Below are 121,555 nucleotides of genomic sequence, written 5' to 3' on the forward strand. Positions count from 1 at the left end.
ATATTGTTATGTTTCATGTTGTCCCACAGCTCCCTTAAACTGTCCTTCTGGTTTTTAATTGTTTTCTTTTTGGTTTTCTGATTGTGTTATTTTATCTACCCGGTCTACTAATTCCCTGATCCGATCCTCAGCTTCCCCTAATCCTGTTAATTCCTTCCAATGTTGTTTTGTGTTTTGTTTTGTTTTCTACTTTGTCATTCTTAATTTCCTTCATAGTTTCCATTTCTTTTCTCATGCTGTTGAGCATCCTTATGATCAGTATTCTGAGCTCTATATCTGATAGATGGCTTATCTCCATTTCATTTAGCTCTTCTGGAGAATTCTTTTTTTTTTTTTTTTTTTACAGAGGCAAGGGAGACTTTATTCAAGACTATGGAAGTAGTAGGGAGAGAGACTGAACTCAATTGTACTGAAGCAAAAAGTGGAGAGGTCTTTAAGAGCTGGGATGAGCTAATGGAAAAATACTGAACTACCAGGCGTAAGGGTGGTCAATGGGATATGTGGAGAACATTGAGTAACTCCTGAGTTTGCAAATAATTTTCTCTGTGATTAGGCCATCTGGGTTTGCTGTTGGCACACATCTAAGTTAGGCTTGGAGAATTCTTTTGTTCTTTCATTTGGGGCTTGTTTTTTTGGCTCCCCATTTTGGCTGCCTGTTTGGCTTTGTTTCTATGTATTAGGTAAATCTGCTAGGACTCCTAGTGTTTTGGATGGTCTCTGGTGCAGGCCATCTGGATGCTGTTTGTGACTGGCCTTGAGTACCCTTTTTGAAGTTTTCTGCACCCCACAGTTTGTGATTCCCTCTGCTGGGGCTGGGTGTGTTTGGACAGGACCAAGATGCCCACCAAGGTCTGCTTTTCCAAGCCCTGGGTCCAGAAGCTGATCAGGCAAAGTCTCAAAGCACCCGGAGGCTGATTGTTATCAGTCTCTTAATGAGCCTCAGGCTATCGAAACTCCACAGGATGGGATGAGAGGTTTTCTAGCAGGGTGGAGCAATTGCTCCCCTCCCCCAGGCAAAAGCTGCTTCGGAGGTAAATGTCCGCTTCAGAAAGATGTCCTCTGCTGTAAGGTGGAATGATTCAGCACAGGAATCCAGATAGCTGCCCTCTTATCTCTTTTATTCAGCCAGCACCCCTGGATTCTCTTCACACAGCTCTAGTCCACTCTGCTCTCTCTCCAGCCAGACCCCAAGGTGAATGGGTACACACGAAACTTTGTGCATTGACCCTTTAAGAGTGTGCCCGCATTTCCAGCCATCTCTCCCTGGCAGACAGAAAAAACACTGCTTTTCACAACCACATGTTATGTGGACACCTTCCTCAGTTCTGGTACTCTGGGCTAGGGAGCCCAGCTTGGGGTTTAGGCCCCAGAGTTCTCAGTGGAAACCCCCCACAGCTGAAATATCCCTCTAGGCCTTCAGCTGCTGTCTGTGGGAGCCCAGCCAGTCCTCTTGCACCTCCGCATTTCCTACCAGTCTCTATGTGGTCTCCACTTTTGTACTTGGTTATGAGGGTGCTCTCCAGCTAGTCTTCATTTATGGCTGATTATTCAGGATGGTTTTTCTATATTTTAGTTGTAATTCTAGTTTGGTCCTGAGACAGTGTCAGTGTAACTTCCACTCATTCCTCCACCACCTTGGAATCCCTCTAAAAATGTCTTTTTAAAGCTTTATTCTTGATGCTTATTTTAGCTAAGCAGAGAATTGTAGCTTGACAGTTATTTTCTTTCAGCATTTCAGAGATACTTCCATTGCCTCTGGCTTCCATTATTTCTCTTGGGAAGTCTCATGTTTGCTCTTCAGAGGTAAATAGCCCTTTTCTCTAGTGCTTTTAAGAGTACCTCTTTGTCTTTGGTTTCCAGTAATATAACTAAAATTTTCTCCTTGTACTTTTTCTTTGTACTTATCCTACTTGAGTTTCTTTAGTACTTCTTGAATCTGTGGTTTGATGTTTCATCAATTTTGTTAAATTCTCAGCCATTATACTTTAAAATGTTTGTTGTGTCCTATTCTCTTTCTCCTTTCCTTTTTGGGTCTCCAATTACACACATATATACATATATATACACACATATATATATATATATATACACACACACACACATATATATATATGCACATATTTATATATTACCATGCACATGTCTCTTGCACTATTTTCTGCATTTTTCATCTTTGTTTTCTCATTCTGAGATTCAATCTGGATAGTTTTTCCAGACCTATATTCCATTTTAATAATTTTCTCGTCAGCTCCATATAATCTACTGTTAAATGTATCTATTGATATTTTATTTTTTGCTGTTGAACCTTTTAGTTTTAGAATTTCTTTTAGTCTTTTATAGTTCTCTGTTCTCTGTTGAAATTCTCTCCATCTTGTCATTTGATTTATCTAACAAACTAATCACAGTTTAAAATACATATCATGTCTTATAACTCCAACATTTGGATCTCTTGAGAGCCTGCATCTATTGTCTGGTTTTTCACTTGATTTCTTAATAATTCTTGTTGGAATATTTTGTATGCCTGGTTGTTTTTGTTACTGAATGCCGGACACTGTGAGTGTAAATTTTAGGGAACATTTGAAATTCTGGATGATGTTACCTTCCTCCTTAAAGGAACTGTTTTCACCCTGAAAGGCAGTTACAGTGGGAACAAATCAGTTCATCAGTGGTTCAGAAAATCAGATTTTGACAAAGTTGGTTTCCTTGCAGTCAGTGCTTAACTACAGGGAAGCCCTTCAGTGGTTTGACTGAAAGCCTGTACAGTTTCCCAGAGACTCTCCTTCTTGGTGGGCCCCATTTTTTACCCCCATGGCCTTATGAAACATCCTGAGGCCCCATATGTAGGACTAATCTCTCTGGATTTCCTTTCTGTCCAGAATTTTTTCCCCAAGTCCTCAATTAAGTTCTTTATTCTTCCAAATAGCTGTGTTCTATATTTTTCTGGCTTTTCTAGTTGTAATTCATCAGAAAATTGGTCTGAAATAAGCTACTCTGCCATTGTCAAAGGTAGAAAAAGGTCTTGTAAGTGTATACACTTTTGTAAACTGCCTTTTTCCCTTTTGGGATGAGTGGGCAATTTTTTAGTTAATTTATTTTAAAAGTTATCTCACAAACGCTAACTTTCAATTATTGTTCTTAGTGCCACAAAGGCATTTGCTAAGGAATATACTAAGATAGGTATAATAGGAAGAAAGAGAAAATATATAACCAATTGGCAGAAGTGTCAAGTGCCACAAGAAAGGAAACCTATATGGCTCAAAATAGAAATAAATTGCTTCTGCATGGCAGGATCAGGGAAACTTATAGAAAAGGTTGTATTTAAACAGGAATGAGGATGAGTAAAATCTTGTTGAGTGGAGACGGTGAGATGATAGTTTTTAAATGATGCTTTTAATATAGATCTGTGGTTAATTCCATAGTCATCCCTGCCAGTCCAATAGTTCAGACTTTTGTTCAAAGTATTATTTAGCAACAGAACACTTTTTCAAAAGAGTTCTCATTTAAGGAATTAATGTAAAACATGTGAAATCAAAGTGGTTCAGATTGAACCGAGGGTGAGGTCCCATAACTGCTCCCACTTAGTCACTTCTACACCCAGGAAGTCCCCAAGAGACCTCTGTGGCATCACAGAGCTCCACAAAACCAAGTTTGAAGCCCAGTGCTCTAGACAACAAGGAGACATGGAAGACTCTTAGATCATGGTTGTGCCTAGGGTCTTGGCAGGGAGCTGGTGCAGATGATCCAAAGAACATTCTCAAATTCAAAACATTAGAGAAGGCGTGACCATCTTGAACCTGACTGGTGGGAGAATATTCTCTGTCACTTTAGTATTGAATAACTCCCTCCTTCTGTACAGTGGAAATAATTATCTCTCTTATTAATGTCCCTGAATTCTTTTGCGGAAGGACTATGACCATATTGGCAAAAAAAATGATGTCAACTTTCAATCAATTGATTCAACTAATTCCACTCATCACAATGCACTGAGTATGAGTGGTTGCCTGCAGCAAACTGACAAGGGCTAAACTTCACATGAGTGTATTTATTTTCCATGAATAGACACAATGCCATCATGGGCTAAAAGGCCAGAATTGCAGTGGGTCCTAGTCCATATGAGGTCCCAATTGCACCACTCTCCCAGCTCCCTCTCTCAGAAGAACATTTACCTGGACTAATTTGTCTCCCAAATAAAACTTGAACTTTCCCACCCACTACTGAGGATCCCTGTTCTCCCAGCTCTTCCCCTCCAGTACAGTTCATCCTTCAAGCTTCTGGAGAGATCTCAGACTCTGCAGAACTCTCTCCTCTTGTCCCCTGGAGACAGAGGCCTGTGCCCATCCTCCATGACTGACCCTACATGGCTTTCTGTTATCGTGAACAGGAACCACACCTTCCACAAGGCTTCAGCTTTTTCCCTGACATCAGTAGTTCAGGCTACACCTTAAAACACTCAAGAGACTTTTTATTTTTTTAAAAAATATATCTTTATTGATTTCAGAGAGAGGAAAGGAGAGGGAGAGAGAGAGATAGAAACATCAATGATGAGAGAGTCATTGATAGAGCCCGCAGCCCAGGCATGTGCCCTGACCGGGAATCAAACCCCGGCCACCTGGATCCCAGGTCGACACTCAACCGCTGAGCCATGCCCCGCTGGGCTCAAGGGACTTTTTAAATGGTAGATGCCCTGCCTCACCCCAACGATTTTTACTTGATTGGTCTAAAGGGGATCTGGACATCAATGTTTTTTAAAAGCTTCCCAGATGAATCTCATATAAAGACCACTGATTTAGAAGATCTTATTCAATCCCCACAAAGACCTTGAGGCCAGTGCTTTGGTAAAGTTAGTGTCTATATCACAAACTCCCTGTGGACAGGGATGGAGAGTTGACTTCTGTCTCCGGCTCACTGTCAGGGGCCTGTGACAGATGACAGGACCTATCTGTGCCCAGGTGCCTCCCACTGCACGTGTCGGGGCCTGAACAGGGTCTTCCAGAAGTCGGATGGGTCCTGCATCTGCCAGGCAGGACACAAGTCCTACAACAAGAGGGGCCTGGAGAGTGAAGAGAGCAACAGCAACGAGGACTGTCAGCCCCAGGTACCCACCACCCTGCACCTGTGGGAAGAAGGACCTGAGGGGAGTGAGAACAGGTAGCACGTGTGGAGTCCTCTGTGTGCCAGGCACTTTTCATGGGCTGTTTGATTAATGTTCAATCCTTTGTGCTGAGAGGTCATGTCCTGACAAGATACACGCCCTTCCTTATAGAGCTAGAGTCTCAGTATTGTGCAGAATGGTGTAGTGATTAGGTCATTTCCTACTCCTTGCTGTGTGCAATTCTCTTGTTTGATTCAAGGAGCATTTTGTGGAAGCTTACAGCAGTCAGGGTGATTCTAGGGGCCACAAGGTGAGCATTGATGGGCAGATGGTGTCCCTGGAGCATTATAAAACAGGAGCTAGAGCACAGCATCTCTCCCCAGGCACACAGCCCTGGTGGCAGCAAGATTCAAGCTCCCCTCTCACGGTCAGCTCTGCAGGCTCTGCATCTGATTTCTTTTTAAAATGTAGCAATGTCTTTAGAGGGAGCTACCTCATCCAGGTAGCTATGTGGTACAGAAAGCCCTGATACAATCTGGTCTTTCTGACCTCTGCAGTGTCCTGCCCTTACAATCTTACTTCAAAACCAGTATCACCATCACCTTCTACAGGAAGCCTTCCCTTACTAGCCCCCACCTTCACTCCAACTGATCCTTCCTCACTTCCTAGGAAGTGACCTTAGCTGTTGTGTGTGGACCTGGGTCCAGTCCCCACAGAGCTGGACCTCCCATTTATCTCCCCAAGGCAGCAGACTTGTCCTCTATTACTTTTTTGTGTCCCCTCTATCCTCGAGCCTAACCCTAGTCTTAGGACATTGACTAGATGGCCTCTCAGAGGAGCCTGGTTCCCCAGAGTCCCTGTCATTGTCTCTGGAATGTTCTCTGATGCTGAGCCAGCCCCAACACTGGACTCTCCTCTGGCACCTTTCAAAGGTTGCTGAGCGCTGCTCACCTGGAGATGTTCGCCTGGCTGCGACCGGCAAGTGTGTGTCCCCCCAGCAGCATGACTGCTCCTCCTTCTGTCACCTGGTGGGCGGAGAGCTCAGTGCTGAAATGGGCATGTGAGTGACAAAAAGCCGCTGAGAAGAAAATGAAGTCACCATCTCCAGACAGGCCCTGACCATCCCCAGAGGCCCATCCAGAGGGTGCTGGTAGGACCACACCCTGGTGGGAACCCAAGCTGAGTGCAAGCTCCTTCCAGAAGCTGCCCATGGCAGCATCCCCAAGAGGGGAGGCAGGCCACACCAGCTGGGGGCCAGTAGCTGGGGCTGAGGAGGTACTGCATGAAGGGACAGTGAGGTCCACACTTAGGGTCCGGAGCCAGCTTCCAGAAAAAGTCCCTGACTAGATGCCAAGCCCAGGGGACCCTGTTTTGTCCTGAGTTCTTGTGTTCCAGCTGACCTGTGGCCTGGATGGAGTAGCCCAAGCAAGCAGAGGAGGGGGACTGCTGTGCCAGGAAGTCTGCTGAATAAACAGGACTGTTCCAGGCTGAACAGCTCTCTGTCCTCACTCTTGCCTCGGCAGGATGTCCAGAGCAAAAATGTTGGGCCTCTCAACCAGGGCCAGGCTCTCTGCCTCAGGCATGGCTCCTGTTCTGGGAAATGCCTGCTGGCACAGAAGCAGGGAAAAGAAAGTGCATGGTAACGAATCATTCATGGTCCTCCATTACACATGCAGACACTACTTAGGAATATTTGACAGCTCAGTCCTTAGGGTAGGGGGGCATGCATCTAGGCTGGCTGAGGGGCATCAGGGAGAAGGCAGCTCTCCCATCTCTCTTTTCCCACAGCTGCCAGTGCCGGGAGTATGTCTCAGCAGAAGAGCTCTGTGACGCCCAATGTCTGGCCAGGGCCCCCCAGCTCTCCCTGGTCTTGGGCCCCCACAGAGAGCTGATCCTCAGCATGAAGGACGAGGCTGGGGACAGCACCCAGAGGGTGAGGCCAGTTCCAAGAAGTAGTAGCTGGGAGGGCAGCCTCTGTTTGCTGGGGATGGGGAGATAGAGCCAGGTATCGGAAGGGAAGCCCGTGTGATAACTGGTTTTCCCTGCCTAGTGTGCTGTTATCAGTGTGGATCTCCATTCTATGGGCTGGAGGAAGGACAGGAAGGAAGATGGAAGTGGCATTTATGTCAACATTAACCATCCAGTTTGATGCCAGAAGGGACCTTAGAAAGCATCAACCCAGGGGTATGAAACCACTCACCACAGCCACAGAAATGGTGAGCCTCTAGTGCTAGGCCAGACCTCCAGCCAAAGGCCAGGGCCATCTCTTGACCATCTCAGTGTTGAGTGTGGCTGTCTTCAGGGCCTTGAAGTTTTGTCAAGGTGGGAGGGGCAGAGGACTAGGGCCTGTTTGTTGGCTCACCTTATATACCTGCCTGTCAGTAGGTTCTGCTTGCTACTAAAAGGGTGGGGACTGGACAACAGATTTGGGGTGATAAAGGAATGCTTCTAAGTTCTGTTAAGTAGGACATTTGCAAGTAGAGAGAAAAGAGGGGCAAACGATGAACCAATGCAGGGTCCTGAGCTGAATCAGGGATGTTTTCTGAAGATGAAGAAGGGCCCAGGGTGCAGGAGGCCACCTGGGCAGGTTTCAGTGAAGAAGGAAATATGCCCAGAGGGAGGCTGACCAGGGCTATGCTGAGAGATCAGTCTGGGTTTCTGTCCATCCATCTCTGAAGCCTCACTGCCCCTCCTCCCCTTCCTGGGCACATAAAGCTGTGCTGTGTGTTCTCAGGAAGTAGTGAGCACTCTGGGCCCAGACCAGTTCTTCCACGGGAGTGCCCGAGTCCATCTGGTCCAGTGTGGTCCCCATGGCATCTTCGGCTTTGTCATCTCCAGAGAGGACATGCTTGGCTCCTTCCTCAGTAAGGGGAGATCCTGACGTTCAGATAGCATGCCCAGAGAGGGTGGGATGGGTGAGGGGCATGGCTGTACTCTTTCAGGAAAGGCTTGGGATAGGGAGCTTTGAGGGAAACCTCTAGCTCTGCCTTAGGAAATGAGCATCTGGCAGGGGTCATAGAAGGGCCATGTGGGAAGGTAGACCTTGAGAGGCAAGGGCCAAGGAAGGGCTGGCACTGCTTCTAAAAAGGAAGGAAGACAGGATAGGGTCAATACGTGGGTGTGGTGCCCCCCAGATAGTCTCAGGTCCTCCAGATTTCCTTCCTCAAACTCTCCAGGATCACCTGTGTCCAGCCCCCAGCTGCAAAGGCATCACCTGGCTGCAGGCCCAGAGCCCCCTATCTCCCAGGAGCCCAGCATCCACCTCCAGATTCCAAACCCCGTGATCTGCCTGGTAGAAGGAGACATGATTCTTTTCCAGCTTCTTATTCTTCCCCACAGTGAGTTCTGCACCTCACGGCCTACTTCCCACCTGGGCTTTCGTCCCTCCCTTGCCTGGCTATCCAGTGAGGTTGCATACGGATCATGCCTTCCAAGTAGCCAGTGCCAGGCCTGTGCTGTCCCCTTTGTCTCCAGCTGATGGGTCATTTCACCATGGGCCTCAGTTTCACATCTTGGTGTAGCTCCAACATTCCATGACCCCTCCCTGCAGCCTACCTCTGGTGGGGGAGGAGAGAGGAAGGAACTCACTGAGGTGACCCCTGACCTGGGCCCCAGTTCCCCTGTAGGTCTGCTCTGTGCCAGGCAGATGTCCTGAAGCCCTCACAAGGCCAGACCCCTCAGCCTCCCAGCAGGCCCCTCCCTCCGGGACACCTTGAATTATATGGACAGCCCCCCTCCCTATGACTCCCACAGGATAAGCCTGAATCCTCTCCACAAGATGGCCTTCACTGACAGCAGAGGGCCTCACCCCTGACATGCTCAGGTCCATCTTAACCCTAACCCTAACCCTAACCCCCCTTCTCCACACAGTGGGGAAGGTGAGACTCAAGTCCCTTTTGGGGGGAGGGAGCATGGCACAGGGGTGACCTAGGACAAGGAGCTTACACCTGTGCATAGGAAAGGCCTCCTTGTACACAGAGAATGGCCAAGCCACAACTGCCTGTGTCTCTACTAGCAGCCCTGTCCTCCCCCTTAGCTGTTCACTCTCTCAGCATGTATTGAGTGCCTGTTTATGCCTGCACTGTGCCACCTGCCAGGGGTACAGAGTTGAATAGGTCCCACCTCTGAAGGTGCCAGGGCATCTTTCTGTGTTTACCCACAAGGGGCATCAGGGCCTGGTGGCCCTGCTCAAAGCAAGCCATCAGGCACTACTGTGCTTCCCTTGCTCTGTAGGCTGAGGGAAGACAGATCTTGTCCTGGCACCAAGGTTTTCAGTGTCACATTACATACATGACAAAATGAAATGTCACTTAATTGGAAACATTTAATGGAAACTAAGGACATGACACTAAGCCCCTTGCATGTGGGCTGCCCAGAGCTGGGGCCTGGGGAGACTCTGGGACCCAGCCCAACTCCAGCTCATTCCCCAGATCGCTCAGCCAGTCACTACCCTGTGTACCAGAGGCAGCACCTGTTCAACAGCAACCCCCACTGGGACTCTGGGGCATTCAGGAGACTTGGCCACCTGGTTCGAGAGACTCACCTCAACTTCTCCAGGTAACTGCAAAGGGGCTGCCTGGGAGCTCCCAAGGGCTGGCTGAGTTCTTGAGTGTAGGTCACAGCCTCTTCCTCAAGGGGCAATAGGGGACATGGGAAGATGGGAATCTGTAGACTACAAGTGTGGCCTCCTGAGTGCACATGTGGGAGAGATGGGGGTTACAGGCAGTTTCCCAGGACCACATTACCCATGTACATGGAGAAGCCACCCAGACTCATCTTAGTGCCAGCAGGCACCTCTCCCCATATTCTGGCCTTCACCCCCAGGTTTGCCCACCAGTTCCTAGATCCAGGCACATATGTGTTTCAAGACAATGCATTGCCTGAGAGCATGGCTGTGGTACTGGTGAAGAAGAAGAGAGTGGCCTGTGGCCCAGGCCGAGCCCCGATACAGCCCTCCTCCCCATATGAGCTTGCCAGGCATGGCATCCACAGGCACAGACTGCCAAACCTGGGTCCCAACTGGACAGCAATCACAGGTATGGGCCTGTATCAGAGAAGCCAGGACCCAGAGGGATTCCAGGTGTGTGTCCAGTCTTATCTGTGACTTTGGCACTGTCCCAGAGACGACAGATGTGCACAAAGACAAGCTTGTCCTTCAACTGGGGCTTCATTGTCAGGCAAAGAAAATTGGACTTTCTTCCCAGGGGTTGTCTTCCTCAGCCTCCCTTCCCCTCAGTCCTGGGACCTGCCCTGATGAACAGAGTCCCTGACCCAGTGAATGGGATGCCTCCATGGTGAACAGGACCCCAGGTGGAATCACAGGGTTGCAGAGATGCTTTTCCTCACCTCTTTTGTGTGTTTCCCCATCTTCTTTCCTCCTCATCTTCAGTCTGAACTGAGCTCTCCAGGATGAGCCCCAGGTAGAGGGACGATCATGGCCCCTGCCCAGTGGGCCCCAGAGAAGGCAGCCCTATAGTGGCTGAGGCACAAAAGTACCTGGGCACAGGGGTGGCCAGCAAACCACATGGAGCAGGCCTGCTGCTGGGACATGCAGGGGAAAGGTTGAGCAGCAGTGTCCTAGAGGAGCCCTCACTTGAGGGGGCAGGGTGGAGCCAGACCCCCAGTTGGACCCCTGACATCGTAAAGCCCCAGGGCAGGAATGAGGGTGGTTTTACAAGGGGCTGTGAGGCAACAGAACACAGAGATCAGAGATACTGAGGCAAATGCAAAATGGGGCTCTCTAGGGCCCATCAACCTGGGGAGGTTCAGAGTGGACACCATGTGGCCCCCATCCCCTCCCCACATCTTGCAGGGGTGCTGCTGTCTGTTGGCTTGGCAACCACACTGCTAACGGGTCTGGGCCTGGTGCTGAGACCCTCACTGGCCCAGGCCTGCCCTGTGAGGTCTCGAAGGCCTCAATGGAGGGGCGTTGAGGATCCTCATGTGCCCATTGAGTATGCGCTGCTCAGGGACAGGTGAGTCCCCTTCTGCCCCTCACACCTCTCCCAGCCCTGCCCCAACCATGAGCCCGGTGTGGCCCTGTGAACACGGGAAGGGTGCCTTCCTGACCTACTCTGGGTTTGTCGCTGGCACTTGGGGCCATGAAAGCCTTGTGCTGCCCATGCGCTGAGGCTGGTGCTTCCTTCCAGCCCTCCATTCCAAGAAGGCCAGGGTCCTCGGGGCTCTGGAGAGGGAGCGGATTCCCGGGAGACAGCCGTTACCCAAGGCGCAGGTACCACACTGGGGTGCAGCACATCCCTTTTCTGTCCACTTGCCCCGCACCCCTCCTCACCCAGGTACATGCTCTAGGCAACATCTTGTGTTTCTACAGTACTGACAGTCTGTGGGACACTCATGCTGTCCATGTGGTCCTCACGACAGCACCTATAGGTGGGTGTTTCCAGGTGTGCACTGCCCCTATTTCATAGACAAAGAAACTGAGGCTCAGGGGATGTGAATGGCTTGCCCAGGGTCCCCACATAGTCGGGGCTGAAGAGAGGGTGCATAGTCAGGGCTGGGTTTGAAGCAAGAGTTCTCTGACCCTACTGTGCAGGTCAGGACTTCTTGGGGACCAAAGGGTTGTCAAGTCCTGGCTAGCCAACCCTTGCTTACCATGGGGCAGAAACAAGGACTGCCCATAGGGTCCCTTTATGGGATCACTCATCTGCCCTGTTAGTTCCTTTTCACACCTGGAGAACCAGGGACCCAAACCTCTCTGCCCCAACTAGCCCCCAGCACCCACTGTGAGCAGGCAGTGTGTGAGAAGAGGCCCCATGGTGAGGAGACCCTTCACTTGCTGGGGAGGAACAGTTGGGCTGCCTCACTTCAGGCAATGTCAGATAAAGGGACAGAGGAAGGACCCAGTAGTTCTCGCTGGCCTGGGGTCACACAGCTTAGCAGTGGCCTCCACTGGTTTTGTTAAAGAAGTAAAATTAATATTTATCAAGTTTCTGCTATGTGCCAAGTAAAGGTTCTTAGTTGCAAAGCTGTGGGGATCCCAAGAAGTGAACGGAATGGGCAGGGGCCTGGAGGAGACAGTGAAGGTGGTGGTCACAAGCATAGTCATGGGTTCAAACCAGCACTGGAGTATTACCAGCTGTTTGAACCAACACAGGCCTCCTCACACCACACACACACACACACACACACACTCCATCCAGGGTGGGCCTGGCTCTTTGCAGTCCCTGACTCTGCCTTGGCATGGGGCTTAGAGGCCAGTCATTGCTTTCCTGGTGAAGGCTCTAAACAAGGAAGACAGGGCCTTCTTGGGGGGCAGAGAAGACTGACTGAGTTCAGGATACTTCCACCATTCCCACCATGGGTCACCCTGGCAGGATAGACTGCTGAGCATGTGCAGTGCGGACACAGGGAGGGGCTACAGAGAATCAGGGATGGATGTCAGCACTTTAACCCCCAAATGCAGCCTCCTTTCAGGCCCAGGGCTTGGGGCTGGGGGCCCATTGCTGGGAGCTCCTGCAGGAGGAAGTGGGCCAGGCAGGCCCCTGGGATGGTAGGACAGGTTCTTTTGGTTAGAGGACTAGTCTTTTAGGGGAGGGTGAAGAGCCCCTTCACTGTGGGACATGGGATAGCACATTTGAGGAGACAATATTGATGGAGAGGGAGGTCTCAGTTCTGAAAAGCTGCCCTCCGACCCCCCCCCCACCTGACTGGCTGGGTGCTTAGGGGATGGACCCCCACCCTGGCCACAGGCATAGGACAGAAAGGCAAAGCAGACTCTGCACAGGCAGAGACCCTGGGTGTTGCTCAGAATGAGCCCCATCACTTTGCCAGTGCTAATGGGGCTCCCTTTCTCCCCACATGCACCCCCCTGGTGGCATGGGGGTTGCAGTGGACACCCACTCAGCCTCACATTCATGTTCCTTCAGGGGCTTCCCCACTGAGCATAGGCCAGTATGAGGCCTCACCCCCTTCCTTCCTTCTTCCTCGTGACCTAGCTCCCCAGAGGAAGGGCTTTCCTCCTTCTTGGTCCTTCTAGCAGAACATAGTTTAAGGGAGAAGAGGTCAAGGATATAAGACCTGATTCAAAGTTGCCGGCTCTCCTGGCGCCAGTCTGGACCACATTCCGGTCTGAAGGCTGAAGGAGGTAACTCAGCCAAACAAGCACCTAGTGAGCGCCTGCTGTCTATGAGCATAGTGGGGAGCACTGTGGGAAGCTCATGGCGGGGACAGGAATCCACAGAGCAGCAGGGACAGTCAGTCAAGAGCTGCCATGGAGAACACAGGACAGTTATGAGAACATGGGGACAGTGAGATGAATTCAGGCAGAAGGAAGGTGTAGGTCTGGAGGACCCAGCAAACAGCCTCCTCAGGTGGCTGACAGGCCATCAAGACAGAGAGACCCCCCTCAGCAAGGCAGAGTGATGCCAGGACCCAGGACAGGACAGTCAGAGGCTGCAGGGTCCCCCGTCATTCACACTCCCACAAAGGAGGCTCTCTCTGCAGCCACTGCTACATCCTCCATCGTGCGCACCAAGCCTGATCCCACCTTTCTTCAGTGCTACCCCTACCCCTAAGTGTCCTGAGTGTGCTTCCTCCTGCAGGCAGCACCCCCACCTGCAGAACTCAACCCCCCCCAAACCAGGGCCCTGCCCAGCCCACAGTCTCCTTTCAAGGCCTCTCCCACAGGGGGTTCAGTCCCTGCCAGGACCCTGGAAGACTTCAGCATCCAAACACTCTATGACAAGCTCGAAGACCAGAGTCTGCACATGGTGGCCCAGCTGAGCAAGCACAGGAGCGACATGCTGGCCTTCTATAGGGAAGCCAGCCAGCAGCTCTGGAGGCTCAAGGTAAGACAACCAAGCCACTGTCATCCCCGCCGCCCCAGGGAACAGCCACACCCTCTTCTGGAAATTGCCTGAGTCAAGAAGGACGCTTGTAACTAAGTGAGTGACACAACCCTGGCTCTTCCAGGACCTTCTGCAAGGCCTCAGCCTGACAGGAGCCAAAGCTGCCACCAGGGCAGATACCAGGCAGCATAAAGAATTGTGGGGCCACACCACAGCTTCTCCCAGGGAGTGCTGGCAACATCCTTTAGGTGAGAAGCAGGTGCAGGAGTGGGGCTGTGCAGGCAGGTTAGATGTCATTATATTAACTCTAACTTTGCGGAGCACCTAGCTGTGCATCTCAGGATGACCTTCTCACTTTGTGTTCAGCGCCCTGTGCTGTAACATCGACCCTGATCACAGATGGTCCTGGGCCCTGGCAGGGATACTGTTTGCCAGGAAGAGGAGAAGACTCAGGTAACATGGCAGAGCAAGGTCCCCCCTCAGCTCTTCTGCTGGCACATCCATCACCATTTTTTTAGGGCTGGTCATGTGTGGGATGTGAGAGTGACCAGGACCCTAAGGCTGTTAACAGCCTCCCTAGTTTGTACATTTAGTTTTGTTTTTCTAAAGGACTCCTCACAAAAGTTCTGTAGGTACAGAAGAGTCTATAAACAGAAAGCAGAAGTCCACACTGGAGTGACTGCCTAGAGGAAAGAGAGACATGAAAGTGGGTTCTGGGATAGGAGGCAAAGATATAATAAAGGGCAAGAGGCACACAGGCTTCAAAACTGGGGAACAGTGAATGGATATCAGGCTAGGCGTCTATGGTCAAATGACATGAATGTGTCTGAGGTTGTTCGGTGTTCTTCTCCCCAGGCTGCGCGCCCAGCGTCTCTCCCCTGAGCTTTCTGCTGGACCTTGACCGAGTGATTATGGCCCTGGCATCTGCACTTTCTCATGCATGCGAGCCACCAGCTGGGACCAACAGGAAGGTGAAAGGCCCCCAGGCAACAGAACCTATGTGTGGAGAGCAGCTCTGCCTGACCCATGGGGACTCATTAGGCACACACATGCATACACACACGCACATGTATACACATGCTCATGTGCATGTACACACAACCACACAAATGCACACACACTCACATGCATACACACACTACACACATGCAATATACTACACACATACATATACATACTCATATACACTTGTATGCACACACAAGCACTCAAACACAGGTACTCAACCATACCTGTGCACATTTACACTCACACACTGACACATGTACATACACATGTACATACATCACATAGCCACATATCACACTCACATACAACCAGGCCTCTGCAGGTGGCTCTGCACTCTTGAGACAAACCCAGGTGCATAGTCTATGCTCAAAGGTTAGCCCCCAGTTTTAGCTCTCACCTCCAAGAGCTTGTAGAGACAAACTCCCCAGTGTACCTGCAATCTGGACCCTTACATGGAGCTCAGGGCGACATTGGGATGGATCCTGCCCTAAAAGCAACATATCAAAAGGAAGGCAGACACAGAGGGCCTCCCACCTGACACACCCTTGGTGCAATAGGGTAGAATTCATGGCCATGGCACATGTCCCCTAGGTGCCTGAAGGCATTAAAAGGGAGGCCACAACCCACACCAGGTCTTAACTGCTACAGGGAAGATGCTTGGAGCCCCCAAGAAAACCAGGCAGTCAGGCTCCAGGCCACTCAAAGATGAGGACTCCCAACTCAGATCAGTGCACGTGCCCCGGTTGATTTAGCAACACTGCCCTTGTCCACCATGTCCTTTCCTGGGCCCCGAACTGAAGGAAAGTTACAAGAATATCTGTTCTTTCAAGGCCTCTGGTCAGGGTGGTGAACAGCCTCTCTCCACCTGTCAACAAGACCCTCAACTGGCAAATGATGTGCTCCTGAAGCCCCTGCCTCTGCCCTCAGATGAGGAACACCAAAGTGCAAGGTGGGGACGGACAGGCATCACACTGAAGTTTTCACACAACAGCTGTGCTCTTAGGGTGCAGCCCTTAGCTCCCTCACTCTGATAATCTCATTTCCCATAACCAGAACCTGATTTAAAGCCTTAACCCACTCAAATCCAGCTCAAGTTTCCAGTGCTCCCTGCCATGGCCACTCTGGTTTGCCAAGGAGTTCACTCATTTGAGTTGGTTATCAGAACTCATTTCATGTATTGGGGCTGTTCCCACCTGTTTGTTCTTCCCCCAAGTCAACCTGAGGCTGAGGTGGACTTGTCTGCTTATGTTGACTTGATTTCTGTCCATGTGTTGTGTGCTGGTCTCAGACCATTAATAACCGATGTTGTGTTTGGACCAGTCCTTTTGGTTCTTATTATAACTACAAGATGCCTTCAGCAATAACCATCAGGAAACTTTGAAAAGATACAGGACTTGCCTGGCCGGGCATGGCTCAGGGGTTGAGCGTCGACCTAGGATCCAGGCGATCGGGGTTCGATTCCCTGTCAGGGCACATGCCCAGGTTGTGGGCTTGATCAATGACTCTCTCATCATTGATGTTTTTCTCTCTCTCTCTCTCTCCCTCTCCTTTCCTCTCTGAAATCAATAAAGATATATTTAAAAGAAGGAAGGAAGGAAGGAAGGAAGGAAGGAAGGAAGGAAGGAAGGAAGGAAGGAAGGAAGGAAGGAAGGAAGGGAAAGAAAGAAAGAAAGAAAGAAAGAGAGAGAGAGAGAGAGAGAGAGAGAGAGAGAGAGAGAGAGAGAGAGAGAGAGAGAAAGAAAGAAAGAAAGAAAGAAAGAAAGAAAGAAAGAAAGAAAGAAAGAAAGAAAGAAAGAAAGAAAAAGAGAAAGAAAAGAAAGAAAAAGAACAGATACAGGACTTGAAAATTACAGAGCACACCTGGGACCACACAGTGAGATCATGGGCAGTCCTTCCTCTCAGAAACAGCTCTCCTATTGGTTTTCTTACTTAAGGTGACTAGAAGCATATCCAAATACAGTGGTACCTCGGTTTTCTAATGTAATCCATTCCGGAAGACAATTTGAGTTCTGAAACGTTCGAAAACTGAGGAATTGACAGCCGACAGCTAGGCCTCTGGATCTTGCCCTCAGGGGAGGCCATGTGGCGTGTTCCACTTCCGAGGAGTGTTCGAAAACCTAAGCATTTACTTCCAGGTTTATGGCGTTCGTAAACTGAAATGTTCGTCAACGGAGATGTTTGAAAACTGAGGTACCACTGTAATTCAAGTCTCCTGAAGGCAAAGGGAAGAGAATCTAGACTCTCCTGCTAAAGTCCCAGGCCTGGAGAATCAAGACTCCAAAAAGGATAACACAGAGAAAGGCTGGTTTGGACTCCAGAGATCTGGGTCTAGCCTGGACTCTGCCCTGCACCTTGTAAATCTTGAGTAAACACTTTCCGAAGCCAGTGGCTTGAGCTACAACCTGAGGATATTTATTGCTGCCTTTGATGCCAAGCTGAGGAGTCAGAATGCACAAATAATTCTGATAAAAGGCTCTAGAGGCTTAAATAAGACTGTGAGGATCAGGAAAGTTTTGGTGACGTGGTATCATTTGAGAAAGGCTTTACAATAAGGGTTGAGTGCTAACCAGCAGAGGCGTTGGGAAGGGCATTCAGTGTTGGAGGGGAATAGCATTGACGGAGACATGGAGATATGGCTCAGGAACTGATGCCAGTTTCAGAGGCCCCAGTGCTCCAAGAGACATCCAGCCCTCTCATTTCAAGGTTCAGAAATGAGATCCAGAATTGAGTTGCCCAGGGGGAAGGCTGGTTTGGAATCCAGAGATCTGGGTCTACTACAGCAATGTATTGTCCAGGGTGTCAGCAGGAAGTTAATGAGACATTCTAGATGGAAATTTGAGGAGGGTGTAATAAGAGACGATGTATAAAGGTGTGGCAGGTACATATAACCATACAGCTTAGTGCTGTTCCCTGGGCCACCATCTCTGCCCTCCTGGACCACAGAAGAAGCACCGTGCAGAGAGGGCCTGACGGTTGCAGCCTTCCATAGCAGGAGTGCTGGGCTTCCTGCTCTCATCCCTGCCTCTGGGGCACACAGTCAGCCAGATATAGGAAAGGAAATGTTCCTTTTCTCGACCCATCTGGGGCAGAGCCCTGTAATGAAATTGACAAAGACTGACCAATAAGAAAAAACAACAACAGAACCTGGAACCTCAGAGACGAAGTGCTCAGAGGGGCCTTTAGAATAGGGGTCATAGAGCACCTTCACAAAAGGACACTTTTTTAGTAACTAACAAGATGAAAGAAAAGGACTTTGAGTTTCTAGGGTGGCAAATTGTGAGAAGGTAAACATATAGGGAAACAATGGTGTATGAGGGCTAGTTTTAGCAAGATCTTTATGTAAATTTCCTGGTAGTATCTGGACTGATAAGGATCTAGGGTCGCCTCAGGTGATTAACTTCTGTCCTCTTTGGTAGAGGGGTGACACCTTGAAATGTATGACCTGCTTATAGGCAAATAGGGGGAGAGCAGAGAGCTATTCTTGTATCTGCTTCTTCTCATTGCCTTTAACTCAAAATAATCCATATGCCATATTTGGAGTGGTGGGGAGGTTCTGTGGGTGGTTAGTCCAGCTTCAGGGAATCTGAGGGTTTGTCAGTTTCCCCATCACATGAATATCTCATCCTTCTCCAATCTCAGGGGTCTCAGGGAGGAGTCAAAAGTCGCCAATGCCTTTTTTTAAAAAAAAGTTTTTATTGATTTTAGAGACGAAGAGAGAGAGAGAGAAACATCAATGTGAGAGAGAAACATCGATGTGCTGCCTCCTGCATGCCCCCTACTGGGGATGGAGCCCAGTGCCCTGACCAGGAATCAAACCAGCAACCAAACCAGCAACGTTTTGGTACATGGGATGACGCTCAGCCACCTGAGCCACACCAGCCAGGGCGCCAATGTCTTTCTTATTCTGGTTGTGGGGTTTGAGGATGTGCTAGTGGACAGCAGAGGCCTGAAAGGGTCATTCCTCTTGTTCCCAGCCTCCAGCAGGACCAGGGACCTGTACAGCCCCCCCAGGGTGACAGCAAAGGAGGAGCCATGAGCCCAGGCTCTGAACACGTGCATGTGGATGGAGGCTTTTCTGAGCTGCAGGTAGGAAGGAGCTGGCTCTGAGGCTAAAGCCCTCTTCATAGCAGGAATGCTGGGCCACCTGCTCTCATCCCTGCCTCTGAGGGTTCTGTGCAGTATTTAATGGGCAGGTCAGAGTCTGTGAAACTAAAAGAATCTCCAAAACAATGGGGGGGGGGGGGGGACGGAAAATGAAAGCACCAACAGATATGATTCCATAATAACACAAAACAGGATTTTCTAGGTCAGAAATGTACCCCTAACATATACTTTTGCTCTATTAGAACAATGTGTAAATGGCTCTAAAATAAAGGAAATATAAACCAGTAAAATTATATGAAAAATGTTCAAAGAAACAGAAATGTTAATCAAAACATTTAACTAAAGTCCTAAGTAATTTTTAGGATTAAAGAGATCCACACTCCCATATCAGCTTGTTGAAGGTAAAAAGTTAAAACCTTTCTGGAAAACCATCTGACAACTTCACATCAAAGCCTCTAAAATATTCATTCCATTTGCTTCAGTATCTCTAGCTCTGAGAATCTAAGGAAAATAATTTTTAAATATAGGCAAACATGAAGAAACATATTCCTTGCAATTTTTTTATGATATAAAATTAAGTGGGGGTAAAAAGTACATGGAGTTTACCTAAATTTCCAAGAATATAAGTGTTACCTGAATTACAGGAGAGCCCTACTATGAAATATTAATGCCTCTCCTAAAAGTGATGTAGACAATTTTTAATGTCATTAAAATAAAAGATGAGGATGGAGAATTGCACGTATGACAGGATTTTATCTGTGAGTACATGTAATTTCTCACAAAGGTAACAACAGAGATAGAGGGGGCCATAAAAGCAGGAGTGAGACCAGCTTGTGGAAGAGAGAGAGAAACTGAAATGATTACTGAGTGCATCAGTTAGCTTTGCTGCAGGACAAACAACAGACAACAATAAGCCTTTATTGCTCCTGTTCTGGGGGCACAGTTTATCTGGCCTGACTCTCTCCAGCAGTTCTGGTTGTCAAAGGTTCGCCTGTGCCCCAGCTCTGGTCTGGACTTGCCTGGGACGCTGTATCAGAGGCAACTGTGTCCTGAGTCCCTCCTCCTCCTCCCAGGACCAGTGGACTAGACTGGCCGTGTCCTTCCCACAGTGGCGGCAGTATCACAAAAGGCACCTTGAGACCCAGGCTAAGGACTAGCATAGGATAATGTCTGCCTGTCCTAATAGCCAAAGCAAGTCAGATGGTGGAGCCCAGTGTCAAGGGGTGAGAAAAAGTTCCCCACCGTAAGAGGGTCCTGCCTGCAAGAAAACAGCAAGGCATAAGCACAAAGGGGAGAATGGGGGCCAAGGGCATCTACCTCAGTGGTCATGACAATATTAACAATATTACCATTCTTACTCAAAAGCTGACATTCCAAGGCTAGTTAGAACAAGAACAGAATTGTTTCCTCATGCCTCAGCCACTTGATTTTAGTAAGTTAGCAGCTTGACTATCGTGAGTTCATCTTATTCCTCACTCTTCCTCAAGAGGCACGGATGAAGCAGAGGAAGGAGAGCTCTCCCTAAGCTCCCTGTTCCTTCCCACCAGTGTTTACAGGAGAGGGACTGAGTGAGGGAGCAGGGCATTCAAATGTTACAAACCCATTGCCCTACTCCAGGAACTGATGCCACTTCAGCAGGGTATCCCAGAGGCCAGTGGAATGGTAAAATGCACACCTAATACAGGACCTGTAGAAATGTGTATGCCAAAAACCACCATCTATTACTGGATACTGTCAGACAAGACTTAAAAGTTCTACATCTGTATTTCTTCACTTCTCCCTTACATTTGCCATCTGTTTGCCTTTCCAGGCTCCATCCCAGATAATCCCCTCACAAGTTCCTAGAAACTCACCACAGCTCAGTCCATTTGCAACCCATCAATCTCATCGCTTTTCTCTTTCTCGTTTCTAGATTTCTCTTTTTCTCCATAATGCTCTGGTCTTGCCTTATGAGTTCTAGTCCTTCTTTTGGCTTCTTCACACTTTAAACATGCTTTATGACAGTTGTGCTCAGATCTCACTGCACTCTCTAGACTCTTGGGTATATTTTTGTCATGTCTGTTGGCCCTCATGCTGTTGAGTTTCCCTCTGTTTTGTGTTTTTGTCTATGAGTTGTGTCTAGTGGAGTTGTCCCCTGCCTGAGTATGCTGCCCTGTGGGGCAATTGTGGTAGTATCTGCTCACACACAGTGAGGTACATTGGCTACCGTGTCTCTCATCTGGGTGGACAGTTTTGGCCTCCTGCAGTGGCTGCACAGCCTCGTGGTTCCAATTTCTACTTTCAATTCTGTTCCAACCTCAACCCTGAGCAAGATGCCTGCTCAGCTACAGAGCCATGTTCTGAAGCCAGATGATGGGTTTTTCATTCTAGTCAAAAGAAGGGACAGCCACTTCTTGGGTCCAGACTTGATTCAGGCAGTCCTGGGCCAGTTCCCCCACCATGGATTGCCTTGTGGCCTCATTGCCTGCCCCAGGTGGGAATTAAGGCCTCGGCCTCTAAGAAGGAATACCTGCATGCCACATCCCTTCAGCTCCCTCCTACCCCGACTCATCTCTTCATCTCTAGGCCTTGGACAGTCTCCATTCAAACGTGGCTCTGAATTTATATTTGTATTTTACATGGTGTTTCATGTATGGAGCAAGAGGTAGGCTTTCTGTGACAGCTTAGTTCACCATGCAGTCAGACAATGCATGAACTCATGGGGCCTAAATCAACATGTTCAAAAGCAAACCCATCAGCATCCACAATGTCCTACCAATTCCAGGATGCTTCTGTCCTTCTGCTTCACAACCCTTAACACACACTTTCATCTTCATGGTCACTTGTGGTCACAAGACGGCTGCTAGAAAGTGGGAAGGTAAAAAGCCACAGGCCAGCTAAGTCAGCTCTCTTTTCAAAGAAGTTTCCAGAATCTACTTCTTCAACAACTTTCTTTTATATCTCATTGGACAAAATTAGTCACATGATCATCACTATCTACAAAAGAATCTGAGAAGACAGTTTTTCAGTTGTGCACGCTAACACTCCCAACAAATTGAGTGTTCTCTTAATAACAAAGTCTCAACCATAATAGCCAAGACCAGTGCACAAGGCACTTCATGGCCTCCTATCCCCAGTTCCTACACCACCTCCATTTTTCCAGCAGCATCTCCTTCCATTTTCCTTAACAAATTATGTTATCACCAAGCTGGGCTTTGACTACTTCCCATAGCAACCTGACATTCCCCTCATGTAACATTTGCCACTCATACTTCCTTGTTCCATGTCTGCCATTCTTAATGGACTGAAAACTCCATGGTTTCCAGTCTGGGACGAATGAGTCCCAGAAATGACCAATGGCTTTACACATGCTGGGTGCTCAGTAAATCTTTACTTATGAGTGGATGGATGGATGGATGGATGGATGGATGGATGGATGGATGGATGGATGAATGGATGGATAAATGATGGGTAGATGGACTGCTAGCTGGACAAATGTTCCTAATGCTCTCTCATGTCTCTGTTTTTGCACATGTTGTTCCCTGTGCCTAGCATGCCTTTCTAACATTGTCCACCTAGCTAATTACTATTCATCTGTTAAGATTCAGCTTTGATGTCCCCTCGTCTAGTAAGTTCTCCCTAACCACACATGCTTGGGTTAGGTGTCCAGCCTGTTGCTCCTGCCATCTCCACAGTAGCCTTCACTGTGCAAGATTGTATGTCTGGTTGTCTTTAGGCTCTGAGCTCTTTGAGAGAAGACCTGACTTTAGCTCTTGTGCAGTGCTTATCCGACTTCCTATGGTGGAGCAGGAGCTCTGGATTTTTAAAGAAATTAGAATAAAACCGAAAATAATGAAGACCACATGTCCCTTGTTTCTAGAAAAAGATATGGCAGGTAGAAGACACTTTGGATGAGCTGAACAAGGAGTTCTTCCAGCTCACTGCTCATGCCCTAGAGCTCCAAAGAGAAGAGGACAAGCCAAGCCAACCATCCCCAAGCAAGGGCAGTACATTCGTGGTAAGCCCAACAGACCACCCTCTCAGCTCCTGAGTGATCCATAGTGTGGGACCCATGGGGTTACAGCCCCTTCCATAGAAAGGGTTGGGACCAAAACAACCAGTTCTGACCAGAAAGCCCACAAGCTAAAGTCCAGTTTTGCCTGTTTGGTTTGGCAAAGGAGTCTAGAGACAGGGAAGCACACTCAGTCAGCTTGGGCTTGCAGATATCTAAGCAAATTAATGGCCTGGAAAGATTGAGGAAGGGCATGAAAGGGGAGCAATAAAAACAGCTCTTCTAGATACAGCCTGACTAACAGTGCCTAGTTCTGGAACAAGGAGTTGTCCATGAGAAGCATCTCCCATCTGGATTGCTCCCCATCTTTACTCTGGTCTCTGGAAGTGTCAACATAAGGAAGGTTGGAGGGGACAAAGACAAGAGATAGAAGTAATCACTGTGTTGTGTCTTCGCTGAGCTCAATAAAACTTTATTTACCAAAACAGGCAGCTGGCTGATGGGCCTCAGTTTGCCAGTTTGATTTTTTAAAAATACTGCATTAAAGTACTATTTCTCTTGGCCTGAGGGTTTTTTTGGCCCCCTGACCTTTGAACTGGATCCCAGTGCCCCCTCATCTCACCCTTATTCCTACCATACTAAGGTGGGTGATACTCTGGGTGGTAGAGGGGTATGGGCAGGCACCACCTGTCACCAGGCTTCACAGAACAGGCATGTCCCAGGATGCCCCATGTCATCAAGGGGTCCCCTCTTCATGACCAGGGAGTCTGCCTACCGGAGTTACTCTGGGAATGGGGGCCCAGGCAAGACTGGCAGCAGGGAGAGCTGTGTTGCTCCCTAAATTCAGAGAGTTCCATAAGAACGTCATGTGTGCCTGGGTTTTTATGTGGAGGGGTCTGGAAATTTGGTTAGTCTTAATTAAACTGACCTCTCTCTCAAGACAAAAAGGACAAGAAAGTTACATGTGCTCACAAATAATGATGGGAAAATTTATTTTGTGTGCAAACAAAGCATGAAATACACAGATGCTCTTTCCAGCAGGGCTGCAGGAACTGTCTCCTGAGGCCCAAAGGGTCCCGGAACCCCTGAACCCCCAAGGCTGGTCCACCTTGTGAAATCCAAATGCAGGTGCCAGCCTCCCCTATGTTCTAGTCTCAACACATCCAGCATTCCTTCCCTGAGCTTTATGGCAGTTCTACTGTGGAAGGACCAGGTGCAGGAACCTATCATCAATTTATCAAGAGACTCAGATGACAGTGATTTGGTGACAATAAAGTAACAGGAAAACTTCATGCTGAAAGAGACATTATGTAAATATCCTTGCTATTAGGAAAGGAAAACACAGGATGAGCTGAGAGGCTATAAAATGTGGCAAGATTTAATTATTCAATAATTGCTCCAAATTATTAAACATGACAATTGAGCAATGATATAATTAGTTGTTATGCATTAATGTGGCAACATAAAATTAGGGAACACAATGAGTTTATTAGTGACTTGTGAAGTCAGTCCCTGGAGTAACTTGTTGGCATCTTCCCAAGTGTTCAGATGGGTATTGTTGCCTAGGGACTGTCAGAGTGACAACAGTCATGCCAGGATCACATGGTGGGTCCAGGGCAGAGTGAGCTCAGAACTCTCTGGGGCCACCTCTCCTCTTTCCATTTGTGTCCTTTTCAGGTGGTTCCCAGCATCTTCCCTTCTGTGTGGCAGGAAGACAGACCTAACTCAGTGGATGCAGGTGGCCCAGACAGGGGGCATCCAAGAACCTGGGTCCTGAAGAGCGACCAGGTCCTGATGCTGAAGGTGAGGAGGGCCCACCTGGCTCAGAGGATTGAAGACCTGGAGTGGGAACTGTCCCTGCTCCTCCAGGTGGCAGATGGCAGCACATGTGCATGGGGAGACATTGAATCATACAGGATGTTGTGGTGGCCATCTGCAGGAGTGCCTTCTTCACAGAGAACATGGCCGGGTGAATCTGCTTACTCCTGGTAGGAAGGAGTGGGTGTCTGAGGGGCTGCCTGGGCCAGAAGTATGTACCCAGGTTTCTGACACACTCAGACTTCTTTCAAAGCCTGAACCTTGGTTTGTGTTGATTTCTGTTTGTGGTCCTTTGAGGTGAAAATAAAATCACACAAGTTGAGAAAATCTACCTGTGTTCCCATCACTGAGTCTGTTCCTCAATCCCCTCTATAGGGTATTGGCCAGTGGGTGCTGTGGTCCAGGCCGTATGCCTCCAAAAACTTTACTTGGAGCATCTGGCTTCAGGAGTAAGAAGAGCTTGGTGTGGAGGCCTCTAGAACTGAGATGCAGGCAAGCGTGGAGCTTCCACACCTCACACTCCATCACTGTTGATCCTCATGGAGCGCCCAGGGGGGTCGTGTTCCTCTGGGGACCTCCTGGTGGACAGAGAGGCAGGCAGTGCTCTTGGGGCCACACTGAGGGTCTCCAACACTGGAGGAAACATTCTGTTTCCCCAGGACAGCCTATGCTTCCCCCCACTGTCACTCCAGTTAAAAATCTCTTTACCCTCCAAGAGCTACCTCCGAAGCCACTGGCTCCAGGAAGTTCTTCACAACCCCTTTCCCAATTTCTTCCTCTTTGAATCCTCAAGGTGTCTTGTCTCTCTACCACTTGCCCAATTCCTATGGTTAGTTGTTGTGCCATGTTTCATCATCCTTCTAGAATGTAAGTTCCTGAAAGGCAGAATGTGTCACACACACACACACACACACACACACACACACACACACACACAGCTCAGCACCTACAGGGTACCGGGTGACCCAGAAATGCTCCATGAATGTAACTGACAGTTCCGAGGTACAAACACTGACCCTGAGGTCACACAGTCACATTGGGGCCACCTCAGCACATGGGAAACTGCACAGAAAAAAACAGCACAGAACTGAGTGCTAGCCTGGTGGACAAAGTAGGATGGAGGAAAGCACTCAGAGACAAGGGAGATGGAGCTCCAGGCCTGGAGGCCTTGGGACAACTTCAAGGAGGGGCTAAAACCCAAGCCTTGGGGTGTGAAATGAGCATGGTTGGAAAGGGGCAAGGAGAAAGGAGAGCACCTGAGGTTAGTTAAGTGGGTGGAAAGAGGAAAGAACAGGCAAGGTATTGGCCAAAAAAAAATCAGGGCAGAGTCAATTTAGGAAGAGAAAACCACAGGAGGAAGTAGGGGTGGTGAGTGTCTTGAAGCCCCAGGGAAGCATGGCTCCAGGGCCTCCCCTCCTTTCCCCAGTTAGAGATCCTTGACCCATGGCCAGGCCACAGAATTGTGTTCACCTCTTCTGACAGCCAGTGCAGAGATGAGGCACCCAGCCCTCACAGCAGCCAGGCCAAGCCACGCCTGGACTCTGATTATCTTGTCAGCTTGGTCAAAGTGTACAGGCCCCTCTGTGGAGCTGTGCTCCAGGCAGCGGACCCAGGGGGTCTCAAGCAGATGTCTGCATAGGGCCTGGAGGAGTAAGCTTCTCATTGTGTCTCTTAGTGTGGCCACCCCGTCATGCTTCCCACACTTCAGGAGCTGCCACGGCAGTAGAAGGTATAAGTCTCCAAGGTCTCTTACACCCATGAGATGCTACAATCAGAGCTCCAGGCCACTGAGGAAGACAAGCTGCCACAGAGGCCTCACTAGGGCACAGAATGAGACAAGTTGGTCTGCTGATCGCCAGCTGGTGTTTGCTTTTCTGGCTGGTACAACCTTCTCTGAAATGTTCATCACTGTTCTGTACAGAGATGAGTGACCATTGTCCTTTTTAGTAGTAGCAAGTCCCTGTGCCAGGACAGGAGGAAGGCCACTCCCCACTCCAGGCAAAAAGAAGAAAAAAGAAGAAAAAAAAAGCACCAATGATGCTATCTCCCCTCCTGCCCAGCTCTCTGTGTATTCAAACTGCTTCCCAGTAGCCTCTAGGAGGTGTCCTGCCCATGGTCTGAAGGATCAGTCTGGAAAGAGCCAGCTGGAGTAGGAGGCCTGTCCACCCAGACCTGAGCCAATGGTCACTTCCTGAGGGTCCTAAATCAACCGTCAGAGTAGCAAAACATTTAACAAACTTGGAGCCCACCCTGCATTCAGAGGGAACCAAGGCGGGAGAGTGACTGGCCTCCAGTCTCACAGAGCAGGAAGTGGGCTCAGCACATAACAAACACCATGAGATTATAGAGGACCAGAGCATCTGCATTTATAACAAGCTCCAGGATGGATGCCAGGATGCTGGTCTGTGGCCCTCATAGGCCTGGTAAGGAAGATGGATATTATTTTAAGGTCGTTAACCAGGAGGATAATATCGTCTGGGGGTCATGAATTCCATTTATCTCTGAGTGTAAGACACTACTGGACACCCAAATCCAGAACAAGGTGTGTGTGTGGACCTGGCTACAGGAGAGCCCCTGACTTGACCCATCCTCCTTGACTCTATACAGTGCCCTGCAGTGCTCAGCCCATGGTACCACCCATGTAGTTATTACCACTCCACTTAGTAAGTGCTTTCTAAATGCCAGTGCCTGGGCTAGCAGCTTTAGATATGTGATCTTGTTTAATCTCTATAGGAATCTTACCATTTCTTTTGGAGGGTGGAGAAACGCTGCTAAGTGACAGAGTTCCTATTCAGACTCAGGATTCCTATTCTATCTGACAACAAAACCCTTGTTCTTAATCACTACAATGCAGTCATTCCTAGAGACAGGCTCACCTGGACCATGCTGAACTCTACACACGATTTGTAATGAGCGGCCTGGCAGGTGCCAGAGTTCTATAGGAAGTCACCTTTGACTTGCCTGACTTGCTTGGGCCAGTGGTTCCCATGCATGCTCCACAGAAACCGAGGGTCCATCCTGGGCTGCTGTCAGAGTGCTACAAGGATTTACCTTCACTTCCTAAGTATAATTTCTTTTCTTTTTTTTTTTAAGTTTACAGATGTCCCTTTTTCTCCCCAATGACCCGTTCCACCCCGTTCCTTCCCCCTCCCCAGTCCCTCTCCCCACAATTGTCCATGTCCTTGGGTTGTGTATATATGCACATAAATTCTTTGGTTACTCTCTCCCCCTCCACCCACCCGCCCTCCTCCATCCCTCTGACATTCATCAGTCTCATCTATGCTTCCATGTCATTGAATCTATTCTGTTCATCAGTTTATTAAGTTCTTTAGATTCCACGTATAAGCGAGATCATGTGATATTTGTCTTTCGCTGACTGGCTTATTTCACTTAGCATAATATTCTCCAGGTCCATCCATACTGTCCCAAAGGGTACAAGATCCTTCTTCTTTACAGCTGCGTAGTATTCCATGGTATAAATGTCCCACAGCTTTTTTATCCACTAATCTACTGATGGGCACTTGGGCTGTTTCCAGATCTTAGCTATTGTAAACTGTGCTGCTATGAACATCGGGGTACATATATCCTTTCTGATGAATGTTTCGGGATTCTTAGGCTACATTCCTAGGAGTGGAATCACTGGGTCGAACGGCAGCTCCATTTTTAATTTTTTGAGGAACCTTTCTTAACTATTTCTGAAACTGAAAATTAAGAAAATACAAAGATGTAACAGCCAATATACAAATCACTGGAAATCACCAAAGTTAGTATATTTGAATGTAGACTCTGAAATAAGTTTCCTGCCCACTCTAATTTTTAAATATCCTGAAATTGAAAAGTAAGACACTTTGGGAATGTATATTAGTTGATCCATACAAATATGGATTTTTCTAAATAATGTGCCACCGAAAACATAAATAAATGAGGTGCTAGTATGAATCTGTCAGTGAACGTCACCCATGCCTCCCATTTAAAATGTTTGTATCTAGCAGAAGAGCATCCTTTTTCTCATTGGCTGCTTTATAATAAGTAACTTTCATGAACCTGAACCCATAAAATAACTTATACTGCTAAATACTTCATATACTGCCTCCTACTAAGCTTTTGTTGGTAGTAAGACACCCTCAGTTAGAGAGAACCTCCAGGGTCCTGCCTGAGCCCCAGGAGTGGGGCTGGCTCTGCACTGACCCACCCTGCCCCTCAGGGTGAACTCCTGGGCCTCAGCCACTTTTGTAAAGAAGGCCTGTCATTTCCCCTGCGTGGGTAGCGTCTCTGGGGAAAACACTTCAGCATTTCCGTGTTTGGAAGCACTCCCAGCATGGGCCACCCTTACTACAGAGGAGGGACAGTCCCAAAACTCAGCAGGGTTGGGGTCATGGCCCTTCCCCATCCTGCTCTGCATTCCTTTCTCCCAGTGCTTTTGACAACATTAACTCTTAGCACTGATGTGCCAAGGACAGTCCTGCCTCCCAGCCTGCCCCGTAGTCACTGCTAGGGTATCAGGAAGGTAAGGGAACTGAAGCAGAGCCATCCTTGGGGTGGGCAACCCTGGCAGCCCCTGCATGTGGCTTTACAAAGGGAAAAGGCCTGCTACAGAAAGAGGCAAGAAGAGCCTGTGCTATGAAAGAGGCTTATGCTCCAACCTGGGCAATGGACATATTAACAAGGTGTTTGCATTTCATGCACAGGTGAGGCTGGGACAAATGGCAACTCACCACAGGGTCCCAGGACTATGGCTCCCTCTCCTACAGGGCAGAGCTGCAGTCTGAGTTAGACCCGGGCTCACAGCTGGCTGGTCACTTCCTGGGTGAGCAGCAAAGAGCAAGTGACTTAAGCTCTCTGCACCTCAGTTTCCCCATCAGTAAAACAATGGTGAACCCCAAGGCTCACGCTGCTCAGAATTAGAAATACTGTGTGTTGAGCTTTTCGTGTGCAGCTAGCATTCTATGAATGGCAAGCTGATTGGTTTACCATTTTCATTTTGAGGAGGTTCTGAAATTGTAGAAAGTGAGGGGTCCTACCCCTAATACAAAAGGCAGGCAGGGACCCTGATCTGACTTCAAGTGTCAGGATGAGCCCTCTCTTCCCTTTCTTTCACACCTGAGAGTTCAAAAGAACTTGGCCTCTATTTCCAGGCTCTTTCTGGGCTGAGGACATGGGGAGAGTGCCAGCCTTCCACAGAGCTGCTGCCCATCTCTGGCCAAAAGGAAGACTAGCAAAGTCAACTGCCAATTTTCCCTTAATTTAGCCTCATCCTGGAGCCAAGTCTTCTTTCTTAGGGGAGGAAATAAACATACCACTCTTAGGGCCCAGGGGCTTGTCCCCATCTTACAGGCAATGGGGAAAATGGTTCAACCCAGCTCTACCACTTACTAGCAGGGTGACCCTGGACAGGTTACTTAAACTTAAGTTTTGCTTTCTCACCTCTGAGAAATGGATAGTGACAAGACCTACCTCACAGGCTGGAGGTGAGGACTACATGAGATGTGCAAAGCTTTTACAACAGGACTTGGCACGCAGAAAGTGCCAACAAATGTTAACTCTTACTATTTTATTTGGTCCATAATAAGAATTCAATTACATAACCACTTTATTGAGAACATGCCATATACAATAAGATATTCTAGACTTTGCAGACCACAGGCTGACGTGAATGTAGTAACTACAACACTCAGTAAGTGGCAGTGACGTAATTTTTTTTTTAAGTGCATGAAATGTGGGGAGAAAGTGTCCAAGAGGGAATCAAGAAAAACTTTGTAGACAAATTGACACTGAAGCTGAAGCTGCAGTTGGAGATGGTAGAAGATGGAATTTTCCAGGCAAAGAGACAGCATGAACCAGGGCCTGGAGGCTGGCAAGGGAGCATGTTTGGGAACCATGGTTTGGTGCAGGATGGGATACGTGGAAGTGTGCTGAGCAGGGCAGGACCTGCACCAAGGAGCTTTTGAGCCTGGGTTTTGCTACGTACTGGAAGATCTTTTGTGAGTCACTTAATATCTGACCTTCTGACTCCACAGATGTAAAATGGGCAATATAACACACCCACCTCATGGGTTATTGCAAAGACTGAATGCTTAGCTGTGTCTAAGAAGCACTGTAAAAACTATAGAGCATTATGCAAATATAAGTAGTCCCTGTTGTGGGCCCTCCCAGGCAACGGAGGAGACAGGGCCACTTTCTGGGCTCCATTGCAACATGAGGAGAGGAGAGAAACTGGGCTAATGGGCTGGGAGCATTTCCTGCTGCTGCTGGGTGCTCCCATCCATTGCTGTCACCCTGAACTCTGGTGTCAAACTTTAGGTAGAGCTGTGACACTCTTAGTTTGCAATCTGAATTCCCAGGCTCCTTTAGAGTTCTCAGTATCAGTACATACTTGTCTAGAAGACAGCAACACCCTGAAAGACACTTAGGTCAAGTGCTTTGGAGACAGGTGGATTTCAAGTTTTGTTTCTCCTTTTCCTTGGAACATATTTCAAAAAAAAAGAAAAGAAAAAAGCTTCTAGCAAAAGAATACTCCAGAGGAGTAAAGCCTTTCTTTTCCATTCTCCTGCATATTTGATTTGATTTGCACAGTTTGGGGTTGGGACAGGGGAAGACTCCAGAAGGTTGGTAGCTTCAATGAAGTCAATTGCTGATTCTGAATTAAACCTGGGTCTGTCAAATAACTCTTTCCCAATCCCTTAGTCCCCACTTGCAAGGGTTCTAATATTGAAACATCAATGATTATTATTGTTTAATAACAGAAAAAAAGCATAGGATTTGAAGTCAGGAGACTTGACTTCAGAGGCCATTCTTCTACTCACTGGCCTGTAATTTTCACTTCCTCCTTGCTAGGAAGCCCCTGTTTTCCCTTTAGAAAAAACGGGGGTGACCATACCTGTAGCACTGAACTGTTGACAGTTCGAGATAATATATATGAATGCACAATAAATAAAAGCCTGGTCCATGGTGGATATTAAATTAAAGCATGGATACTAAATAACTTGGGTAGCAGCTTTTTAATTTTAGATAAATAACCAGTGAATGTGTATCAATTGCTAGGCGCTCTGAGGAAACAAAGGAGAAAGCTCTGGGGAAGCAAAGAGAAAGTTCAGTCAGTCCCCAGCTCTGGCTGAAATGGACTCCTAGCATTCCATCAGAAAAGACACTAACAAGGAAAAAAATTAATCCTCATGAGTGGATCCTGATTGATTGATCGGTCAGGAAATGTCTTCTCTAAGCCGACAGTGACTGCCTCCACCACCAGATGGCACTCACACATGAATAAGGACACTGCCTAGGTTTACACTCAGCTTTTCTGAAGCTGCAAAGTTGTAAAATCCAGGTAGAGGACAATAACAGAACACTGAGCATTGAGAAGCAGGAGATGTCCCTATCAGGCTTGTTCTTTCTGCTTAAGGAAAGTACAACCTAACAAAGAACAATGAAACAGGCATAAAAAATTAAGAGGGAAATGTATAAAAACTACAGGACTACCCATAGCCAAGTGGAAATTCCAATCAGGATGAGAGCTGTTGGGAGGCTTCATAGAATGTGGGACAGAAGAGGGGAGTCATGTTACAAGGGATCTAAAACAAAGGGCAAAGGAGTGTATCCTTGGTGCCACAGCAAGGTGTCCCCTCAAGTTCTAGACAAGGTAGTGACTGATGACAATTACATTGTGGGAAAATAGTGCTAGGTCTGAAGCAATAAGGGGGTGTGTGTGTGTGTGTGTGTGTGTGTGTGTGTGTGTGTGTATTGGAGGTAAGAAAGGATGGAGGGAATGGTGAGATGAGGGAAAGGTGCTGGAGGAGTGGTGAGGGGGTGCAGGGAGGAAGGGAAGTGACTATCCTCACCACCTGCACTGTCAGCTCTCTGGGAGCACGATGCCAAACACACAGTTCATATGCTCAGCTGGGAACTTCGTGTCCTAGTCCTCTTGCAGTAGCTGGATCCATGTGGGCGAGTCTGGGCTACCCAGAGTGAGCTGGCATAACTGCCTATGGCATCCTCCTAAGAGATCATCCCACTCTCTTCCTCCTTCCCCCAGCTGGGTGTTGTCACCCAGGGTGAAGCCGTGGCAGAACCTCCCTCAGCCTGGTTCTGGAAGGACTGTGAGGAAATCCCCTCAACTCCCACCAACCTCTTGTCCTCCCTCACTGGGTGTCACAGGAGAAATCAACTTCAGTTGTGCTAAGCCACAGAAACTTTGGGGTTTAACAGAGAGAATAGCAAGGTTTTGATAAATCTGTTGAATTGATGTGAATTTAACTGAATTCTAAGAGATATAGTTAGCAGGGGCTGAAGCTTCAGTCTTCCTGGGAGCTTCTCAGCCTATGTACTTCAATAAAATATGAAGTTGGAAGTCTCCAGAGTCCCAATCACAACCACAAGGCTTGCCTGGGGTGGGTATGTTTGGCCTCCTCAAATAATTTTTTATAATTTTCTTTTATGTTTAATCCTCACCTGAGGATATATTTATTGATTGAGAGAAACATTGATGTGAGAGGGAAACATCAACCAGTTCCTCCCGTACTCACCCGCAACCTTTTTTTTTTTGTATAGGGGACGACACTCCAACCAACTGAGCCACCCAGCCAGGGCTATAATTTTCTTAAAGGCTGGTCTCTAAGACTTTTTACAAGGTTCTTAATTGCCAATTGTACTTTGAAGCATCTACAGGCCAAGGGCAAAGTCTTCTGAGATACTTCTCCACCCAGAATTCTTTGATTCCTAGTCACCCATGAATTCTTACCCTGAATGAACAAGGATGACTGAGCAAGACACCACTCCCACATGGCAAAAAGATTCCTGGGAAGTTATAAAAATAAGCATAAAAATTCTTTTTACCCCTGTCCACAAAAGGAATCAAGGTTTCATGGCCCTGGAGGTCCCCCAAAAGGTCCAGATTAATGAGAAGTCAGAACATCATGTTCAGCCCTTTAGAGAAAAGTCATCCGTGCTCATTCTTGTTAAGTCAATCTTCCTTCTCTCTAGCTATTTACCCAAAATCAGCACAGTAGGACATTCCTATGGGGTGCTATCCAAAGTAAATGGTTCTTGCTCGAGTTCTCTGTCAGGGAGGGGACAGGAAGAAGGCATAGAGGAGCAGAAAGACAATAAATCACAGAAGTGAGGAAGAGTTATAAATACCAGAATCAATTTAAAGGAGATTAGTATCAGGCCTAATGAAAATCAGGAACTTTGGCTGATGGCACCTAGCACAATTCTGGTGCAAAGTCAGCTCTTTTTTTTTTTCCTTTTTTTTAATGACTCAAAGTTTATTATATCTCAAATCAAACATTGAAGTTTACCTTTTAAAATAAAACAACAAATTATTTACTTTTAGAATAAAATAACACACAGGGTAAGCATACACTTATAAAGCAGTCTGTGTCTATTCCACCTATGCAAGATGACTACAAAAAGAGTTAAAAACAATTAGCAAGGTTAATTGTCATTAATTAATCGAAGATCCTTAATTTCTGTAATTCACCTTGCTACTGAATTACTTACATTTTCCATTTTTTGCTCTGAGAGCCTGCAGATGTGCCAGGCATATATACACACTTTTTATGCATCAGCACTTCTATGTAAATTATCTCAAGATGACCCTGTGAAATGGGCATTATTAGTTTCAAGGTCATATAGGTAGTGAATGGCCAACTTGGGGAGGAACCCAGATCACTGGAGTGTATAAACAGTACATGTCCCAATATGGCATGATGCTGCACCAGAAATAAACAATTTTAAGTATCAAAATTATAATGAAATTTTTTTCATCTTTCAACATCTTCAAGCACTCTTGAGTTGAGAAAAGTTTCTACAAACAATGTCAAAAAGGAATACCATCTGTCAAAGAGGCCTGTCCAAAGACAAAATTCCAGGAGTCTCTTGGGTAAAGATCAATCATTGTTATCCCCACAGTAAAGCAGGCATCTTTAGGTTTTTTCTTTTTTAAGAACATCAGGGAGGTTCCCTATTCAAAAAGACATGTACTTGTGTGTTTTACATATGTGTGTGTATGTGTGTGTATCTCCACATCCTTTACTCAATTAAAATTATAAAATTATTTAATTCACCTGCATGTATTTGTAGGTTCTTTGTGTTATCATTGATTCTAAAGGAACACCTTGTCGAAGAGACAGGAACCGGTTCTAGGAGTTGTACTGTCAAGCCATAGAAAAATGCTTCACAGTAGCCCTTGAGCCATTTAACATATTCTTCACTGATAATTCTGGTGTTTTCTAGAGATCCTACAATATGGAAGAAGATTTAAAGACAGACGTTAGGATGATTAAAGTATTCAGACTTTACCTCAGTCTATAATTATAAATTTAGAATTAGAAACAAACCAACTCTAAATTTTCAAAACACCTTTATAATTCATTAATATGGATATGAATTAGAAAGAAACAAAAATGTCCCCTTTTAAGGCAGTTTGGCTAAAAACTTTCACCATTGGATGAGATTAACAGGCCAAACTATCCCTGGCAATTATACCAGTGCACAAGCAAATCAAATCCAGCACATTACAATATATACCAATGCACTGGATACAAATAATGTGTTTTTCTGGAGAGGGTGTCTTTCTAGAAGGAACATCGAAAAACTGTTCAAAGTCTTGGGGAGGCTCAGGATGGGAGATGGTCCAATCTGATTGAGAATGCAAGGTAATGAGTGCAAAGAGATCACTGGCTTCATTCATCAAACGCCATTCTGCAGTATCAAACTTCTCATACTGGGACACAAGCGCTGGGTTCTTTGAGATGAGAGCTGTTCTAAGTCTGTTCCGAGCGCTGTACTGTTTTCATATACCAAGAAGACACAGCTAGTCAAATATGAAATGTATATCCACACTGGAGACATTAATCTACCTATCCTCCACATACATCTCTGATTTCTCCTGAAATGGAATGTCTGACTATTTATGCCTTAGAGGGGCCACATAAAACTACAGTTTGCTTTCCCTATTTCCAGTCAATTTCTTGGGGAGGGTACAATGACAGGTCTCTTCCATTCACATCGTGTCTTTAGGTAGAGCTTTCATCCTTCCATCTGAATGGGTCAAACAGCTATTACACCACGAGGCTTTAGGAAGGAAGACTCTCATTAAAGTTTTTCCTTCACAAGGACAGACATATCTGGGCCTGGTCTGGAAGGTGTTGTGCCAGGCCCCTTCACCCCCGGTGGGCTGTGGGCTTACAGTCCTGTCAGGCCCAGCAGGTCCCTACTGGGGGTAGCATCTGGGATTTCCCCAGGGGCTCGTGCTCTGTCTTTTCACAGGCTGGGCCTTCCTTCCTGGAGATACCTCTGCCCCCGCTGTCAAAGTCAGTTCTTAATAAATACTAGTTCCTGCATTCTATCTTGAGACTTTCACATGAGGGTTTGTGAAGTGAAGAGATTCTGTGATGGTCTGGCAGAAATCTGTGTTCTCCTAAAACTTGGTCAGAAGAATCCTTGAAGCCCTAGAGGTTATCTAATTACACCTTTCATTTTATAGATGAAGAAGCCAAGCCCCAATGAAGGAAGGGACTTCCCTGGAGCTTACAGTTTGTGAGTGGGAGGAGAAGAGCCTGGAGCACTGATCTCCTGATTGGGCTTTCCCAGATGACGAGGAGCGGGACCCAGAGCAGGATGCTGGGGTGGGCACATGAGGTAATGGATGAAGCCAACTTTGGAGCCAGGTACATGTTGCTGTCTCCTCTTCAATCCCTTCATTTCTCTGACCCTCACTTCCCATCTGTAAAAGTGGGCATGTTAAAACAATAATGCAGAGAAGTTAGGTGGATGAATGGGAACACAAAGCACCTAGCACATTCTGGGGCACATTGGCAGTTATGAGGAAGAGGAGGAAACATGGAAAAGGTGATAGATGGACACAGACATTGCCCAGTTGGGGAATCTGAGTGATCACTTGATGTTGCAAATGATTTTTAGAGCTCCAAGTCAATGTCCAGGTGAGCTTGTCCTGATTTTATATGAACGTTCTGGTTCTGTCTACTGCTCACATGAAACTCTTGAGCCACTGGAGAAGGAAGATTTGTGTTATCCTTCAGAACTCTTCTATATTTCCCCCTCCCATGGACGTAGAAATGTCAAGTTCGAGATTGTTATGCAAAGTAGGGAGAGAATCCTGCCAGCCTTTCAATGGCCCCACACACTTTGGCAGCTCCTCTGGCAGAAACGGGCCTTATCCATAATCAGCCAAGAGTGATTCAGCTTCCCTATGGGCATCTCCACCCATGTGGGGTGGGCCTTGAGTCTGGGCTTCAGCATTACTGACTTGATGAAGTCCCTGGTGCAGCCGGTTCTGGGCTCTACGGAAAGATAAGAAAGGTGGAGACAATGTCCCTGTTTCAGATACACACACAGCAAAACTCCTACAGCTAAAACACGAGCTTGGGCTCTGACTTCCTATGGCCACACATGGAGCTGCTGTTTCCTGCCCTCCTCTATGGGTGTTGCATTTCTTCTTCCTGGTTTCATTCATTCCATTCAGCCCAGCATGCACAGAGTAGACAGTGCAGTGAGCAAGAGATACCTGAAGGAACAGACCGCATAGGCCTGGACTTGGAGGGAAGCTGAGGCCATCATGTGCCACTCTGGGCATTTTCACATTCATCCTGCACCATCACCCCCTAAATAAGGTGTTCATATCCCCATTTTACAGCAAAGGATATGAGTTTTAGAGAAGCTGTCACCTACCATGGCCAACAAGCAGAAGAATGGGATTTGGACCTAAGACCCTGGGACCTCCTGGTTCTCCCATACTCATCCACCCTGGATGATTCAGATGACATGAAAAAAGAGGAGCGTCACAAAGCTGGCTCAAAACAGAGGCGTCAGTGAGCTTGGAAATGGTTTGATGACTATTCTTAGGGGGCAATGACAAGAATACTTACTATTTATTGGTGATAGTTACCATGTTCCAAGCACTAGATTCTAAGCACTTTATGTGCAGAATCTCATTTAATCCTTATTGTACTCAGGTAAAGCAGTCGTTATTGTCCCTGTGTTATATATGGGAAGACTGAAGTTTAGAAGTCAACCAGCCCATGACCTCACTGCAAGATAGGTGACGGAGCTGGGACTGAAACCCAGGTGTGGAGAATGTGGAAGCTTGTGCTCTGAACTGTGGGTGTGGCAGCTCATCTCTGGATGAGCAAGTATAGCGTGGGCTGATACAGACGTGCTTGTTCACACCAGCAGCTCAACCTGGTCCAATCACCACTGATGAGCAGAAACAACCGTGCCTACTGACACTTAGCTGATTCTGTCAACGATTGTTTCTCTTTCTGGCAATAAGGCTGATTTAAATTGCCTAAAATCCTTAGGATTGCTAAAACCAACTTTTTTAACATAAGGCTAATCTTTAAACAGAAGGAGATGTGAGGCAAGGAGGGGAAGAATAATTGCCAAGAGCCATAAACTAGAGAGAACCTGAATGCTGGCACCGTGTTTGAGTGATGCCCTGGGACAAGGGTGGTCCCAATCCCCTTAATTGGGAGCTTGAACTGGAAACGAGACTTTGAATTCTCACGAGGAGTTTAATTGGAACAGAGAACAAGCCTAAATGCAATGCTTAATTCCAAAACCCCTCTGTACATAACCTGGTGGGTTAGGAAAAACTCACCCATTGAATACACAGGCTATTGAAAGGAGGTTGGTCTGCTTTAGGCAAGAGGGAAAGAATTCCCCCAAGAATTCAGAACTCTAGGCCTTCTCTTCGTAGAGGTGGAGCTTGAGTTTACATCACCTTCGCATCCCCCAGCCACAATATATTCATAAAATTGGCTGCCAAACGGGTGTGTAAGGACTTTCACAATGAAACCATGGGTGGTTCTCATGAATGAAGCAAGCCCTACTAAACACAGGCTTGTAATCAAACTGACAGGAGGAAACAGCTCACTGCTAGCAAAAGTCCAAAAACAGAATGCGAGTCAAAATTCAAGCTGTAAGTATTTGAGATGATAAAATGACCATATGAAAAGAATGGAAAAGAATGCTGAACCATGTAAAAATACAAAAGAATGAAGCAAATTTCTTAAAAAAAAAAGCAAGCTCCTATTTAAAAATAAAAGGGGGGGGGGGGTGCAAACTACCAAATAGAACTTTCAGAAACGAAAATTATATAGTACTTTAATTGGAAGTTCCATAAAAGGGTGAAATAACAGAATATATAACAGTGCAAGAGAGATCTGGTAGAACTGAAAGGTGTATCTGAGATAAAGAGATCAAATGTGTGCACGGAAACTCAGAGACATGGAAACCAGCAGAAAATACATCATGCTAATAGGTGAAAAGAAACAGATATGAGCAGATCATTATTTACATCTTCATATTCAAAAAGTTGAAATCCTGAAAGGTATAAATCAATAGAAATCCAAAGTTTTTAATCGACTAAAAAGTGAAGAAAAGAGGAAGCCCATTTTGAATTGCAATTGGCACGCTTTAAAATCGCCATAGACCATGTTATGGATCAGATGTGTCTCCTTGGTAATGCACTAAAGATAAATTTCCTTTCTGTCTTCCACAGGACATAGTTTGAAAGTAACAGAACTGGCAAGGAGTGGGAAATTTGAGTGGAGGGAAGCTTCCTGAAGGCAGACAGGATAGAAGAAGAGGGTAGAAAAGGAAGGTAAGAAGGTGTGGCCTGGTGGAGGGAAGATGTTAGAGGAAAGGGTCCGGCTTCTCTGAGTCCAGGGAGGGCCTTCTCTGAAGGATCTGCTGAGGCTGGTGTAAGGAAAGAATAATGCCATGTATCAGGCTGGGACACACTAGGGAAAAGGACCATGGTTTAATGAAAATTAAGAGTGAGTTTTCATTAGCATTTAACAAATCTTTATTACTGGGGAAGTGGCTTTCTTCTATGCCATACTCACCATGTTCCTATTTTGGTTAGTAATGGTCTTTATTCCTACCTTTCTGTAGGAAGAAGCTGAGTGATTGCCCCACCCTCATTTTGCATCCACGCTTCACATTGGACAAAGTGTAGCTGTTTTCACTCAAGCTTTTTTATCATTCCACCAGCATGATTTCCCACAGAAAGTACATGTGGGCACAGCTATTTGTCATCGTTATGTCATTTCTCCTGTTTGGATCATGAACACAGGGGCAATTTTTCATATTCAAATTTATCCACACATTACCAAAATTTTTTTCACCTTTTCCCCGCCAAAGTGTGCCAGTCTTAGACAACTATTTAGTCAAGAAGTGGTTTGCATTGAAAAGTAATAAAGATTCATATTTCTGGAATAAAGTATTAGAAAGTTATTCTTAAATTTGACCTAGTTATTATCTCAGAGGAATATAGACATACTTTAGAGCTGAAAAGGACCTTGAGCATGACTGTTACATAATCGCTTAAAGGGTGCAGGCTTCTTAATCCTCCTTAAAAGACCCCTGGAGCAGATCATCAGTAAAGCCTTGAGTAGCCCTTTCAACATTTTCAAATATCAAATACACCCCCATTTTATGACTGTGGAAACACTATACTGAAAATCAGGAGTTCAACAAAATGAATCAAAGAAATATTCTCCTCACTCAAGGCTTTGATTTTATATGTTCTATTCCAATATCGACTTTTGCTCATTTAACAAAAGTAATAAGTATATATTTCAAAGTGTCTCTAGCTTTGGTCCTAAAGTAAAAAAACAAGACTATAGATATAGCATTGTCCTTATTCTTTAATCATGTTTAAATGACTCCACATACATGTATTCTTATTTATATCACAAGGATTTCAGTAAGACAAAGCATTTCTTTCTGAAATCAATTAACAAATTGTTAAGATCACTTTCATATATAAAGGAATTACTGCCATTTTGACCCACAAATCTCTTGAGATGTACATATTACCAATAATACCTTCCATGCATCTTATATTAAAGTATGTTTAATAGAGGCTTCTATTCTTTAAAAGACACAATAATAACCACCTTGACAAGTGCTTACTACATAGCACAACCTGTGCCAATACATTTCTGGGAAGTATGTTGGCCCCATTCTACAGGTGAGGAAATTAAGGTTGTGGAAGGAAATTAAGGTCTTCTGGGAAGGTGGCTGGGAACCCCACTCCATACCACCTCTTCATAAAGCATGGAAAATACTGTTCCAATCTGTATCTTAATCATTTAGGGCTAGAAAGAGTTAATATGCAGAAAAATACAAAGGATCTAGAAAGTACTTAAGACTCCTGCCCATCACACTGCACACTGGAGTATTTCATTGAGATGAGGATTATGCATGAGATAACTCACCCCTTCTGTCTTGTGAGCAGTCTTTGGGAATTTCCCTCACACATCTGAGTTCTGCATGGGTCTACAGGATTGAACTGAGAGGGGTAATGTGGACCTGGCTGCCTCAGAGCACACAGAAAGAAAATGCTGAAAATTGGAGATTGCTATTGCTTAAGTCAAGCCTAAAAGCCAGGAAGCATGGCAGCCCCTATGGGGAAATCCACCAGTTCTATTCTGTTCCCTCAACAAGGATAATTGCAGTTATTAAACTGACTTAAAGGCTGGGCAGCCTGGTACAGGATATCTACACAATTTCCTCCCCTGCAGGGAGCATTGCACAGCAACCTGGGTCAACTCAGATGTGAAGATAAGCTGATATGAATAGTTTTCTACTCAATGGCCCTTCCTTGGGTTTCAAGCTCTTTTTATAAAACTTGAGAGTAGAGTAATGCACAAAAGAGTCTGTTCTGCTGTAGATTTAAGTGGGTGAGAACTGGGGAAGGAAAACACCTCTGGTAAATAATTATTCTGTGACGCTATGCAAATGTCTCACCTCCTGAGCCCTGAAGTGGGTGGAATGGGGAAGCAACATGAATGTGACTGTCATCTAGAAGTGAGGTGCTGAAAGAGGCCTGACAGTGAGAGGAAGGGGAGGGGTTCCTGACAAATGTCTCTGTGGTTTGTGCTGACATGTGTACCTGGGGTGGGTGCAGGTGTGCCCAAGGGTAGGTTCTAGAAGGCATACCTCTGTGGGTTGTTTGTCAAGGTGGACTCTCCCTGTGCCTAAATTAGTGAATTCTAATAAAGTGGCTTTTATTATCTCTTAGGGTTAATGCTCAGTGATTTGGAACTGAATAGGTAGATAGCAAACACACCAGTCTCTTTGCAAACTAATGTCTTTGTCTGCCAGAGTGGACAGCTGAGTTCCCAGGGCTGTCACTCAGTGGGACTCACTGTTGACATGGCGCACTGGTTCTGCCTCATAGGGTTGGTTGGCACCCCTTCTGTATTGCTACATATGTTTACTATCAGTCCTGAGTATCACTCCATGGTCCCTACAGAGGAGAGGGTGGGCCCACAGCAGCACCATCCACTAACTGACAGAGGCCATTGCTTCTGATGTTCAAGTGCTTCCTGTCTCCTAGACTGTGCACCTCTCCCGTCCTGCCTTGCTGCTCAGTCCTGATCTCCTCACACCTGGAGACTTGTTTCTGAGCAACATCTTCCTGCCCCAGACTAACCACTGTTGTTCCTCCCAAGAAATCCATCCTGACTTTGACAGTGAGTCCTGGGCTTCCCTCCCCTGGTCCTGGTGCCCTGGCATTGTTCCTTCTTAGGGTGGACAAGCAGACTTCCTTCGAGACACTCATTCAGCCCAAACAACAAGAACAGTTTCAGATCCCGAGACTGTCATTGTGCACATTTTGCCATCTTTCCTCCCAGTGTACAACGGGAGGGACACTGTGTCTGAGTTTCTTCTAGGTCCTCCAACTCAGGCAAGGAGAGAAAATTCAGACAGACCTTTCCACCCATGCTTCTCTGAGCTCACTAGCCTGGTTTCTACATCCTCAAAACAAAACTCAAAACACAGTACCAGGCCTACTTACCCAAGAAAACTGCATGGAACAACGATGGGGTTTAAGATACTCTGAACTGAGGAGAGTAAAGAATTCTGTCCTTCAAGTAACTTACAGGTTTCTCAGGCCTCGAAGGTGACAGGCTTACTACTTCTGACAAACTCACACCCCCCCCAGACACATTTCCTTTTTAGAAGACTTATTATGATATATTAACAAATGGCTTACAAAGTTTCCCTGGAGAACCCTGGTTGAAGAGGACACTGACAATACTAGCAGAAGCCAGCAGGAAGAAAATGGGCCAGCTGGTGATCCTAACCCAGTGTGGGCTCCGTAAGTCACATATGAAGTAAACTGGATGACAGTTCTAATAAGATTAGTCAGCAACAAAAACTTTCAATTATCTAAGAAGACATTTCAAATGTGGCTGTGTATGCACAATCCTTAAGGATGAATGGGACCTTACTTGTTGTCTTGACATACTTGCTGATTACATACCTGAAGATACTATTACTAATAATATTTAAAATTGTAAGTTGCTTTATATTTAACTTATTTAATTTTACTTTTTGTGTTTATAACATACCTCACAAATTAGTACTGTAGTAGCTACCCATCATTAATGAATAATATACATACATGAGGTCTGTGCATAAACTTTGGTACACTGATAAGGGTGAGAGATTAAAAGGTGTTAGGAGATCACAGTTCAGACCATAAGGAGTCTGTTTGGTTCATAAACCCCTGAAGATGAAAATGGTCATCTCCCCAACATTACCCTGTACCTATGCTCACTGGCTCTTCAAAATCTGCATCAGAATGCTTCCACCAGCATCAAAATAATTAAAAGCAGCTTTTGAAGGACAAAGTCCAGTTATAAACAGTGGCAAGCAGACTGGTGTGCTAGCCTCTCTTCTTTGTAACTGACATTTCAACAACCTGCCAAACCTACTGACTGAGTTAGTTGCACAGGCTTCTTTTCTGTTCAAACCAGAACCTTAATGGAATCTAAAGCATGTATTACAGCTCAGGATAACAATATTGTAGACACTTAGCTTAATAAAGGTTTAAGAAAAGTAGAGAAACTATTTTACTTTTGTTTCAAACTAGTAGCCAGGGAATTCTTCCTTCCATCATTCCATAATTCTTCCTAATATTATGTAACCTGTAATAATATTTAACAGCACTAGAGTCCACAGAACACACTTGGTAAATGTTGCTCCAGACCAAATTGCTTCTTCTACCTGGACTCTATAGCCTGATATGTTTGCCTTTTGTTTTGGCTTCCAGATCCTTAAATGAATAAAACTAAATAACCCCACATTTATTTTAAATTCTCAATAAGTCATTTATTTGAGGTGCCTCGTACATATGTCTCTTTGTTCTTTCTGATGTTTATAAAATGTTTTCTTTGCAAAATTAATTCATGCTTCTTGTAGAAAAGTTGAAAATATAAGAAGAAAATATAAATCTTCCATAATTTTAGTACTCAAAGATAATCACTGTTAAAATTTTGTTAATTTACTTTTAATACTGTTTTTAGAGTATGCATATATTTTGTTTAATAAATTGGAATTATATCTTTTAAAAATTTGTAGGCTGCTTTTTCCACTTAACATTAATATTGAATAGTTTCCTCATGACAACAAAATATATCTTCAAAATACAATTTCCATTATTTATTTCTAATTTAATTCCATTGTGGTCAGAAAATATACATACACACATACACACACACACATATATATATATAATCATATATATATATGATTTCCACTAGCTGCACAGTAGTCTATAATATGTATGCCTTTATTGGCTTAATATTTTTAAACATTCAAATTTTCAATTTTATCTATTATAAGTTATAATGTAATAGGTACAAATTTTTTAAAGTCATGATAGCTATTGCCAAGCTGTTTTCCAGAAATTTTTGCCAATATACACTCCTACCAGCAATGGATGAGTATACTTGTATCAACATACCCTCATCAGTATTGATTAACATGGGGGGGTGTCAGTAAAAATAACATCTTTTAATTTGCATAAATTTGATTGCTAATTAAATAATACATTTATTCATTTGCTAATTTCCAACTTGTATTTCTTTTGTGCTCAGTCTTTTTCCTATGTCAAAGTGTTTATGTTCATTTCATTGATTTAAAAGAGTTCTTTAGCCCTGGCCTGTGTTGCTCAGTGGTTTGAGCATGGGCCCCCATACACTGAAGGGTCACGGGTTTGGTTCTCAGTCAAGGGCACGTACCTGGGTTGCCCGTTTGCTCCCAGCCCCCCGTGGGGGCATGTCCTGGAGGCAATCAGTTTATGTATCTCTCTCACACGGATGTTTCTCTCTCTCTCCCTCCCTCCCTCCCTTCTTCTCTCTCTGAAAAAGCAATGGAAAAAAATATCCTCTGGTGAGGATTAACAAAAAAAAATTTTTTAATAATAAAAGGGTTCTTTCAATATTAATAATTTTAATACTTTCTCTTTCAATATTGTGCATATATTTTCATTTGTTTGATATTAAGAAATTTAAAAATTTTCATAAACAAATCTATTGATTTTTTTTGGTGTAGTTTCTTCCATTACTTCTATCCTTCCCTATCTCAAGATTATCAGATTTCCTATTTTTTTCTTTGCTTGTATATGGTATGAGGTAGGAATCTAATTTCATTTTTTTACATATAATATCATTTCTCCACTAATTATAATACCTCTGCTATCTTATATCAAGTTCTCATATAAACATGTATTTGATTTCTATTCCATTTGTTTAGTTTTGATTCAATACCACTGTGTTTTATTTATTTATTTTTCTTAATCCAAGGATATTTTTTCCATTGCTTTTCAGAGAGACTGGAAGGAGGAGAGAGAGAGAAACATCAATGTGAGAGACACTCATCGATTGGTTGCCTTCCACATGAGCCCTGACCAAGGCTCAGGATCAAAACCTGCAACCGAGGTACGTGCCCTTCACTGGAAATCGAACCCAGGACCCTTTGGTCCTCAGGCCGACATTCTAACCACTGAACCAAACCGTCCATGGCTAAATTGTCCTTTTTAAAGGGAGGATGATCATGCCAATTACCATGCCATAAAATGAATTAGAGAATCATGGAATTATCTAGAGGTCTTCCAAGACCATTCAGGAAAGTAACACCACTTAAATGGTTGCTCAGCTGTGTTTTACTTTAAAAGTTACATCATAGGCTCAATAATATTGACCTGCACAGACTTCCCCTATATCCTCAATAAAACAGAAGTGACTCAGTTTCTTCTGCTGCTATAATTAGCACTTCAAAAAGAGAAGAAGAGAACTTCTTTCCATCATCCTTTCTGGTCCCTTTCTCCCCAAGTGAGGGGATTACTTGAGGAAACAATCTTCTATGCAAGTCATACATCTGGCCATGAATGTGTAATTTTCCAACCTATATTAGAATCCATATTTAAACAGCCTTTATGAGCTCGTACAGAAACTACAAATTTTAATTCTAAGTAAATACAGGTGTCCCCAAAAAAGTATACACTTTAACAGATGATAGCTGTTAAATGAAAATGAAATGTATTTTAATAAACACCTGCCTTTATAATTATTCAAAGTATGTGTATACATGTTGGGGGGACACCCCTATATATTTTGGAAGCCATTGTCTCCCTTTTGATGCCCAGTTTTATCTAGTTTGGGAGGAGCTATCCTTCTAAACTGGGAGGATGAATTTTGTAGCTCATTACATACAAATGCATTTTTCCTGGGAGGAATTTTCCAAGACTTTCTTATGTATCTCCCTGTCTCTAGAGTAAATGAGTTTTTCCAGGTTTCCAAGAAAAGAATCCTACATTTTTCCTCTGAGGAAGTGTTCTGCAATCCTCCCTCCTACTTCTGCTGTCTTCAACCCAGTCAAGTACATAGACTGTGGGCAATGATTCTTGTGTGACTATGAAATGGGAAGTGAGTTTGCTTAGATATAATTGCCTGTTCACCTTGAATCCCTTCTTGCCACCTATTCTTGTGATACTGCTGGTCAAGTCTCCCTTGACACCTCAGTGTGGCTACTTGCTCCAGTCATCAGCTCACCAGTACCAGCACTTTGAAGGTGAGCAGCAGTAAAATGGGTTCATCTCCCAAGTTCTTAAAGAGCCATTTTTATCTGAACAGACATTTTTATCTGAAAGGGGCTGGTCGATGACAAACATTCAGAGACTGTTAGACTTCAGTAACCTCAGAGTTTGGGGAATAATTTTTGCTTCCTTATTTTTAAAACCCAGATGTATATAGGTGCTTGTTATAAATGGGCTTTAGTTACCATTCACAAAGTATTCCTAAGATAAGAGAAATTATAAAATGTCCAAAAATAATGAAAGAAAGAATGCTTTGGGAAGTTGCAGGCATGTTACAATGGCTTGTCCTTTAATCATAGGTGCTAAGTATAGACAAGGATATTCAAATTACTAAAGGGAAGACTTCAAGGTCAAAGGCCTTTACAATACTTCAAATTATATACAAAAATACATTGGAATTCCCAAGCCTTCAGCTGTTCGTGGTAAGTAGCCTATATGGCTTCCAGAACACTGAGTTTAATTCAGAAACCATTTTATAGATTTTATTCTTTTATAGAAAGAGGAGATATAGGAAAGGAGAGAAGTCACCTATAGTGTAGCACAGACAAAGACTGAATTCTCTCTAACAAGAAGCAAAGAGGCTGTTACCCTGTACATTCTTGGTTAAGTCAGATAATCACAGGTTTGGCCACTGAATGAGTCATACCATGAATTTCATAATCACAATGTAATTGACACAGACCACTCAACCAGTCCTTTCCCCCTGGAATCCAGTTAATTGCTGGAATTAAATAGACTGTCACTCTCTGGGGAAAATGGAACCAGCTTTTCACTTGACTATCCTTGGCTGTGAGAAGGTGTTTTCTGGGAATTAGCACTCTTCCTCATAAAGCTGTCCTGGTGGAAACAAGCAGATTACCCTTAAGTAAGCAAAGGTTCTCTCTCCAAGTGGGAGCTCAGCAAAGGTAAAGGAGAAGGTGTTAAATGCCCAGACTGTTAAGAGAAGTAATTAACTGATGGTGCTGTGTGTCTCCCCTGCACAAACACCAGAATTTATTAAACCTTCATGTGGCTCAGGCACAACCACTTAAGCTTAGACTCTGGGATCAAAAGGAGCATTCAATTTAAAAAAAAGATCAATTATAACAAAATGTATCTGTGTATGTCTATACATTCTCTAAGAAATTTCATCTAGTCCCATGGCTTTAATTAAACACTACCTAAAAAAAATACTACCTAAAAACTGATGACTCTCAAATGTGTATTTAAGTTCTATACTCCTCTGGGAAGAAATTAGAATATCTAGTTGCCTACATGTTGGCTATTCATTAGAAGGTTAAAAAAAAAAAATTTTTTTAGCAGAAGTATCTTGGCCTCTCTGAGTTCCTAGGAAAACTAAGAATCAAATCCCTCTTTGCAGCCTCTCAAATAATTTATAACTGGAACCTATGCTCTGTGCTTCTCTCACATGAAGCTGAGTGCTCATTGTGTACTCCACACACACACTGTCTCCAGACACCCCAAGATGAGAAAAATGGCCATGGAGCAAACCACAAGGAAATCTGGTTCTAAAATAGTATTTATTAAAATGTAGCAGAGGGTGATAATATCTGGTTATGATAACATCAATAGCTCTTTCATATAAACTCTGTCCTAAAAGGCCATCAATCATACAGGTAGGTCTCCCTTAGATGGTAGCTAATAACTGAGAACTGCCTTTGATGTTTGATTTCTATATGTTAAAAGTTCTCTATGTGGTTTTCTGGGCTGATGAATGTAAGGAGCTTATATTAGCTCAGGATTCTTCAGAGACCAAGAACCAATAAGCTGTTTAAGTAGAGAGAGATTAATTAGGACTTAGGGATAAGGATTAAGGATTTATTTTAAAGGACTTGTAGAGCTGGCAAATCCAAGATTTGCAGAGCAGGCTGGCAGGCAGGAGGAGACACAGGGACAACTTGATGCTGCAGCTGGAGTCCAAAGGCAGTCTGGAGGCAGAATTCCCTTTTCCCTGGGGACCACAACCTGTTTTCTTGTAAGTCCTTCGGTTGGTTGGATAAGGCCCATACACACTAAGTCTACTGATTTAACCATTGATCACATTTCAAAAAAATACCTTCGCCACAACAGCTAGACTGGTGTTTGACTAAAAACTGGGTTGCATGGCCCAGGCAAATTAACACATAAAGTGTCAACAGCAAGCTCCAGAATTTTCTAGAAGCTGAAAAGTTGTCTCAGAAGATGGTATGACTGAACTGAGACCAGCTTTTTTGTTTCCGTGACATGCCTTTCAATGCTTGCTGAAGTGGAGCTGATCCCTGCTCCTGGCAGAGGATCTAGTTCCCAACCAGTGTCAGGCCCAGCCCCTGGGAAAGGTGGGGGTTCCAGGGCACAGCCCACAGTCTGGCTCCTCTAGCCTAAAACCAACTGCAGCTAGTTCTTCCTGCTCATGTAGGGAGGGAAAGAGGAGAAGAAAGATGCCACTAAGTCACCACATGGGTGCTGATAAACTTTCCTAGAAGTTCAGTGAGAAGACATGGCTGGTATTGGAGATCCCAATAGCCGTCACCTAGACTAGTGGGATTTCCAGTCACTCACTCACCACAGGAGCAATGCTATTGTCACTGCAGATGACTCAGCTCTTACACACCCTTTATGCTGGCACCAAGACCACATAACTCATCATAGAGGAGTGGAGAACAATCAAAAAAACCTGTTTGCTGAGTTGAACTGAAAAATGTCCTGAAGAGATCATGGGGCCTTAGATCCTAGGCTGGGCCTCTGGGAACTGGAAACTGACAACACGGGTGTGAGCTGTGTTCTGCTGGTCCTTGTTCCCTCTGCTAATCCAGAACCCTGGCATTTATAGAGGTTCTCCAGCAGTCCTAGGATGCCAGGAGAGGTCAAGTCTCCCTCCTTCTCTTCCTCTGCTCCAGCCCTGGTCACAGTCCACTGCTAACTCTCCATCCTCCAGACACCAAGTTTCATCACCACTTCCTGAGGCATTGCCATTGTCAAGGCACTGAGCCTGCAGGTGGCCAAACCTCGGCATTTGTAGAGATCTATGAAAGGCTTCTGGGCTCTTACCATCAGTCCTCTCTTCCACAGGCCAGAGATGCATCCATGAATTGGACCATGAGACAAATCAGAATGACAACACTCTGCAACTGTCCTTCCAATGCCTCAGATTTTTGTACTGGACTGACCTGTGCATACCTGGCTCCTATTTCCCTGCAAGGAGGCTCCTCCACTCCACCTCCTTCCTTTTGCTCTTCCCTGCCAGTTACCCAGACATACCCAATCAGATCCTGATGTTAGATCCCACTTAGGCTCAAGCTGGAAACCCTGTTGTGCTTGCAATGTATTCCTCTACCTTTGTGTAAACACACACACACATCAGCATTTATAGAGATATATTTCTACATTAAAAAATATAGAAATAATTTGAAATGTGGTTATTTTGGTGTAATCACAATATGATTTTGTAGAATGAATCTACATCCCTGTTTATGAAAAGTGCTGTACAAATGTCAATAATACTGACACATAACCAGAAGCCAGCACATGGCTGGGACACACAATTTACTATTGGTGGATGTGCACTTCAGGTTGTGTCCTTTACAGTGGAACTGGCTTGTGCTGATTCACATATACTCACAAGTCCCTTCCTTCTGTGAATAAAGTGCCCCTTTTTCCAGGGGTGGCTATGAGACATTTGCCCTTTAGTCTACAGATCTGAGCTGTAAGAGGAAACCTCCCATTCTAATTAAATGCAGTAAAACTACCACATAAGTACTTATAAAGGAAAGTAAAGGTTCTCACACCATAAAATGTTAGAATCAGAGGGATCTTTAAAAATCTTGATGTGTGTACGTGTTCACACATGGAAAGGAACACATTGCAGGCATGACAGGGCTTCTAGCTGGAGCCTGAACGGTGTCCAACATCAGGGACCTTCACCTTGACTGCACATTTGAACCACTGGAAGCAGTTCAATCTCAGTTCACACCACTCACTGGTGTTCCCTTGTGCTGGTCCAGGAATCAGTACGGTAGGTTGAGGACCAGTAGTAACCTGGTCCAGTGGATCTCAAGCTCACAGGTTATAAGAATCACCTGGGGAAGGCTTTATAAAAATAAACTTCCAGGCCCTGGCCAGTTGGTTTAGTTTGTTGGAGCATTGTCCTGTACACAAAAAAGGTTATGGGTTTGATTCTCGATCAGGGCACATACCTAAGTTTCAGGTTCGATCCCTGGTTGGGGCATGTGTGGGAGGCAACTGATCAGTGTTTCTCTCTTACATCATTTCTCTCCCAATCTCTCTCTCTCACCCTTCCCCTCTCTCTAAAAAAATTAAAATAATAAAAAATAAATAAACTTCTAGGACTTACCCCAGACTTATTTGTGTGTGGAGTCCAGGGAATTTTTTAAAACTCCCAGGAGATTCTGTGTTCAGTCAGGCTTGGGAACCACTAATTACAGAGTTATTACATGTCTTCCCCAGCAAATATGGTAAGCAAACAAGAAAGGCAGAACTAGAACTTGGGTCTACAGAGTCCCCATTCTACATTACTTATGAAGGAACTATTAACTATTAAAACTATTGACTATTAAAATTAAGTCCCTCAAGCTGGAAAGAAATGTTTATGTTTTACGTTTCATAAGAAATTTAGGAGAGGAAACAAGACAGGAGCGTAGGTAACAGCTAAGGCCACTGCCTCCCGCAACGACACCAAACTTACAACTAAAATACAGAACCACCATCGCTCAGAGCCTCCTGAAATCTGGCTGAACAGAAGCCCTACAACCAGGGAGCTGAAGAAGCACCAAGACCGGGAGGAGGGGAGAAGACGCGGGCGGATCGGGGCTGAATCGTGAAGAGGCAGCCACGGGCCCACAGCTGGTGCCCTGGTTGAAACCCGGGAGGGAATCTCAGCAGAGGAGGTTTCCCGGAGGAGTAAGGGTCCCAGCCCCACATGGGGACCCCAGCCTAGGGTTCCAGGGCTGAGAAGAGAAATACCCACAACTCCGGGCTGTGAAACCAGCAGGGACTGTCCCTGAGGGTCGCAGAGGCTGCGGGAGCCCCAGCAGCTCCTCTTAAAGGGCCGGCGCACGGACTCACTCAGACGCGCTCCCTCTGAGCCCAGCGCCAGGGAGCAGCTGGAAAGGACCTGGGACACTCGGGGAGGAACTAACCTGCCTGGAATTGGGGCGAGAGCTGGAAGGGCAGCTTTCTCCCAGGCAGAAGAGCTGGCAGATGCCACTGCTCCTTTGGCAAGCCCTCACTGCACAGAGCCGGCAGGCAGGCCCCATATTTGAGTCTCCAGCACCTGACTCACCTTTGGCCCCACCCAGGTGATTCCCAGAGGCCCCGCCCCTCCCCACCTGCAGCTCATCCAGGCCATTTCCAGTGGCTTTTCTGGGCAAGTGGCCTCTCGAGCCCTATGCTTAGGACTTTCCTAAAACCTCTCAAACAAGTAGCAGCATGCCCCATACGTCTTGATAAGTGGCCCCAGGCCTGTCACTAGTGGCAACCTGCATTGGCTCATCGCTTGGCCTCTCCTGGACACCTCCAAGCCCAGCACAAGTAGCAGCCAACTACGGTTTGCTGTGTAGCTCATGCTGGGTGGCTCTGGGCAAGGCACTGGAAGAGGCTGCCTTTGCACCTCCCAGGAGGCCCCAGAGACAGTGCACCTGATGGTCAGACTCAACCACGTTGGATTACAATCCTACCACATCCACGAGTGACACACTCAGGAGGTGCACTTGGTGACCACCAAAGCTCAACTGAAGTAAATCCTGCTCCATAGGGGTGTCTCCAGTACAGCAGCTCTTTGGCTGTAGAAGGCCCAATTCAGGTGACTGGGGAGGCTGAGCCACTGGTCCCTACAGGACACCTACTACACAAAGACACTCTACAAATTCCAGGAGACATAGCAGCTCTACCGAATACATAGAAACAAACATCTGGAAGAAGCCAAAATGTGTAGGCAAAGGAACATGTGACAAAAGAAAGAACAGAAGAAATCTCTAGAAGAGGAACTAAATGAAATAGATCCAAGCAAGCTAACAGATACAGAGTCCAGAATTTTGTTTATAAGGATGCTCAACCATATTAGTAGAGTATTACAAAAACAACTGAGAAAACCGAAGACCTAATAAAGTACCTATCAGAAAAGAAGGCTACACAATCTGAAATGAAGAATAATTTAAAGGGAATCAACAGTAGAGTAGAGGACACTGAGAATCAAATCAGCAATTTGGAACATGAGGAAACAGAAAGCACCCAACCAGAAGAGCAAAAAGAAAAAAGAATCCAGAAATATGAAGATAGCATAAGGAGCCTCTGGGACAACTTCAAGAGGCCCAACATTCATATTATTGGGGTGCCAGAAAGAGAGGAAAGAGAGCAAGAAATTGAAAACCTATTTGAAAAAATAATTACAAAAAACTTCCCCTACCTGGGGAAAGAAATAGACTTACAAGTCCAGGAAGCACAGAGGGTCCCAAACAAGAGGAACCCAAAGAGGCCCACAGCAAGATACATCATAATTAAAACGCCAAAGGTTAAAGACAAAGAGAGAATTTTATATATCTTTATTGATTTCAGAGAGAGGAAAGGAGAGGGAGAGAGAGAGACAGAAACATCAATGATGAGTCTTTGATCAGCTGCAGCCCACAACCCGAGCATGTGCCCTGACCGGGAATCGAACCCCGATCACCTGGATCCTAGGTCGATGCTCAATCGCTGAGCCACACCCGGCCAGGCAAGAGAGAATCTTAAAAGCAGCAAGAGAAAAGCAGTTGATTACCTACAAGGGAGCATCTGTATGACTGTCAGCTGATTTCTCAACAGAAACCTTGCAGGCCAGAAGGGAGTGGCAAGAAATATTCAAAGTGGTGAAAAACATGGAACTACAACCAAGATTACTCTACCTAGCAAAGCTATCATTTAGAATTGAAGTTCAGATAAAGAGCTTCACAGATAAGAAAAAGCCAAAGGAGTTCATCACCACCAAACCAGCACTACAGGAAATGTTGAAGGGTCTTCTTTAAGAAGAAGCTAATGAACAAAATAGATCCAGAGACATTGATGCATGCAATAGACAATCATATTTCAAAGGAAAGAGGAAAGGGGGGTGGAGGGTGGGAAGAGATTAACCAAGGAATTTATATGCATATATGCATAACCCATGGACACAGTCAATAATGGGGTGAAGGCCTGGAAAGGGGGTGGGAGCGAGGTGGAGGGAGTCAATTGCGGGGAAAAAATGGGACACCTGTAATACTTTCAACAATAAAGATAAATTTAAAAACAAAAAAGAAATTTAAAGTATGTTTTTCTTTCTATTTCATCAGGACCTCCTCACATCTAGAAATAAACTCCAGCTGCAAAATGAAATTTTTTCAGTAATTTATAAGAAAAACTTTCCTAATTGTAAGAGTAAGTCACTAAAATCAAGGGTGATGAAGGGAGATGGTGGGCTCTCCTTTTAAAATATTTTATTTATTTATTTATTTATTTATTTATTTATTTATTTATTTATTTTTATTTAAAATACTACAAATGTCCCTTTATCTCTCCAATGACCCATTTCACCCCAAAATATTTTAGAGATATTCTTTCATTTCTCTAAGAGAATAGAGACATGAAGGCACCAGCTATGAGCCAATCACTATGACAATGTCTTTGAGAGACCCATAGAAAAAGTATAAGACCTAGCATCAAAGAGCATATATCCTTGGTGAGGAGGAGACAAGTGACAGGAAGCAATCGGGGGCTGTAAGGCCAAGACTATGAACCCCTTAGCCCTTTGGAATGCCTCATAGAAGAAGCACATTTCCAAAGGCTGAATCTGATGTTTCTCAATCCCATCCAGCCCTAGGAACAGGAAAACATTCACAATTTGTCTTATAATCTTGCACTTAACTGTTTCTTCATGCTAACAAGTACTGGAGTTTTTTGGTTGTTTTTTGTTTATTTGTTTGGTTTGGTTTTTTTGTTGTTTTCTCTTACTGGTGGGTGTTTTCTGTTGTTGTTTTTTTCTGGTTTGTCTTTTACCCAAGTTGTCTTTTGCTCCATCAGAAATGAAGTCTTTGGCAAGCAGTTGCAAAGCCCACAGGCATTCTATAAATTCTTGGTGCCTGAGTGATTCCAGGTGGCCTTGACAGTGATGATGTCACCCTGGTACTTGAGCCTGGTGTGGCTATAGAATGTGCCCCCTATGCTGGTTCCCTCTAACACTGAATATTGGTTTAGAGATGGCATTGTATTCCCACAGGCTCTTCTCAGATTCAAGAATGTGACTTCTGCATGGTGGAAACAATTTTCTGGCTGAAGAGCTATTATATTAAAATAAAATCTTACTCCACACTCACTCAAGTTAAAATAAATCCAGCTCATGTGCTCTTGGGAGAGACTGGCACAGCAAAAAGAGAAAATCTGAATATGTTTTTATTTCCATGTTTGGCTTAGCAATGAGAAGACAAGGAGAGCTTAGGTCAATGTTCTCAGATGTGCCTGCTGACCAGCAATAAAGGACTGACTCCCAAAGTATCTAAAGGAAGTGGTATTGCCAGAGTTAGCAAACAAAAATATTCAGTTAAATCTTCATTTCAGCTAAGTAATACTTTTTTTAGTATAAGTATATCCCATGAAATATTTGAGACATGCTAAAAAACTATGCATTGTTTAGCTGAAATGCAACTCTAATGGGAGCCCTATATTTTACCTGGCAGCCCTCAGAGGAAGTAAAAGGAGACTGAGGTGAGGAGAAAGATCAGGCCAGAATGTGAGCAGGCTCTTGGATGAATACTGCTCAAATGGAGTAGTAGCTGGAAGCTGGTGCAGTTGAGCCATTACACCTGAGATAACAACCAGCCCCACCGAGACCCTGATTCCCAGGCTGTAATCATGCAGGAGGCAGGTTAGTTAAGACATCTTGTGCTTCACCAGTGGGTGGCTTTATTTCCTAAGGGCATACTTGGGCAGCCACAATAAGATCCCCTATAAAAGTACCAAATGCTTCCTCCTGCCTTTCCCATTTCTCCCCCAGCTCCCTGATGCCCTCTAGGAGCAGGGCTGACCCCTGGGTGACAGGACAACAGGCAAAACTTCAGAACCTCCACTCACCACTCACCTCTTAGCAAAACTTCCCAGTAGGATTTACAGCCAAGCAGCTGCCAGTTTTCTCTCAATTGTCCCTTGAAAGCAGTTTCTCATTTCCTTTCCTTGCTTTTTATTTCCTCAAGTCTCTAGCAGTGTTTTGAACTCTTGACTTGGTCTGTAGCCGGGTATTTTTCTGGATTAGCAAGAGCTAAGTGGCTCTGTTGTGATGGAGACCAGGAACTCAGGCTGTGTTCCTTTCCCTTTCTCCCCATTTGCTTCCAGAGTGAATCTGTATTATTTTGAAGTGCTGACCAAGGATAGATGTGCTCATAGAGTTAGACTATCTTACTGTATTCTGACTTAAGATGTTGGGTTACCCCAGACAATTATTAAAAGTACATCTGAGAGAAAGAGAGTGACAACCAAGATAACTGCTCCTGGCTCACATGGAACACTGACCCTATAAGGATGAGATCATTCTTCTCAGGCACTCCAAAACAGAACCAAGCATCTTGTAAGGGACAGATCAGTCTTGAAAACTGAGGGAGATGAACACAGCTCTATTAGCATCACTGGAAAAAGATCTAACTCTACTTCCTTTATTAACTCAGGTCATCATAAAGAATGACCCCACTCCACCACTATTAAGAGATGGAGCTGATCTTTGTGGATAAGACAACCCTGTCTCTTAGGGATATTCTTCCATTCCATAGCTCCCCTCCCCTACATAGCTCTTAGAACAAATCAGTTCACCCTGGAAACACAGGATAAATATATATCTACTGGGATATGGAGAGAGGAGAATCCTATAAACTTTTCTCACTTAGACTGTGACTATCTAACTTAGATGACTATTATTTGCCCTTAGAGGTTTCATTTCAAAAGCACTTGACAGAACAAATCAATGATATCTGAACTGACAGTTGCTTACAGACTAGACATGCTGGGGCATTGGGGTGCTAAAGTATAAATGACAAAAGGAGCAAGTTGCCTCATTGACAAGCTGCTCAGCGACAGGAACCTAAAATATAGGGAACTTGCCCGGCCAGGCGTGGCTCAGCAGTTGAGCATCGACCTAAGATTCAGGAGATCGAGGTTCAGTTCCCAGTCAGGGCACATGCCTGGGTTGTGGGCACGATCCCCGTTGGGAGGTGTGCAGGAGGCAGCCGATCAATGATGACTTTCTCAGCATTGATGTTTCTCTCGCTCTCTCGCCATCTCCCTTTCTCTCTCTGAAATCAAATTTTTTTTTAAAAAAGATTAAAAATAATTAAAACATAGGGAACTGCGTTCAAGTCTCACATTGGGACTGCAAGCCCACTGTAGTGTAAATCAAAGATATAGTCCAATCCCCCCCCCCCGCCCCCAGTCAGTGGAAAGGTGTCTGCCTGGCCAGCGGCCACAGGAGCAGAGAAGCCATTCTGAGTGTTTCCCACATCCTTGACAGCTAACAAGCTTCACCAGACCCTCTGTTTGGTCTTGGCATGCAGGCCATTCCCAGCACTGCTCCCTCCTCCTCCCCTCTGCTAGTTGCTAGATAATCCCTTGCTCAACCCTGGAAACTCACCCGACCTGCTGGCCACCCCTGGGTCTTCCCCACTGTGTAAGTAATAACAGCTATGTCTTTTCCCCCATGTGGTTTTTTTAGGACTAGCAAAGAACAGTATCGTGGTCCTGGGGTTGGAGCTCTTACAGGACACCCACAACTTCACAGAGTCAGGAGGGCTCTCAGATTTTGCTAGAGAACCTCTCATATTCCCCAAAATGTTGTTTCTATTATGCTACTGTCATTCTCAAGGGCTCCCAAGACCTAGAGTAAGGCCCAGTGTCTGCACAGTCCCACCCTGACAGCCAGACCTCCTGCCCATTCCTGAGACAGCCTGTCCTCTCTGGCTACCAGGCCCCTTGTTCTCCTGATACACTGCCATTGTCATTTCTACCAGCTGTGTCTTTGCAGCAGCCAATACCTTCCTCTCCTTGCTCCTCTCTACTTCTTGCAGGTTACCTAGCCTTCAAACTCCATGTGCACTTGACCCACTTCAAGAAGCACCCATCACTCCATTGCACAGAGCTCCCACCTCCCTTGACACCTCTGGAACCCTGGTGTCTGCTCCCGCCTAGTGCTGGACCATGTGCAGCCTTCGACATGTCATATGTTAACATTCTAATTGGGTGACATAGCTGATCTCCTTAACTGGGTTGAGAGCTCCTTCAGAGGAAAGACCTGGTATGGTGCTACACACCTAACACAAGCTTCCAATACATATTTCAGGGATAAACGTTGGAGTGTCTGCTTTGGGATCCCTGACTGAGAATGTGGGAGCTGATGACCAAGAAAGTATCATCTCATTCACCAGAAGAGAAAAGTTCCTGCAAAGTTTACCAAGCATGTTTGTGTGAATAATATCCTTCATGTCATATATGTTCCACATATATCAAAAGATAAAGATCATTCAAGTGGGGGGGAAATATAAGATTAAAAAACAAAAATCATTAAAAATTAAAATAAAATAAATTTTAAAACTTCAGCATGTAGTCAATTACTTTCAATCACCTATTAAAAGAGAAATAGTAATTTTCTAAAAAACAATCTTATTACTCCAAATGAGTCACAGAAAATGAACTCTGTGGTGAGCTAACATTTTTGGATGCTGTATCCACATAAGGAGAAAACAGGTTTCACTTGTCCCTGTGGCCTGGTGAGCCTTCTGTGGGCCTTTATCTGTTCTGAGAGCAGCACCAGCTACTCTGGTTAAGAGCCCCAGGCAGGGCCATCACCACAGCACATGTACTATGTCTGAAAGCAGGTTGTCCTCTCTGCAGGACGTTCCTACTCCAGTCCCAGGGTTTCTTTTACATGATGCAATGAGGAAACAGTGCAGAAATGTGCCTGGCTGAAGCTTTGTTTTTGTTTTTTCATTCTGACTCCAACTCCAGGAGGCCCTCCTTGGTGGAGAAACACTGCCCAGCCATACCCAGGCATGACAAGTGGACACAGGTGTGTGGAGACTGCCCATGTGTGTGGGAGAGGAATTTGGGAGAGGAAGAGGACAGTGGGCAGAGGCACCGGCTGAGCCAGATGTGAGGCTGGAAGGGGACCTTCCTCTTCCCATTGTCACCAAGACCCTCTTCCTTCTCTGTACTTGAATCCTCACATTTGCACCTATGAGCCAGCTGGTGGATGCCCCTTTACCCAGGACTCTGCAGCAGGGGGCCTTTTAGGGCACCGACAGCAATAGACATCAGGCCTTGACCCAACCCCCCTTGCTGTCTCTCTCCCGCCTTTGGTAGGGAGTACAAAGAGGTAGAAAAAAAATCTGAATAACTAATTCTAAGGAATAAAAGTCTTTCCATCTCTCCCATCTTTCTTTCCAACTCTTAAAGCACTTAAGAGCCTATACCATTTGGTGTTAAATTATTTTCTGCCTTGGGTCACGTATTGTTTATTCATTAATTTTTCCCCTCCAATGGGTCAAGTATAACTTCCTTGAGGTCAGAGAATGATATAACTTTAGTACCATTTCTCCCCACCACCTCTTATGTCTAGTACAATTTTGATGTAATTACATGTATTAACTTTAAGTGTATTAAAATGAGCTAGGAATATGACAGCCTGTCCCAAATATGTAATATTTGTTGATCGGAACATTTCTAGAAGAGACTCTTGGCATGCATAGGCTTCTTCTGAAAGACAGGAAAACCCAGCCTCATGCAGATGGTGCTTCTAAAGTATGAGGACTGAGGAGGTGTCCCTGGCTGTACCCTAGGTTTTATGGGCAGCTCAGGAGAGAGGTCACTAGAATTGGGTGGAGCTCGGTGGTAGCTCCTGGAGCCAAAAAGAGGTGAGTCTGTGTGTCTCAGGGGAAATCCAGTTTATCACAGACACCTGGAGGCAATTCCCCTCAAGGAATAATGGGATGCCTGGACCCTGGGACAGGATGACTGGTGACAGCAAAGCAATAACTCTGGAGTCAGGGCGGGTGTGGGGAGAGTGGCTCTATTTGTCCTTTTTGGTAGAGGTTGCACTCCAGGACACCTGATGGCCTTAGAGGCTGCCACATGTGCCACAGTGGCAGTGGCTAGGACTGGCACCCTGCAGGACCTTAGAGATGCTAGAGAATCTGACAATGTTCTACTTTGTTCAGTTTGGTCATAACTAACACTTTTCCAAACTTGGCACCAACAAGAGAAAACATTCTCCAAGGGAACTTGTTGCAGTTTTCTAATGTTTAACCTATGCCATCACCACTGCGTGAGCCCACCTCTCCCCAATCAAGTCAGTATGAATGGGGGTTTGCTCTTGAAGCTTGCACTGGACTTGGGGTCAGCTGCATCTCTACTGGCATCCTGCTTGTCTGTTCCACGCCTGTCCAAAAATACAGAGCAGGTGAACGGGTGAAGGTGAATGGCAGCCTCTCGTGCCTGCAAACCCCCTCCTCCCGGACTCCCAGCAAACAGTGGCAACATCAGTTTCACACAAATCTTCTATCTCCTTCCCTTTATCTTCAAATCTTCCCTTGAAGGGCGTTCTGCAGGGGACGAAGAGAGGAAGGACACAGCACAGACCTCCCCCGGAGTCCACTGATGCTTAAATTTGGACAAGAATTTAATCCCCCCACACACTCTAAAGAACCTGTGATGTGTATCCGTAACCAGGTGTCGCCCGCGGAGTCTCCCTGTGCCTTCCGATTTCGTTTAGATTTAACTTAGATAGGGACTGATTCATTGGTATTGCTCTTCTGTGCAGGGGGAGAGGGGGTTAGGCTTTAAATTCTGTCATTCTGGAAAGAAAAGAAGAAAGGGAGGGAGGGGAGGAAGGAGGGAGGCTCGGAGGCTGGAAGTGCGCGCGGCTCCCGGGAGCGAGGGCGCTCAGTCCCCACCGGGGTGGGCGGAGGGCCGCGCAGCCGACACCCTCAGTCCTGCGCCCCGGCTACCAGGTCCAGGTCCTCAGATCCCACAGCCCCTCGGGCTGGCGCTGAACCCCCATGTCTCCTCTCCACTCTCTCCTTCCCAAATTGTTTCCAACTCCAGATTCCTATCTGGACCCTGCAACGTAATTCAGCTGCTCCCCAGAAGCTCCCCAGAGGTTGTCCCCAAATTCCCTCGGAGACGCACCTGTGCCTACGGTCCGAGAGCAGCCTTCGGTTTCTAAAGGGCACCTTAGAGCTTAGGCGTCGCCGGAACGGCCACGTATGCGCTGTACTAATGGTATATCTGTATCAGTTCCTTTATTGGTAAGCGAGTCGCACTTGCAGGCGGCGGCAGGCGTGGGCTCCCGCAGCGCGCACGCGGGCAGGCGGGGGTGGGGCGAGCAGCATTTAAGGCGCCGCCGCCTCCCGGGTCCGCGGCTGCCCTCGGCCGCCCAGGTACGCGCAGGGCCAGTCCGCCGCCGCCGCCGCCGCATCATGGGCCAGGTGCGTGCAACCGGGCCGCGGGCGGGTCAGGAGGTGCGGGGATGTGGAGGGCCGCCTGCATCTCGCGTTCTCCCGCCTCTGCGCCGCTTCTCTCCCCGCCCTGTCCCAAGCCCTCAGTCCGAGCTGGAGACCCTGGGCGAGGACCCGGACCCAGACTCGGAGGGGGGCCGAGGTCCGAGGGCAGCCCCTTTTCCAAGGGTAGCACCGGGATGCGCTTACATGGATGCACCATGGTGGTCAGGTGCGCCCTGCATGGGGCTGAGGTTCACGAGCTCATTGGGCAGCACCCTGTCCCCGGTCCCACCAACCCAAGAAACGGAGGAGTAGCAGGCACCCTCCACCCAATAAATGGGGGGACAGTGAGCACCCTCTACCCGTGAAATGGGGAACAAGGTCGTAGAGAGGCCCCGTGGCTCCTTGGAGGGGTGCTCTTTCTAGGTGGGGAAATCACATCCCACCTTCCCCTCCACCCAGGAGGTGTTACCCTAGCCTGCCTCCACACATGAGGAGAGGGAAGGTGAGAGAAGAGAAGGCTAGGGAGCTGCTGTTTGAAAGTGGGGGACCTCCCCACAATCCTGCTCCTCTCACTCCCCAGGGGAGGGGATGACCGGGAGATGGTGGTCCCTGACCCCCAGGGCAAGTCAGAAAACCAATCTGGACCTAATACTGCACTTCTGCTTCTCCTTCAGAAAACACCCAGAATTTACTCTGTGGAGCTCAGTGGAGCTAAAGACATGAAGCAAACAGACAAGGAGGATGGCAAGGAGAAGTACAGGGGCCTGTGGGACAACTGCTTGAAACTCAGAAAGAATCACCACAAAGAGGATCTGACAAAAGAAATTGATCTGGTCAGTGCATTGGGCCCTGAAGTCAAAGGGGCCCACTGAGTGCTGCCCTGCCCCCTGGGAAGCTTATAGGGAACCTGCCCTTATACCCTTCCTTTTCCAAAAGAAAAAGCAGTCTGAAGGGTTTGAATTCCTCCTAAGATTGTTTCCTTGCTTAAAAAAAAAGAAAAGAAAAAAAAGGAAAAAGGTATGATAATGTCAGCCAGGGGTCAGGCCTCGGCAGGATTCTTGCATTCTGGTTGCAGGCAGGTGGCAGTCAGGGAAGTCTCTGGGATTCCAGTCACCACACGCTTGGCCAACACCGCTCTCCTTCTGGCTGCTTCAGTGAAATATAAGTAATCAGTTTCTAGCTGATAAACTGAAATTCTTTGAGATTTACTATGTTTCTGGGCATATATGCCCCATGAGAAGGTGATAAGACTGTTGGGCTTGGAGTCAGATGACCTTACATCCCATTGAAGTTCTACTTGTAACTGGGGACAACTACCTAGCTTCACTGAAGCTCCATTTTCTTTAGGTAAACTGGGAAGGAAACAATTTGCATGGGTCTGTGATGGGGAAAGTGAGAAAAGAGTTAAGTATTTTGTAATTAAAGTGCTTTATGGAAGCTCAATATTATTACAGTTGAGGAAGGACTTTGGCCACCATGGAAAAGGACTGCCTCAGAACTGATGAAATATGACATTTCATCTCAGCACTGCCAAAGGGGAAGCTTCTACACGCAAGTTCATTTCAGACTTTAAAGCTCTATGATTGTCTGAGCAAACAGTAGTGGTATAAGCTCCTGGGGGATAGAGAGCCAGTGGTTAAATATTCAGGAATTTAACAAGCTGACCCACATCTCAGCATTGCGTTAGTAGCTTGAAATTTGGCTGTGGTGAAAAATGGTCAGATGCTACACATCAGCGTTTTCTGTCTCTCCTGGAGAGCTTGTGAAACTTTGAGCAGCACACTAGACATTTGTCTGTATATATCCTGATAGACATTTAAGAACACAGCCCTGAAATTGGACTGATCTAAACTCAAATCCCACTTTGACTGAAGCTCAGTTTCCTATTTTGAGAAAATAGAAATGAAAAATGATTCCTGCCCCTTAGACTTGTTAAGAGGTTTCAGTGAAATACAGCAGGAGGAAGACTTAGAACAGCACCAGATAATAGACACTTATTCTTATTGCCTATGTGTCTCTAGCATTCAGGATTGAAATTGCTAGTTTTCCTAGAAATTGCTACGTACAACATGAAAATATATCCATTCTGTCATTTGCCTATTAGGATGAGAATATTCCTTTTTGAGCACTTTGTGAAGATGTGTAATACTGAAAAATAATTTCCATGGGATTAACCAATGTTCCCCTGCTTCCCAAGAATCCTGTAATTTGGACAATGTGCCTGGATGCTCTTGCACCCTGACATGTCCAGCAAATCAGAACCTTGATGAGAGCTAAAGCACTCTTGGCTTTTGAATCCACCCAAGCCCAGCCCTGTGCTGCCCTTGCTATTCCAGTTCTGATCAGCAGAGGGAGCCCAGCCCACAGCCCTTCTGCATCCTTATCCCCAAACTAAGGCCAAGGCGAGGACAGGTCTCTGCCTCCGATTGCAGCCTGTTAAAACCCAGGTCCGTCTATGGAAACAGTGGCTTTTCTCACCCATCCCCTCTTCCTCGTACCTGCCTAGAATTAGCACACAGTGCACAGAAGTGTGTCTTAACCCTTTGAACCCTTGGCAATGTCATCTTCTATTAACATGAAAGACTGAACAAAGCAGGTTCTGGCTGATGGAAAGGCAAAAAATATTATTTATTCGTAAAGTCTAATCTCTTAATATGACGTTTTTTGCATGTACTTAAGAGAAGAGGTGGCTCTGGTCCCAATCAAAGTATAAATCTTTGTTCTGGACAGTCAGAGCATAAAGACTCTGTCCTGGGTCTGAGGGAAGGTGTTAGTGGGTAGAATTCTTTAAAACAGTTATCGGCCCACAATGTCAATGATACCCAGATTGAGAAACGATGCTTGAGTAATGACCCTGTGGCAAAATTAGTGCGTGGGCCATAATGGTATTATATGGCAGGTTTTTAAAGTCCAGGGTTTCTGTAACCTGCCTGAGTCTCAAGTACTTGAATAAGAAAAGCCACGGTTCCCTCTCCCAAAGACTGCCTTCCCAGCGAGGGCTGCATGGGTACCGAGTTGTCAGGACATGTGAAATGGGACTGCTTGGTATTGCTGGTCACCTTCCATTGGTCCTACATTCGCATCTAAGTTAGCACCTGGACACCAAGTAGGCTCAGACTTGCATGTGTTAGAGCTCAGACAGAATGCATTGCTTTGTTTATAAAAACTATGTGGTAAATGGCAAGTTAAGTCTGAACTTTTCCTGGGGTGGCCAGAAAGTCCCCTGAATCAGGACAAGCCTCTCCTGTGGCAGGACCCTCCTTCTCTGCAGTAGCCACCTGGCACCTATGGCTCTGTCTCTTACTCCCACACTTTCTGGCCCCTCTCCCATCACCTGTGCTACTCAGCCTCCATGGGGTTTGTCAGGCTTCCAGCTTGAGTCTTTTGGAATTATCTAATTCACTCTGTTCTTCTTTTCATGGACTTCAGGATGACCACAAGCTCAGCAATAAGGAATTGGAAGATAAATATCACACAAACATTGTTACGGTAAGTCATGAGGGAACTCAGATCCAGAGGAGCAGCCTTGGGACTATAAAGGAGAAGGGTGTTTAGGAAAGTTGATGGTACCTTTAGGATGAGTGACTTATAGCTCCAATGTTGAGAATGCCCTAGTGGATGACTGAGGGTGACTGACATCAGGAAGTGGCATTGTGGACCATGACCCTGGTCAAGCTCTTTGGCTGAGCTGTATGCTAACTATACAGTTCTTTTGACTGTGGCTTCAGAAAGCTATGGTGTCCCCTAAAAGGTTGAGATGCTTGCTCATTGTCATGGTCAAAGATTGTTTTAATCCCGGTGTCTAAGACGTATGATGGCCTTATCAAAGAATGGGTAGAACCAGTGTTAAGAAGCCAGGGTCTGGAGTGACAGCCTTAGACCCTGCTTGTTCACTGTCACCTCCTCTGAGAAGGAGCAGTGGTCTCAGGTAGCTCCCAACTCTCCCACCACAGAGGTACTGCTTCCTTCTGTGAATTCACACTCAACTCAAATTTCAAAAGCTTTGGTGTCTTGACATCAGGAGATTTGGCTACATCTGTTCAAGTCAACAAAAATATCCACTGTGTGTGATGCACTGGACCAGCAGTGAGAGGGGCACAGAGAAACAGGCACCCCTGGCCTTATGCAGTAAGCAGTTTGGCGGGTGGCCAGATACATGGGAAAAGTATCATATCATCCACTCCGTTCCACTTAGAGGGCAGCCGAGAGGTCTACAGCACATAGTGAGAGATGAATTCTGACCAGTGGAGGTGTTTGAATTAGGATGTAGGACAATGGCTTCGACTTCAGTTACCAGAGTATCCAAGGGGCAGGAACGACAGAGTACACGGAATTGATGACAGGGAGGTAAGGTAGAAAATCAGGCTGGGGAGAGGTAATTGCAGTGGAACTGTTCAGCACTTTCACATTAAACTAAGGAATAAGGACTATATTAGTTATATAAAGAGCATAATTTCTAAACAAGGAAGCAATTTGGTAAGATTGGTTTTCAAAAGGCAATTCTGGGAGGAGACACATAGAGAGAGAGAGATAGGTACATATATATACACATTTTATTTTTAAGTGGGAGATGGCAGGGTCTAGAAGAATGTAGGGCTGTAAGATTAGCATGTGAACTGCTGCCCTAGTTCGGCAGCAGCAGTAAGACAGGAGAGAGGGGCAGATTCAAGAGACACTGAGGCTTTTGAACAAATCCCTAATCCAGCAGGAAGAGGAGATGTGGGCAGGGTGTCAGGTGGCAGGCTGGGCCCCAGGGCAGTATGTGCGAGAGATTAGAGAAGGCAGTGGGAGGGAGGGGTCGTGGTGAGTCTGAGGTTCAGAAAAGGTATTGCCAATGGGAGGTGATGATATCCAGTTTCTGATTCCGAATCCAGTTATTCAACAACTGTTTGAGCCTCTACTACAGAAAAAGCAATAGATCCTATAAAAGACACAAAAATGAACAAAGATAGGCTCCTTACCTTTAACTGGCTTACAGCCTAATTAGGAAGAGAAGTTATGTAAAAGGTAGTTTGAGCGGAGGGGGGTCACCCTATGGATGACAGTTCAAGATTTCAGGGGGGCCTCCATGCACCTGTGGATGGAGGGCTTCTGGCAAGAAGTGAATGGCCATGTGGGCCTCGGGTTGGTAGGACTTATAACTCCTAAGATGAACGAGAACTTAGAACTTAGGGCCAATATCTAGAAAAGCAGAAAAGCACCAGACGTAAGGATGAAAAATCAGCCATGTACCATATTGAAGTTCCAGAAGAGAGAGTGTTTTCTGGATGTAACTGCCTTGCCCTTAACCCTGGTGACTAGCTTCTGTATTTCAAATCCTCCTTAGCCAGATTGCTGCTATCTCTGGGTAAATCTCTAAGAAACTGGACCACCTTAGCAGACAGAATATAGCAGCTCTAGGTCCAAACGCCTGGTCAAATCCTGGTGACTCAACCACCATATGCCTCAAATTCCATGTCTGTAAGATAAGGATAATAATAGTTCCTTCTTCAGAAGGTTATTTTGAAAAATAAAATGAGTAAATATATGGAGAATACTGCTTGGCTGACATTAAGCATTAAATATTCCTTTTAAAAGGTGGGGGGATGAGGCATCACCCACTTTATCCAGGCGCTCCCTGAGCATGGTAACCCCTTTCCACAACCTGTGGAAATATGATATCCAACCCAAGGCAGGAAAAATGTCTAATTCTGTTTGGGGTTTTTTTGTTTCTTTGTTTGTTTTTTATTGTTTTAGTTTTAATTTTTTAAATTATAGTTGACAGTCAATATTATATTAGTTTCACATGTATAGCATAGTGGTTAAACATTTAAATAACTTACAAAGTGATTCCCCCCAATAAGTCTAGTACCCACCTAGCACCATACATAATTATTTCAAAATTATTGACTGTATTCCCTATGTTATACTTTATATCCCTGTGACTGTTTTGCAACTGCCAATTTGTACTTCATAATTCTATTTGTTTTTGTTCAACTTTCTCAGGGTCTCTCCAGCACCCAAGCTGCTGAGCTCCTTGCTCGAGATGGGCCCAACGCCCTCTCCCCTCCCAAGGAAACACCGGAGATTATCAAATTCCTGAAGCAGATGGTGGGAGGCTTCTCCATCCTTCTGTGGGTGGGAGCCATCCTGTGCTGGATTGCATATGGGATCCAGTACTCTAACGACAAGTCCTCATCGCTAGACAATGTAAGGCACTGGGGCCTCCTGCCTGGTTTTACTGAATTACTAACAGGGAAGAACAGAGCTATAAAATGAAGCCTCTCATGGGTAGAGCCCTGGGTGGAATCAAGAGTCTTCCATTGACCACTTGCTGCATCGGTTTGGGAAAATCAATCATTTCCCCAGCTGTAAAACAGTAATTATATCTGACTCCCTGATGACTCAGAGGCAGTATGAGCATGAATTTTAGCAAGAGAGAGAAACATTATAAGTTCCTAAGTAAAAAGAAAAAAAAAGTATATGTATGTGAAGTATTTGGGGGTTCTCTCTCCTGAAAGCTAATTCTCTCCTTTTAACGTGGGAGCATGTGTGCCTGCTAACTAGGCACCAAAACCACAAAACCACACTGGCCAACATAAGACTGAGAGAAAGAAGCCAGATGCAAAGCTCCACATACCATATGATTCCGTTGGTATGAAATGCCCAGAACAGGCACATTCTGGAGACAAAGCAGATCAGTGGCTGCTAGGGCTGGGGGTGGGAGCAGGGAGACTTGCCAGTGGGCACAAGGGGTCTTACTGGAAGGACAGAAATGCTCTATAACTGGATTTTGGCAATTGTTGCAAATTCAATAAACAACTGTGTGAATGTTTTAAAAATCATTGAATTATAGACTTAAAATGGATATGTTTTGTGGCCTGTAAATTACACCAGGACACAACTGCCATCTCTCTGGCCTTCCCATGAAGAGCTCTAGCCTTAGGATCTGGCCCACTCTGAGGCTGGTTTTTCTGACTGATGCCTCTCCTCTTGACCTAGGTGTATTTGGGCACAGTGCTTGCCCTGGTTGTCATCTTAACGGGGATCTTTGCTTACTACCAAGAGGCCAAGAGCACCAACATCATGGCCAGCTTCAGTAAGATGATTCCACAGGTGAGTGGCAGCTGTCCCTCTCCCATCTCTGCATGACTTCAGGTGAGGAGAGTGGGGCCTTGGAGGCACAGGATCTGTGGTCAGGCCCAGGCCCATTCTTTTCTGTATGAGAAGTCTTAGTCAAGTGACCTAATCTCCATGAATCCCCATTTCCGTAGGGGTTTGAGATGAGCAGTGAGGCAAGAGACAGGAAAATGCTTAGTCAAGAGTATAGCAGGATGGAAGCATTAGTCATTGCACAATATCTTCTGTTACTGCTTAGCAGTGTTGGTGAACTGTTGAGACAAAAATCATTCAGGTGGTCTCATAGCCAAGGACATCAACCCATGATTTTTTATCTGTGACCATCTTGGCTGCCACTTCTGAGCTTCACTGCATGTTGCCCCAGAATACTCAGTGTGGGGGGCCCACTGCTCCCATGTCCCTACAGGCACCCTTGGTAGGTATCCTCTAGGGAGACTGTGTACTGTCAGGAACCAGCCTGAAGGACGAACAAACCTAAGTTCGAGCGGTGGGAATTAAAGAGACAAACACAGTTATGGGATGGGCAGGGCTGCCCTCCAATGAGGTGCAGGAGCCTCAAATGGCTTCAACGCCTTTATTATATAGTGAGTAACAAACAACTGGTAAGGAAGTGAAGGTGATACGAAGTAGTTGTTTCATGGCTGCACAAACACACTTTCAGCATAAACATCCTGCCTCCTGCATGAACTCAGACCTTTGTAACTATCTTCATTTCGGCTCCCCACAGGAACCTGCAGGGAGGGTTGAGTCCCTGACTCCAGACTCTCAGGTGGCATGGACCATGTCCAGACACGTCACCGGCTCCCAACAGTGTACCACTGTCAGCACAGTGGGAATACCACCTTATCCCAGAGCTTCCAGCTAGAAGGGACTCTGGGGATCTTTTGTGCTAATGAATGGGAGATCCACCTCCTCCTCCATTAAGATTTTCCTGACCTGATTATTAAATCCTTGGGTTCAGCCTTTAGGATTCTTCCCTGACATCGCAGCCAGGAGTACTCATTCCTTTCAGTCAGGCCCAGGGCTAATCCTTTGCCATATCTGCCCACAATACATTTTCTGGGTCTAAGAATATCACTAGTAGTTCCTCCTTGAGAAAAAGTAGTTCTTAGGGTCTTCAGGCCCAAGACAAGGTCTTTGTTTCATCTTTTGCCATTCTGAGTTTTGCTGTCTGAGTTTTGGTAAGGTATGGATGGAGGAGCATCAGCGTCATTCCAGGATCTGAAGCATCTGCCACATTTTCTTTTGCAGCAAGCGCTTGTCATTCGAGATTCAGAGAAGAAAATAATTCCTGCAGAGCAGCTTGTGGCGGGGGACATAGTGGAGATTAAAGGAGGGGACCAGATCCCTGCAGACATCAGGCTGCTGTTTGCCCAGGGGTGCAAGGTAAGTGTCATGGGCACCCCAAGGATCAGGCTGGTAACTGGCTGGCATTCTGTGGTCCTTCCAGGTCTCACTGTAACTGCAGCAAGGGACACAGTGCCTCATCTTGAACTTTTCTTTTTAATTTTTTAAAAATTTTTTTATTAATCCTCACCTAAGGATATTTTTTCCATTGATTCTCAGAGAGAGGAAAGAAGGGGGGAGGGGAAGAGAGAGAGAGAAAGGAGGGAGAGAGAGTGAGAAACATTGATATGAGAGACACATAGGTTGGTTGCCTCCCTCATGTGCCCCAACCAGGGCCAGGGATCGAACCTGCAACCCAGGTATGTGCCCTTGACCAGAATCAAACCCGCAACCCTCCAGTGCACAGGCCGATGCTCCAGCCACTGACCCATGCCAGTCAGGGCTCATCTTGAACTTTTTCACAATTTCTTCTAGGTCGACAACTCATCTCTCACTGGGGAGTCTGAGCCCCAGCCCCGTTCCTGTGAGTTCACCCATGACAACCCCCTGGAGACAAAGAACATGGGCTTCTATTCCACAACCTGTCTGGAAGGTAAGTCTTGACAGCTCTCAGGACCGCCCACACCACTGTGCCCCTTCAGGCTCTATGTTTTTATCTCTTTCCATCTCTTGTACAAAGCTTGTCCAAGAGAAAACCTGGAATTGCAGGGCCTAGAGAACTAATGTTGGCCTTTGTAATGTCATGTGCTAATTGATCACATATGCCACCAAACTGAGGTAGGTGAGCAGTCTGTGGTCCTCTCCCAGCTGAGGACTCCTTTAATAAAATATCCACTTCATCTGTAGGCACAGCAACTGGCATGGTCATCAACACAGGTGACCGCACCATCATTGGTCAGATTGCCTCACTGGCTTCACGAGTTGGGAATGAGAAGACACCCATTGCCACCGAAATCGAGCACTTTGTTCACATTGTGGCAGGAGTGGCTATCTCCATTGGCGTCCTTTTCTTCATCATTGCGGTGTCCATGAAGTATCGTGTCCTCGACTCCATCATCTTCCTCATTGGCATCATTGTGGCCAATGTGCCTGAGGGCCTCCTGGCCACTGTCACTGTGAGTCCATGCTGCCAGGTGGCCTGTCCCCTGACCCTGTTAATAATGCCACCCTGTTAGCCTGAGGAAGCTTCCACCAAAAACTACAGGTCTCCTCCTCAGAGCAATACTCCCTCCCTGTCAGGGACAACCAGGAGGAATTCTGAATTGAATGTTTCTTAGAGGGACAGAGGAATTGTGAGGTTGTTCATATCTGAATGCACTGTCCTTTGAAAACTTTATATTTTCATTTAGGAGATTTATCTGGAATCACATGTGTAAATTTGCCCCTTAAGATCTAGATACAACAGACTCGAACCACCATTTACAGATTTCGAGCAGCTGCATATCTTCCTCACATTTCCACAACTTCCTTGGCAGTTTCTACAGCTGAAGAACTTAGGCATATTGTTTACCTAACTTCTTTTCGCTCAGACACACACAGGTGCACAAACTCCTCTTTTCTCTGCAGAGAAATTCAGCCCTTTCCTGCACCTTCCCCCAAATTCTGCTGTGGGTCTCCCTTTGTAGGTCCCATCCAATTCATCCTTAAACAACTCCCTCCTCAAATCTCTGCTATGGAGCCCTGTGGGGTGGAGGAGTGGTTCCAGCTAACATATAAAGATGATCTCAGATCATTGGTCTGCTGTTGTCCTCAGCAAAGATGGACAGAAGTATCTGAATTCTAGGTCCTTTCTGACCCCAGCAGGTAGTAATTTGAAGAAACTGATCCCAAAGAACCCTTTGAGATCTGGGGGTTTAAAAGAGAAAGCTAAGAACCTTTAAAATCGGACCTCGCCCGGCCGGGCGTGGCTCAGTGGTTGAGCATCAACCTGGGATCCAGGCGATCAGGGTTCGATTCCCAGTCAGGGCACATGCCCGGGTTGCGGGCTCGATCAGTGATTCTCATCATTGATGTTTCTATCTCTCTCTCTCTCCCTCTCCTTTCCTCTCTCTGAAATCAGTAAAAATATATTTTAAAAATAAATATAAAATCTGGACCTCTTATAATGAAATACAAATGCTTCTTGATTTGCCAAAGCAACAAGCAAGCCTTTGGGACAAGTTCTTTGGCACAAACCTTATGCATTCACTCTTTTGCCCGACAGGAGCTGGGCAACCAAAGCTCCTCCATGATTACACACGAGTATGGACCATGGCAACTTTGCTTGGCTTTGTTACCTGTGACTTCCTCGGGATCATTTTCTTTAAGGTGTAAAGGGACAAAAGAAATATTCCATATTTAATAAGAAAGGGTCATAGCATATAGGGTTTATCAGCCACTGCCTCTGTAACGATAGTTCTGTCCTGAAACTAGTCTGGCCCTAGCTACTTTTATGTTATTGTATCTGCATTCAAATGGATTTTTCTCTCTCTCTTCTGTCTAGGTGTCTCTGTCACTGACAGCAAAACGGATGGCCAAGAAGAACTGCCTGGTGAAGAACCTGGAGGCAGTGGAAACACTAGGTTCCACCTCCATCATTTGCTCAGACAAGACGGGGACTCTGACTCAGAACAGAATGACTGTGGCCCATCTGTGGTTCGACAATCAGATCTTTGTGGCTGACACCAGTGAAGACCATTTGAGTAAGTCTTCTGGAGCATTCAGTCTGGGCCAAAGCTGTGGACTTCAGCAGAGGGACACAGGCAAACGTGGCAGGGTTGGTGTGCAGTCTCAGAATTGTGTGAATAGTATGGTTTGTGGCAAGCAGGCCCCACACCCATAGCATCCCCTGTGCTTTCTGTTTTCCAGAGCAAACCTTTGATCAAAGCTCTGGAACCTGGGCCTCCTTATCAAAGATAATTGCATTGTGTAACCGAGCTGAGTTCAGACCAGGACAGGAAAGAGTCCCCATCATGAAGGTAAAGTGTCTGCATTGGTCAGTCTTAAACCACAGCCAGTTTGAAGTCACTTTCCCTGTTCTGATTTGGTGCTAGATTTAATCCCTCCAACACAGGAAAGCTTGTACTAGTAAGAGCAAGTCTGGCTCCCAAGACCTGCAGGAGATTTCCTTCATTGTAACTAGCTTTGCAACATCACAAAGATGTTTTAAGGTCTCAAATTGATCTGAGTAATTTGAAAATTTTCTTATTCCATAAAATGAATGTGTCCTTATGTTACTTCCCTAACTTCTTGATCAGATTAAGTAGATATAATTTTAAAAATTTATTGCATAAATGTCATTCACTGAAGTTTAAAATATAATTGGGCCCTAGCCGGTTTGACTCAGTGGTTAGAGCAAACTGATGGGTCCCAGGTTCGATTCCGACCAAGGGTATGTACCTCAGTTGCAGGCTCAATCCCCAGCCCCCGGCAGAGTGCGTGTGGAAGGCAACCAATCGATGTGTCTCTCTCACATCGATGTTTCTCTCTCCCTTCCACTCTCTCTGAAAAGCATGGGAAAAAATATATCCTCAAATGGGGATTAAAATTAAAATAAAATATAATTAGATGGAAATGAAGGACTGATCTTAAAACACATTTTCTTGGCAGCAGGTGCCCTAAGGGGTCCTTAAATATTGGAATATGCAATAAACTAACTCCCTTTTGCCCCCTTTCTTTCCCTTCCCTTCCTTTCTCCCTCTCACCCTCTTTCTCTCTTCTTCTACCTCCCAATGAGTCACTGAGCCTATGTCCCCCTGGCTTTTCTATTTGCCATTTGTTTTCTTTATTGACACTTTCTCTTTCATATATTTTTTATTTGTGTTTCTTTCTCTAACAGCTCATCAATTCTCTTTTTGGCCAGTCACTTCTCTGTCTTTCAAATCCTTATGTCCGGTTCTAATTTCTTACTCCAGCTCCATGTATCTCTAGCTAGCTGTGTGTTCCCACTTGGAAGTTTTGACTGTTAGACTCTCAACTAATTCTATGACTTGTCACCTTCTACCTGTACCCAACCTGGCTTCAAATCAAGATCTTGTCCCAATTTTTCTCTTTTTCTGTGACATCACCATGTTACTTATCTTCTGGGCCAAAACTTTTAAAAGTCATCTTTACTTTCTCCTCACCAAGTCCATCATTCTTTCTTCAAAATATCTATAATCTTACACTTCTATTATCACCAATACCTTGCATCTAAATAACTGTACCCTCTTAATTGACTCTAGTTTATCCCTCCCCTAGTCTTTCTTACATGGCACTAATTTTTCTTAAAATCTGCATTAGATGAAGTATGTCACCTAACTTTGCTCAAAACTTCCTTTGCTTCTCTGTTTTCTGCTTCTCAAATCTAGGCCTCAGCCTGCATTTCAGGTCCATCTGTACTCCCACCACTTAGGACAGAAGTCTTCTACTTCTCACCTTCATTCATGGCATTCTGGCTTCTCCTCTCTTTGTAACCGTCTTTCAAGATCTAGTTCAGTTATGCTTTTTTAAATGTTTTTGTTGATTTTTAGAGAGAGAGGAAGGGAGAGAGATAGAGAGATAGAGATAGAAACATCAATGAGAGAGAGAGAAACATCAATTGGCTGCCTCCTGCATACCCCCTACCTGGGATCAAGCCCAAAACCTGGGCATGTGCCCCGACCAGGAATTGAACTGTTGACCTCATGGTTCATGGGTTGATGCCCAACCACTGAACCACACCAGCCGGGCCATAACCGCTTTTTTCATGAAACCCTTCAGCTCTCAGAGCTCTAACTTTGGGCTTTGCTGCTGCCAGTAGGTGGCATTACTCACTTTAACAGTTTTACCATGGTCTTAACTCAGTCACAGTTTTGTGTTATTGTTTTGTTTGTCCAGCTAGATAGTAAGCTTAGTCAGGTGACATGTTCATTCATTGAAAACAATCCCCAAAGAACCAGATTATGTGCTGCAAATATTTATTTTTATCTCTTTTGATTCTCAGAGAGTTGTGGTTGGAGATGCCTCAGAAACTGCTCTTTTGAAATTCTCAGAGGTGGTTTTGGGTGACGTGATGGAAATTAGAAAAAGAAACCACAAAGTAGCAGAAATCCCTTTTAACTCAACCAACAAATTTCAGGTGAGTTGATCCTCACGACTGAATCTCTGTTATCTCAAGAACGTCATTTCTACTGTAAGTACCCTTAGGTTAATACAGATTTTAAATGATACTTGACTTAAAAAATAGTCCTCCAAGATGGATGGCCTGGGTATCTAGTGAACCCAGAACAGGTTTTCCCTTGCTGGCCTCCTTCCTCTGCCTGAGGCAGATAGAGAAAAAGAATCTTGTCAGCCCAGCTTCTCCTAAATAATCTATCTCTATTACAGACACACAAACACCCTCACTCATGCACACACACCCCTATGGGATGACTTGCACAAGTGAGGGGCAACGGCCAGAGCCCAAAGGGTAAATGAAAGGTGGAGGAAGGGGTAGAGCTAACTGCACCCTCAGTCTGTGTCAGGTGCTTCACATATGTTGTCTCATTGATCCTCACAATAAGCATATGAAATGGGACTAATTAACCCCAATTTCTAGGTATGGAAACAGGCCCCTGAATGTGTTGATGTCACCAGACTCACTCAAGCATCAAAGTGGCATCACCAATTTTCACAGATCTGTTTGACTCCTGAGCACATGTTTTTTCTACCCCATCTACAAGTCAGAGGCAGAACAGTTTCACTTAGGCCATGTGAGGAAGCCTTGCCCTTTTTGAAACCGGTGAGAAGTCTCTCTGATGACCAGCCAAGTGCCTTTTCATTCCGGCCCCACAGAAATCCTCTTTCCACTCATTTCTCAGGAAGAGAAATGTCCTTGCCTAGTTGTCTCCCCTCATTTCAAGGGTGGCCAACAACCAAACACCCTGCGGTCCTCCCAGTGTTTGGACAAATGACAGTGTGTAACCCAAGGTCCTGCTGCTGATGGGCTTTTCAGTAGACTCCAGAATTGAGAATGGGCATTATGATTTGGCCTTTGCATCAACAGTTAAGTGTATAAATAGGATAGCCATGTTTGTGCCAAAGTTTCTGGTGATTACCCTATCATTTTGTTTGGATGGAAAAGAACTTTTGTTGCAAACATCTTTGTGGATAATGGGCCAATGAAGAATTGCGGTTAGCCAAATAGACAACAGACAAAAGTGTGTGATGTCAAATATTAAAGCCAGGAAATCAGATCTCTCATCCAAAACTTAAGTGAAAATAGAATGAGTCACAATTCTAAAATAACAATAGTAATCATGCTAATTTCCACATGTATTAAATCACTCAATTCTCACCACAGCTCTGTAAGGTAGAGTGAGGCACAGAACTTTATCATATAGCTGGCGAAGGCCAAGCCAGGACTCACACAGACCCAGCAAGTCTGTGCTCTTACAGACTAGACTAGGCTCAGAATCCTTCATTTACTCCAGTAAAAACTTCCTTTAGCACGTGAGAAATGAGAAAGAGCAGGTCCCGTGAGGTCTCATATACCAAAAGTGCAGGGAGAAAATGGGCTACCCCGAGTTAGGACAAGAATGGAGAGAGGGCCTGTGTATGTTCCTGCTGACAAGGCCAAAGCACCTCTTTGGATGTTGTTGGTGCCATTGTAACTCTACACTTGAGCAACAGTTAGCCCTGAACAAGGAGTGTTAGATGTTGTGACCTTGGAAGGTTGTGGGTTTCGGTCAACTGAAGGAAACAAAGTGGAAAGTCCATGTCTTATTGGCCTTAAAATAGCAATTCCCCAAACTGAGGCTAGTGCATGAAGAGATTTTCAGTAGTTTATGGCAAATGGGATTTTTAGGACTATATATTCTAAGTTTTTATATAAAGATGAATGTGTTTCATATAAACGATTATCCTTTTTATCCTCTGTGATCAGGGCAGAGCCTCGCACCTGCCAGCCTGAATTAAACCCCAGCTCAGCTACCTGTTAGTGTGTGACCTTGCATGAGTCATTTAACCTTTCTGCACCTGTGTTTCCTGACTTGTAAACAGTGATAAGAATACCCATATCCTTAAGGCAGTTTTGAGACTTACATGAGTAACTGTGTGAGCACTTAGAACAGCACACTCTATATAAGTATTTATTATTCCTACTTTTTAAATGTCAAAATGCTCTACCTTTGAGAAAATGATGGCATTAGTAGATGGGAGGTTTTCTGTTTGGTTTGCTCTTGGTTTGGGCTTGGGTTGGGGTTTGGTTGGCTAGTTGCTTTCTAATGTCTTTACATGACCATTAACAGAAAAAGCTGGCAAACCTATGCTTGCACTCTATTTATTTTTTTTATTGTACTCATCTCTGATATCCAAAAGTCTTAGAATCAACCGATAGTCCCAAAATGGTAGAATTTTTCTCTGAAACTCATTCATTCTCTTTCAAATACTCCAGCTTCTTGAAATTCTTTTTGAGGGCTTAAGAGTATCTGGTATACAATAAGGGCTATGTAAGACTTAGCCATTTATTATTGTCTATACACTTTTTACCACTTTTTCCAGTTATCTTATTAGGATGAGTCTAGAAATAGAATTACTGGGTCAAAGGATATTGGTGTTAGAATTGTGATACTTGTTATTTAACTGTTCTCCTGAAAGCCTGGATGCGAGCCTGCCCACTTCCTCACACCCTAGCATTTTCCCTCATATGCAGGTAGTAAAATCAGGATCTATGTGGAGATGAAGAGGTACAGAAAGGCCTGCTGCCCTCATGCCTCTGAGCTCAGAAGAGCTCCAGTCTGAAAGGCTGATGCTCACAATGGGGAGGTAGAGATGGGACTTGAGACGAGGTGGCTTACAGCCCCTAACTCCCATGGGCACCCCTATAGATTTTGTTCAAGGCAGAATAAGATGTCACAAGCTGACAGCTACATCTGGCCCCCCTAAAGCTGGGCTGGGACTAGATGGCTGAGTCCAGATCTCTTACATATCACTTGGCTAGAAAATGAAAAGGAGAGAACCCATGTGTAGAATTCCTCCTTTACATTTCAAGGATAATCAGTAGCCCAACGAGAGAAAGGGCTGCTTTGCATCTTGTCATGTTGCTAATTAAAAGGTTGATACAGTTCAGGCCCTCAGTAATGGAGACAGTGTCATGATTTACTAGCATGCTGTACTTATGCTCACTTCCTTCCCTCCCAGCTCTCCATACACAAGACAGACAACCCCATTGACAAGCGCTTCCTCATGGTGATGAAAGGGGCCCCTGAGAAGATCTTAGAGAAGTGCAACACCATCATGGTCAATGGCCAGGAGCAGCCTCTGGACAAGAGAACAGCTGAGGCCTTCCACACTGCGTACATGGAGCTGGGAGGTCTAGGGGAGCGTGTGCTAGGTGAGCTTTTTGTGGCAGAACCCTTATGTGTCACCTGTTTGGTGCAAGGCTTTGTGCTGCATGAGGGAACAAGATGAGACAGGCTGACCATCCAGCAGAGTAGCTGTGGCATCCACAGGACTCATAAGAAGAATGGTAGACAGATTAAGAGAATACCACATGAAGGCAGCAAGGAGGGTGAGGTTGCTGCCAGGTCAGGGAAATCTAGGAAGATTATATAGAAGGAGTTACATTTAAACTGGGCCTTGAATGGCAATATTTGAAGGGAAGTGGGGGATCGGATTCACGGTGAAGAGAACAACATAGGCCAAGGCTCAGAGGTAGAAGGGGGGACAGGGTATGAGCACTGTCAGGAAACCACTCATTGCGGAGTGTTGCAGAACTGAAGAGACAACGTCATCCTGGGAGGTAGGGCTGGGAAGATAGACTGGAGGTCAAGGTATGGAGTGCTTTATGTGGGTAAGGAACTGGGTTTCATTCTGCAGTCAAGGCAGAGCCACTGGAGACTCTGCAGCAAGTAAACTGACCAGAGTCAGTGTTTTCTAAAGGATCATGCTTGGCAGCATCAGGGAGCAGACAGACTTGGGTCTCAGGAGGAGGTAGCTGCTCTTGTTCAGGTGACAGAGGGTAGGAATTTGATCCAAGGCCATAGGAACATGAAGGAGAGGTCAGATACCAGAGATTTCTTAGAGGCAGAATCGGTAAGACTTATCAACCAATGAAAGGAGAAAAGTAAGTTTTTTTAAATGTTATTACCAGACACAGAGATAGGGAACATTAGAAGTAGAAGGAACTATAGAAATTTAACCACTGTGGCAGGAGCCGAATTGTGGTCACTTCAGTGATATAACAAAGTATGTCTTGTTATTAGAATCTTGGGTTGACAGAGTGGCACCTCTGAACTACAGAATGGTACATTCAAGGTAACAAGTTCATGGTCAATGATAAGGCTCATTAGACATTATGACAGTTCTTGCCAGTAGAGATGGAATCTGTGGAACATGTGTTTCTAAAAGATATTTGAGTTTGTAAAACAAATAAAATATATAAATGAGGTGATAATGCTTTAAGCATGCCTCACATAGCCCACAGCACCAGATGAGAAAGTCACATGATCTTGGAAGTCCCACCATACACAGGAATCCCTTCACCTCAACCTGTGAAAGCCAGACACTGTCTGAATAACAAATGGTTCTGCTCCACTCCTGGTGGCCTTTCTCTCATACTTACCTTGATTAAAGATCAAGCTTTGTACCATTCCCCTGATCCCCCAGATCCTTTCTCCCATTTGTGCAGTAGCACATGCTGTTTTGTCTGCCTAAATGGTCTTCCCATCCCCCAGTCCTCCCTAATGCCTCTCTCAAGAGTCAGCTCACATACGACCTTCTTGGTGAAGTCTTTCCTGACTCCCCAGGTGGCTGGACTGTAGCACCCTTCAATAACACTCACCATGCTCTATTATGCTTATTTCTTTATGTCTCTGTCCCCACACTCAACTGGGACATCTTCAGAAGTAAAGGCTGTCCACTCTTGATCTTCATAGCCCTAGAACATAACAGAGAACCTAATGTGCACATGAATTATTTTTGGATGAACTATTTCTTTGCTAAAAACAATATGCATTATGGAATTGAAAGAATGAATTCTGGTAGACTTTATTGGTAAAAGAATAAAGGACTGTGAGTGTATGAAAATGTTCCTCCTTTTCTTGTGTCATTCCATAGTCTAGTTTTACTGACTCCCAGATTCGTGCCCATTCCAGGTTTCTGTCATCTCTACCTGCCAGCAGACGAGTTTCCAGAAACCTATTCATTTGATGTCGATGCCATGAACTTTCCCATGTCCAATCTCTGTTTTGTGGGACTCTTGTCAATGATTGATCCCCCTCGATCCACTGTCCCGGATGCAGTCACCAAATGCCGGAGCGCAGGGATCAAGGTGGGAGTTATCTTCCTGACTTAAGAAATCCTCCATGGCCCTGGCAGGTATGGGTCTCAGGTTCAATTCCCAGTCAAGGGCTCCTGGGTTGCAGGTTTGATCCCCAGCCCCCATCAGAGCATGTGCAAAAAGCAACCAATTGATTTTCTCTTTTGCATCAATGACTATCTATCATCTATCTATCTATCATCTATCTATCTATCATCTATCTATCTATCTATCTATCTATCTATCTATCTATATCTATCTATCTATCTATCATCTATCATCATCATCTATCTATCATCTATCTATCATCTATCTATCATCTATCTATCTATCTATCTATCTATCTATCTATCTATCTATCATCTATCTATCTATCATCTATCTACCATCTATCTATCTATCTCCCTCTCTCTCTCTTCCTCCCCCCTCCCTCCCTTTCACTCTCTCTAAAAATCAGTGGAAAAAAATATTCTCTGGTGAGGATTAACAAAAAACAAAAACAAAAAAAAGAAGCCCTCCATGTATGTTGCGTCCCTTCCTAAGAACATTTGTCAGAAGAGATAGTCAGTATTTAGGTCTCTTCAAGTAAACACCTAATCCCCCACCCTCTTTTCTTTCTTTTGGAGAGAGAGAAAGGGCGAGGGCGAGAAACATCTATCGGTTGCCTCCTGCATACACCCTGGGTATGTATTGTACCCAGACCTGGAATTGAGCACATGACCTTTTGGTGCATGGGACGACACTCAACCAACTGAGCCATACTGGCCAGTGATTTAATTCCTATTTAAAAATCTCTATTTTCACTACACTGAACTTTCCATAACTGCAATAAAAGCAAAATGATTGTGTCTGTATGGAATAAACCACAATGGTAACTGCAGTGAGAAGAAAGCTAACTCCCTGTGCCATGAAGTAGCCATATTTTGCCCTAGACTTTAATAGACAATAAAAGGTTTTATTACTAAATCTTGAGTTTCAGCCTCTGTAATCCATTTGCCTTCATGATATCAAAACCAAAATCTTTATTCCATTACCATGTTAATATCAAGACTGTTGAAGCCACATGAGGCTGTCCCAGGTAGACAGCTACCAGCCCTTTCACAAATACAGCAACATCAAAGGGAAAGGTCTTCCTCTAATCAGAGGAGGAAATACAAAAAGCTTAGGAGCAAGGATAAATCCAGTGGTATCAGTGTGTCCTTCATAGGCAGTTGTGTCTTTCATCTAAAGATCAAGAACTGTCTGTAAGGGCAGACCGCAGTCAACACTAACCATGTTCTACTAGGTCATGGTAGAGTAGGTGATACAGAACTCCCCCTACTCTGGCCAGCCAGTTCCTCATTATTCCCATGCCTTTCTTCATATTTGTGTTCTAGGTTATTATGGTTACAGGCGATCATCCAATTACAGCCAAAGCTATTGCCAAGAGTGTAGGTATCATTTCAGCTAACAGTGAGACTGTGGAAGACATTGCAAAACGCCTCAACATTGCTGTGGAGCAAGTTAACAAACGGTAAGTAAGCACAGAACCAGAGTTGCAGAAACTCAAGTTTAGTGGGACACTGTTGGTTCTAAAGAGCTGTGCTATTTGGAGCAAATCTCCTTTTTGCCAAACACTCTCTTAGAATGACGCTAGGCTGATTTCCTCTATAACTCATACATTCATTCTTTCACTCATAATTTTATTGAGCACCTAATATGTGCCAGGCACTATATTAGTACCACAAAAATTATCCCTTATGTATTCCTTGTATGAAATTTCAAAACCCAATAAAGTAGATCTAAAAACTTAAGTGCCTAATTTAGAGTGAGAAAATCTGAAACAAAGAGTTGATAAGAAATTACTTGCCAGTGATCCAGTTGTATAATCTGGACTATTAAGAACCCTCTGGGTTTTGTGCATGTCTTTTTCTTTTCTTTTCTTTTCTTTTCTTTTCTTTTCTTTTCTTTTCTTTTCTTTTCTTTTCTTTTCTTTTCTTTTCTTTTCTTTTCTTTTCTTTTCTTCTGCTCTTCTCTTCTCTTCTCTTCTCTTCTCTTCTCTTCTCTTCTCTTCTCTTCTCTTCTTCTCTTCTCTTCTCTTCTCTTCTCTTTCTTTTCTTTTTGGAACTAAATATAATGGAAGCTTCCTAAGGAAAGACTCGGTTTTTCTGGTATTAATTCTTTCCACTATCTGTTGTTGAGTACCAACTATGTACCAGGCACCTTACTAGACACTGGAACTACAGAAGCAAACAGACCGGACACCATCCCCAGCCCGAGGGAGCTTTCTTTCTATCTAACCAAAGGGGCAGAAAACTATGTTATGATGAGTACAATGAAGGAGATACATTGGACTGAGGAGGAGGTAGTATGGGGAGAGTCAGCTGATAATTTAAATGATTAAAGACTCCAGGTCTCACTGTGAAAATAAATGTCATTGGCTTTATTGTACATTCATGCATGTGGGAGAAACAGGAAAAGCCCAGTGAATCTCTTCTAGTTTATTCAAGCATTCATGCCTTTTAGGAATACACAGCTGTCAGGTAATAAATTATCACCAGGCCAACAAATTACTAATTAAAACAACCAAACAGAGTTACAGCCTCTGGGTACAATGGTATGTGAAAGCTAAGTGTCTTCTCCTTCGTGAAAATAACAGTCATCTATGGAAACAGGTTTAGAGCTTTTGTTTATTCGTTTTGGTTTTTAAAATAGTAGGATTATACATTTTCATACAAGTCACCACACTGAACAAGAAAGTGGGGTGGCTACTTTTGTGAATGGTTTCAATTATCTCCTTTATCAGCTCTAGCTTCATGCTCATATAATGAGTGGATTTTTGCAGCTGGAATGGGGAGAGGAACCACACTTTTCTTCTTGTCTTTTATATTTTCTTACTAAAATTTAGGAAGATTGTGATTTTATTTTATTTTTATTTTTTATTAAATTTATTGGGATGACAATGGTTAATATGAATATATAGGTTTCAGGTGTGGGCTTCTATGTTACAAGCTCCGTATATTGCACTGTGTGCCCACCACCCAAAGTCATATCTTCTCCTGTCCCCATATAGTAGGACCCCCTTCACTCCTACCCCCTCCCCTCTGGCAACCATCACACTGCTGTTTGTATCCACACGACGTTTCAGTTTTATATCCCACATATGAGTGAAATCATATGGTTCTTAGCTTTTTCTGACACTTATTTCACTTGGCATAATATCCTCAAGGGTCATCCATGTTGTTGCAAATGGCAGTATTTCATCCTTTCTTATGGCTGAGTAGTATTCCATTTTGTACATTTACCACATCTTCTTTATCCAGTCCACTGTCGAAGGGCACTTTGGTTGTTTCCATGTCTTGCCCACCACGAATAATGCTGCAATGAACATAGGGGAGGGTGCATATATCTTTGTGAATACATGTTTTGAGTTTTTGGGTATATACCCAGGAGAGGGATTGCTGGGTCATATGGTAGCTCTATTCTTAAATTTTGAGGAATTGTCAGACTGCTTTCCATAGTGACTGTACCGGTCTACATTCCCACCAGGAGTGAATGAGGGTTCCCTTTTTTCCATACCCTCTCCAACACTTTTATTGCTTGTCTTGTTGATAATAGCCACTCTAACAGGTGTGAGGTGGTATCTCATTGTAGTTTTGATTTGTGTTTCCCTAATTGCTAGTGAGGTCAAACATCTTATCATATATCTATTGGCTGTTCATATGTCTTCTTGGGAGAGGTGGCTGTTCAGGTCCTCTGCCCACTTTTTGATTGGGTTGTTTGTTTGGTGTTGAGTTTTGTGAGTTCTTTATATATTTTGGAAATTAAGCCTTTGTCAGAGCTACTGTTTGCAAATATCACCTCCCATCTGGTTGGCTGCCTCTTTGTTTTATTGTCAGTTTCCTTTGCTGTGCAGAAGCTTTTTAGTTTGATATAGTCCCATTCATTTATTTTTGCCTTTATTTCCCTTGCCTTTGGGGTCAAGTTCATAAAGTCTTCTCCATGACCAAGGTCCATAAGTTTGGTACCTATGTTTTCTTCTATGTAATTTATTGTTTCAGATATTATATTTAGGTATTTGATCCACCTTCGATTAATTTTTGTGCATGGGGACAAACTGTAATCCAGTTTCATTCTTTTGCATGTGGCTTTCCAGTTTTCCTAGCACCATTTATTGAGGAGGCTTTCCTTTCTCCATTGTCTGTTTCTGGCTCATTTGTCAAACATTATTAGCACACATACATGTGGTTTAATATCTAGACTCTCAATTCTGTTCCATTGACCTGTGTGTCTGTTTTTCTGCCAGTGCCATGCTGTTTTAATTATCATAGCTCTGTAATATAATTTGAAGTCAAGTAGTGTGATACCTCTAGCTTCGTTCTTTTTTTCTCAAGATTGCTTTGGCTAATCAGGGTCTTTTATGGTTCCATACAAATCTGATGATTTCTCATTCTATTTCTTTAAAAAATGACATTGGTATTTTGATAGGGATTGCATTAAATCTGTATATTGCTTTGGGTAATATGGCTGTGTTAACTCTGTTGATTCTTCTAATCCATGAACACTTTTTCCATTTTGTTGTGTCTTTTTTAATCTCTTTTAATAATGCTTTGTAGCCTTAGCCAGCTTGGCTCAATGGTTAGGGCATCGGCCCGCAGACTGAAGGGTCCCAGGCTCAATTCTGGCCAAGGGCACATACCTTGGTTGCAGGCTCGGTGCCCTGCCTTGGTCGGGGCTCGTGCAGGAGGCAACCGATCCATGTGTCTCTCTCACATCGGTGTTTCTCCCTCTCTCTCTCCCTCCCCTCCCTTTGTCTCTGAGAAGCAATAGAAAAAAAGTCCTCTAGTGAGTATTAAAAATAATAATAATAATAATACTTTTTAATTTTCAGTATATAGGTCTTTCATGTTCTTTGTTAAGTTTATTCCTAGGTATTTTATTCTTTTGGTTGCAATTGCAAAAGGAATTGGTGTGTTGTGTGTTTTTTCATTTCTTTTTCTGAAGTTTTGTTGTTAGTATACAGGAAGGCAATGGATTTTTGTACATTGATTTTGTATCCTGCAACTTTACTGTATTTGTTTATTGTTTCTAATAGCTTTTTGGTGAAGTCTTTAGGAATTTCTATATACAGAATCATGTAGTCCGCAAAAAGTGACAGTTTTACTTCTTCCTTCCCTATTTGGATGTCTTTTATTTATTACTCTTGCCTTATTGCTAGGACTTCCAGAACTATGTTGAATAATAGTGGTGAGAGTGGACACCCTTGTCTTGTTACTGATCTTAGAGGAAAAGCTTTCAGTTTTTCACCATTGAGTATGATATTAGCTGAGGGTTTATCATATATGGCCTTTATTATGTTAAGGTACTTTCCTTCTAGTCCTATTTTATTGAGTGTTTTAATCATAAATTGATGTTGTATCTTATCAAATGCTTTTTCTGCCTCTATGGATAAGATCATGTGACTTTTATCCTTTGTTTTGTTAATGTGGTGTATTACAGTGATTGATTTACATATGTTGAACCATCATTGTGCCCCTGGAATGAACCCCACTTGATCGTGATGTATTATTTTTTTGATGTACTGCTGTATTTGAATTGCTAGTATTTCATTTAGGAATTTTGCATCTATATTCATCAGAGATATTGGTCTGTAGTTTTTTGTGTGTGTGTTATCTTTGCCAGGTTTTAGTATCCAGGTTATATTGGCCTCATAAAATGTGTTTTTTTGGAAGTGTTTGAAAAGGATAGGTTTTAAATCTTCTTTGAATGTTTGGTAGAATTCACTTGTAAAGCCATATGGTCTTGGACTTTTATTTTTTGGGAGGTTTTTGATGATTGCTTCAATTTCCTTGCTGCAGATCAGTCTATTTAGATTTTCCAGTTCTTCATGATTTAGTCTAAGAAGTTATATATTTCTAGGAACTTACCATTTCTCCTAGGTTATTGAATTTGGTGGCATATAGTCTTTCATAATATTCTAGTATGATCCTTTGTATATCTGTGATGTCTGTGGTGACTTCTCTTTCATTTCTGATTTTGTTTATATTGGTCATTTCCCTTTTTTCCTTAATGAGTCTAGCCAGGGGCTTGTCAACTTTATTAATCTTTTCAAAGACCAGCTCTTTGTTCTATTAATTTTTTGTATAGTCTTTTTGTTTTCTATTTCATTCAGTTCTGCTCTAATTTTTATGATTTCCTTTCTTCTGCTGACTTTGGGTTGCTTTTGTTCTTCTTTTTTTAGTTCTTTAAGATGTGATGTTAGGTTGTTTACATAGGATTTCTCTTGTTTCTTGAGATAGGCCTGTAGTGATATAAACTTCCCACTTATTTCTGCTTTTGCTATATCCAGAAGTTGTTTTTTAAAAATATGTCTTTATTGATTTCAGTGAGAGAAAGGGAGGAGAGAGAGAGATAGAGACATCAATGATGAGAGAGTCATTGATGGGCTACCTCCTGCGTGCCCCCCACTGTGGATAGAGCCTGCAACCCAGGTATGTGCCCTGACCAGGAATCAGACTTCGATCTCCTTGATCATAGGTCAGTGCTCAACTACTGAGCCACGCTTGCCAGGCCAGAAGTTTTAATATGTTATATTTTCATTCTCATTTGTCTATATATCTTTTGATCTCATCTTTTATTTCTTCTTTGACCCAATCATTTTTTACTATGTTGTTTAATTTCCATGTATTTGTGGGTTTCTTTACTTCCTTTTAGCAGTTGATTTCTAATTTCAAGGCATCGTGGTCAGAGATGATGTTTGGTATAATTTCAATCTTCTTGAATTTGTTGATGCTAGTTCTGTGACTCAGCATGTGCTCTATCCTTGAGAATGGTCCATGTGCACTGGAGAAAAATGTATAATCTAATATTCTATAAATGTCAATTATGTCCGTTTGGTCTAACATTTCATTTAAAGATGATATTTCTTTATTGATTTTCTGTTTGGTTGCTCTATCTAAAGCTGTTAAGGTCCCCAACTATGATTGTGTTTTAATCTATTTCTCTTTAGTTCTGTGAGTAATTGCTTTGTATATTTTGGTGCACCCTGGTTGGGTGCATATATATTAAGAAGTGTTATGTTTTCTTGATACAGTGTCCCCTTTATCATTATAAAGTGTCCATCTTTGTCTCTTGTTATCTTTGTTGCCTTGAAATCTATTTTGTTAGGTATAAGTGTGGATACACCTGCTTTTTGGTGGCTGTTATTTGCTTGGAGAATCATTTTCCACCCTTTTACTTTGAATCTACCTTTGTCTTTGCAGTTTAGATGTGTCTCTTGTAGGCAGCATATGGTTGAGTTTTGGTTTTGTTTGTTTTGTTTTTTGTTTGTTTTGTTTGTGTTTAAAAACAAATTAAAATTGTAAAAATTGATATTTTTTCCATTGCTTTTCATAGATAGATAGATAGATAGATAGATAGATAGATAGATGATAGATAGATAGATAGATAGATAGATAGATAGATAGATAGATAGATAGATAGATAGAGAGAGAAACATCAATATGAGAGAGACACATCAATTGGTTGCCTTCCTCACGTGCTCTGACCAGGGCTGGGGATCTAGCCTGCAACCAAGGTATGTGCCCTTGGCTGGAACTGAGCCTGGGACCCTTCAGTCAGCAGGCCAACACTCTAACCACTGAGCCAAACTGGCTATGGCTGGGTTTTGTTTTTTGACCCACTCTACTACTCTGTGCCTCTTTATTGGTGAATTCAGACCATTTACCTTTAGGGTTGTTATTGATATATGAGGATTTCCTATAGTCATTTTATCTTGTATTTTCTTATAGCTCTGTGCCTCCATTGGTTCTTTTCCTTTGTACTTTTGTCTCTTGTTTTTGTTTGATGATGTTTCATACTTCTTTCCTCTGTGTCCTCTTTTTTTAAGCGATGTGTCCTGGTTTGGGGATTTTTGTGTGTGGTTATCATTAGGCTTATAAAAAATAAAGTTGTGTGTATACAATAGTGTTTTTTTTCTTTTGAGTGCATCTGATGTTCATCCTCCTTTGCCAGTTCAGACCTTTACTCCCTCCCCTTTTATGTTTTTGTTGAGACAAATTATCCCAGTTTATGCTGTAAGTTATCTGGTGATCTTACTCGTAGTATTGTGACCTTATGTTATTTATTTCAGGTAGAATAACTCCCTTGAGTATTTCCTGCAGTGGAGGTTTCCTGTTGATAAAATCTCTCAGCTTCTGTATGTCTGGGAATGTCTTTGTTTCTCCTTCATATTTAAAGGATAATTTTGCTAGATATATTATTCATGGCTTGTCATTTCTGTCTTTCACACATTTCAATGTTTAGTTCCACTCTCTTCTGGCTTGTAGGGTTTCTGCTGAGAAGTTGGATAAAATTCTGATGGGTTTTCCTTTGTAGGTCACTTCCTTCTTTTATCTGGCTGCTTTGAGAATTTTTTCTTTGTCATTAATTTTTGACGGTTTTAATATAATATGCCTTGGAGAGGGCCTCTGTGGATTGAGGTAACTAGGTGTTCTGTTTGATTCTTGGATTTGAGGATCTAGCTCTTTCCAAAGGTTTGGGAAGTTCTTATCTACTATTTGTTTGAATAGACTCTCCATTCCCTTCTCCTTCTCTTCTTCTTCCAGAATGCCTGTTATTCTAATATTGCTCTTTCTGATGGTTCTCATAGAGCTTTTTCATTTTTCTTTATGCTCAGGTCTCTCTCTTTCCTCTCTGTCATTTCTAGATTCCTATCTTCAATATCACTAATTCTTTCCTCCATCTGGTTGGCTCTGTGCTCTATGTTCAGTAGCTCATTCCTAATCTCCTTAATTGCATGCTTCATTTCCAGGATTTCTGATTGGTTCTTTTTTAAGGTTTCAATTTCTTTGGTAAAGTACTTGATTTGTTCATTGATTGGTTTTCTGAGTGCACTGAATTCCCTTTCTGTATTTGCTCGCATCTCATTGAGTATTTTCAAAATGGCAGTCTTGAAATCTCTGTCATTTATATCAGTTATTTCCAGCTTTCTTTCTGGGGATTTTTCATTTGCTTTCTGATCATCCTCCTTACCGTGGTTGTTCATAATATTTGCTCCTCTTCTTTGTCTAGGCATAAATGTCCCTTCCATAGCAGCATTCCCTGAAGAGGTCTTTCTACTATTTTCCAGTAGATGGCTCTGAATCACAAGACTTTTTTACCTCTGTGATCTCCCAGACTTGACTTCCACAGCTTCTGTAAGAGAGTACAGCTGTACTGCTTGGGGGTGGGGTTTGTTTTGCCCTCACCATAATGGTGACCCCAGACCCTGGACCTCCATGAGGTCCAGTCCCAAGCACCAAACCTGGAGATCAGTCACAGAGGGAAACAGCAATAGTTCTTGGTTTACAGGTAAAATGTTTCTCAACTTAACACCAAGGGCACCAAGTTTGGGGAGTCCAAGGGGTAGCAGAGCTCTGTGGTACCATTTCTTTGTCAGAATCACCCCCATCTGACAGTGGATAGCCATGAGGCAGAACTCTGTGCTCTTATAGGCATCTGCTGGCTCAGTCACTGTTCACTCTGCTTGCCCTGCTGTACTGTCCCTGCAGCTCTCTGTTCCTCCCAGCTGAAGGAAGCACATGCTGTCACTGGCTTCCTCCCCTTTCCCAGCCACACAGAGATCTCCTGAGTGCCCAGCTGCAGAGCTGCATCTCTGGGCCATCTTCAGGCCATCTGAGCTTTCCTCCCTTCTTGTCTTCCCGCTTATTCACAGGTGCCCACCTTTAGATGTTTCAATGGGAATGTCTCTCAGTGTTCCTCTGTATTGAGTACGGAATTCTTTGTTGAATTATAGTTAGTTAACCTGTTGAAATTTCTTGGGGAGAGGTCAAGGAGTTCTCCCCTACTGCCATTCCTCTGACATCACCAAATTATCAAGACTTGTGATTTTATTTATTTTATTTATTTATTTATTTATTTATTTTTAATCTTCACCTGAGGATATTTTTTCCATTGCTTTTCAGTGAGAGTGGAAGGGAGAGAGAGAGAAATATCAATGCAAGAGAGGCACACTGATTGGTTGCCTCCCACACCCACTCTGTCAGGTCTGATGATCTAGCCTGCAACCAAGGTATGTGCCCTTAGCCAGGATCGAACCCAGGACCCTTCAGTGCACCAGCCAATGCTCTAACCACTAAGCCAAGCTTGCCAGGGCAAGACTTGTGATTTTAGTCAAGTGTTAGAATTTCAATATTTAGCAACAGCAGGGAAAAACAGACCCAAAAAAGGTCAAAGCCTTAAAAATGTAAAGAAAAAGGCATGTAGTGCTTTGTACAGAGTGTTTAAGCTGAGAGATTTGAAGAATGAAAAGTGGAGTGTTATTCAAGGGAAGGTGAGACAGCAAGACCTGTGAGGGCCTTTGGGCTGTGAAGGGTGTGTGGGCTTAGAACCAAACCATAGGGGACATGAGATGAGACTAAGCAGCTGCACCTGAGATCTGCTCTAAGTGCAATGGAAAGAAAGCCTCATAATCTTAGCAGGAGACAACACAATCAGATCTGAATAATCAGAGTTTCTAGAACCTTCCTTTTAGAATCAGCAGACAATAGTTTTCCTCAAAGAAGACCTCAATACATTTTTTCCTACGTAGCTCATTGCATTGTTGATACTCCATAAATCTGAAATAAACAACAACAGGAATTGTTACCCATGTTTTGGCATATCTGAATTCTAGGACCCAAAACATATAAAGAGACAGGGTTTTTTTATTTCTCCATTCACTTAGTAAGTAAAACATTGCCCAGGAAGTATCACTTCTCACCCATTCCTGTCAGGAAAAGGCTACTTGGTTATTCCTACTGGGAAAAAGTGGCCTCGTTTTTTAGCCTCAGTTTACTGTCTCGAAATGGAGACCAAAGTGTCCCCAATACTCAAAATCCCTGTCATCCCACTAGAGTATTGGATGTCAGGGACATTGGGTTCCCAAGTGAAGTCAAAGAGGCTTCAGCTCATATCCTGCCCAGAACAGTGTTTCCACAAAAGATCTGACCTTTGGCCTCACCCACTTCCTTCTGGCCCTTCTAGGGATGCTAAAGCTGCAGTGGTGACTGGCATGGAGCTGAAGGACATGAACGCAGACCAGCTGGATGAGGTCTTAACCAGCTACCCAGAGATTGTGTTCGCCCGAACATCCCCCCAGCAGAAGCTGATTATTGTAGAGGGCTGTCAGAGGCAGGTGGGTGGGCAGCAGTGCCCAGAGTACCTCCATCGTGCAGGGAACTGCAGGGCTGAGATTCAGATCCCAAGTCAAGGTTTGGTGCCTTTTCAGCCTCTAGAGACAGTTCCTTTCCCATTCTCATCACCTCACATTGCCACCTCTCAGGCTGACATTCTTTCTTACTTAGAGACCCTCCCACACACAGCTGCATACTCTCTAAAGGGCGTTCTGACAGTGAAGCATCTGGTACTACGGTAGGTGTGGGTATAGAACGATTTAAAATGTAAGATAGAGCCTGGCCGGGTCTGGCTCAGCGGTTGAGCATTGACCTAGGATCCAGGAGATTGAGGTTCGATTCCCGGTCAGGGCACATGCCCGGGTTGAAGGCTCGATCTCGAATGGCTCTCTCATCATTGGTGTTTCTCTCTCTCTCTCCCTCTCCTTTCCTCTCTCTGAAATCAATAAAAATATATAAAAAAATAAAATGTAAGATAGAGAACAAAAATATAAAGATGTGTGATATAAAATATACAGTTATCCCTCAGTATCCTCAGAGGATCAGTTCCAAGACACCTCCCCTCAGCACCAAAACCCATGGATGCTCAAGCCCCTTATATAAAATGGAGTGTTATTTGCATATAACCTATATTTACCTATAACCTATATTTACCTATAACCAACATTTTCACATTACCTACATTTGAACAGAGGCTACAGCAGGGTGTGCCCACACATCACTTAATTTTTGTGGCATCAGCATAGCATTCAGCATGTGGCAAATTCAAGTTTCACTCTTTGGAACTTTCTGGGGTTTACTTTTTCCAAGTATTTTCAATCCTTGGTTGAATCTTCAGATGGGGAAACTGTGGCTACGGAGTGCCAAAGGTATCCCTCTCACCTGCCATACACATTGGTTTTAATTATTTAAACATGTCTTTTTTGGAGCTCATTATCTGGCATCTAGGATTTCCCATCTTTATCTTTTCCCCAAAATCCAAACCGGGCCCTTTGTCTCCACTCCAGTTGTCTCCATCCTCAAGACAACAGGGAGACAGTGTTCTTGCCAGACCTGAGACCCCATAGTCCTGCTCACTCCCATTTTTTCACTGTGTCCCTTTGCATAGGATGCAGTCGTTGCTGTGACCGGGGATGGAGTGAATGACTCTCCTGCTCTAAAGAAGGCAGATATTGGGATTGCCATGGGGATAGCAGGTTCAGATGCAGCCAAAAATGCAGCTGACATGGTCTTGTTGGATGACAACTTCGCATCCATAGTCACTGGGGTGGAGGAAGGTGCGTAGTCTTCCTCCAAGTGGTCTTCCTGAAAACTGGGGTCGCCTGGGAGAAAAGCCAGTTCTATAAGGAGAAACATCTTTGCTTAGGTCGCCTGATCTTTGACAACCTCAAGAAGACCATTGCATACACCCTGACCAAGAACATCGCTGAGTTGTGCCCCTTTCTGATCTACATCATCATTGGGGTGCCTCTGCCCCTAGGCACCATCACCATCTTGTTCATTGACTTAGGCACGGACATCGTAAGTAGCACTACAGGGAACAGGGTCTAATAACTGCCCAGGTCATGTAAACTTCAGAGTCATTGCCTTCAAGAGCAAGGAAATAGAATAAATCAATGCTTGTCAAACTTTGCCATGACAGAGCCTGAAGCTTTGGCTTTCTAATGGCCAATACTAGAGCCATCTGTCAAATGTTTGGAAATTAAAACCACCTCACTTTATATAAGAGCCTTTCAAATGTGAGTTCTTCAAAAGTTCCATTGGTCAGGTTCAGCCTTCTTTTCTTTTGAGAAGATGCAGCTGTCACCAAGATAGTCCCTGTGCTGCTGGGGGCCCAGTGGTTAAAGTGATAACCCATAGTAGCCCCTTGTTAAATAAAAGGATCTGTGATCTGGAGGCCCCTCACCTCAACAGAATAAAAAGCCGCAGTTATAAAGCCTCACATTGACCTACAGTGCTGTTAACTAAACCCTCCCCTCTGCTAGTTCGTGTCTGTGTAAGAATCTTTGTAACATTATGCCAGCGTCTCTGGCTTACACGGGCAAAGGAGAAAAGGCAACATGGAGCAGTCTGAATTCCAAGTGAGGACAACAGCCCGGCAAATTGCCTCCTTGCCCCTCTCTTGCTTTACACAGTCTCCACATTGTAGGGAGACTAGAGATAGCTCTACCTCAGAGGGGAATTGGGATCCCCAAAGGTAACAGTCAGATCATTTCCAGCCCTTTAGGCTTGCTCATTTTTCTCCACTGCAGAGGTTCTTCCAGTGTAACCCAGGTGTCACCTGGGAACTTGTTAGAAATGCAGTCTCTGGCCCTAGCCAGGACCTTGTGGATGAGAAAGTCTGAAGGATGGGGGTGAGGGGCAGGGTGGAGTGGAGAGGTAATGTGTCTTTTAACAGGCCCTCCAGGACAAAGGACCAGAGAATCACTGTGATCCAGGGTCATACCAACAAGAGAGGGTTTAGTAAGAGAAACCCACCCCAGAAGGGCAAAGTGACTTGTAACTCACATTGTTTAGAACTGTGAGCACATGGTGATGATGGGGGGTAGATTGCTTTTTAAAGCCAACTGTTCTTAAATTCTCTGCAGACAATACACCTACCTCCTTGCCTTTACCCTGGATAGCCCAGTTCCATAGCCCACCACCACCTTCCACCGGCCCCCCGACCTTCCCCAAGCCCCAGACTGTACCCCTACTGTCATCCTGTAGGTCGAGTACAGTGTTCAAGGGGTGGGCTTCACAGACTTTCCCCTCCAGGTTCCATCCATCGCCTTGGCTTATGAGAAAGCTGAAAGTGACATTATGAATAGGAAGCCTCGCCACAAGAAGAAGGATCGACTGGTGAACAAGCCACTTGCCGTGTACTCTTATCTGCACATCGGTATGATCAGGGCATGTCCTGTCACCCAGGGGACCACCCAGTCACAGTCAGAAGCTGTGTTTTTCCTTATGGGGCAGGGGTGGGGTGGGAGAAGAAACCATGAGGAGGATGGGGACAGGCAGTTCTGAAGTCACTGTGGAACCTGCACCTTACTCTTATTCCCTCAGGCCTCATGCAGTCCCTGGGAGCTTTTCTTGTGTACTTCACCGTGTATGCACAAGAGGGCTTTAGGCCCAGCACCCTCATTAACCTCCGGGTGGAATGGGAGCAGGACTCTGTGAACGACCTGGAAGATAGCTATGGACAAGAATGGGTAAGGAGGGGCTCTGCGTTCACCATCTTCCTGCTCCTTCCCTCCTGTCGCTGCCCTGCTCAGGCTGACATGGAACTTAAGTTTCCCTGGGTGGCCTTAATGACCTAGAGAAGGCGAAAGTTTTCTAAGTTAACAGGGCTGCTGGGACTCACCTCATCTCTCGAATGCAATGCCTAGACGCCATTTTTTTAGGGAAGAGTAGCCAGTCCAACAATGTCCACATTTGGGCAAAATCAATTAAATTAGCATCTTTTCCTGCTCACCTGGTTAAAAACAACAACAACAAAAAAAAACTATGTTTCTTTCCAAACACAAGGAGGTGATCCTCTCTCAATCTCAGGGAGGTGGAGAGAATAGAGCTTCACAGAACTGCCTGGAAATCTCCCTCAAGTTTTCCCTGTGGGCTCTCATGGTCTCCTCTCTGTCCACTGACAGACGCGTTACCAGAGGAAATACCTAGAATGGACAGGCTACACGGCTTTCTTTGTTGGCATCATGGTCCAGCAAATAGCAGATCTGATCATCAGGAAAACCCGGAGGAATTCCATCTTCCAGCAGGGTCTCTTCAGGTACTCCTGCATCCCACCTCACCCCTGGATGATGAGGCAGCATACCATGAGAGCATTGACTCCCCTGGGTGCTGGGCATGTGGTACTGGACCATGGGCATTCAGAATCTTCAATCTTCATGTTTCTTATAGAAATAAAGTCATCTGGGTAGGGATCGCCTCTCAGATTATCATCGCTCTGATCCTCTCCTATGGCCTTGGAAGCATCACAGCCCTGAATTTCACCATGCTTTGGTGAGTTCCTTCAACAGTGGAGAGGAAAGGGTCAGTCCTGCTCTGAGCTGTCACAGCCTAAATAAACATTAGGACTTGGGGGGAGGGGTGGGGTTCCCCTCTAGTCTTTCAAAAGAGACAAAATTGAGTCGGTTTCATATGAGTCAGAGGCTTTGACCTACTAGTTTTCCTGAAGTAGAAATGGGTTTTCCACACCTCACCATCCCATCTCTACCCTCATCCCACAGATCACCTCAAAGGCAGATGCTACTTCTAGTGGTCACAATCCAGGTTAAGTAAGAAACTTTCCAGTTTCATGTTGTGTGACCCAGTGGATCTGTTGTTCTTTCCAAGGAAGCAGGGAAATGAATGGGGAATCCTCTGCCCCATGGCAAGGGCTGGGCCCTCCCTTCAGTGCATTTGGGCTCACCTCTCCCTTCTGCTTCCAGGCCTCAGCACTGGTTTGTGGCTGTGCCCCATGCTATTCTCATCTGGGTATATGATGAGGTGCGGAAACTTTTCATCAGACTATACCCTGGAAGTAAGTTGTAAGATGATCTTTGAGACTCAGCCAATCCACTTCAACAGACTATCCATTTCTAATTCACTTTCTACCTCTGCAGGCTGGTGGGATAAGAATATGTATTATTAAGCCCACCTACTTCCCAAGCCTCCCACCTGCACATCGGGACGTTCCTCTCCATCTCCTGGCTGCAGCAGGGATATCATCAGAACACATTCGGGAGAAGGCAGAAAACTGTAGGAAAGACACTACCGGATGTTTTATACTTTAAAGCAGAGATTTGACTGTTTATATATGATTTCCTTCTCTATATACACCTCCTTATATAAAAAGATGTGAATTTCAAGGTAATGTTTAGGGAAAACTGATGTATTTATGTGTATATAAATCTCACTCACGTGAAATAGGCTTGTGTAATCCAGACATCTCCTGGGGTCTCCCTTCTCCCTAAGCTCCCACAGGATTCCTCTGACCTCCATCCCACACCATGTTAAAAGTTTAACGACCTCCCAAAGATTTCTTTGAATTCCTAGAAAACTTATATTTTCATAGTTACCTTGTTCAAAAGAGGCCAGTGCCACTGAAGGTTTGCAACACAGACAACGTCTGTTTTGACTCTGAGATGTCCTTCTGAAAGTTCCTCCATCGGGTACCTAGCTGCACCACCTCAGCCGTCCTTGGTGTCCTCCCTCTTACCAGTGGGACCCCTCCCTCCATCCCATTCTGCCCCCGCCCTTACCACCCGCTGCTCCAAATGGAGCTTCAGGTCCATCTTGGGTATCCTGTTCTAGATGCTCTCCTGACCCAAGGCATTTTCATTTCTCAGGATTCAGCCTCAGTAGAGAACTGTTGTTGTTTAAAACAGTAATATTTATTTCTTGTAAAACAGTTGCAAAGTACCCTCCAGCACTCATTTTATGTCTCTCATGCATGTTTCATGCCTTAACTTAGATTTATTCATGTGAGACACATATATCCATGTTGACAGCCCCAGAGAGACCTCACTTTTAAGTAAAAGGTATTTCATAAAACTAGGTCTCATTGTGGTGTTACAATTAATTCGAGTTTTTCTGGAATGCAGAGCATAGGTCACACACAAAAATGAGATGTTATTTCAATTTTTTTTTGTTTATTCCAGTCGTTTTACTTTTCTATGGAAGATCTGAAAAGACAAGATTTTTTCAACTCTTCCTTCACCAGCATCTTTGCCCTATATGCTGGGTCTCTGATGGGCCCACATTTTTAAGTCAGGATTTCTATTGGAGGATACAGCTTTCATCAGCAGTAACCTAAGGAGAGTAGTGTTCACAGCCTTTCCATCAATGGCACATCCAGCACAAACTGGACAGTGCCTCTTTTCTATTCAATGGCCTCTACCCTATCACCTCTCCTCTATTATTTATTTAGACAAGGACATGCTGCTGCTGCTGGGTCTAGGTCAGATCTCTGGACAGGGAAAGGGCAACTTAGAGCCACACTTCTCTACCATATTCTCACAGTCACATTTAGAAGCATGAAAAAGGTCTGGGGTCAGCTTGGTAACTTTACGTAAATAGCTTATCATGTGCAATGTGTATTGTATGTGTATCTTTAAGTTAAAATAATATTGCCATCCTCGAGGTTTTTAATCTCTATTTTCAGCCACAGTTATCACACAGTTATCCCGGAACTAATCTCTTATCCAGTGAACTGGAAATCCTTCTGGGTAGCATTAGAATGACCTCTCATTCCAGTCTTGACAAGGCAGCTAATGCCAGCATGTGAAGCACTTGACTCATGTGTGAGTGTGTGTGTGTGTGCGTGTGCTCACGTGTGCACCTTTACCTGGATAAAGAGACTCCCCTGGATGTGTTTGTAAAGGAGGTTACCTGCAGACATCCAAACTGGGATGTGCTCAGATCACGCCCCTGGAAAGGCCACCCCCTTCCCTGACAGATTATGTTATTATCAAGGTAGGGAAAGAGAGGGTACTGAGGCAAGGACTTTTAAAATAGAATACAGTATTTGTCTAAATGCACACATGCTGCTTCCTTCTGACTCTACACTTACAAAGATTGTCAGGTCTCCACATTTATTCACTTTGCCATCATTTCACTAGTAGAGTTTAATGTCTCTTAATAGGAGAATAACAATAGCTGATATTTAATGCCTATTGTGTCCTCAGCACTGTGATAACCTCCTAAAAGCATCTCATTAATGCTTGTATGAAAAATAACACAAATGGATCCATTTCAAAATGGAGTTGGAGTTGCCATCCCAGAGGAACTGCCTTATACATCTTACTCCCCAAACTTTTTCAGTGTTTAAACTGGGCAAAATGATCTTTGGGCTGGGCCTACAGCAGCACTGTCTTCCAAACAAGTGTTTGCAAAGCTAACAGGAAAGCAGACATTCTGAGGATAAGATTGAAAATTAAAGACAGTATTTATAATTAGCACCACCATGTATAGCTAAATAATAATTTAGCTTAGGTGGACCTGTAGAATTCCTATCTTGACATATTAACACCAACAGAAGTTCCTTTCTCCTATTCACGTAATTATTCCCCTTCCCTTTCTCATAAAAACTCTTGCCTTCACCCCTAATCAGAATACCTTTGGGGCTTCTGCCTGAATCAGCACTTCCCAGCTATTCTTTTGTTCTCAAATAAACACTTGTTGCCTCTCCCTTTGGCCTTTTATTTTCAGGTTAACACTCACAACCCCATCAATTAGTAGCCTCAGCCTTGCATTACAAATAGAAAAACTGAGACTTAGAGGTTAGGTGATTTGCCCAGCACTGTGGATTTCTTCTCCTCCACTAAGTGGCTTAACTGTAGAATCTGTAGGGCATTGTGGGGAGAATTTGTACTTCCATGGAAAACTACACACTGTCCAGAGCTCACCCTTCAGGGGTGCTTTCTCAGCTCTAAGGTTATTGAGAACTGACAGCAATTCAAAATAGTCCTTGTCTACAGATAAGCAAATGATCTTGCCTGGTGAGAGCTGCTCCTCCTTCCTCTGGAAAAGCCAGTCCTGTTCCGTTTACACAATCACTTAACATTCCTGGAATCCAGATAAGTGCCTTCTGCTTTGCTCCTTTGAACTGGATCTAACACTGCCTAGTTCTGTCACCTAAATAGTGAGCTAAATACATTCTTCAACTCTTGTTCATTTTACACACGTAGGAGAGTGAAGAGTTTACCTTTTCTTTGAAAATTGTCCTTGCACAATGAAGAGAGGAAGAAGTCTACCATTCACTCTTCAGGGGCACTCTTAGTCTTGGCACAGGCATTGGCCAGCTCCAGCTGCCCACACATGAAACTGCTACCGACTCCCACTTGGCTCACCCAGCTGCCTGTGCCAACAGGCCTGTCTTCCGGTTCTCCCTTTTGCTTCATTGAAGCTGCAGTGGATACACTTCTGTGTGGCTTATAGACACAGTGTACATTGCCCAGGCACACAGAATTAGCTTCAAGAGCCCAGAAGCTGACCCAATCAGTCTGACTCCAAAGTCTATGTTCTTAACCACTATGTGATACTGCCTCTCACAAATGCCCATGAAATGCAAAGCTATTTATTTCAGTCTCTTCTACTTGAAGAGAGCACACTCTCCAAGAAGAATGTCAGCCATGATTTTTATGTATTAACATAAAAAAGAAAACCTCAAAAGTATTTTAATGGTCTTACACAATTTTAAAAATTCCACTTAGTTTATAGCATCTGTGGGAATGAAATGGGGACATAGATTTACTGCTACATTTCCATTCTGTAGGAGAGACACTGAGGCTCTGAGAAGTGAGGTCTGGATAATAAAGACTGTGGCCAGACCTTGCCAAGACCCCTCATGCTTCACCTAGACCAACCTCTGAAAGGTGATTCTGAGTTCAACCAAAGAGCAGAGCTGGTGAAATTATGAATAAATGAAGAGCTCACTTTCCATGTCTCACTCCTACAATGTACATGGCCATGGGATTTCAGAAAACATTGTCATGGGAAGGCTGTTCCGATTCCATCACACTATTCATCTTTACAAGTATGGCCTGCTCCCACTACAGCCCAGATTCTTCCCACTCGTTAACCTCACCAGGAACATGGAAGGTCACCTAAGAATAGGGTTAATATCTCACACTTGATAACTATGGACTGTTTACAAAGCCCTTTCATACCTGGTCCTCATGATAAACCTAATAAATGATCTGGGTGCTTTACAGATGAGAACATATCTCATTCAAACAGATGGATGTGCCTAAAGTCACACAGATAATCAGTGACAAATTGAGTTTATCTGCCTCTTGGTCCAGAGTATATTTTATAACCCTAGTGAACTCCTCATTCAAAATTCTTTAAAGATGGAGAAAGTAAAACAGAAAGTGTGAGCAGGTAGGGAGTCAGTGAGCTTCCATCTTTGTTCATGATCTTACTATATGTCAGGCACTGTGGGAATCCTCTGCATGAGTTAACTCCAAGGGCAGCTCTATGAGGCAGGGACTATTATCATGACTATTTTGCAGAAGAGAAAAAAGAGAATCAGAAAGGTAACATAACTTACCAAATTTGCATAGGTATGAAGTGTCCATAGAGCCAACTTTGTCCAACCTAAGCCTTTCCACTACACCATCCTGCCTCTTTGGTACGCAGGCCCACATCTTTCTTCATCTCCTTGGTAAGCAGTATCCTGGGTAGAAGAGTCCCCAGGCCATGAGGATAATAACTCCTTATTCTGGAGCTAACAACACAATAACAACTGAAGCTCATTGACCCACTGCTACCAAAGCAGTTGGATCATGTCATTCCCTTGCTTCACAAAATCCAAAGTTTTAGCATAGCCCACAGTGCTCTACATGATCTGCCTTTGCCCACCACTCCAGCTTCATTTTGACACACTGTCAGAAACACCCATCACCACTACCAGAAAGAGTGCCAACAGCATGTTGTAAGGACCATCTTTAAGAAAATTCAACCTTGAGTTATTTACAATGGCCAAGATTTGGAAGTAGCCCAAATGCCCATCAGTAGATAGGAGGGGGAGCTATGGTACATTTACACAATGGAATACTACTCAGCCGTAAAAAAGAAGGAAATCTTACCCTTGCAACAGCATGGATGGCTCTGGAGCATATTATGTTAAGTTAAATATGCTAGTCAGAGAAAGACAAGTACCATATAATTTTACTTACATGTGGAATCTAATGAACAAAATAAACAAAATAGAAAAAGACTCATAGATACAGAGAACAGACTGACAGCTATCAGAGGGGAAGGGAGATGGGGGACTGGGTGAAAAAGGTGAAGGGATTAAGCAAAGAAGAAAAAACTCATAGGCACAGACACCAACAGTATGGTGATTACCAGAGGAAAAGGGGGGTAGAGGAGATAGAAGAGGGTAAAAAGGGAATAAATGGTGATGGAAGGAGACATGACTCGGGGTGGTGAACACACAATACACGTGATGTATTATAGAATTATCTAGCTGAAACCTATATAATTTTATTAACCAATGTCACCCCAATAAATTCAATTAAAAATTTTTTTAATGCAATCTGTCTCAAAAAGCAATTAAAGACTAATAGGAAAAAGCATAACTGGGCGCTAACATGGATGGTGCAGACAACTACAGAGATCTGAAGAGTGCTTGGTGCTGGTTGGAACCCATCTCTGGGGTGGGAGGGCAGGTTTGAAGGAGGCACTGGGGATTTGAGAGCACCTTTATGTGTGAACATAATGGTGAAATGTGACATCGAATATGTTGTTTTTACTAAAATGAGATAGGCCAGTGAATATGGGAAGGCCAGTAAATATTGGTTTCCAGAAAAGTCCTATCAATTCAGATGTGAGTTTATTTGCCTTGAAGATGAAAGGTGAGGGGGTGGGAGGAGATAGGAGGAGAACCTCCAAGAAGGAGAGGAAGGCTGAGCATTGAATTTCCCCAGTGAGAAAAGGGTGGTAAGCGTGATCATGTGACCCAAGTGATCATGTGACCCCTGCCAGCCCCTCAACCTTCTGTAATTCTCAAATTCTCCTTTGCCTTTAATTCTCAAATCTTCCTTCATTTATTTCTTCATCTCCCTGAAGCCATCATCAAAATTGATGCCATCTCTGTTAGAATTATAACCAGGGTTTGTAAGCCTCATTTAATTGCATATCTGACTATAATATGGGAAGTAAAAATGGCATTTAGAACCAAAAATGGCAGACAGAGAACATCACAAGACACTATAAGACCCAATAAGTGACTCTGCTACTTGAACTTTGCAGGAAATGTTTTTATTCGTTTACAACATCTGAGAGGTGACATGGAGAGCTTTCTGCCCGTGAGAAAAGGCAGGTCAGAGTTTGGAAAGGTATAAAAAACACAGGGCTGCAGGTATGTACTTACACATGCCTCTGGCCAGATGTCTTGTGAAGGGCTCCTAGGGAAAGGCCCGTGGGATAGGAATGCCTTACAGTCCACATCATAGATGCACAACCAGTGACTCTGAACCAATGAAAGTCTGAACCAATAAGCTGTATTTTTCTATTCAAAGTTAACCCCAAATGCACTTCCATTTGTTTGCCTCACCGTAGAGTGGATGCAGAGCACAGGCCTGAACTGACTCTTCAACAGCCCCTGCCCCTCCACCCCATTCCACTCCTGGTGGAGATTTCCTAATCCTAATAGTTTGCCTCAATGCAAACAAACAAAATCTCTGAAAACATGGGTGCTGTTTCTGCCTAGGTATCTTCTTCAGCTTTGTGTTCCCCAAAGAAGAAAACCTGATGTAGACAACAGTGCATGTATGTCCTGGAATGGCAGGAACAAGAGAAATGTATAGGAATCACTGAGGAGTCAGAAGTCCTAACCTCAACATTAGGACTCAGTTCCCTTCAGGTCACTTCTCCAACTTTTAGGACTGCAGAGCTCTTCTTGGGACTCTTTCTCAAGAAGACACTGCAGTCCACATCTTGTTCCCTAACTCTTCATAACAACAAGGTTGAAGTTGGCTGATCCCCACAAAAAGGCCCCAAATCTGGCTTGAAGCAGCACTTGTCCCATCTCCATTGATTCAAAATTTATATCGCTGTGGTCCATATTTGCTATAATTCCCCAGAGTAGAGTTTTCTGGAAGTGAGCATGGGAATTGGTGTAGTAAATTGTGGAAGCACGGTCTGGAAGACAGAACATCACAACTCTAGCTCTGCGCAAGATAGTCAGAGTGGTTCTGAGCCTTGGCATCTCCATCCTAAATGAAGACATGGGATTCAGTGATTTCCAAAGGTCCTTCCTGCTTCACTGCCCTGCGATTTTGTCAGAAAGAAAGCTGGAGTTCCTTCTTTTTTTCTTTTTCTTTTTTTTAATATATCTTTATTGATTTCAGATAGAGGAAAGGAGAGAGAGAGAGAAAAACATCAATGATGAGAGAGTCATTGATCAAGCCCACCACCCGGCATGTGCCCTGACTGGGGATCACACCCTGATCACCTGGATCTTAGGTCGATGCTCAACCACTGAGCCACGCCCTGCCCGGCTGGAGTCACTTCTTGAAAAGAATTGGGTATTCTGTCTCCTCCAGAAGATATATGGAAGACAGCTTATACCTTTTCACTACACAACTCTGATAGCCAGTGACAGGACAGAAAGGTCAGAGGCAAGGTGGCAGAGGACCTTAAAACTACCTTCAAAAAAGAAGGAAGGAACCAAATTGCAACTGTCTGTTGTGGGTCTGGCGCCACCTGGTGCATTTTGAGCAATGTCAAGCGGGTTGGTGCAATGTTGGTGTGTTCTCCCTTCTGCTGTCTTTTGTTCGACTTCATGTGAGTATATGCTACTACATTGATGCAGAAGCATACTGTGTATGTGACTCTGCAGATGCGGTATAAATTATTTTGTTGCCAGAGAAAACGGGTCCTTGCAGTGTCACAAGAAAAGAATTTCAAAGGGCACACTTGTGGGAGAAGTTTAAGCATAATGGCAAGATGTATTGGAGTGAAAAGAAGTAACACATCCTCGGGGATGTAGAGAGCGGGCAGGTTCTAGCAGCAACTGCCCAAGATCCTCGCTAATCATACATTTTATTGATTTTGGGAACAAGCAGGCTTTTTTCCAAATTGCCCGACCTTCTTCCTAATTCTTCCTGGGCTTGTGCAGAGCCCTTCCCCTATCCAATCTCTTTCCTCTATCATCCTACGCAGTCCTTTTTCCAGATTTTCCCAGGCTAGACTCCTCCCCTTAAGTCACCATTTCGGCTCCTACTGCGCATGCCATAGCTCGGCCTCATCAGGAGGCTTCCACCCCGCGGGTGCTCACCTGCCCCTGTGCCATCTTGGCTTCTACTGCGCATGCTATCAGCAAAGGTGTTTCCCCTACTATTTTACCCCTCCCCTTGGTAATCCCGGCTCTCAGGCCAGACGTTCCCCCAGGAGGTTGAAAAGCCAGTTACTTCTGCCTGCTCAGGAATTAAGTCCCTTGGGCGGAGGATGCAGCTGTCCCCTGGGGAGTCTGCGAAGCTGCCCCTTCCTAGTTGAATAGGCTTAATGTCTGATTCCATTTGCTTCCATCCTTTGTTAATAACTACCTACTGGAATAATTTTAATGACAACCAGATACTTTTAGTGAGTCTAGAAGAAAAATGCTAAGTTCAATGTTTTATTGAAACAAAAGCAAAATCAACATTAAAATATACTTAATCCTTTTTTTTACAGACTGTTTTTTCCAGCTTTATTGAGGTATAATTGATAAATTTGTAAGATATTTAAAGTATACAGTGTGATGATAAATAATATACCTAAGAAAAAATCCCATACATACACTCTTTTTCTCACACCTCAAGGGGAGAAAATAAACATATATTTAAGAAATTTCCTCTATAGAGAAATTTAAGAATTATAATGCCTATGGTGTGGTGAATATAGTCTGCATTGTTTGGCTGTTTGGAATTCATTTTTCTTTATATCAACACTGTAATATACATAATTTTGCAAATGTTCCATGACCCTTTAAAACGGTATATTCCCTCACCCTGGCAGGTTTGGCTCACTGATTAAAGTGTTGTCCCACATACCAAAAGGTTGCAGGTTCTATCCCCAGGCCTGTCAGGTTACAGGTGGGAGTCAACCAATCCAAGCATCTCTCTCACATCGATGTCCCCCCCCCCACTCTTTCTGAAAAGCAATGGAAAAATATCTTCAGGTGAGGATTAAAATGTGTGTGTGTGTGTGTGTGTGTGTGTGTGTTCTCCCTTTACTCTCCCAGTTCTATTTTCAGGTGGGTTGTTTTCATTGTGACTGTCAAGATATTTTATAAGATACCTCTTGTTTCCTGGAATTTTAGTTGTGTACTGTCCTGCCTTGCCATCACCTGTACAACAGCTTACACTTCGAGGTTGGGGCTGAGACACAGTTAGCCAACCTGAGAGGAGGGTCCTCCCAAGGACTGATCAACAACAATCTAGACCCAACCACAACAGGAGAACATAAAGAAACCACAAAAGGGGCACCCACAAGAGGGATATGCCTAGAGCTAAAAGCTCAGAGGTGTAAGGAAAACACACCTCTGGGCTCCACTGGACCCACAAAACAAAATCCCATCGCACAAGACTGGGAGACAGCAAATATATCTAATATATAGATACAAACACTAAGACCTACCAAAATGGGGAGACAAAGAAACAACCCCCAAATTAAAGAAAAGGAAATATCGCCAGAAAAAGACGTTGATGAGATGGAGTTAAGCAAGTTAGCAGAAATGGAGTTCAGAGTATGGATGTTGAAGATGTTCAAGGAACTTAAGAAGACTCTAGATGATAAGATCTAGAACCTTAGTGAAAACATGAAAAAAGAGATACATACCATAAATAAAACTCAGACAGAGATAAAGAATGCTGTATCTGATATCAAGAATGCACTGGAAGGAATTAAAAGCAGGCTCAATGAAGCAGAGGATAGAATAAGTGACTTAGAAGACAAGGTAGAAAAAAATCACACAATCAGAGCAGCAAAAAGGAAAAAAAACACTTAACAAGCATGAGGACAGTCTAAGGGAAATTTGGGACAACATGAAGTGAAACAACATTCGCATTATAGGAGTGCCAGAGGGGGAGGAAAGAGAGCAAGGGATAGAGAACTTGGTGGAGGAAATAATGGAGAAAACTTCCCTAGGCTGGCGAAGGAGAAAGCCACATAAGTTCAGGGAGCACAGAGGGTTCCAAACAAGAGGGACCCAAAGAGACCCACTCCAAGACACATTATAATTAAAATCGCAAATGTCAAGGACAAAGAGAAAATATTAAGGGCTGCAAGAGAGAGACAAGCAGTGACCTTCAAAGGAACGCCCATAAGGCTGACAGCAGATTTCTCAACAGAGACTCTTCAGGCCAGAAGGGAGTGGCATGAAGTTCTGCAAGAAATGAAAAGCAAGAACATACAACCAAGATTGCTTTATCCAGCAAGGCTATCATTTAAATTTGAAGGTGAAATAAAAATCTTCCCAGACAAAAAAAGGCTAAAGGAGTTCAGTACCACTAAACCACCATTACAAGAAATGCTAAAAGGACTGCTTCAAGAAAAAGAAGGAATAGTGAGAGAAAGGTACATCAGCATAAAGGGGAAAAATGGCATTAAATAAGTTGATATCAATAGTAACCTTAAACGTAAACAGCATAAATGGTATAATCAAAAGACAAAGGGTAGCTGAATGGATAAGAAAACAGGACCCAAATATATGCTGTCTACAAGAGACCCACCTGAGAGCAAAAGACTCACACAGGCTAAAAGTGAAGGGGTGGAGTAAAGTATTCCATGCAAATGGAAAGGAAAAGAAAGCTGGAGTAGCAATTCTTATTTCTGAAAAAACAGACTTCAAAATAAAGACCATAATAAGAGACAAAGATGGTCACTGCATAATACTAAAGGGATCAATCCAACAGGAGGAAATAACCCTCATAAACATTTATGCACCCAATACAGGAGCACCTAAATATACAAAAAATTTCTTGGGGGACTTCAAAGGGGAGATTGACAGCAACACAATCATAGTGGGGGACTTTAACACCCCACTGTCAGCATTAGACAGATCATCAAGACCAAAAATCAACAGGGAAACGCAGACCTTAAATGAATCACTAGACCTAATAGATTTAATTGACATTTACAGAACATTTCACCCCAAAGCAGCAGAATACACATTCTTCTCAAGTACACATGGAACAGCCTCAAAAATAGACCACATGTTAGGGCACAAGGCAAGTCTCTAAAAATATAAGAAGATTGAAATCATATCAAGCATCTTCTCAGATCACAATGCCATGAAACTAGAAATCAACCACTATAAAAAAACTCAAAAATATTCAAACACATGGAGGCTAAATAGCATGTTATTATTAACAATGAATGGGTTACCAATGAGATCAAGGAAGAAATCAAACACTTCATGGAAAGTAACAAAAATGAACAGACAACAACCCAAAACCTATGGGACACGGTGAAAGCAGTCCTGAGAGGAAAATTTATAGCATTACAGGACTATCTCAAGAAACAAGAAAAAGATCTAATGAACCATCTAACACAACAACTAAAAGAACTAGAACGAGAACAGCAAGAAAAGCCCCGAGGAAGTAGAGGAAGGAAATAATAAAAATCAGAGCGGAGATTAATGACATAGAGACTAAAGAAACAATACAAAAAATCAATGAAACCAAGAGCTGGTTCTTTGAAAAGATAAATAAGATTGATGCACCTTTAGCCAGACTCACTAATAAACAAAGAGAGAGGGCCCAAATAAATAAAATCAGAAATGAAAGAGGTGATATAACAACTGACCCAACAGAAATACAAAGGATTGTAAGAAAATATTATGAGCAACTATATTCCAACAAAGGGACAACATGGGGGAAATGGACAAATTCCTAGAAGCATACAACCTTCCAAAGCTGAATCAAGAAGAGGCAGAAAACCTGAATAGGCCGATAACTAATGAAATTGAAGCAGTAATCAAAAAACTCCCAGCAAACAAAAGCCCTGGACCACATGGATTTACAGGCGAGTTTTACCAAACATTCAAAAGAATTAACACCTATTCTATTCAAACTATTCCAGAAAATTCAAGAGAAGGAAAAACTCCCAAACTCTTTTTATGAGGCCAGCATCACCTTAATCCCCAAACCAGATAAAGATGCTACAAAGAAAGAAGATTATAGGCCAATATCCCTGATGAACATAGATGCTAAAATCCTCAATAAAATACAGTGTGGAGGTTCCTCAAAAAATTAGAAATGGAGCTGCCTTTTGACCCAGTGATTCCACTCCTAGGAATGTATCCTAAGAATACTGAAACATTCATCAGAAAGAATATATGTACCCTGATGTTCATAGCAGCACAGTTTACAATAGCTAAAATCTGGAAACAGCCCAAGTGCCCATCAGTAGATGAGTGGATAAAAAAGCTGTGGGACATTTACACCGTGGAATACTACGCAGCTATAAAGAAGAAGAATCTCGTACCCTTTGGGACAGTATGGATAGTCCTGGAGAATATTATGCTAAGTGAAATAAGCCAGGCAGTGAAAGAAAAATATCACATGATCTCACTTATACGTGGAATCTAAAGAACTTAATAAACTGACGAGCAGAATAGATTCAATGACATGGAAGTATAGTTGAGACTGACGAAATGTCGGGGGGGGGGAGGGGGAGAAAGTAACCAAAGAATTTATATGCATATATGCACAACCCAAGGACACAGACAATGATGGGGAGAGGGACTGGGGAGGGGTATGGGATGGGGTGGAACGGGTCGTTGGGGAGAAAAAGGGACATCTGTAATATTTTAAACAAAAATAAAATTAAAAAATAATAATAGTAAAAATAAATAAATAAAAGAAAGAAAAGAAGAAAAAAAAATTGGCAAAGGACCTGAATAGACACTTCTTCGAAGAGGACATACAGTGGCCAATAGACATATGGAAAGATGCTCCACATCACTAATCATCAGAGAAATGCAAATTAAAACCACAAGGAGATATCACCTCACACCTGCCAGACGGCTATTATAAATAAATCAATGAACCATGAATTGGTGAAGATGTAGAGAAATGTGAACCCTTGTGCACTGTTGGTGGGAATGCAGATTGGTGCAGCCACTGTGGAAAGCAGTTTGGAGTTACCTCAAAAAATTAAAAATGGAACTGCCTTATGACCCAATGATTCCACTTCTCGGAATTTACCCAAAGAAAGCCGAAACCCTAATTTGAAAGACTACATGCACTCCTATGTTCATTGCAGCATTATTTACAATACCCGGAATTTGGAAGCAACCCAAGTGTTCAACAGTAGATGAATGGATAAAACAGCCATGGTACAATTACACAATGAAATACTACTGGGCCATAAAAAGGAAGTAAATTTTACCCTTTACGATAACATGGATGAACTGGGAGAACGTTATGCTAAATGAAAGAAGCCAGTCAGAGAAAGGTAAGTACCACATGATTTCACTCATATGTGGACTTTAATGAATAAATTGGATTAATAAGCAAGATAGAGACAGACTCATAGATAGAGAATAGACAGACAGCTTGGGGGGGAGTATGAGGGGGAGGGGGGAGGGATTCAGCAAAAAATATATACTTAATCCTTTTTTTAAAATCACTGTAAAATGCCATTGTGGAATATCTACTTATCTATCCATCTATCTATTTTCTATCTATCTATCATCTATCTATCTATCATGTTCTGGGATGACACTATGCCCATGGTGTATATGTGGGGACACACATCTAAAAGGTAAATCAAGGTTCCTGACTCTATCCATCCAATTACTGGACTCTTATGTTTCCATTGCACCCCACTTCCTCCCACTCCTACACAAATACCAGCAACAAAGCTGAATTTTAAAGAAGAGAGGGTAATAAAGTTTATGGAAGATAATGAATAAAATTAATGTTTAGCTTAGGGAAAGATTTCTGAAACTGTTGGGAGCCGGTGATGTGTCTGGACATGGTCCACGCAGCCTGAGGGCCTGGAGCCAGGGACTCAACCCTCCCTGCAGGTTCCTGTGGGGAGCCAAAATGAAGACAGTTACAGAGGTCTGAGCTCATGCAGGAGGCAGGATGTTTACACTGAAAGTGTGTTTGTGCAGCCATGAAAGAACTACTTTGTATCACCCTCACTTCCTTACCAGTTGTTTGTTACTCACTATATAATAAAGGCGTTGAAGCCATTTGAGGCTCCTGCACCTCATTGGAGGGCAGCCCTGCCCATCCCATAACTGTGTTTGTCTCTTTAATTCCCACCGCTTGAACTCAGGTTTGTTTGTCCTTCAGGCTGGGTCCTGACAAGTGGCTCCCGAATAGGGACCTGAGCACTCGAGACGCAACTTAAGGTAAGGTGAGGAACTCCTCTATATATAAGAGGCGCGTGCCAGAAGAATTGAGGTAAGAGAAGCATTTTTGTTTTATAGTCAGAAGTAAAATAAGATGGGGCAATCTAGTTCAACACAGAGGTTTTTCGCTCAAAGGTTACATTCTATGTTAAGAACACGAGGAGCAAAGGTTTCTGAAGAACAGATTTTAAAGTTTTTAAAATTTATAGGGACAGTCTGTCCTTGGTTTCCTGAAGAAGGTTAGGTTAATATAAAAACATGGGAAAAGGTAGGGGGAAAATGATGAGATTGGTATCATGCACATGGGCTAGGAAAGGTGCCCATGGATACATTCTCTCTCTGGAGCCTAGTCCGTGGTTCCCTTGATCCTAGTCATGAGTTTGAACGTAAAACAGGCAGTATAGAACAAAAAGAGGAGGCTCCTATATTAGAGGGAAAATTGGATGGAGGAGAGAATGTACAGAGAGGGGGGGTAAGGATTTCAAATGGGGTGCCGAGGAGCTCCCACCAGAAGAGCAGGATGAACTAGATGATGCAGCTGCTCGTTGCAGTCATGATGATAATCTCTATCCAGCTGTGACTAATACAACTAAGGAGGTAACTCCAGAGACTGTCAGGCAGTTGACGCGGTTGGTGCAATCATTACAAACTTCTGAACAAAAGCCAACTTTCCCTTCCACTTCACCTGCCTCTCCATGGAAAAGAGATTATCAGGATAATTCCAAATTGAATAATTATAACAGGGAAAATCATGTAAATTATCCATGTATGGAAAAACAGATCGAGGATCCTATCTCCACTGCAAAGAACGCTCTTGAAAGCGCAAGAGAGTGGAGAGGAGGCGTGGAATTCTGGGTTTGCCATCTTTCCAGTCTCTGAGCAGCCAAACCCTAATAATCTTAATCAGGTGCAAAGATATTACACCCCTTTGTCATTCAAAATGTTAAAGGAGCTAAAACAGGCTACAGCTCAATATGGACCCACTGCTCCGTATACTTTGACCATCCTAGAAAACATTGCTACTGACGCTTTAACTCCTAATGATTGGAGATCTATAGCTAAAGCATGTTTAACAGGAGGAGAATATTTATTATGGAAATCAGAATTTTATGATCGTTGTCATGAGGCTGCAAACAGAAACAGGGCAAACAATATTCCTATAACTTATGAGATGTTAACAGGAGAGGGCCTCACTTAACCAATGATGCACAAGTAATCTACCCTCCGGAGGCTTAACATACAATTAATGCACTGGCCTCTAAGGCCTGGCGCACATTGCCTACACCTGGCAGGAAATCAGAAGAACTAGCCAAAATAAGGCAGGGACCCGATGAGCCTTACCAAGGTTTTGTTTCCAGATTGCTTCAGGCAGTTAACCGATTAGTGCCTGACCGAGAGGCAGGAATGTTGCTAGTAACACAGTTGGCTTGTGAGAATGCAAATTCAGCATGTCAGTCTGCTATTAGACCTTGGAAAAATAAGGGTTCGCTGTCGGATTATATACGTCTCTGTGCCAATATTGGACCATCATAGATACAAGGGTTGACATTAGCCACAGCACTACAAAGAACAACTATTCAAGGAGTAATGGAACAGCAACAGAGAAATAAGGGAAAAGGAAGCGGTAATTGCTACAGCTGTGGCAAGTCAGGGCATTTCAGTAAGGAATGTAGAAATAGGAATAATAGCAATGAACAAGTAAAACAACCAGGGTTGTGCCCAAAATATAAAAGAGAAAAGCATTGGGCTAATATGTGCAGGTGAAAAATTGACATAAATGGCAAACCCTTACAGCAGTCGGGAAACTACAAGAGGGGGCAGCCTCAACCCCCTCAAACAATCGGGGCCATGTCAGTCTACCCACCCCAGGATTACCAGAGACTAAACAGGGAATACAGGACCTATAGAGAGCCATGCCAGGAAGTGCAGTAATGGACCTCAGTCCCACCACCCCCTATGTATTAAAACCTGAGATGGGACCCCAAGCCATGCCCACAGGGGTATACGGGCCTCTGCCAAGAGATACTGTAGGCCTCTTATTAGGATGTAGCGGGTTAACAATGAAGGGACTTCAAGTTTTTCCAGGCGTCATAGATTCTGACTATATGGGGGAGTTAAAGGTCATGTGTATAGTTCCTCTTAGTATCATTACATTAACCCCTGAAATGAAAATCACACAATTGATATTATTACCCTTTAAGAAGATAGGAAGAGTTTTATCTCAACAGGATAGGGGAAATCATGGCTTTGGCTCTTCCGATAGAGCCTACTGGATTCAGACAGTGGGGTCTGAGAGACCTGAAAGAGAACTGCTGATTAATGGTAAGAAATTTAATGGATTGCTAGATACAGGAGCTGATGTTTCAGTAATTAGTCAGTTATACTGGCCATCCCAGTGGCCTGTGCAACTTGCTACGACTTCTTTGCAAGGAATTGGACAGACTCAATCTCCACTACAAAGTATACAGATTCTTACATGGCGAGATGCAGAGGGAAAGTCTGGTAAATTTCAACCTTATGTATTGCCTTTTCTGCCATGTAATTTGTGGGGCCAAGATGTTCTCAAAAATATGGGAGTGTTATTGTATAGCCCAAATACTAAGGTAACTAATTATATGTTAGACCAAGGTTACATGCCACCATGGCATGCAAGCTGCTCTGCAGGTGCTGACCACATGAAGCAGAATTCGTCTCAGCAGGATTTGGTGCTTGCCATGATCTCCCTCTGGATATGCTGTTTGTTAAGCTTATTGGATCGTGTCCTAATGTTGTCTATAGCTGGCCACTTGGCATGTTGGTTCTGGGCCTCTTGGAAGGGACTCAGGTGCAGGCCAATGCCAGATGCTGTCTGTGCCAAGCTCTCAACAACCTTTTTGGAACTACAAGCCATCCACAATTTGTGGCTTCTGCTGGGCTTAGGCGTGCATAGGAAGGACCAAGCTGTGCACCAATGCTAGCTTTTACCAGCACCAGGTCTGGGGGAATTTTGGCAAAAGTCCCAAGGCACCCTAAGATCCTCCTCTGCCTGCCTTCCCTTTCTGGCAGCCTGTTAGGCTCAATCACTGAAAGAACCTCTGGCCAGGCTGGTGTGTCTCAGTTTATGGGAGTGTCGTTCACACACCAAAAGGTTGTGGGTTTGATGCCCGGTCAGGGCACATATTCAGGTTGCAGGATTGATCCAAGGTCAGGCATGTGCAGGAGGCAAGTGATCAATGTTTCACTGTTACATCAATGTTTCTCTTTCTCACTCCCTTTCCCTTCCTCTCTTTAAAATCAATAAAAGTATGTCCTCAGGTGACTGTTAAAAATTAATTAATTAATTAATTTAAAAAATAGCCTCTGGTGGACTCGGAAGGATGGGGCTAGTGGATCTCCCATGAGGGCGAGGTGCCAGTCAGGGAATGTGGTAGATGTGGTTCCCCCTCCAGAGCCACAGGAATCAGTATGTTCTGGATTTTGCCCCAACCTTGGCAGGGTGGAGCCACTAAGAGTCAGGTGGGTGGGGCCTCGGGATTCCCGAGGTTGGGTCTGCTGGAAGCCCTGTAGGTGGTTCTAACAGATCTCCAGTGAGGGGGCAGCACCAGTCAGGTTCACAGGAAAAATTGTGTCCATGGTATGGAAGAATGACTCAGAATAGGGATCCTGGTAGCTGTCTCCACAGCTCCCTCCCCAGAGCCACAAACCCCAGGCTCTCCTCCGGCAACTCTCTTCCACCCTGGCCTTGCTCCTACCATGGAGCTCACAGCGAGTGGCTACAATGAAATTTTATGCATTGACTTTAAAAGAGTACCTGTGTCTCCTGTGAACTCTGTCTCTCCCTGGCAGACAGAAATCCCACTTTTTACAGCCAGATGTTATGTGGGTGCCTCTTCCCAGCTCTGGTACTCTAGGTTGGGGATCCCAGCATGGGGTTTAGGCCCCATACTTCTCAGGAGGAATCCCCCACAGCTGAGATATCCCATGGTGCCTCAGCTGTTGCCCATGGGACCAGAGACAGGCCTTTTCACATCTCTGCCCTTCCTAACAGTCTCGATGTGGCTTCTTCTGTAAGTCCTTGGTTATAAGACTCCTCTTCAGCCAGCCTTCAGTTGGTTATTCAGGATGACTGTTCTTCAATTTAGTTGTAATCACAGTCTGGTCCTGGGAGGAGATGAGTGTAGCTTCCACCTACTCCACTGCTATCTTGAAAAAACCTGTATGTCTTTTGATTGGAGCATTTAATTTATTTATATATAAGGTTATTATTGATAGGCACTGTGTTTGTGTGTGTGTGTCTGTGTGGTTAATCTTCATCTGAGGATATTTTTTTCAATGATTTTTAGGGAGGGTGGAAGTGGGGAGGGGAGGGAGAGGGAGAGATAGAGAGAGGGAGAGAAACATCAATATGAGAGAGACACATCGATTGGTTTGGTTGCCTCCCACACATGCCCCAGCCAAGGCTGGGGATCGAGCCTGCAACCCAGGTACATGCCCTTGACTGGGAATTGAACCTCAAACCCTTCAGTCCACAGACCAATGCTCTAACCACTGAACCACTCTGGCCAGGGCAATAGATACTTATTGCCATTTTATTCCTTAGAACTATGTTCCTCTCTCTCTTGATTATTTTTTTCTTCCCTCTTCTTAAAGCAGGCCCTTTAACATTTTTTGCAATACTGGTATGATGGTAACAAACTCCTTTAGCTTATTTTTGTTTTGTCTGGGAAACTCCTTATTTTGCCTTCATTTTTAAATGATAGCCTTGCTGGATAGAATAGTCTTAGTGATAGGACCTTGCTTTTCATCACTTTGAATACTTCATGCCAATCCCTTCTGGCCTGAAATGTTTCTGTTGAAAAATCAGCTGGGAGCTTTATGGGAGTTCCTTTGTAGGTAATTAATTACTTTCCTCTTGCTATTTTTAAGATTGTCTTTAACCTTTGACATTTTAATTATGATATGTCTTGGTGTGGTGCTCTTTGGGTTCATCTTGATTGGGACGCTCTGTGCTTCCTGAACTAGTGTGACTTTTTCCTTCACCAGGTTAGGGAAGTTTTCAGCCACTGTTTGTTTAAACAGGTTCTCTATCCCTTGCTCACTCTTTTCTCCTTCTGGTACCCCTATGATGCAGATGTTGTTAGACTTGGTGTTGTCCCAGAGGTCACTGAGACTTTCCTCACTTTTAAAAATTCTATTTTATTTTATTTTATTTTATTTTATTTTATTTACTTTATTTTAATTTTTTATGCTCTGCTTGGATGCTTACTGTTACCTTGTTCTCTCAATTGCTGATTCAGTCCTCTGCTTCATCTTACCTGCTGCTGATTCCTTCTAGAATATGCATTTCTGGCTGGTCCTTTTTTATGGTTTCTATGTTCTTTTTAATGCTATTGCTTTGTTTAAGTTCTCTCTTAGACCACCCATTCTTCCCCCAAGGTCCTTGAGCATTCTTATAACCATTGTTTTAAACCCTGCATCTGGTATTTTGGTTGCTTCCATTTCATTTAATTTTTTCTGGGGATTTCTCTTATTCTTTTATTTGGGTCGTAGTTCTTTGTCTTCATTTTGTCTCTTTGTATTAGGTATATCTGGTATGACTCACACAAACTTGTTATGATGGCTTTATGATGAAGGTGTCTTGTTGGGCTCAGTACCACAATCTTCCAGATTACCTGTGCTCTGTGCTTCAGGAATGTTTATTGTGGGTTATGTGTACCCTCCTGTTGTAGTTGAGTCTTGAATGCTCTTGGCCTTTTCATGGGTGGAGATAACCCTTTAGGCTCATTGACTATAAGGAATAACCTCAACCACTGTGTATGAGACACTGTGCAGGGACTGTCCCCTGAGACAACATTGTTCCCAGTAGGGTATGGGGCCTGCTGGAATCCCCCTTTGGGTGTGCCACTTGTGTGGCTAATTGGGTTAAGCTCTGGTGTGGTCTGAAGCCCACCACAGGTGTGTTGGTTCTGAGTCCACTTGGGCAGGATTCAGGTACAGGTTGATGTTAGACATTGTGTATAACCTGCCTTGGGCTACTTGTCTGGAGCTACCATGCTGTTCACTATTTGTGGCTGCATCTACTGGGCCTGAATGCACATGGGAATGGTCAATCAGTGTATAAGGGTTGGCTTCCTCCAAGTTAGAGCTGAGGGTAGCTCTGAGCCACTCTCTGTTCCCCCTACAGAACTGATTCCAGCTGGGCAGGATGTCCAGAACTTGGCAGGGCAGATCCAAACAGTTGCCCATTGGAGGCAGTGCACACAAGCCTGTAGGAAGGGGGAAGGCACTTCTTTCCCCTCCCAGGGTAGTTCAGGTTGAGCTCACAGGGGAGTTAGGAGTTGCCCCACCACCCCCAACAATGTAGCCACACAACCCAGCACCCACCCATCCATTTCCCAGACCAAAGTTTCCCTGGCAGGCATGCTTTAAAAGTCCCAGGTCTGCATGGCATTCTGGTCCCCCTGTGCATCTGAACTCAGCAGGATGGAGCCAGGCAAGTGACTGAACAGGTGTGTGTTTGGGGGGTGGGGGCTGGCTGTGAGTTCAAGATGGGGTAGTCCGGCCCTCTTTACAAAGTCACACAGCTTAGTTACTGTCTGAGTCTCCACCAAGAACCTTCCCAGAAAAAGAGGGGCCCAAATGTCACTGATGGGTACAGCCAGCAGGCCCCTCAGCTGGACCAAGCACAGCAGAGTGGCCTTACCAGCAGTTGGGTAGCTGGTAGTGCACTTTCCAGGCTGATACTGTAACAATAGGAATGGATGTCCTTGGGAAGGTGGTTTCTGGGTCTTTCAGGTGGAATAAATCCCCACTGATTTTCAGCACCAGATGCTATGCGGACTCCTCTTCCCATCTCTGTTGCTCTGAGTTGGGAATCCCTGGTTGAGGTTGAGGCCCCACACTCCTGGGGTAAGGGAGTTTTGCAGCTGTGATATCCTTCCCACTTCTCAGCTGCTACTCCTGGTTAAATTCTTAGTTATAATATTTTAGTTCAGCTATCGTTCAGTTGGTTATTCAGGTGGATTGCTCTATAATTTAGATGTAAATCTGGTTGGGGCCAGGAGCAGGTAAGAGTAGCTTCCACCTACTCTGCAGCCATCTTGGAATCCCCCCAAAATTGCTAATCTTAATGAAAACACCATAGTAAAATTAAACACCTTTAGACAGTAAGAGATATGAACAAAGTGTGTGGGGGGGAACACACACAAATCACACCCTAGAAAAGGATATTTGCAATGGAATCTAGAATAAAGAATTCTTACATATCAAATAGAAAGAAATAAACAACCCAAAAGTAAAAAAGAATATGAAAGCTAAATGACTGATAAACATGAAAAGATATCAGCCTCATTAGTCATTAGAGAAATGCTAATTAAAGATAAAGGAGATATCATGGTATAGCTAATGAATTAGCAAAACAATAAGATAGCTGCTAACCTAAGTATTTGCATAAAAGGTTCCTATACTTTAGTTGGAAGTGAACAGGTAGGCTAAAAGGTAAAGAAATCTGTTTACTTTGTACACCTTTCAGTGTGCGAAATATCTCTCCAGGTAATATAAATATACACTGCCCAGCCAGCCGTGGCTCAGTGGTTGAGCGTCGACCCAGGATCCAGGCGGTTGGGGTTCGATTCCCGGTCAGGGCACATGACCAGGTTGCGGGCTTGATCCCCAGTTGGGGGCATGCAGGAGGCAGCCAATCAATGACTCTCTCATCATTGATGTTTCTGTCTCTCTCTCTCTCTCCCTCTCTCCTCTCTGAAATCAATAAAGATATATTTAAATATATATATACACCTTCCTTCAGGTGGGCTTGGGATTCACAATACGCTATTGGAGTAGTCTAGGAAAAATTATGCTAAAAATTAAAGTGGGCCCGGCCAGGAGTGGCTCAATGGTTGAGCGTTGACTTAGGATCCAGGAGATCATGGTTCGATTCCTGGTCGGGGCATATGCCCGGGTTGTTGGCTTGATCCCCAGTCTGGGGCGTGCAGGAGGCAGCCGATCAATGACTCTCTCACCATTGATGTTTTAATCTCTCTCTCTCCCTGTCCCTTCTTCTCTCTGAAAGCAACAAAGATATTTTAAAAATGCAAAAAATTTTTAAAAAAATTAAAGTGGTCTTAGATTCATAGTGGCTTAGGAGCAGCAAAAGGAAGCAAAAACAGAATCTGGAGAAATATATTATTAGTACAGGCCTCACAGGATTCCCATAGATTAACACTTCCAAATATGGATTTATAATCCAAAAATATAAAAACATGAGGAAACAAATCATCATGAATGAGGTTCAGTAAAAATAAATTGCAACCCTGGCCGGTGTTGCTCAGTGGTTAGAGCCTCAGCCCAGGGACTGAAGGGTCCCTGGTTCACTCCATCCAAGGGCATGTACCTCGGTTGCAGGCTCGGTCTCCGGCCTCAGTCAGGGCTCATGCGGGAGGCAACCAATCAATGTGTCTCTTTCGCATCAATGCTTCCCTCTTTCTCTCTCCTTCTCCCTCCCTTCCACTCTCTCTAAAAATCAATGGAAAAAATATCCTTGAGTAAGGATTAACAATAATAATAATAATAATAATAATAATAATAAATAAATTTCAGAATTAGACCCCTCAAGAATGTCAGAGAAAGGAATTGTAGGGTACATACCAAAATTAGTGTGTTTAAAATTTTAAAGTAATAAAAGTGGAATCAAAAACATGAGAAGGCCCTGGCCAGGTGGCTCAGTTGGTTGAAGCATCATCCTGTACACCAAAAAGTTGTGGGTTCAACTCCCAGTCAGGGTACATACCTACCTTGTGGGTTTGATCCCTGGTTGGGCTGTGTATGGGAGGCAACTGATCCATGTTTCTCTCTCTCTCCCCCTGCTTCCCTCTCTAAAAATCAATAACAACATATCCTTGGGTGAAGATTTTTTTTTAAATGAGAAAGGAACACAACACTATCCGAAAATATCAGAAAATTTTGGAAATTAAAAAAAGACTATCTAGAATTGGATAAAATGGTCACTAAAATTTTTAAACTCAATGGTCATGTTAAATAACAGATGAGATCCAACTGAAGAGAGAACTGATTAACTGGGATATATATATCTGAAAAAATGACACAGAATGCATCAGAGATAAAGAAATAGAAACTATAAAAGAGAGATTAAGAAAAATAAAGGGCAGCGTGAGGAATTTTATTTACTGTCTAATAAAAGTACCAAAAGAAATAAAAAGGAAAAGGTAATATTCAAAGAGATAAATGTTGAAAATTTCCTAGACCAGTAAAACAAGAATGCTCAGACTGAGGAATTGCAATCAATCCCAAGCAGGGTAAATAAATATCTACACCTTGAGATTATAATGAATATATAGAATGTCAAAGAAAAACAACTTACCTATACAGAATGACAATTAGGTTTACCACAAACTTTTCAATAGCAACAACAGAAGTCAGAAATACGTATTATATTATCTCCAAAGTCTGAGAAAAAATAACTGCCAACCTAGAATTTTTTGTTACTAATAAATCATTCTAGAATGAAGATGAGATAAAAATACATTGTTATCCAAATAAGAAACAAGAGCATTCACCACTAACATATCTTCACTAAAAACATTTCTTCAAGACGTCCTTGAAGAAGAAAAATTATCTTAGAAGGACATAAGGAGGAATATTTAAAGAATTGCCCAACATGTGAGTAAATGGCCAGACATAATAAAACCAGATTATCTGGATAAAATTAGATCATTTCTTAAACTTGTTGGAGGGTACATAGGTATTCATAATTTTATTCTTTATTCCTTCTTGTGAGGCTAAAATATGATATTTTTTTATCCTCACCCAAGGATATGTTTATTGATTTGACAGAGAGAGGAGGAGAGAGAAAGAGAGAAACACTGATGTGTGAAACATTGATCCATTGCCTCCCATATACTCCCCGACCGGGAATCAAACCAGTAACCTAAGTATGTGCCCTGACTGGGAATCAAACCCATAACATTTTGGTGTACAGGACAACACTCCAACCATCTGAGCCATTCAGCCAAGGCATGATAATTTTTTAATAGTGCAGGGACAGGTGTTCCAGGCAAAGGTCTTAAGGTTGACCTGCTTACAGAACTGAAAAATGCCAGTGTATCTGGTACATAGTGAAAAGTGATACAAATTGAAGCTAGAGAGGCCTTGAAGGCCATTTTAAGGATCTATCACAGTCAATGGGAAGCCACTAAAGGATTCCAGACAAAGGATTTAAACAATCTAAATTACATGTTAAGACAATAATTATGGCTGCTCTATTTAAGAGGACCCAGTAAATACTAAAACCCAACATATGGAGTCTAAACATTTATTGTATTTCTCACTGGTACTGATTTATCCAAGATTTATTTAACTTCTGGAATTGCCAAAGCCATAATTCTCTCCAGCACACCTGATGATATTCACAGGTGACTTCTCTGCACTGGACCACATTAGCTGCATATTATGACCCAAGAAGAATCCCTATGCAATTAGATTGCCATTATTCAAATTGCAGTACAGATATCCTAGAGGAAAAGGAGATTATGGAAACTTGCTAGAGCAGTAGTGACTGAAGGGAGAAATGTGAAGGTTTCAAGGACTCAGAGGTTCAAAGGCTGAGCCATGAAGGATGAGGAGAATACAACTCAATAAAAAGGAAGGAGTGTGCATTCCAGATAGGGTAACAGGGAAAACCACTCATAAAACTGTAGAAGATTCAACATGTTACATGGGAACATTGGCTCTATTAGTACTGTGAGTTTCATTATGGATTAGTAGCAGAAACTATTGGATAGGTAGAATGGAGATGGAGTAAGGAATCTGTACTTTTTCCTGAGGGCAACAAAGCATAAAGATTTTTGATCAAGGGTGAGCTTTTGAATTTCTGTTTATATTTCAAAAAAAAAAAAAGAGAGGAAAAGAAGGAATATCTACAGGCTTTTATTCTTAACTGCTGAAGGCATCCTGCCATCATCTTCAGGTGCTTGCCCACAATACACCTGCCACATTGCCACCAGAGGACTCCATCCCTTGGTCACACACTTAGCCAGCATTCTGCAGCTTGAAGGGTAATGTTCGAACTCTTTAGCCCAACATTCAAAACTGTCCAAAATTCAACTCCAACAAACCTCTCCCAAAAACCCACTTTAAGGAAATTAATACTCTGGCCAAATGATCTGTAAGTTAAATTCTAAAGAGGCCACTGCATCTCCTACCTACTTTCCCTTGCTTAGGCTGTTCCTTCTCCCTGGAATGCCTCCTTCCCTCTGTTTACTCCTGTAAATTAAGATCTAATGCAAACCCCCTGTCCTCTTGGAAGGCTTTTCATACCATACTGGCATGATCTTCCCAGAGTGCAGTGATTTTTATTGTTTCTACTCTCAGGCACTTACCACAAGCTACATAAGCAGAAGTTGCTGTTTTAGGTAGAGGTTAGAAACCTGTTCTTTATAAATTCTCAGCCTCCCCACCCACTCCCAGCTCAAAAACTGTTAGTAAGGATGACCACTCCTTAGTTTGAAATGGTTAATTGAATTTCGCTACCAGTAGCCACTGACAGTTCTCCACCGAGACTACTAGTAGTCAAGCCCTCAAATCCCTAGCAGGTGATTCAAACATGAGATTAAAATACTTTTTTTTTTACAGGTTTAGGATTTCTGGCACTGATAGATACA

At 44.1% G+C, this 121,555-nt stretch overlaps 1 protein-coding gene and 1 pseudogene across 2 annotated transcripts; one reads left to right on the forward strand and one right to left on the reverse strand.

Moving 5' to 3' along the window:
* Nucleotides 1-34,634: 34,634 nt before the first annotated feature.
* Nucleotides 34,635-35,613, reverse strand: LOC308552482 (archaemetzincin-2 pseudogene; annotated as a pseudogene). The gene is made up of 3 exons: nt 35,345-35,613; nt 34,882-35,055; nt 34,635-34,778 (listed from the first exon to the last, which is right to left on the reverse strand). The product of its transcript is annotated as an archaemetzincin-2 pseudogene (transcript).
* A 26,196-nt stretch (nt 35,614-61,809) lies between these two features.
* ATP12A (ATPase H+/K+ transporting non-gastric alpha2 subunit) lies at nt 61,810-95,693 on the forward strand (the record flags this gene model as incomplete). The annotated part of the gene is made up of 22 exons (XM_081127752.1): nt 61,810-62,043; nt 64,640-64,699; nt 67,196-67,399; nt 68,192-68,305; nt 69,581-69,715; nt 70,151-70,268; nt 70,523-70,791; nt 72,159-72,357; nt 72,524-72,633; nt 74,619-74,753; nt 77,795-77,987; nt 79,750-79,925; nt 81,290-81,426; nt 90,918-91,068; nt 92,175-92,343; nt 92,433-92,587; nt 93,824-93,947; nt 94,115-94,260; nt 94,696-94,829; nt 94,961-95,062; nt 95,491-95,582; nt 95,665-95,693. The coding sequence occupies 22 exons, from the start codon at nt 61,810-61,812 to the stop codon at nt 95,691-95,693; spliced, it is 3,186 nt and encodes a 1,061-aa protein (XP_080983878.1).
* Nucleotides 95,694-121,555: the final 25,862 nt, after the last annotated feature.

The sequence above is a fragment of the Miniopterus schreibersii genome, assembly GCF_964146895.1.
Source record: "Miniopterus schreibersii genome assembly, chromosome: 2".
In the NCBI taxonomy this organism is placed as follows: Eukaryota; Metazoa; Chordata; class Mammalia; order Chiroptera; family Miniopteridae; genus Miniopterus; species Miniopterus schreibersii.